Source organism: Hemiscyllium ocellatum, chromosome 15 (assembly GCF_020745735.1).
Source record: "Hemiscyllium ocellatum isolate sHemOce1 chromosome 15, sHemOce1.pat.X.cur, whole genome shotgun sequence".
Classification (NCBI taxonomy): Eukaryota; Metazoa; Chordata; class Chondrichthyes; order Orectolobiformes; family Hemiscylliidae; genus Hemiscyllium; species Hemiscyllium ocellatum.
Window position 1 is genome coordinate 31549096 of NC_083415.1, and position 138703 is coordinate 31687798.

General features: G+C 40.5%; 3 protein-coding genes across 3 annotated transcripts; 1 reads left to right on the top strand and 2 right to left on the bottom strand.

Annotated features, from left to right (window-relative positions):
- Nucleotides 1-36961: 36961 nt before the first annotated feature.
- On the bottom strand, nt 36962-70938 carry arfrp1 (ADP-ribosylation factor related protein 1). Its single transcript, XM_060836017.1, has 8 exons — nt 70853-70938; nt 67550-67643; nt 66384-66471; nt 58862-58944; nt 44277-44358; nt 43308-43378; nt 40438-40538; nt 36962-38496 (listed from the first exon to the last, which is right to left on the bottom strand). Exons 2-8 carry the CDS (start codon nt 67640-67642, stop codon nt 38409-38411), a joined length of 606 nt encoding a protein of 201 aa, XP_060692000.1. The 5' UTR covers nt 67643; nt 70853-70938; the 3' UTR covers nt 36962-38408.
- A 6381-nt stretch (nt 70939-77319) lies between these two features.
- On the top strand, nt 77320-105252 carry zgpat (zinc finger, CCCH-type with G patch domain). The gene is made up of 6 exons (XM_060836341.1): nt 77320-77969; nt 91821-91954; nt 92972-93121; nt 96038-96169; nt 97538-97961; nt 100837-105252. The coding sequence occupies exons 1-6, from the start codon at nt 77425-77427 to the stop codon at nt 100973-100975; spliced, it is 1524 nt and encodes a 507-aa protein (XP_060692324.1). The 5' UTR covers nt 77320-77424; the 3' UTR covers nt 100976-105252.
- A 15132-nt stretch (nt 105253-120384) lies between these two features.
- On the bottom strand, nt 120385-121413 carry LOC132822660 (P2Y purinoceptor 1-like). Its single transcript, XM_060835908.1, has one exon. The coding sequence runs from the start codon at nt 121411-121413 to the stop codon at nt 120385-120387; it is 1029 nt and encodes a 342-aa protein (XP_060691891.1).
- Nucleotides 121414-138703: the final 17290 nt, after the last annotated feature.

The following is a 138703-nucleotide window of genomic DNA, read 5'->3' on the forward strand; positions in this document are numbered from 1 at the left end:
CCTGTTACACTCTCATTGTTAATAAAGGAAACCGGTAACTATCGGATAGTGTAAATCGCACCGATACTACACTTGATTGATAAAGTACTTGCTAATGCCTCCGCTGATGTCAAACTCATTCGGGTCCTGTGTTAAATGATAATACCTGTATATTCAACTATGGAGAACTATTGTGAACGCCCAGATAGCCAGGCGCATAGCAATGAGGAAACCCTTCCAAACAATAAACTTTTAAATTACAAGATCGGAAACTGCTAAACCCAGGATGTCTACCCATTGTTCAGCACAGCAGGAGCTGGACAGGTATCTCGGGGCAGCCAATAGAGACACTAATCCCTTCACAGACAGGTGAACCGACCAATGAGAGAACCGAACGAGGGGAACCTGACCGGGAACTCGAGGAAGCGCGAAGTATAACTGCTCCAGGACCGTAGAGGGAGACAGAACGCCTTCTCCAACGAATTGCATGCCTTTGAATTCGTTATATAGTTTGCCAGTCTTGATTCTGTAATAAACGGTGTTTTTGCTCCAAACTCTAGCCGGTCTGATCTCTCCTTCCAAAAGAACACGTGGAGACGAGACTCTACGGGTCCGTCCCAACAGATGGTGAGCCTGAACGTGGGAAGGGAAAGAGACGACCGCAAGTTGGCCACGTTGGCGGACCAGAGGGCAGACAAACTTTCGGCCGAACTTTTAAAAGGTCAGGAAGCGCCTGTTAAAGCAAAGACTTCCAGTAGGTAAATTTTTTAGTTAGTCAGTCTTTGTCTGCTCCCTGATCCTCACCAACACAAACAGTACTTTTAAATCAGTTTGGCAGCAACGTTGCAGAGTCCATTCTGGTAAGCTATTTTCTCACTTTTTCACTAATACCTGCCTGTTTTTGCGGTACTGAAGTGACTAATTGATCCATGGCTAGCCTTAAGTTAAGACGCAGTTTTTGAGTTGAGTTAATACATGAATTTTGGATCCTGGATGAAGTTTTTGAGTTAAGTTAATACGTGAATTTTGGATCCTGGACGCAGTTTTTGAGTTGAGTTAATACGTGAATTTTGGATCCTGGATGAAGTTTTTGAGTTGAGTTAATACGTGAATTTTGGATCCTAGACGCAGTTTTTGAGTTGAGTTAATACGTGAATTTTGGATCCTAGACGCAGTTTTTGAGTTGAGTTAATACGTGAATTTTGGATCCTGGATGAAGTTTTTGAGTTGAGTTAATACGTGAATTTTGGATCCTAGACGCAGTTTTTGAGTTGAGTTAATACGTGAATTTTGGATCCTGGATGAAGTTTTTGAGTTGAGTTAATCCGTGAATTTTGGATCCTGGACGCAGTTTTTGAGTTGAGTTAATACGTGAATTTTGGATCCTGGATGAAGTTTTTGAGTTGAGTTAATACGTGAATTTTGGATCCTAGACGCAGTTTTTGAGTTGAGTTAATACGTGAATTTTGGATCCTGGATGAAGTTTTTGAGTTGAGTTAATACGTGAATTTTGGATCCTAGACGCAGTTTTTGAGTTGAGTTAATACGTGAATTTTGGATCCTGGATGAAGTTTTTGAGTTGAGTTAATACGTGAATTTTGGATCCTAGACGCAGTTTTTGAGTTGAGTTAATACGTGAATTTTGGATCCTGGATGAAGTTTTTGAGTTGAGTTAATACGTGAATTTTGGATCCTAGACGCAGTTTTTGAGTTGAGTTAATACGTGAATTTTGGATCCTGGATGAAGTTTTTGAGTTAAGTTAATGCGTGGATTTCGGATCCTGGACGCGGTTTCTGAGTTTTTAAAGTGTGTTTTTCCCGGAGGTCACAAGTGGTTCCGGCAGCCCAATTTTCAGAGGTGACAAAGTGCTCTGACGGGCAATTTTCAGAGGTGACAAAGTGCTCTGACGGCCAATTTTCGAAGGTAACAAGGTGCCCTGATGGACTGTCTTCAGAGGTAACGAAGGCTCTGACACGCGAGACGTCCAGTACTGCCCAATTTTCAGAGGTGCCAAGGTGCTCTGACGGACAATTTTCGAAGGTAACAAGGTGCCCTGATGGACTGTCTTCAGAGGTAGTGAAGGCTCTGACACGCGAGACGTCCAGTGCTGCAGTAATTTTCTTCTGAATGGGGGATTTTGTCGGGCCCGACGCGCTAGTGGGGAAAAGAAACTCTGGGTCTGAGTTAAGGTACATCGTGGCTTATGGAGCCTGGACGCTTTTTGAAATTAATACAGCGCTGACCGCACTTGACTGATTGGATCCTTTCTCTTTTTAATAAGCACTTTAACTCTGACACCTATCGATAGACACACTCGCTGCTAGCATCCTAAGGGGACAGAGGGCGGATCTCATCTCCTGGTTAGGGTTTACCTGCACAGACGTTTGCCTTAGACCGGTTGTTAAGAGCAGAGATCTGCCACGCGAAGGTCAGGCTTTTGAAAAAACGCTCTGTTTTTAAAGCGGAACCCACCAGGTGAGATCCGTCATGGGGGACTTGAACTTTGGACCACCAAAAATGACCCAATTTCGACCATTACGCCCCGGAGTGCCCTGGTGGCACCTCACGGTTGGCACAGACGTAACTTGGCATGCCCAATTATTATTGGACAGTGTAGCAGTGCACAAGACAGCACTGGATCAAGTGTTTAACCAAGCGCCCGCCCAAAAAGACCTGATATTGACAAGACTAAAAGAGACCTTCACTGATACGGCGCTAATGACCAAGATTTTAAACGGTCTCCTACTCTCGCCGCAGTATTCAGTGCGGCAAACAATAGCCCTAGGGAAACCCCCTACTGATTGGGCACCACCGACTGCCGATAAATCCTGGGGTGGAAGACGAAACTGGTAGTCACATTCAACCCGCAGTGGCAAGGGGGCCACTGTACCTCCACCACAGCCCCAGCCATTTCGGACGCCCCCGACCGAGATTTGCTACGATTTCACACAGATTGTCAGTTTCTGCGAGGATATAATGCCTCGAAACATGTCACTAAAACTAGGGACAAGGGACTGCGACAGGCTGAGACGAGAGTACGGACACACCGACAGTATGCGTGGATTGGCATGTATGTGGATGAAAACCAGTGTGGGGCCGGCCCAGTGAGAGAGGGAGTGAGTGAGTGAGTGCAGTGATTTTTAACAGACGTGGCGAACGGAGGTGTCGCAGCAAATGTTTCATCCCAGGTCTCGGTGTACAGTGGACCGGCGCCGACAGCCTGAGTGACGGAGAGGGACCGTGGGAAGCCGCCCAGCAGCCGAAAGCAGTTTTACTGCTGTCGGAGTACGTGAGTGTTGTTCCCTACACTTAGCGGTTTGGGATTGATCACTTAATGGTCTGGGATTTTTCTCCATAGTCTCGTCTTGATTTTTAGGATTAAATACCGCTTGTTCCCCCACTATCACTTTTAATTATTCTTATACTTGGAAAGGAATACCTGGATGTAGGGAGGGGGCGCAGGAAGGGATGGTGGAGCTTTTTATTTTAATAACACTAAGGTTGTGGAATCCTAAGACGGAAAATCCCGGGGTGTCCCGTGCTCACCCTAGTTTTGGCGGGTCACCCTTCTCTGGGCGGGTCACCTCAGTTCTTGGCGGGCTTTCTTGCTTTTGGCGCGAAGGCTCAGGTTGGGCGGGGCCAGCTGACTTTTGGCGCGAACGCTCAGTTGGGGCGGTGCCCGTTCGCTTTTGGCGCGAATGCTCACTCTTGGCAGGATTGCACAGTCTAGAAGGGGCTGCTCGCCTGCGGACGTTCCGCCACCCTATTAGCTCAACTACCGCGCCACCACTACACCGATGGGTCTCTCAAGCGTCATTGCCCTACTCCATGTCATTACTCGATGAACAGGTCCTCTTCAGTTACTGGGATGTCGATATGAATCATGCCTCTAACCACATCTTGTTTGACAGGTTGTACCTTTTACTTTTAACTATAACGTCCCGACCAACAACATGCGCATTGCCGTATCGCCATACTGTGCGTTTTCATTTACAATGTTTTGTATGTCCAATGTTTGGCCGTCCCACTGCCCAAATATCCCCCAACCCACTTACTTTTGTCTCTCTCTCTTTTTCCCCCGCTGGTCACAGGCCTCAGGCCTCCAACTAGGACCTGCTACTCAGCACTCAGCAGGGTGCTTGGCTCATCTCTCTTCCTCGCGGCCGCTCACTCATCTTTTTGTCCGCCGACATGGGTGTTTAGGCCATCCCTTTTCCCCTCGTGTTCACAAAGTGCCAAGAACGAGGGGGGGCCTACCTACTCCTTCTTCCGTCTATGCCCTCCAAATTTTAATGCCCCTTCTCACGCACCCATTTTTATCTTTTCTCCCAAGTCCACAGAATTTTTCTTTCCCTAAAGCATTATGGACGCTCATTTTAAAGCAATTTCCTCCTGCTACTTGTCCCCCTCCTCAACTTTGCGGCTAGGGAGGGTTGAGCCACTACTGCCACAGACACGGCCATTTCCAGTCCCTAAAGCGGGTATTGGCAACCATGCGGGGTGAAGATGCCAGCCAGTCTACCTGTCTGAGGCTACACTCTCCAATGCTTTGAACATGCAACCTGTAACTGCCAGTCAGTACCAAACCTTCCCATTGAAATCTCGTACAGACTCCTCTTGCCGGTTGTACTGCCCTATCCTACAACCCCGCTCCCCATTCCCCACGCCATAGTCACGCCCCTTTATCGTTTTCTCCCAAACCCACACACTTTATGTTCACCGCCAGATCTGAGGTCATCTTAGTTCTGTCTTTCATTCAGCTTGCATGAATTCAACTGGGTCTTGCTGAATAAAAGATCCACGGATCCTTACGCTCCATCTCTTTTAAGGTTTTCAGCTCCCTGAGGTTTTCTACCAGGACACAGTAACTCATCTTCTGGCCTCATCTCGCCATTAGGGCATTTCACTCACTACGCTTCCACTGCCGTGCTCTGCGCCCCATCTTCTTTCCAAAGTCTCATGCTCCCTGAGGTTTCCTACCAGGGTTCAGCACGTTGTCTCCAAAACCTAAATGGCTTCTTTCCCCAATCTCATGCTCCCTGAGGTTTGCTACCAGGACTTTCCCCACTCTCATGCTCCCTGAGGTTTGCTGCCAGGATTCATCACGTCATCTCCAAATAATAAATGGTGCCACCGCCACTGCAAACTTAAAGGTTCCCGACCCCTCTGTTGCACTGTGGGCGCTCACGCCTGCCTTTCAATTTTCTCTGTTACACTCCTGGCCAACGCTCTCTTTTGTCCTCCACCGCACCTACAGTATCGGCAGCACTTTGCCGTCGCCTTTTGCTTGAAGGCATTATACATACAATCGCCTCCCACAGGGATCAATACTCAGCTCCTGCCCAAATCCTTCAGTCTCTTCAACTGCGAGTACTCCTCTCCAACTCATCTGTTCGTATCTTTTGCAAGGCGCTGGTTCGCGCTGAGAACAGCACGGTCACCAGGTTCCTTTATGATTCTTTTCCCGGGGTATCTTTTAAAGGCTGTTACTTCCCTCAAACTGATCAAATCCTCAAGTGTCAAACGGAGGAAAGTGCTACACAGACAATTTTTGTCCTGACCTGTCTGACCATCCTTTTATGATTCTCTCTCTCTCCCTCTCCTCTACACAGGGATGAAGTCCGATATGCCCGCAGCACCTGCGCATTCTCTTTTGGCTATGACACACGGCCCTTCACACACACAGATTCTTGCATACACAAGGATTATACTTGCACCTCTCGTTCTGTATCTCGTTTGGGGGGACAAGTCCCCTCAGGCAAACAGTCCAATTTCGTCCCACTGCAAATCTCCTAATTGCCCAGAGTTTTACATTGTCCCCCTCTCCATAATCATCATCATCATATCTTATACTGAGCTGGCTGGAAACACATAGGCCACCGCACGCACCACTTCTCTCATTGCTCCAGGTCAGCACAACCTAATATATCCCTAAAGTCACTCGATGAGATGGGACCTGACGGGGAGGTGCAGAAAGAGAGGGGATCATGCAACCCCACCTTGGCACAGTTTCTACGTAGGGTTTGGGTTGCTGCCCTTCTACACCGACATGGGTCTGTTTCACTGATATCTTTGCTCTTCTTGTACTTTATTCTGCTGTCTAAACTCTTCATTGGGCCTTCTCTTGGGAGGTCCATCTTGTTTATCATAGACTCCGCTTCGAGCGGGCAAATAGCCGCCAGGATAAGTTTGTGCCCTTTAGCTGGTGGCTCAACCCCTTTTTGTCTACATTGGTCTTTCTCCATTGTATAGGCGCCTTTCCTGATGTTACCAATACTTTCTGCCTCACAGTCGCGGATCGCTCCAATATTCTACCCAAGTGCCTGGGGGTGACAATCCCGCCCTGCTTGCTAAAGAGGGTCCCCGGCTACCTTGCCGCTTATTCTGCGCGCCCTGTGAGGCTAGGGGCATCTCCTTCTCTTCCCTAACCACACACTGGAATTTCACCTGCTCTATTGTCCTATTACCACAGACCTGATGGGGATCCTCATCATTTCCACATTAATGACCCTTATCCTAAACGGTCTCCATGGGTGGCTCATCAAACGGTAGTCCTACGACAGCCCCACTGGTTGTGCACCCCGAGCACGGGCAGTTCCCCGCGGTACAAATCTATACTACTTGTGCCCCTTACCGTTCATACAAGTGACCTGTATAATGAAAGAGGAGTGGTCAACTCTCTAGCTCAGCAGTTCAGTCCAGAACTAGTTTGGGGTTCAACTGTATGGACACAGGCTGGTAAATTCTCTCTTTCCTTCTGCCTTTCTAACATCAACCTGTAAGCATTTGTTCCATTTTTTTCTGTACTTTCGGAGGTTTGCTTATTGGGACTGTTGTGTATAATTAAGTCTAGTTTGGATAGACTGACCTCTGTAGGGGTTATTTATTCTGTTATTTGTGTTTCATTGCATAATTTTGTGAATAATTTTTTGTCTGTTTTAAAACCTGGTAGTCAACCTAGCTAACATACACCAGTAATTTTCACTGTACACTTACAGAAACAAATTGCAAACGTATGGCCTGGGATGCCTGCTAAAGAATGCTTTGAGTGGTCTGGCCTAGTCCATAACAGATTGGGGGCTCTTTGTGGGATCTTAAACAGCAAGTGGTAGGTGTTACTGTCTTTATTTCAGGTGTTGGTTTGGTTGTGCAGACAAAGCTTAGGATAATAATTTCAGTTGCCAAAAGTTTTCTGGAAGTGGATGCGATGACTTTGCTCATTTTGCAAAAAGTGGATAAAACCAAGCTTCAGGAATTACCAGTCAAGATCAGAGTGGTGCTGGTAAAGCAAGCATGTCAGATAACATTCCGAGAAGCAGGAAAATCGATGTTTCGGGCAAAAGCCATTCATTAGCAGACCATCTGGGATTGGACCTGCCTGCTTCTGTGAGGAAAGAAGAGGTTATTACAGCAGTAGCTCGGCATTTAAATTTGCTGGAGAAACCATCAGAATCTATAGAGATGGCAAGAATTCAATTGCAAATGAAACAGCTTGAGTTAGAGGTGAGAGATAAGAAAAGGGCAGCAGTAACGAAACAGATTGAGTTGCGAATAAAAGCAGAAGAGATGGAAAAAGAGAGAGCAGCAGAAGAGAAAGAGAAAGAGAGAGCAGCAGAACAGACGGAAGAAGAGAGAGTGCTTGAACTTCAGAAATTGTCCCTTAAAAAGGGAAGTCAGAATAAAAGGCTGGAGGTAAAGGCTGAAGGTAACCTTCGTGAGGAAGTAATGCAAACTCATGTGGAAGAGCAGGAGGTTAAAATGGCAAGGTTAGCAGCTGAAGTGGCTGATGATTATGAGCTAGTCCATAAAACACGGTTTGACTTCCAGAATTAATTTTAACCCATGAAGAATAGAAATCGGGGCAAAAAGAAATCCTCCCGTGGAAAGGGAAAGGTGAAGACCATAAGGATAATTTACCTCAGGGTAAGAGAGTGACCCTTGAGGGGGACAAAGAAGTTTAAAAGCTCTGGTGTTTTCATTGTAATAAAGTGGGCCACACGAAACCACAGTGTTGGTGGGTGAGGAGAAAACCAGATGTAGGAAATCCAGACAAGCCTGAGAGTTTTGTTGGACTAATAACAAAAAGCACACGAGAAGTTAGACAACTGCCTCAGAGTGTACAAAATAATCAGTGGTTGATTAATGAGAAGTGACAGACCTGCTGAAAAGAATTACAGGCAAATATAAAGTTTATTCCCATAGGCCAGGAGCAGCAAGGTTACAATGTCAAGGTTACAATATCAGTCTGTAATGCTGAAGGATGAGGAGACATGTACTCCTGAGGGACAATTGCCAGGAAAGGTCCTGGTAACAAAAATTCATGGTGAGGCAAAAAAACACTCAATTATGTAAAGTGAGGCTAGAGAGTCCAGAGAGAAGCGGAGAATTTGTGGAAGGAGTGCTAGACAAACCCTCAGCCCCAGGAATACAATTTGTCCTTGTAAATTATATGGTGGATTCACCAGTAGGCATATTGCCTACTCTAGTTGAAAAGCCAGTGCAGACAACTGAAGATGCAGGCAATTGAAGAAATGAAGGATGTTTATCCAATAACTTTCTCAGACTGTGTGATCAAAAGATCATACGGCACAAGCTGAAGCAGGAGAGATCAAAACAATCAGATAAGGAAGCTGATATTGCTTTACCCAATATTTGTTTTTGATCAAATAGTGGAACAGAGTAGGAGCAAGTAAAAATGCGTATCTTTAGTTCTGCTGCGCTAATGAGTTTCAGTAGGAAGATGAGAAGTTAAAACAGTTATATCAAAAGGTATAAATAAAGGACACTGAATGCATCCTGTTGCATTATGACTTAACAAATGATGTCTTATTGAGGAAATGGATATCATCACACATTCAAGCAGATGAGAAATGGGCAGAGGTCCATCAAATTGTTTTGCTAGTAGGGTATAGAAAGGAGGTGCTATGAGTGGTGCATGAGCTACCACTTGGAGGTCATTTAGGGGTGAGGAAAACACAGGCCAAAATACACTTTTACTGGCCTGGACTACACAAGGATGTAGTTGAATTTTGTCAGACATGTCATACATGTCAGCTCATCAGAAAACCACAGGCAGTAATAAATCCTGCACCTTTAATACCTATTCCAGCATTTGAGGAACCTTTCACAAGAATCTTGATTGATTGTGTAGGTCCTCTACATCAAAACACAATGTTGGAATAAGTATTTATTAACAATAATGAACGTGTTGATTAGATTTCCAGAGGCACTCCCATTACTCAACATCATGGCTAAAATGCTTGTAAAGGAATTACTTCAATTTTCTATGAGTTACGCACTACCAACAGAGATCAGTCATATCAAGGATCAAACTTCACATCCAAACTATTTAAGGCGGTTATGGAAAACATGGGAATAAAGCAATTCAAATCTGCTGCATACCATCCAGACTCACAGGGAGCACTAGAGAAATAGCAGCAAACACTAAAGACATGTTGAGGGCTTATGGTCAGAATTATCCAGATGATTGGGATAAGGGAATTCTGTTTGTACTTTTTACGATCAGAGATGCACCAAATTATACAACCAAATTTAATCCATTTGAATTCATTTTTGGGCATGAAGTAAGAGGAACATTAAAATTGATTAAGGAGAAAATAATCAAACGGAGTTCAGAGAACACCCATTTGGATCAACTGTCAAATTTTCAAGAACGATTAAATAGAGTTGGAGAGTTGGTGAGACGGCATTTAAAAGTATCATAGCATACCATGAAACAGGAAATGGATCAGAATCACAAATTAACAATTTTGCAATCGGGGATAAGGCATTGGTGTTACTTCCAGTAAAGGTGAGCCTTTAAAAGCGAGGTTTAGTGGACCATATCAAATCAACAGGAAATTGAGTGATGTGAACAGCTTGATAAGGATTCCAGACAGGAAGAAATCTCACAGTGTGTGTCATGTGAATATGCTCAAAAGGAATTATGGGAGGAAAGAAAAGCAGGTGGAGAAGCTGTTAATGATTACAGCACAGAAGGAAGAACCAAGTTCAAAGGATTCTGAATTGGACATTCCTCAAATCAGATTGGACAATGAGGAAGTTGTCAAAAATTGGGATAAATTATTGAGTTACCTTCCACAAGCAAATCCAAAATGACCTGAAAGAGTTATTACTATCACATGGGAAGATATGCAGAAATAAACTGGGAAGTACTAACCTAATTGTGCATGATGTAGAGATAAAAGATGCTGTTCCAGTTAAGCAACATTCTTATAGGCATAGCTTTCTAAAGTTAGCACAGATCCAGAAGGAGATGGGGCGCATGCTCCAAGGTGGCATAATCAAAATGAGTTACAGTGACTGGAGCTCATTCATAGTCATGCTGCCAGTGCGAGATGATTCACAACAGTTACGTGTGGACTATCGTAAAATCAATGCCGTTACAAAGACTGATACATATCCAATTCCATGGTTGGAGGACTTTGATAAAAAGTGGGATAAGCAACTTATATTTCTAGTTGGACTTGCTCAGTGCCTACTGGCAAGTACCTCTGTCAGAAAGAGGAAGGGCAATTTCAGCTTTCGTAATGCCAAATGGCGTATATCAGTTAAAAGTCATGCCATTTGGTATGAAAAACATTCCAAACACATTTCAGAGACTGACTAATAAGGTCATTGCTGGGTTACCCATCTGTATTGTTTACATTGATGACGTGGTGGTTTTTAGTCACTCAGGGAAGGAACGTTTGCAGCATTTATCGGATTTATTTGATCAACTTTGGCAGGCAGGTTTGGTGGTAAACCTAGCTAAAAGTGAATTTGCCAAAGCCGAAGTCACCTTCCTGGCCATGTTATTGGACATAGACAAATGGCCACATGGGATGAGGAAATGCAGCTAATTGGGGAACGTCCCACACCGTCGATGACAAAAGAAGTACTATGGTTCCTGGAATTGAGTGGATTTTACCAAAAGTTTTTGGCAAACTTTAGCAGTGTGGCTGCTCCACTCACTGAATTGTTAAAAAAAGGGCAAGAAGTTTCAGTGGACAGCACACTGTCAAAAGGCTTTTAACGGCCTAAAAACAGTGTTAATCACTGCTCCAGCGTTAGCCACACCAGATTACACAAAGCCTTTCAAGTGGCTATCGATGCCAGTGATGTGGGTGTCGGTGTGGTGCTCCTGCAGGACGAAGACAAGGGAATAGAAAGGCCCGTTTGATATTTTTCCAGGAAGTTGAACATTCATCAACAGAAATATTCAATGGTGAAGTCAGAGACTTTAAGCTTGGTTGGCATTACAACATTTCAGTGTTCATATTACCAACAATGCATCTGAGACAATCGTATACACAGATCATTACCCATTGACATTTGTGGAAACATTTCAGGACAAAATGCTAGACTGTTTGGGGGTGCTTGTTGTTGCAGCCATTCAATTTGACAATTGTGTATGTGGCAGGTCACAAAAATGTGACTGTCGATGCGTTATCGAGGCTCGAATGAGATACGGAGGGGTTTGGTGGTGGGTGTGCCATGACCTGAATTTGCATGTGGTTATGCATATTTGCATGTTAATAGCTAGTACAGTGTATAAGTGTGTTTAGACTATTAACTGGTTTTTTTAAGGGTTTAGAATTGAAGCCATCTTTTCATATTGATGGTTCTTTTTTTAAGGAGGCAGCTATTGCTAAGTTGGTCCTTTTCTCTAAAAGCTGTTCCATTTCTCAAGGATACTGTGTTCTTGGTTTCTTTTCCAGAGGGGTCATAAAACCCGCCCGGCTCTGAGGTGACTAGTTGAGTACAGAGATGAAAAAGAATGTTGAGAGGCCTTTTGTTTCTATGTGAACAGATGAGACTTCAGGCCAAAGCGGTCATGCTTTAGAAATGACCTGTATAATAAAAGGGGAGTGGTCAGCTCTCTAGCTGTGCAGTTCAGTCCAGAACTAGTTAGGAGTTCAGCTGTGTGGACACAGGCTAGACAAACACTTTGCCCTTCTAACTTCAACCTGTAAGCATTTGTTCCATTTTTACTGTTTTTCAGGGGGTTTGCTTATTGGGAATATTGTGTGTATTCGCAACAGGATAATTAAATCTAGTTTGGTTCGACTGAGTTCTGTAGGGATTCTTTATTCTGTTCTTTGTGTTTCATTGCATAATTTTGAGAATAAAGTCTTGTCTTGTTTTAAAACCTGGTCACCAACCTCGCTGACTTACTCTGGGTAATTTTCACTGTACACTTTCCAAAACAAATTATAAAGTTGTGGTCTGGCTACCTGCTTAAGAATGTTTGATGGTCTGGCCTAATTCATGACAATCTGCACCCCTTTATCTTTTCCCATGGTTAAAGTATGGGGCATTGTATTGGTGAGAAATGCATGTAGCATGGGCAACACAGTTATCATGAGTGACTTGAATCTGCGTATAGACTGGGATACCAAATGAGCAGTAATGATGTGGAAGACAAATTTTTGGAATGTGAGAAGGATGGTTTTCTACAATAGTATGTACAGGAGCCAACTAAAAGACATGTTATTTTAGATTTTGTATTAGTCTTAAGAAAGAATTAACCACCTCGTAAAAAACCTTTAGGGATGAACAAGAACAATATGACAGGGTATTACGTTATGTTTGAAAAGTGAGGTTATTCATTCTGAAACAAGGCTGTTAAATTTGAATTGAGGAAATTATGAAGGCATGATTCACAACTTGCCTAAAACGGAATTGAGAATGTACATTAAAAGGCATGACTATACAAAGACAATGGATAGACAGGGGCCGGCATGGTGGCTAGCACTGCTTCCTCATAGCATCAGAGACCCGGGTTTGATTCCACCCTCAGGGACTGTCTGGAGTTTGCAAATTCTCCCCATGACTGCATGACGTTCCTCCAGGTGCTCTGGTTTTCTTCCACAGTCCAAAACTGTGGAGGTTAGGTGGATTGGCTATGCTAAAATTGCCCATAGTGTCCAGGGATGTGCAGACTAGATGGATTAGCCATGATAAGTACAGGGATAGGTTAAGGGTGTGAGTGTGGGTGGGATGCTCTTTGGAGGGTCAGTGTGGTCTCAATTGGTCAAATACTTCTCCTTTGTAGGGATTCTATGAATAGTCTTTGAAGATTCATTACATGACAAACAGCATTCTACATCCTTCAAGGTGCTAAAACACAAAAAGATCAGTCAATCTTGGCTATCAAAGAACGTTAAGGATTGAATAAGCTTAAAAGAAAAGGCCTAAAAAGATTCCAGCAATTGCAATAAGTATCAGGTATGGGAAGTCACTTAGAATACAGCAAGTAGGAACAAGGAACTGGTAAGGAAAGGAAGAATAGAGTATGAATGCAATCTCTCAAAATACAGTAGACTATAAAAGTTTCTGTAGGTGAGTAAAAAGAAACATATGGTTAAAACAAATGTGTGTCCATTACAGGCAGAGTCAGGAGAACTTATAATGGTGAATAGAGAAATAGCGGAGAAGGTCAATGTGTCCATTTTCACTTAGGAAGAAAAATCTCCCAGAAATAGAACTAAATACTGGAATGGCTAGGGAGAATGAGGAGTTGAAAGGAATAATGTTTAGTAAGAAGATTGCACTGGAGAATTAATGGGGCTGAAAATTGAATCCCCAAGACCTGATATTCTGCATCTAAGAGTATTGAAGGAGGTGACTTTAGAGACAGCGAACCAATTGGTGATTATCTTCCAATGTTCTGCAGATTTTGGAACGGTTCTTGTGTATTGGAAGGTAGCAAATATCACCTACTATTTAAGAAGGAAGTAAGAAAAAGAGAATGGGGAACCACGGAGCTGTTAGCAATACATCACTGGTAGGGAAATGCTAGAAACTAGTGTCACAGATGTGAAAAATAGACACTTGATAATTGGGCATAGTCAGCATGGATTTATGAATAGGAAATCATGTTTGTTGAACATAGAGTCACAGAGTCTTAGAGATGTACAGCACGGAAACAGACCCTACCAGATATCCTAACCCAATCTAGTCCTACCTGCCAGCACCTGGCCCATATCCCTCAAAACCCTTCCTATTCATATACCCATCCAAATGCCTCTTAAATGTTGCAATTATACCAGCCTCCACCACTTCCTCTGGCAACTCATTCCATACACGTACCACCCTCTGCATGAAAAAGTTGCCCTTTAGGTCTCTTTTATATCTTTCCCCTCTCATCCTAAACCTATGCCCTCTAGTTCTGGACTCCCTGACCACAGGGAAAAGACTTTGCCTATTCATCCTATCTATGCCCCTCATAATTTTGTAAACCTCTATAAGGTCGCCCATCAGCCTCCAATGCTCCAGGGAAGACAGTCCCAGCCTGTTCAACCTCTCCCTATAGCTCAAATCCTCCAACCATGGCAACATCCTTGTAAATCTTTTCTGAACCCTTTCAAGTTTCACAACATCTTTCCGATAGGAAGGAGACCAGAATTGCATGCAATATTCCAACAGTGGCCTAACCAGTGTCCTGTACAGCCGCAACGTGACCTCCCAACTCCTGTACTCAATACTCTAACCAATAAAGGAAAGCATACCAAATGCCTTCTTCACTATCCTATCTACCTGCGACTCCACTTCCAAGGAACTATAAACCTGCACTCCAAGGTCTCTTTTTTCAGAATGTTATGACACAATGGTGAACCCTTCTGCTAATTAAACCAAACACCCAGGAAATTTTACCTCACCTTATAAAATACAAGTGACAGAGAACTCCCAAAATCCACTATTTAAAGAAAATACTGTCAATTTATTCCTTAACTTCAAAAGGTCTCTTTGTTCAGCAACACTCATGTTGGAAATTTTTAAATATGACAGTAACAAATTGATAGAGAGGAGATGGATTTAGTATATTTAATGTTTTAGAATTTTTGATAAAGACTTCCACTGGAGACTGATTAGATAAATTACAGTATGTGGGATAGGAGGTTCTGTACTGGCATGGATTAATCATAACAAACTGATAGAAAACACAGAGTAGGAATATATGCTGAAAATGTGTTGCTGGAAAAGCGCAGCAGGTCAGGCAGCATCCAAGGAACAGGAGATTCAACGTTTCGGGCATAAGCCCTTCTTCTCCTGTTCCTTGGATGCTGCCTGACCTTGCTGCACTTTTCCAGCAACACATTTTCAGCTCTGATCTCCAGCATCTGCAGTCCTCACTTTCTCCCAGTAGGAATATATGGGTCATTCTGCTATTGGCAGGCTGCTATTAGTGAATTACCACAAGCATCAGTACCTTGGCCCCAGCTGTTCGCAATATAGATCAGTGATTTGGAGTTGGGCATCAAATGTAGTATTTCCACATTTACCCATGATACAAAGCTAAATGGAATGTGTATTGTGAGGAAGATATAATCTGGCCTCAGGATGATTTGGATAGGCTTAGTGAATGGACAAAAACATGGCAGATGGAATATAATGCGTAAAAATATGAGGTTATCCACTATGATAGAAAGAACAGATGTGCATAATATTGTTTAAATGTTAAAAGATTGCAAATTATAAAGGAATCTAGGTGTCTTTGTCAATAAGTCACTGAAGACATACATGCAGGTGCAGGGAGCTAGGAGGAAGGCTCATCGCAAGTTAGCCTTTATTGCAGGAAGATTTGAATATAGGAATAATGAAGTCTTCCTTCAATTGCATAGAAGTAATATATGTAGTTTTGATTTTCTTACCTCAGGAAAAATATTATTGTCATAGAGAAAGTGTAAATGAAGGTTGACCAGACTTGTTCCTGGGCCAGCAGGACTGTCCCATGAAGAAAGATTGGGCCAACTGGGCCTGAGAACTTGATAGTTTCAAAGAATGATAGATGATCTCACTGAAATTTACAAAATACTTAATGGGACAGACCGGATAGAGTCAGATATATATTTTCCTGATTATGGAGTCTAGAGTCAGGTGGCACAATATGAAAATAAGGGCAAATGTCTCTTAAGTCTAAGATTTGGAGAAAGGCTTGTACTTAGAGGGTTGTGAACAATTAGGCCTCTTTACCACAGAGGGTGATGTCATAGAGCCATAGAGATGTGCAGCACAGAAACAAACCCTTCTGTGCAACTTGTCCACGCTGAGCAGATATCCCATCTCAATCTAGTCCCACCTGCCAGGACCCGGCCATATCCCTCCAAACTCTTCCTATTCATATACTCATCCAGATACCTTTTAAATGTTGCTATTGTATTACCCTCCATCACTTCCTCTGGCAGCCCATTGCACACATGCACCACCTTCTGTGTAAAACAGTTGCCCCTTAGGTCTCTTTTATATCGTTTCTCTCTCACCTTAAACCTATACCCTCTAGTCTGGACTCCCCCCACCCCAGGGAAAAGACCTTGTCTACTTACTCTATTCATGCCCTTTATGATTTTATAAGCCTCTATAAGGTCAGCTTCTGATACTCCAGGGAAAACAGCCCTAGCCTATTCGACCTCTCTCTACAGCTCAAATCCTGCAACTCTGGCAACATCCTGAGTATGTTTAGAGATTGATAGGTTTCTGATCAATAGGGTTAAGGCATAAGGGTGTAGGTAAAAGGCATTGTAGTGTACAATCAGTTATGATCATATTGAATGATGATGTAGGCTCGATAGGTTGAATTTCTTTCTCTTGCTCCTATTTAACAGAGACCCCACCCAGAGACAGTAACACTCATTCAACAAATCATATTAATACTCATTTGCTGTTACAAGTGATTTCAACTCTTTTGAAGATCTGCCTTGGAACACCTTTAAAACCTCTCTGAAGAAGGTTGCTTCACTGTTCACTTCTAGATAGTTCAACGTCTTTTCTTGTGACTGTGTTGCCCAAGGTTCTTGAGACTGCTCTCAAACATCTAATTATTGGCACAATTTCATCTTTTATCAAGATCCTATCCAACAAAGTTTTATAACCTTCTGAACTGCTGTTTGTTTTGGTGTTCTTGTGATCACTAATGTTCAGCATTTTAATTTTTATCTTCCTCAATATTAAATATTAAATTTAATTGAACTGGACTTCAAGAAGTTTCAGTTATAGTTATCCCATTTTTTACTATTTATTCTTAACTCCAAAAACTAAAATTTATCTTAAAACCCATGAACCATGACCCAGACATTCAACATTGTAACTAATTACATTCTTTCCTCTTAAAGATTTCTTAAGATTATAATATGCACATATTTCCACATATACTTTCAGGAATATTTTGAGTGTACAAAAGTAAAGGTAGAAATAGAAAATAGGGGCAGGAACAAGCCATTTGGCTCTTCATGTCAGCTCCACCATTCAATATGATCATGAATAATCATATAACTCAGTTGCCTGTTCCTGCTTTCTCCATACCCTCTGGTCCCTTTAGCCCTAACAACTATATCTAACTCCTTTTCTTGAAAACATTCAATGTTCTGGCCTCAAACAACTTCTGTTGCAGAGAATTCCAGAAGCTCGCCACTCTCTGGGTGATAGCAAGTTTTGAGAAGATTTGAAGCTCACTTTGAGGTTCTGCATGTAGGTTTGCTCGCTGAGCTGAAAGGTTCATTTCCAGATGTTTCGTCACCCTACTAGGTAACATCTTTAGTGGGCCTCCAGGCAAAGTGTTCATTGATAGAGTACCGGCTGGAACGCCATGTGTGTCTCTGTTTGGCTTGTCCTAGGATGGGTGTGTTGTCCCAGTCAAAGTGGTGTCCATCCTTATCTGTACATTCGACTTCCTAGAAGCTTGGCATTCCAACTAGAACTTTACCAATAAACATATCGAGTTAGACCCCCCCACCACCACCACCCCCTGAGAAAAAGAACAGGAAGTGACATTACCAACCCAAAGAAACTTAAACATATAAATAGAAAGCAGGAATTTTCAGCAGTGCACTCTCTCCATGGCCACAACATCTTTCTTTAGATAATGAGATCAAAACTGTACACTATAAGTATATTTTTATTTATCACTTTCTGGAAATGTAGATTTCTTCAAATGCATATTTAAAAACCTAGTGCTTATATGAAGTGGGATTATAATATTAAAAAACATGAGCTTCCAAATCGATCTTTCCCCATACAACCATAGAATAACACACCACAGAATGGCACCATTCAACCCATCAGGTTTGCACTAATTGACCCTATGGAATTTTTGTAGTACATGTTTAATAGATTTAAGTGCAGTGGCCCTTTAAATATATTTGACCAACGGTGTATGAGTGATAACTGAGAGGGGCCAACTTGTGCACAGCCTGCGCAGAAATGTTTGACTTTGTGGTTTATTTTGCTTGTGGCTGCATGGCTTAGAGGAAATGTTCTTGATCTCCAGTTTCTTTAAAGAGCAGCTGACCCTTAATTGCCCACATCTATGTAACTTCTTTCTCAATTATTTGCCCCATTCACTTTTGAAAGCTTTCACTCATTCCATTTCCATCATCCTGTCACACAGTACATTTCAGGATCAAACCATTTGTTAAAGAAAGAATGATTTTCTAATAGTCTCTGGCTCATTTGAAAACATACCTTAAATCTATGCTTTCTCTTTATTGATACTTCAGACACTGTAATGAGTTATTTTTCCCAAACCATTTATGATCTTAAATGAAACTATATGAAATCTCCTCTTAGCCTTATTTGATCTCAGGAGATGATGCCTACACTCTCTGTACATAACTGTAATTCCTCATTCCTGGAAAATCTGATAAATCTCTTCTAGACCCTCTCCAAAGTTTTCATGTCTTTTCTAAACTATGGTACCTAGAATTGGATATAACACTTAAGCTTATGCCAAATTACTGTATGACATAGGTTTGTCATAACTTCCTGATTTTTCTGTCCAATGTCTCTATTTATAACAAACTGGGTCACTTCTGCTTTATTAGCTGCTTGCTAACCAGACCTGTCCCTATGTGCACAACAACTGCCCGCCACCCCACCTTTATTTGGCTCTTTGTTTGTGTAGATGATTTGACATTTAACTCATATTCATCCTAAGATTGCACATATCTGTGTTGATGTTTGAAAATTGTGGTGCCAGATTTTGGCATATCTGCATAAACACTTGGACTATCTAGTTCGAACACATTAACACTGCCAAATCCAATCCTGTCCCTGCTCATCTGTTGCTACTCATCATTGTTTTCAGAGGAAACAAAGACAATGTATATTGTTGGTTACCGATCCAATTTCTTCACTCGGTAAATTTGAGGTCACTGAAAACTCTTTTGTTGATGTTTAGTCTTGCACAAAACCCCAATTACCCTCGGGCTAACTGCCATATATTGACCCTGCTTAAGTAACAATTCAATTTTAGCACTCTCTTCCAGGTTTTCAGATCATTCCATTGCCTTGCCTCTTGCTAGCTATGTAATTTCCTTTCTACCCACATCGCTTCAAGATTAGATTACTTACAGTGTGGAAACAGGCCCAACAAGTCCACACCGACCCACTGAAGACCAACCCACCCAGACCCATTCCCGTACATTTACCCCTTCACCTAAGACTACAGGCAATTTAGCATGGCCAATTCACCTGAACTGCACATCTTTGGACTGTGGGAGGAAACCCACGCAGACATGGGGAGAATGTGCAAACTCCACACAGGCATTGCCCGAGGCAGGAATTGAACCAGGGTCTCTGGCGCTGTGAGGCAGCAGTGTTAACCACTGTGCCGCCCTTTTTTTTGCAGAAGGGAAGATATCTTAAACAGATTGAAGCAGAAGTGAGATGATTATATAAAATTATGAGGGGCATGGACAGGATAGACGGAAAGAAATTCTTCCCTTGGTGCAGGGATCAATGACCAGGGCCCATCAATCTAAATGAAGAGGCAGGATACTTAGAGGGTTTGAGAGGAAAATAATGTTTACTCAGAGGGTAGTGGGAATCTGGAACTCAATTCCTGTAAGGGTAGTAGGGATAGAAATCCTCTCAACACATAAAAATTATTTAGATATGCACTTGTGATGCAAAGGTTGGATCATTGTTTTTGACCAGTGCAGACTTGATGGACGAAAGGACCATTTTCTGGGCTGTAAACCTCTGTGGCTCGATCTTCACTTCTCTAATTCTGACCTCAAGCACTTATGACTATAATTGCTCATCCATTTTATGGCCATACCATAAGCTGTGGAAGCTCTAAGTTCCAGAATTCCTTCCCTAAACCTTTCTACCAGTAACTTTTTTGGGGGCCAGTTAATTCAGTTGGTTGCAATTCAGAGTGAGGTCAACAGTGTGCATTCAACTCGTTCTGACATGTTGCACATTTCAGGTCACGCCGAATTGAACCTGAAGCTAGGGTTCTGAGATCTGCAGGCAAAATGACACTTCTGATGTTAGAAAGTAGAAGCTCCAGCATCTTAATGAACACAATATAATAGTGAAACAAGCAACTATGATGTGAGAAATCATAGGGCAGCACGGTGGCACAGTGGTTAGCACTGCTGCCTCACAGCGCCAGGGACCTGGGTTCAATTCCCGCCTCAGGGGACTGACTGTGTGGAGTTTGCACATTCTCCCCGTGTCAGCGTGGGTTTCCTCCGGGTGCTCCGGTTTCCTCCCACAGTCCAAAGATGTGCGGGCCAGGTGAATTGGCCATGCTAAATTGCCCGTACTGTTAGGTTAGGGGTATGGGTGGGTTGCGCTTCGGCGGGTCGGTGTGGACTTGTTGGGCCGAAGGGCCTGTTTCCACACTGTAAGTAATCTAATCTAAAAAAAAAATACGATTTTATACAGCAAGTATGGTTTGGAATCCATTGTGGTAGACATGGATTCAATTGATACATTCAAAAGGGTATTGGGTGATTATTTGAATAGCCAACTATATGAGAAAAGGGAGGAGTGTCACTCGGTCATAATGCTCATTACACAGTCTGTGCAGACACAATGGGCCAAATGGTCTTCTGTTCCATAACACTTCTGTGATCTTATGAAATTCAAACAGTTTACAGATATATATGAATAATCAAATCCATCAATAAATGAGGGGAAAACAGATGATTTTGCTATCGCTATTAATTTCTGTTCCTTCCATTTGATTTTTTTAATCATGAGACATGCATAAATCTGTAAGACTGTACGATTTTTGCTACTCACTTGATGAACAGTGCAGCATTCCTTCTGCAAACATATGATCGATATTATTGTGTCCTCTCAAATATTATGGGGAAGAAAACACCAAGAGATTCGTGGTTTCATCTCAATGTGGAAACTACCATTGATGTACTGGCAAATGTATCAACTTTAAACAACTCAAGAATAGAAGTCTTACAACTGTGGCACTGACTCATCGGTATGCGGGAATCACCAACAAATTTGCAATGTTTGCACAAATTAATCTGGTCAATGTGGAACTTCATTAACATTTTAATTTCTACCATTTTCATGTTTAAAGTTGTTTTTATGTTGCCTATACTACGACAGTAATGGCAAAATGATCAGAAAAATAACTCTTCATTGTTGATAATTGAGAAATACATATTGGTCGAAGTAACAAGGGAAACTCTCTACTTTTCTTCAAACAATGGTACTTATATAATCATATGAGAATACAGATGGCACATTTGTTCAAATCCTCATTTTAAAACCAACACGATACAGCAAGGAGCTGGGGGAGGCAATGGCCAGTGGTTTATTGCTGAACTGTTAATCTAGAGACCCATACAACGTTCTGGGAACCTGGGCTTGAATCCCACTATGGCAGATGGTGGAATGTGAATTCAATTTTTAAAAGTTCTGGAAATCAAAGTCTAATGGCGACGATGAATGCATTATTGAATGTTGGAAAGACACACTAGGGAAGGAAACTGCCATCCTTACGTGGTGTGACCGCAGACCCACAACCCAATGTGGTTGACTTTTAAACTGCCCTCTCTGCCATTAGGGATGGGTGATCATTGGTGGCCTAGCAGGCAATGCCCTCATCCCGTGATTGAATAAAAGAAAAGATACCCGATTTCTATTTCAATTTTAAGCAATGTCAATCTTACAGTTTCCCAAATCAAGAAGAGCTTAGCACAAAAGATTTGAATTGCATTAGTCTCTGGTATCTGTGTGTAAGGCAGATGATACAGTTTAAAAGTTAAATTCACATCAGCATAAATTTTAACAATTTTTAATAGGAAGTCACATTATAATTACAATACATTTCATAATATTTAGCCAGTATCTTTTCAGACATGTAGATACCTTTGTAGATGTATGAGCTGCGAGGAATTGAGAATGATGTTGAGGGAGGCGAGAGTGGAGGTAAACGTATATAGTGGTCAGCAGAGAGAACAGTCAAAGTGCCGATGAAAGTTCCTTAGGTTTTCTGTCCTTCTGTGCACAGATACTAACCTTTGGATTATGCAGCAGAGATGTAGCTGTGCAAACAACAGTGTTGCCAGTGTCAGTACTGATTGAAATTGTTGTATTATTAGTTTAATCTGTAATATCTGCATCCTTTGGTATGAGTTGCAGCAGTGGCAATATGTTTGAGGTCTTTGTAGAGAAAGGGACATTAGAATTGTGTTGGTGGTTGGTAGTTTGCAGGGAAAGGGGAGATGGAGATTGTTTCTTCAGGGGAATGACAGTGATATTAAAAGGTGATAATTCATTTAAGAAGAGGGAACTTTGGTTGCAAGCTTTGGTTTTATTCTACGTTTTCTCTTGTTTTTGCTTTCAGATGGCAGCTGAATGCCATTTTGCCATTCACACCTTTTATAGATACATATCCTTTCTGTTGTTTTCCTCCCTTTGACTTGGCTAAAATGATGAGATTTCTAACTTTTCCCATTTCTAATTAAGATCGTTTTCAACTGCTACTTCTGTTTTGCTCCATCGGCTTCTTTCTGATTTGACAGTAACAACAATTAATTTTTTTATTGCAAATAGTTCCCTCTTCTTAAATGAATTATCACCTTTTAATATCACTGTCATTCCCCTGGAGAAACAATCTCCATCTCCCCTTTCCCTGCAAACTACCAACCACCAACACAATTCTAATGTCCCTTTCTCTACAAAGACCTCAAACATATTGCCACTGCTGCAACTCATATCTATACTTCTATCAATTCTTAATTTGCATCTCTTCGGATGATTGTGCCACAGCACCAAGACAGCCCAACTAAAGTTGTGACTCTTTCTCTGACTATGGCCATGGTTTAATTTACATCCTTGAACTTTCTTCAGCATTTGACATGGTTGATCATAGCATATTTTTGCTATGTCTCTCTATTACCATCCAACACAATGGGACACATCTGCCTATCCATCATAGCCAGGGCGTCTCTTCTAAATCCCTCTCTTTCCATTCTTCCTGAATAACTGATGAAGTTTCCAGAGGAGATTCATTGAATTTTCCCCTTCATAACCTATAGTTGCTTTGTAATATTGTCCACAGTCAAAGGCTTAGCTTCCATATGTATGATGCTCCCCAGCTTTTATTTTTCCATTATCTTCCTTAACTACTGTATTGACTATTCAAATTGTTTGACTTCTCTAATCATAAATTAAACATTAGAAAGGTTAACATCATTAATTACCCTTGGCGCCTCACAAACATTATCTGTCACAAAGCTGGTCCTTTTTTTCCCAGAAGGCTGTTCCTTTTCTCAAGGATACTGTGTCCTTGATTTTCTTTCAGACGGGTCATAAACAGTTCCCAGCTCCTGGGTGACTAGTTTGGTACAGAGATGAAAAAGAATGTTGACAGGTCTTTTGTTTATATATAAATAGATGAGACTTCAGGCCAAAGTGGTCATGCTTTAGAAGTGACCTGTATAATGAAAGGGGAGTGGTCAGCTCTCTAGCTGATACTGCTCCTCAGATGCTGCCTGAACTGCTGTGCTTTTCCAGCACCACTAATCCAGAATCTCGTTTCCAGCATCTGCAGTCCTTGTTTATACCTGAGCAGTTCAGTCCAGAACTAGTCAGGGGTTCAGCCATGTGGAAACAGGCTGGTAAACTCTCTCTCCTTCTGCCCTTCAACCTATAAGCTTTGTTTCATTTCTACTGTGTTTAAGGGGTTTGCTTATTGGTCCTGTTGTCAGTATATTTGCTACAGCATAATTAAGTCTAGTTTGTGTAGACTAGGTTCTATCGACATGCTTTAATAGGTTCATTGTGTTTCATGGTATAAATTTTTGTCTATTTTAAGACCCAGTAGTCAACCTACCTAATTTACTCAAGGTAATTTTCACTGCACACTGAACCAAAACAAATTGCAAAGTTATGGTCAGGGCTGTCTGCTTAAGAATGTTTCGAGTGCTCTGACCTAGTCCATAACACTATCATCATTTTATTTAAAAATCACACAACACCAGGTTATAGTCCAACACGTTTAATTGGAAGCACACTAGCTTTCGGAGCGACGCTCCTTCAGCCGGTGATAGGAGCCTGATGAAGAAGCGTCGCTCTGATAGCTAGTGTGCTTCCAATTAAACCTGTTGGACTATAACCTGGTGTTGTGTGATTTTTAACTTTGTACACCCCAGTCCAACACTGGCATCTCCAAAGCATATAATTTTATTTCACATGTTGTGTCACATTTTAAGACTTTCACTGTAAAAAATGAGTAAAACCATTAGCAAAATGCTACTTTTTGGGTCAATGTATACTTTAAACCACAAAAGTATTCTTTTTTTTAGAATCGCAACTCACTCTCCATGAATTATTTTCCTTACAGTACACAGTCTACAATTGCTAAATGAAGGTAGTGTGAGGCTCTAAAAGTGTTTTCAAATAAACCTGTTCGTCAATAATCTAGTGTTGTGAGATTTTTGACCTTAAATAAAAACCAAAGAACTGCAGATGTAGGAAATCAAACAAAAACAGAAATTACTGGAAAGGTTCAACATCTGTGGAGAGAAATCAGAGTTAATGTTTTGGGTGTAGTGAATCTTCCTCAGAGCAATCTGTTGTTGCTTCCTGCTTTCCAGTAGGTTTCCACTTTTCCCACTTTTGCAGAGTAGTCATTTCAAGTGACCATCGCCTACAGTTTTCAGAGCATTTCTGAAATTCACTACCAGCACCTAGTCCTGGTCAAATGCTCCTTCTCTTTTTTTCCATGCTTCAATAAATTACCTGGCATCCTCAGATGACTGTGATTGCGTCTCTTTGACTAGTGGCTGTCTCCCTCCCACATCCAGATGTGATAACCTGCAAAGACAACACAGCTTCTTCTCTTGCTGACCATGTAAAACTGATATTCGTTCGTTTGGAAGACAGTCTATAAATTAATTTCAAACATGGCTTCCTCTGCACTGTTCCGCATTACAACATGAAACACATTATTTTTATCTGGATACAAAGCTCCTGATCAGTCATTCTCAACCCCAACGCTTTCATTTTAGAAATAAATGAACAGTATACACCACAATTGTTTACAATTGATACTTTCAACACCATTCAAGAAACTTCAGAGATTCAAAATCTTATGATGATTTGTCAGCATTGTCACCATTGTCACTCATATTGTTTTGGACTATCAGCCCAGTTCTATACCTGGGTGTGTTGTCAAATGGACGTTGGAACAGGTTAAATGACCTTTTTACTTTAAGTTATAGACACTGTGCTAAAATATCATCTTTATAATGGTAACAAAAACTGTGTAACACAACATTTTAATTACAATACCCAGTGCAATGAAAACATTGCTTGTTCATGCAGTTCCTGCAAAAGACTAACCTTGGATTCTGTTGCTCATTATAATTCTTCCATATCTTAAAAAAAACTAGACCTTTTAAGCAACTTGCCATTCACAAGACTTATGATTTAATTAAAGAGAATTGATCAATGACAATAAATCAAAGAATGCTTCCAAGCTACAATTTACATTTACAATTGCTAACTAGAGGCATATTCTAAGTGGAAATTAATTTCATCACCTTCCTTCCTATTAATTAAGCAATGTAATCTGGCATCATTTAAAATTATGGTTTCAGCTACTTAACATTGGGAAGCAACAAAAAGTGCAACATGCAAATTAAGAATTTTTTTAAAAACATAAATTACTGCCATTTTGCTAAAATTACTAAGATTTTGCTGTGATAAGGAAAATATCCAAACAGAAATCCGTGCTGAAGTTTCACTGGAGACAAACAAAAAAACCGTGAAAGTTAAAGCCACTAACACTTATATAAGCAGATCCCACTGAATAGTGTTAAGGAACACAAAACTTGGCTTTTCCTTGGAGATCACATGTAGGCCAAACTGCTATGCTTTACGATCACCAGGATTGAAAATAGCACACTTATAATGGACCAGAGATGAACCCTGGCTACATTATTTTAAGCTGAAAATGTGTTGCTGGAAAAGCGCAGCAGGTCAGGCAGCATCCAAGCAGCAGGAGAGTCGATGTTTCGGGCATGAGCCCTTCTTCAGGAATGAGGAAAGTGTGTCCAGCAGGCTAAGATAAAAGGTAGGGAGAAGGGACTTGGGGGAGGGGCATTGGAAATGCAATAGGTGGAAGGAGGTCAAGGTGAGGGTGATAGGCCGGAGAGGGGGTGGGGGCAGAGAGGTCAGGAAGAAGATTGCAGGTTAGGAGGGCGGTGCTGAGTTCGAGGGGTTTGACTGAGACAAGGGGGGGAGGGGAAATGAGGAAACTGGAGAAATCTAGGTTCATCCCTTGTGGTTGGAGGGTTCCTAGGCGGAAGATGAGGCGCTCTTCCTCCAGCCGTCGTGTTGTAGTACAACACGGACATTTACTATAAACCGACCGACTCCCACAGCTACCTAGACTACACCTCCTTCCACCCTGCCCCCTGTAAAAACGCCATTCCATACTCCCAATTTCTTCGTCTCTGCCGCATCTGCTTCCAGTAGGACCAGTTCCAATACCGTACAACCCAAATGGCCTCCTTCTTCAAAGACGGCAATTTCCCCCCAGACGTGATCGACGATGACCCCTCCACCGTATTTCCTCCACTTCCTGCTCCTCTGCCCTTGAGCCCCGCACCTCCAATCGCCACCAGGACAGAACCCCACTGGTCCTCACCTACCGCCCCACCAACCTCCGCATACATCATATCATCCATCGTCATTTCTGCCACCTCCAAACAGACCCCACCACCAGAGATATATTTCCCTCTCCTCCCCTATCAGAGTTCCGAAAAGACCACTCCCTCCGTGACTCCGTCAGGTCCACACCCCCTACCAACCCAACCTCCACTCCTGGCACCTTCCCCTGCAACCGCAAGAAATGCAAAACTTGCGCCCACACCTCCCCCCTTACTTTCCTCCAAGGCCCCAAGGGATCCTTCCATATCCGCCACAAATTCACCTGCACCTCCACACACATCATTTACTGCATCCGCTGCACCCTATGTTGCCTCCTCTATATTGGGGAGACAGGCTGCCTACTTGTGAAACGTTTCAGGGAATACCTCTGGGACACCCGGACCAACCCGTGGCTCAACACTTCAACTCCACCTCCCACTCCACCAAGGACATGCAGGTCCTTGGACTCCTCCATCGCCACTCCATAGCAACACGACGGCTGAAGGAAGAGCACCTCATCTTCCGCCTTGGAACCCTCCAACCACAAGGGATGAACCTAGATTTCTCCAGTTGTCTTATTTCCCCTCCCCGCAACTTGTCTCAGTCAAACCCCTCGAACTCAGCACCGCCTTCCTAACCTGCAATCTTCTTCCTGACCTCTCTGCCCCCACCCCCACTCTGGCCTATCACCCTCACCTTGACCTCTTTCCACCTATTGCATTTCCAATGCCCCTCCCCCAAGTCCCTCCTCCCTACCTTTTATCTTAGCCTGCTGGATACACTTTCCTCATTCCTGAAGAAGGGCTCATGCCCGAAACGTCGACTCTCCTGTTCCTTGGATGCTGCCTGATCTGCTGCGCTTTTCCAGCAACACATTTTCAGCTCTGATCTCCAGCATCTGCAGTCCTCACATTCTACTACGTTATTTTAAGATATATCGGAACCTCATAAGGTATTGGGTGAACTATCAAGGGACTAAACTTGATATTTTTGACAATTTATAGATGGATAATGAAATTGTTGGTAGGTGTATAAAAGTAAAGTGCTACATTTGTAATATCTGCTTTCAGTAGAAGAGATATTGTGTTTTGTAATTTGAGTGCAATGGATTCATCTGTGAAAAAGAATGGCTGAGAGTTTGACCACAGTGTAGACCATTCTAACAAATAGCTTGGTTCCAAGAAAGCAAATAAATATAAATTTTCTGTTCGACAAATTGAGACTTATGGTTTCACAGGATTCAGTCCTCGGGCCCCAACTATTTTACAATCCACATTAATGACTTGGATGCAGGGATAGTCAAATGTGCAGATGACACTAAAATAGGTAGGGAAATAAATTGCAATGAAGAAAGATGATTGTTATATACAGATATTAGGTGAATAGACCAAAATTCAGCAGATAGAGCTCAATGTGAACAAGTGCAAGGTAACCCATTTTTGGTCATAAACATAAAAAGGCAACTTATTAACTGAATGGGTAGGAACTTCAAAATACTTCATTATGGAGGGATCTGAATTGCAGAAAGCAGTTTACAGGTGCAGAAGATACTGAGTGCAAATTGAATTTTGACACTTATTGTCAAAGAAATGGAGTATAAAAGCAGGAAAGTGTTGTTGCCATTGTGATATCACTAATGCATTGATCATCTGCAGAACAGTTTTGGTCCCCTGGTTTGAGTAAGAATGCAATTGCACTGGAGGTGTTTTTAGAGAGGACTCATTAGATTAATTCCAGAGTCACATCGCTTAGAAGGGAAGATTGAGCAGTTTAGATCTAAATTCATGAGTGGAGAGAGGAGATGAGAGGAGATTCAATTGAGATAAATAAGATGATAAAGGAGATCGGCAAAGTAGATTCAAAGCAATTGTTTCCTCTTGTGGGGTAATCTACAACTACATGTCACACTTTTAGGTTAAAGGGCTGCAGATTTAAAACAGAGACAAAGAGGAATTACTTTTCTCGAAGTGCTGTGATTCTGTAGAATTCACTATCCCAGAGTGAAGTGGATGTTGGGAGACTAAATTTAAGTTGGAGATAACAGATTTTTAACTAGTAATGTTATAAAGGTCGGCAGGAAGGTGGCATTGAGACCATAATGGGTTCAGTTATCATTGCATTAAATGGCGGAGCAGGGTCCAGGGTGAACTGCCTACTCTAACTTCTAGTTTGAATGGTATGGTCTGAGTCCCAAAGTATTTCAAATGCCAGTTTTCAGTCAATTTGATTCAATCTGCATAATATTCTGAAATGTCTGAGCATGCTGGATACAGCAAAGTCTATGAGTCTAACAAACTCCTGGTTACAATACTGAAGATTTAGGCCCTAAAATTTCATAGGCATGTCCTGTCCGAAGAAGGCAGGACAAATTCAATATGATCAATTGCTGTCCCTTCAGTCTCGTCTCAATCATTACCAAAGTGCTGGAAGGTGTCGCTAACTTAGCTGTGAAGTGGCACTTACTTACAAACTTACTGTTAACTCCATTTGAGTTCAGCCAGAGCCACTTCTCCAGAGCTGATTACAGCTTTGGTCCAACCATGAACAATCGAGTCAAACTCAAACTCAATGTGCGCAACAATAGTTTGACATGAAAGCAGTATGTTACTGAATGTAGCATCAGTGAGCCCTTTTTAAACTGACATCAGCTAGTGTCAGGAGGCAAATGCAAAAAATAGTTAACTTTAGAAGAAATGAACAAATTGAAACCCTCACTCATGACAGGTTTAGAGAACATTAACAACTAGAAAATGCCACAAAATAATAGCAATTATGAATCACATACATGCCCTTTCACAAATAGAGGGAACATTAAGATCTTTGGGGAAATCCTATTATTTCTGTGCTATGTCCAACAGATATTGTCTCTGATCTTTCAATTTTGTATAGTTCAGAAGTTTGGAAGACCAAGATAAAGAGAGTTATGAAAAATTATAATCCTTGTCTGAACCTTCAATTGACTGGACATAAGACAGGACAACTTGGGGGCATTAGATAGAGGTGAAGAAAGACAGGGAGCAATCATCTCCACATGCAGATCTACAATCAATCCTATAACAAACAGCCAATTGTAAGTTTTGGTAAAATTGTAAAAGGGATTTTTACAGTTATAATAAACTGACAAATTTATAAGTGAGTCAGATCCTGTTCTTGTAATTCCAGAATCAAACAACTATTGTAAGTAGGAAAGGAACGGAATATCTTAGAGAGGATGACTCACTACTAACTGCAGTCACATACAACATAACTATCTTCTTTTATGATTAAAGGAGGTCAATCTTAGCCCCAAGGCATTACTGCAGGAGTTCTTCAGGTGTAGTGTCCAAGGCTTGACCATCTTAAGCTGCTTCATAAGTTACCTTCTCTCCATCATAAAGTCAAAAGTGAGTTGTTTGATGGTTGTACAGTGTTCAGTACCACTCAGTATTTCAGATAATGAAGCATTCTGCATCCAAATATAGCAAGGCCAGTTAAATATTCACATCACTGAATTCCCACACCATCAATATCATGAGCATTTACAACTGAATAGAAATCTAACTGCATCAGCTTTACTGTGGCTACAAGAATACATCTGAACTTGGGAGTTCTGTGGCAAGTGACTAAACTTCTGCATTTCAAAGCTTTTTCACCAGATCTAAAGGACAAGTCAGGAGTGTTATGATGTGCCTGGATAGCTGCAGGACCAACATTACTTAAGAAACTCAACACAAACCAAGATTAAGCAACCTGCTTAGTAGCACCTCATCCAGCACCTTAAAAATTCAATTCTCCAACCAATTAGAATGGATATGCAGAATGTGTACTATCAAGATGCAATGCAACAACTAACTGAGGCTTCTTTGATATTAACTGTCAAATCTGCAATGCCTACCACATAGAAGAACAAGACTAGCAGGCACAAGGAAATAACATGACCTTAAGTTTACTTCCAAATCACAAACCATCCTGACCTGGAAATACACATTTTTTTTTCATTGGCACTAGATGAAAATACTGACAGTAGCAATTCATCTAACAGTACTGCAGGACTACTTTCAACACCTTACAAGGCCACATACGTATCATTTTTCGGGGACTATAAACTGAAGTTTAAATTGGACTGCAATAACTGAAATCAACTCGGAGAAAGTGAGGGCGGCAGATGCTGGAGATCAGAGTTAAGAGTGTGGTGCTGGGAAAGCACAGTAGGTCAGGCAGCACCCCAGGAGCAGAAGAATCGACATTTTGGGCATAAGCCCTTCCTCAGGAATGAGCCTGACTTGCTGTGCTTTTCCAGCACCACACTGTCAACTGCTATAACTGAAATGCCAAGGAAGTGTAGAAAAGAAAACAGTGTTGCATATTGTTGACCTGTGCAAAACAATGTTGCTTTTTGGAGTGAGATTGAGAGACTGAACAGCATCAGGAAACTTTCAAATTAAATAAATTCTGCCAGACAACAACCCTCTGGTTGGTTGAGCTGCAGTGTTTAAAAACAACCTTAAGTGCAAGAACAGCAGAATGGAAGAAACATCCAGAGCCAGATGTTCTGGTTCTTTATGTGCTATTCACATCCAGGGACATGATTACTGGTGCACGCTTGCAAGTCGTGAGTGCACATGAATTGCAATGTTTGAAAAAGGCAGCTCACCACCTTCTAATGGGCAATTTGGATAGGGAGTAAAAGCTGGTCTTGTCAATTATGCTTACAACCAGAACTTTATAAAAGAAAGCCTGCTCTTATGCATCTTCTCTGTGGTCGCTTAATGACAATACTTCTCACCAATAGTGGAAAGGTGCTTAATTTCAAAGGAACTTCTATAAGATAACAAAAATTATAAAAGACAAGAAATATTTAGAAAATCATTTGTGTCAGAGTCTACATTTTCAATATGGAGATCTGATCTAACAGAGTATTATAATAATTACTATTACTACTTCCTTGATGAGCCAGTTATAATTCCCATGTAAGCAGAAGTCACTTCTACTGAGAGTTTTGATTATGTTTAGTTATAATTGCATAACACTGAAAGAGTTATACGGTTGGTTCTGCTATAACGTGGTAGGTCCATTCTTGTACAACCCAGTGTTGTCAGAAAATAGCACCATTCAAACCAACGGGGCCGGGTCACACTATAACCAATACATGCTTTAAAAGTTCACGCGATAGAAATAGTGTCCCCAGTTCATCAATCATGTTATAGCGAATTTGCATTAACGAAATGTGCATTATAGCAGAATGACCTATGCTTTTTACCCTTGTGCTAACTGTAGAGAACCTCATGTATAAATAAGTTACAAAAAAAAGGGACAATCCGATTAATGATTAATGGTTTTGATGACTCAATATATGTTCACTGGGAACCAAAGTCAGATGATGGGAAATAATTTGAAATGCAAATTTCAACGTGTTATCTGTTTTAACTAGAAATTGAACCTGAACAGTTAAGTTCACTGCATTTGTTTGTTGAGGACAAGCATGCAAATTCCTGGAAAAGTCAATAATTCTAAGGAATTTGCATCCAACCAAATCATCAGGAGCAACAAACACAACAGTGCTTAGTGTTACATTACTAAGGGAGGAAAGTTATACTGGGTCTGACTGAAATAGTCTGGTTGCCTCAGCATATTACTCTCTTTCAACTAAGGAGAAATACAGCCATGATATGGAGATGCCAGTGTTGGACTGGAGTGGATCAAGTCAAACCTGGTGCTGTGTGATTTTAACGAAGACAAATAAAGTCAGAAGTCACATGACACCAGGTTATTGTCCAACAGGTTTATTTACTTTCATCAGGTGAAGGAGCAGTGTTCCGAAAGCCTGCAATTTCAAATAAACCTGTTGGATAACAGCTGGTGTCATGTGACTTCTGATTTTGTCTACCCCATTCCAACTGACACTGCACATTAAGACAAACAACACACCGTATTTAAAACATATGCTTCAGTTGAAATTAAAAACTTCGAGGCTGCGTACAAAGACTTGTAAAAGAAATAGGTATCCAGCCAGAGGATAGGTGGTCAAAACTTCAGTCAAATAACTAGGATTAAGTACAGCCTGTTTTTTAAAAAAAGGAAAAGGATAAAAAGTGACTTGCAAAGAAAATTCCACAGCACTGAGCCTCAGTAGCTAAATGCATCACAATTAATGGAAGGGAAGGCACAAATCCAATCAACAAAGCAGAGATACTTGGGAAGGTTTGGATGGGGAGGCAGATGCAGGGCTAGGGCAGGGCAGAGAATATTGTTGAACTGGGAGAGGTTATAGGGAATGAAAAGGGAGATCCATGAGAAGGTTTGGTGGGACAAAGAAGAAATTTAAACCGATGAATGAGAATTTTAAATTTGAAGCATTAAGAGATCTCAAGCTAGTGTAGTCAGCAAAGACATAGGTGATACGTCATAGAGGAGAGAAATAGGCCCTTCAGCCCACCGTATCTGTCGATCTAAAGAGACCAAACTACACCTGCGCTTGTTCTGTAGTCTACGGTGTCCTGGCATTTTAAGTTGTTGTGGTTCTGTTCGTCGAGGTGGGAGTTTTTGTTGCAAACGTTTTGTCCCTTTCTAGGTGACATCCTCAGTGTTTGGGAGCCTCCTGTGAAGCGCTTCTGTGCTGATTCCTCCAGCATTTATAGTGGTTTGAATCTGCCGCTTCCGGTTGTCAGTTGCTGTCCGCTGCAGTGGCCGGTATATAGGGTCTAGGTCATTGTGTCTGTTGATAGAATTTGTGGATGAGTGCCATGCCTCTAGGAATTCCCTGGCTCTTCTCTGTTTGGCCTGCCCTATAATAGGGGTGTTGTCCCAATCGAATTCATGTTGCTTGTCATCTGAGTGTATAGCTACTAAGGATAGCTGGTCGTGTCGTTTCGTGGCTAGTTGGTGTTCATGGATGCGGGTTGTTAGCTGTCTTCCTGTTTGTCCTATATAGTGTTTTGTGCAGTCCTTGCATGGGATTTTGTACATTATGTTGGTTTTGCTCATGCTGGGTATCGGGTCCTTTGTCCTGGTGGGTTGTTGTCTGAGCTTGGCTGTTGGTTTGTGTGCTGTTATGAGTCCTAGTGGTCGCAGCAGTCTGGCTGTCAGTTCAGAAATATTCCTGATGTATGGTAGTGTGGCCAATCCTTTAGGTTGTGGCATGTCCTCATTTTGTTGTCTTTCCCTTAGGCATCTGTTGATGAAATTACGCAGGTATCCGTTTTTGGTGAATACCTTGTATTGGTGTTCTTCTTCCTCTTTTTGTAGTTCTGGTGTGCTGCAGTGTGTTGTGGCCCTTTTGAATAATGTCCTGATGCAACTTCGTTTGTGTGTGTTGGAGTAGTCGCTTTCATAGTTCAGGACTTGGTCCGTGTGTGTGGCTTTCCTGTATACCTTCGTGGTGAATTCTCCATTTGGTGTTCTCTGTACCATCACGTCTAGGAATGGGAGCTGGTTGTCCTTTTCTTCCTCTCTCGTGAATCGGATTCCTGTGAGTGTGGCGTTGATGATCCAGTGTGTGTTCTCTATTTCTGCGTTTTTAATGATTACAAAGGTGTCGTCCACGTATCTGAGCCAGAGTTTGGGTCTCATTTGATGTAACGGCACTGTTCACCTCTATTGACAAAACCCTAGCCAGAGAAACAATATCCAACCTGCTGGACATACAGAACAGACAACAGGATGTTGAACCTATTAACAAAGACGGCATACTTAAACTACTGGACCTGTGCCTCACAACACACTTCACATTCAACAACCAGATATATGAACAAATCAACGGAACACCCATGGGCTCACCAATCTCCGGACTCATAGCAGAAGCAGTAATGCAAAAGTTAGAAAAAACAGTTTTAACGCATATACAACCCAAACTCTGGGTCTGATACGTGGACGACACCTTTGTAATCATTAAAAACACAGAAATAGAGAACACACACCAGATCATCAACGCCACTCTCACAGGAATCCGATTCACGAGAGAGGGAGAAAAGGACAACCAGCTCCCATTCCTAGACGTGATGGTACAGAGAACACCAAATGGAGAATTCACCACGAAGATATACAGAAAAGCCACACACACAGACCAAGGCCTGAACTATGAAAGCAACCACCCCAACACACACAAACGAAATTGCATCAGGACATTATTCAAAAGGGCCACAATACACTGCAGCACACCAGAACTACAAAAAGAGGAAGAAGAACACCTATACAAGCTATTCACCAAAAACAGATACCTGCGCAATTTCATCAACAGATGCCTAAGGGAAAGACAACGAAATGAGGACATGCCACAACCCAAAGGACTGGCCACACTACCATACATCAGGAACATTTCTGAACTGACAGCCAGACTGCTGCGACCACTAGGACTCATAACAGCACACAAACCAACAGCCACGCTCAGACAACAACCCACCAAGACAAAGGACCCGATACCCAGCATGAGCAAAACCAACATAGTGTACAAAATCCCATGCAAGGACTGCACAAACACTCCATAGGACAAACAGGAAGACAGCTAACAACCCGCATCCATGAACACCAACTAGCCATGAAACGACACGACCAGCTATCCTTAGTAGCTATACACGCAGATGACAAGCAACATGAATTTGATTGGGACAACACCACTATTATAGGGCCGGCCAAACAGAGAAGAGCCAGGGAATTCCTAGAGGCATGGCACTCATTCACAAATTCTATCAACAGACACATCGACCTAGACCCTATATACCGGCCACTGCAGCGGACAGCAACTGACAACCGGAAGCGGCAGATTCAAACCACTATAAATGCTGGAGGAATCAGCACAGACGCGCTTTACAGGAGGCTCCCAAGCACTGAGGATGTCACCTAGAAAGGGGATGAAACGTTTGCAACAAAAACTCCCACCTCGGCAAACAGAACCACAACGAGCACCCGAGCTACAAATCTTCCCACAAACTTTGGCATTTTAAGTGCCTGCCCTGATGCTTCTTAAATGTTGCGCGAGTACTTGCCTTCACCTCCTTTCAGGCAACACCTTCCACACATCTACTCCTGTCTGGGTGAAAATAAATTTCCACAGAACTCTTAACTTACTCCTTACCTTACGCTTGCCCTCTCTGTCATAGGGAAAGGATTCTCATGATTTACCCTGTCTATGCCTTGCATAATTTTGTGTAGAAGCCTTGACACATCATTTGACTGAACAGCAAATTCTGACACACTGAGGTTTATAATGGATGCCTGACAAAAGGATGATCAAGGAATTGTTGGAATAATTGAAGTGAAAACAAAGTTCCAGAGTAACTCAGCAGGTCTGGCAGAAAAGAAGGAAAGGGTTAACATTTCAAGTCCAACATAATTTCTGTTCAGAATGGAAAAGATTTGAAGTCATCAAAACTGCAGATGACAAAGACAAGGATGAGGATTCCAGCAGCAAGCAGTTTGAGGTGAGGCTGGCCAAGTTCTATGAAGTAGAAATACCTTGTCTTTGTGCTGGAGAAGATGCAAAGGCAGACATTCACCTCAAGGTTACACATCTGATCCATATTGAGATTCCAGTCAATGGCAAATGTAAGAAATTTATGAAAGGAACCGAAGACCATCAGGGTCAAGAACTAGAAGACACAGAGTTAAGGTGAATGATAAAGAAAAAGAGCACATAAGGAAAACGTTTCTCACAGATATCAGATAGGATCTGGAATGAAAATGCATGTGCACAGGAGTGGTGAATACAAATAACTTCCATTGCGCTCCGAGACCAAGACCTTTCTTTTACCTTTAACTTTAAAGATAATTATCAAAGCTACCCATTAAATTCTATCAGATCCTGGACATCTACATTCCTTATACCCTGGAGAGTAAGAAAAAATGCACAAATATATTTTGGGTTATTTCAAATAAAACTTCATATCCCAAATATTCTTGTGCATAATGAAGTGTGTGAATTACAAGGGAATCAAAAGAAAAGCCTCATTACATTGTTAGTGGCCAAGATTTAAACTCTGCTTTCCAATTACTGAAGCAAAAAATTTATTTCAGAAGGAAAAACATGTTAATATTTTGTATCTCAAATGGAATGTATTTCAACATAAATCAGAGCTTCTTCAAGGCCAAAAGTTTTAATACATTTTTTATTTGAAATAGGAAATAGAATAATAGACCACCAAAATTAGTTTACAATGACTTTTTTTTAGATTAGTACTTCCAAAATAAAGGAAAAATAGTACAGCAAAATAAAATCTACATTTTACAAATATTTATTAAAGTGTTTAGACATTGACCTCAACCCTTGTTCTGACCCCATGCTGGAAAGAAAGTGCCTTTTGCAGGGACCTATTGCAAACATTAAACTGTTACAACCAAATGTACTTGAACAGTTACAGATGTAAAATATATATCTCCAAGATTTATCATTTACAAGTCAGCAAAACAAAGAATCACACCAGATAAAAGTGCACACTGCATTACTGGCTGCTTGCACCTGGTTCTGTGGTTCACAGACTGATGGAGTGTGGTGTATAAAAATGAAAATTTCCAGTTTTTTCCCAAACTCCCATTGTATACATCAGCATCGTTCTATTGCAACCTTACAAGCCACAGGAAATTCCATTGCTTTCTAGAACAATTAATAGCATTGCCCCTCCAGCCACTCAGCATACAACCTAGAACCTTTCCTGGTAAAGAACCTTTTCATCATTTGAGTATGGCATGTCAACATTATTCTCATTTGAAGCTAGAATTTATACCACAGTTAGCTGTAATATATTATCTTGCATTCTGACTTAAGTCAGTCCACTGCTTACTTCTCTCACGTCTAAAACTAATTCAAAAATACTCACCCTTTCTTGAATTTTCTTCCACCTCTGCCGACTGGATCTTGAGTATTGTTTGACAGGTTGTTGCATTTTGTTAAGTGGCTATTATTCATGAAAGATCTGTGGTAGGACATTTTTGGAGAACAAATTCAATTTTATCCTCATTCTGCATTGATAAAAGTACATTTCAAAAAGGATTGCTCGATGGGAATCAGGTGTCAGAACCCTGGCTGTTTTTTTAACCTCACTAGTCTATGGGTGTGCTATTTAATGTCTTGCTCATTTCATTGCCTCAGCTATGACTAGCTTACTATTCAAAGCCAGCACCAACCGTTCTTTTTGCTAGTCTGCACTACTCTTCAGCTAATTCAGTGAACTTCTTAATTTTTATTTAGAAATAAAAGATAGAAGGCTTAGGGACAGCTTTTCTAAAACTGTAACAATAGTTTGTATTTCCACTAAAATTATCAATGGGGTACAATAAATATGTGCACTAAAATATTTTACTAATGCACAAAACAAGCAGGCAATACAAATGCTGAGGAAGTAGTACTGCAGTAATATAGTGGTTTACAAATACAAATTCTGACTATAAGATATCACAGTTATTGAGCATTGTGAGTTTGAGACTATTTTCAGGTGACATATTCCCAAGACGTCGGAGATCCATTGAATCAGTTGAACGACAATTCAGCATCTCTGATAAAACAGGAGATTTAATGTTCAGTCTGAGATCTGAAAGAAAGGCTTTATGTGATATCCTTTTGCCTTGGTGGCCTGTGAATGTTCCTAATCACACATTTGACCATCCATTCAATTCCATCATTTACACCTTGTCTGGAAGAAGGCAGAAATTTGTTTTAGTATAGCATAATCTGAAAATTATCGAATATTCAATCAAGAAAGAACTCAAGAATCAAGACAAAGCTGAGAAACTTCCATGTGTAATTAAGTAATTTAAAAACATTACCAGCTAACTTAAGGTTTCAAGTACTGGCTATTTTTAGGCACAGGAAAATGGAGGAGAAAAATATACAGTGGACACTTATTTTATCATTAAGTGTAAGATAAACTCAACATCTATCAGTTCTTACTTGGGCACTACAACATTAGCATGCTGTAGCAACTGAGAAGCAATAATTACTTTTGTGTTGGTTTGGACCAAAATGATGAATAACACAAATGCACAACTACCATGTGCCCCCATCTTAACCTGAATAAATTGGATCAAAGACAAAGGACATACCAAATACAAATTACTCTCTCTTATCCCAGCCATCAGAGAATTATACCACCTGGAAATGAGTAACATGTTGTCCCAAAGCAACTACACATGGGAAGGTAATTTGATTTATCTCAGTTTAGAATTCAGAGAGCCCCTTTCCAGTAACCAATTACTCCGTAAATAATTCAAAGGCTATTGTCTGAACTACTCTATCTGGAACTCTATTCTGTGCACTTATCACTCCATTATAAGAACTTTCTCATACCAGTCCCAAACTTATTTTTTCCATCTGTCCTCTCCTCTACACAAGCTTTACAATTCAGTTCAAAGCAATTTGTTGGATTAATGTGCACCATTTATTATTTATAAAGTTAGCACACCAGGATGAGAAGTGCAACTATTTGGATTTTTGTCAAAAAATCTATTCATTTTGTGATATGTTGCTTTGGCTGAATCTAGTGCCAAGAGTTTATAGACCAAATGCGAAATCAAGCAGGATCTTTCCTCCAGATATGTACATTGACTGCTGTTTACTAGATTCTCAAACTTGCTCCTCATTTCAGAATACTCCATAGGACTAACAAAACTTTTTGCCATCCTTTGTTAAAAGCATATTAGCTGTGTCCAAGCTACATATATTTCTACAGTATTCACTGAATTACGATGACCATATTCCCACTCAAGTGCATCTTCTCATGGCTGAAATAATACGAGGAGTTTTTATGGAAAATAAAAGAACATGAAAGCATGGGAAGGGTTAAAGCATGAAGACCACTGGCAATCTGTGGTCTGTGGAAGGCAGGATGGGTTAAGAATAGTGGAATACTCTTACACCAATTAGCAGAGTAAGGTTAAGGCTGAAAGGTCACTATGGCAAGATGAGATAACACATGTAATAAGCAAGTTTCGCTGTTAAGTGTTATTATGACAGGATTGGGACCATAATTATTTGGGACATTACATTATAATATCTAATTAATAGTTAGTAGTCAGCTTGAGACAGAGACTATTGTAATAGACGGAATAGCTAAATATCTATCATGATAGGTTAGTCTGGAATAGAAGATCACTGGGGCAGAATTAGCAATAAATATTTAACCGTGACATTAGAATAACATTAAGTAGAATGTACAACTAAAGAGGTAATGGGAACTAACATCACTGGTTCATTGTGTAGCTAGAGTGAGGTACTTTGATTAATATAGTTGGACATGCTGATAAGCTAACAGAAACATGATTTTTTAAAAGGTATAAAAATCCATGGACCCTGAGGTTCGGAGCATTCGAGAATTTGTTTTCTCAGTGTCGTGGTTTGTTGTTTGCAAATAAAAGACCTACTTCTTGAAGAACTCTCTGCATCTCCTGGTGGTTCTCTATTTTCTCCACAACAATTTTAGATTCTTTTATACAATATTACTAATAAAGTTGATAGATGTTCTCTCCATACCCAGTTAAACAATAATTTGCTGTGTTCGCCCTCTCCGAACCCCCACTTCCCCTAATCAATTTATCCAACAGAAATCTGCTATTGAAGGAAGATAATCATTACTTACCCAGTAAGCGCTGAGCATGGCTGGACCAAACAGTCTCTCTTTCCTATTTTTGGAGCGCAATCACTAAAAGCTGTTTTAATGTCTCCCACTGAAAGGCAGGTCTATCAGTCATAAGGAAAGAATGAAGCATTAACATTGGGGTTAATTGGCCCAAACAACCATAAGGTGGAAAAAAAAGAGATCATGTCAAATCTCAGAAAGAAATCAATGCATTATCAACATTACCATTAATCCCTCCACCAAAAAAAATCTCCGTTACAGATCCCAAGTACAGCAAAGAGGTCAGTCAGTTCAGTTGGCTGGATGGAAGTGCAGAGTGACGCCAACAGCATGGGTTCAATTCCTTTGTCAGTTGAAGTTACCATGAAGGAATTTCCTTCTCAACTTCTCCCCTTGCCCAAAGTATGGTAACCCTCACTTAAACCATCCCTAGTTGAATCTCTGGAATGAGAGAGCAGCCCTATGGTCTGGGTAAGACCATAGTGACTTTACCTTTTGCCCAAAAAAGATCAGCCTGTACAGTACTCACACCAGAAGACAAAAGCTCTTGCTCAAACCCCTTCTACTTAATTTAACTGTGACTCTAATTCCCATTCTAGATAATCAAACTTTTTCCCAAGAACTCTTGTACATCTGAATTTAAATTTTCTCAGCTTCAAATAACCACGTCAGGGCTTTATCCAAAACTTCTGGTTTGAGACCATCACTGAACTCTTTAGTCAAAGGTAATCTATTGTTTTATCTTCTTCCTTTCTCAGATGTAATGTTGTTGTATCTGTCTTCATTCAGAACTTCTGCAGAACCTCCCCAATTTAGAAACAGAAACCCTTATTCTCAAACTAAGTGTTGTCTTTCTAAAATGGAGTTTGTTTATCATGTGTGGTTGTAAAACTCTCCTAACAAATAAAAATCCATTAATCTTGAAGTTAACTCACTTTAGCTGTTTTTATATAAAAAAAAAATAAGCATGGCTACAGAAATACCCAAAGTTAATTATTAAACTCTTCAGACGAACAGAAAAACTTACGTCAGAATTTCAGATTTCAAAAGTTTACAGTTAAATGATACACAGGAGATATGCACCCAAAAGGAAGTAATGTTTAAGGAATGCTTTACAGGAAGAAAGTAAGGCAGGGAAGTGCAGAGGTATGGGAGGATATGTTAGAGTTATATGTAGGGCCTAAGGAAGGCACGGTCAACAATGGATAAGTGATTCAAATCAATGTTGAAGAAAAGGGTAGAATTACAGGTATGCAAATGTGAATTCAGACACAGACAGCAGCATTTTGGATGACTTCAAGTTCAAGAGAGTAAATATGGAATGTATTGGTAAAGTCAGGTTCACAGCTAACAAAACCAAGAATAAGAGATTCTGCAGATGAGATAAGAAGAGGTAGAGCTAAATGATGTTACAGGAAGTAGGAATAAGTGACCTTAGTGATTTCATGATAGAGGTCAGAAGTTCATCTGATGGAGCAAAAATGCAAAATAATGCCTTTTCAATATCTAATAAGATTTAGTAATATTTAATTAAGAGTTTGTGTTTATGTATTACAGCCAGGACAGGTGGCTACAATCTAAAGAGAAGATGTGGGCGGCACGGTGGCAGTGGGCGGCACGGTGGCACAGTGGTTAGCACTGCTGCCTCACAGCGCCTGAAGACCCGGGTTCAATTCCCGACTCAGGCGACTGACTGTGTGGAGTTTGCACGTTCTCCCCGTGTCTGCGTGGGTTTCCTCCGGGTGCTCCGGTTTCCTCCCACAGTCCAAAGATGTGCGGGTCAGGTGAATTGGCCATGCTAAATTGCCCATAGTGTTAGGTAAGGGGTAATGTAGGGGTATGGGTGGGTTTCGCTTCGGCGGGTCGGTGTGGACTTGTTGGGCCGAAGGGCCTGTTTCCACACTGTAAGTCTAATCTAATCTAAAACACTAAAACTGTCAGTTTCTGTTTCTGATAATTATCCAACAATAATCAATTAGATAGTAATGTGCAAACAGAAGACAAAACAGGTTTTTCTGTCCCTAATGATTCAACATAAAAAGTAAAGTTACCAATACTCAGACCACCACACAGACTACTTTCAGAAAGAGGTGATTGTGGTGGTTTAACCGGAGAATCTCCATGTCGCAGGTGAGTGGACAGGTTGAGGAGAATCATTCATAGCCTCAGGAATTAAACCTATCCTATTGGCAACACTGCATTTCTAACCAATAGTTCAGGCAACTGAGCTAATGCATCCCCTAATGATTTAGCAGCCGACTGAGTTTTTGTCAAGATCACTGTTGAAGAATGGCAACTTGGGTAATAGAGCCTTCAGTGCCCTTGGAACAGTACTTCAGCAAAACGAAATACCTTGATGAAACAAAAGTTGTCATTCTTCATTTTGTCTCCTGTTAAGTCAGCTTCCTTTCACGAAGTAGCTTGTTTCACATAAATAGGTAATGGAGGTCTTGGTACCCATGTGCCGACTATAACTTTAGGACAGAATGACTCTCTGGGATATGCAGCGTGGCAATTTCAACTGATATGTATTGTGACTATTTTAAGTGTAAAGTGCTGTGCCAATCTGAAGTTATATCCATGGTTTAAAAAAAAATTAAGTGCTATTTACACAGGCTCTTCTAAATGGATTTTTGATCTCTCTCGGAATTGTGGAATATATGAAGCTGGCAGAAAATGGAGTTGAGGTGGAAGAACAAGCACAAAGTGGGTCTATTCCAAGTCCTTTTGATTATATTCCTCAGAGATCACTGAGAACATGGGTCAGCTATTTTGCATGTTTTAAGATGAATTTTCTGATTCAAGAAAATTTAATTTCATAAAAAATTAATAAGGGAAACAAGGGATGAACATGACAAAACTAAAAGTACCTCTATATCCTGTTTGTTAGCCAATACCAACAATGGAACCCCTTCAAGCACTTCAGTGGTGATCATTTTTTCTGAGGAGATAAATGGTTTAAGAATGTGATTAAACACCTTAGGAATATCGGTATTTTCTCAAGAATAGACTGGTATTTATACCAAACCTCAACATGAACTAAGGATATTTCAATTATTTCAAATCATTACTGAAACAATAGGAAAAATTATGACAAACCTCCAAATGAAGGGAGTCCTATACATGTGCAGCATTTCCTTGAGCCAGCAGGTCCCCAGTGAACAGGGAGGTACAATGTATTGTCACAGAAAGCTATCAATTCAAGCACATCAGCTAGAATTCAACCAATAATGACAGGATGGAAAAAAAATTCCCTTGATGTGTTGCAAACGCTTGACAAGATTTATTATAATCAGCAACTTTGCTAGAAAAGCCATATCACACAGATGCTGAGGTTATGGCAGTGTGAGGATTGGGATTAGAATTGGGTTGATTGTCACGTGTACACACATGAGTGCAGTGAGAAGTTTACAAAGTTGTCACATATGACACCACCTTAGGTACAAAATTACCTAGGTACAGGATCTTGGAAATAAATTAGAACAATAAAGAAATAAAAAGTTCAGCATTATAGTCTTTCAAGCATATCGTGCTGGGCCTCAATTATGCTTGATCTGGTCCGTGTTTTTCTTAACCTAAATGCTTAATATTGACACATAGTTCAAAAAGGGATATATATGCACTCTCAAGCATTGATCTTTCTCACCTTGATAAGTACACAAAAGTATTCTGACCCAAAAATCAAACACAGCAAGTCAGATGGGAGCCAAAATCCCAAATGAGTGACTTTCAAAGAATGTTACACATTACACTAATTCTCAATATGGGCAGAATGCCTATAAACATACACATCATTCACTCATGAAATAATATAGATGTTCTCTTTGCATAATACATACCAAAAGCTATTTTTGACTCAGACAATCTCTCTTCATCGGTGGAATCAATTACATATATTACTCCATGGGATTCTGCATAATACTAAAATGAAAAATAAAAGTTCATAAACTGTGACAGCATACAAATAGAACATAATTGGCTTTGCAGTCTCTATAACAAATCTTCTGCAGTATCGTTGAACAAAGATGTACACTGTCAATGTATAATTTCTTGCCAAGGATACAGCTTTAGAATGTTTGTATAAATCAATTCCTGTTTTAGAATACAGACTATATGAGTGTTAGTCATATTTTCAGGCTAATACGCTGTGTGAAAAATGCTATGCTTGTGTATAACTTAATGCATTTAATCAATAATGATGTTGTTAATTTTAATCTGATTTTTACATAAACCAAGTAGTACAGATTTTGATACTTAAGATACTCCTACTTGAAATAAATCAGAACTAAACTGATGGATTGGTTCCAGTTTGATTCCTGGGATTAGAATAGTGAGAAGGTTATTTTGACTGGCACAGATTTGTTGATCCAGAGTGCCTTCTTTCGTACTACAGACTACCTCTATGATTCTATGGCAGGACTGATGTATGAAGAAAGACTGGATCAGTTATGCTATGAAGGTGCGGGTGTACTATATCTTTAAGAGCTAGTAGTGACAGCACCAAGTGTTCTCAATAAGATACAATGTAATATGTGCTCCAGCTACTGGGGTTGCTAGTTTCCTGGAAATGACAAAACAGATTTGAATTAGGCCACTCAGTTTGAATTATACCCGGAAAAATACTAAATTCCAATTAAATTTGAATTGAGTAGACAGACAATCTTAAAAGCCAATGACACAATCCGATGCTTTAGGGTATAGGACTGGGGAAAATTGAACAGTTGGGAGGAGAACTGCCAACACACCAACTGCCATAGATTGCTAGTCAGAACCCTGAGAGGTACCTGTCTAGAGAAGGAGTTTGCACAGAGAAAAACCTCAACACAGACCTGGAGAGCCAATCTACTGACGAAGATAAAGGGAAGATTCAACTGCTGGCTGGTTTTAAAATTTCAATTTTTCTGTAAGTCTTAATTGGGAGTTTTATCGGACTAGTATTATAGAAGGGAAGGTAAAAGATAGGTTAGAGGAAGGAATGTAAATAGTTGTTAGTTAATTATTCTCTGTTTTACTTTAAGAAATAAAGTTGTTAATTTTTACTTTAAATAGCTCTTGGCCACTTGAATTAGATTAGATTAGATTAGATTACTTATAGTGTGGAAACAGGCCCTTTGGCCCAACAAGTCCACGCCGACCCACCGAAACGCAACCCACCCAGACCCATTCCCCTACATTTATCTTTTCACCCAACACTACAGGCAATTTAGCATGGCCAATTCACCTAACCTGCACATTTTTGGACTGTGGCAGGAAACCAGACCGCCCGGAGGAAACCCACAGACATGGGGAGAATGTGCAAACTCCACACAGTCAGTCGCCTGAGGCGGGAAATGAACCTGGGTCCCTGGTGCTGTGAGGCAGCAGTGCTAACCACTGTGCCACCGTGCCGCCCAATTGTTACAGATTGCTGCACGGGATAAATCTTTTCTGTCTTGCTGGTTTTAAATTAAGCAGGAGGGTTTACCCTGTGTCATAACATTTAGGACTATATTCAGTGAAGTTTAAAAGAATTAGAACAGATCTCATATAAACCAAACAAATTCTAGCAGAACTAGACAAGGTAAACACAAAGAATACTCCAATGACTGGCAAGTCCAGAACCAGACACCACAGTCTAAGGATACAATAGTTAGAGACAAAAACACGGCAGATGCTAGAATCCAAGGTAGACAAACAGAAGGCTGGAAGAACACAGCAAACCAGACAGCATCAGGTGGTGAAGGTCAATGCTTTTGATGCTAAAACGTGGACTTCTCCACCACCTGATGCTGCTTGCCTTGCTGTGTTCTTCAAGTCTCCGGCTTGTCTACTAGGTATTCCCTGGCAGAGAACATTTAGGACTAAAAGGAGGAGCAAGTTCTTCACCAACAGACTGGGGAGCCTGTTGAATTCTCTGCCACAGAATAGCTAAAGGCCAAAACACAATGTTTCCAACAAGTAGCCGTATTTCATTCTTGGGCTAAAGGTTTCAAAGGTTATGAAGTGAAAGCAGGCACAAGGTACTGAGCTGGATAATCATCCATGATCATATTGAAGGCAAAGCAGGCTTGCAGGGACAAATGGCCTACTCCTGCTCCTGCTCCTATTTTCTATGTTTCTATGGGAGTGGCAACAAGTGTGGAGTTTAAGAATTTTTTCACTGGATGCTTATATCAGTTAAAATATAGGCAAATACTTCAAATAATAAAATTTACTCAAATTACACTTCTTTAAGAAATCCTCCTCACTTTCCCTGCCATCTGTGTGACTGGACCACAAATAGTCTTTGAGGACATAGGCAATTCCTCCTCCATCATTGGAGACATTGGGTGCTTTCAGGTAAGTAAGGAATAGGATCAATAGTGAGTAAAATGAATAGGTAAGTCAGACTGTCGCAAAAGAAATGCGATAGACAGATCTGATAAAAACGGACTTCCATTTTTACCTGAACTCCTCATCAAGTATAGAGTTATGAAAACAATATGTACTGATCAATCCCAAGCCATCCTTTTTCCATTTGGTCATTAAGGATATCTTCTCCCATCTTCACAACATTGCTTAGCTCCTTAATCTTCTCACCTCCCCAACAACTACTGAGAGATTAATCTATACAATCCTCAGATACTCGAGACGTCCATGCTCAAATGGAGCTGGACCTGGATAGTATCCAGTCTTGTATTACAAGTGGCAAGTAATATTCACGCTACACAAGTGATGGGCCATTGCCATATCCAACATAAAAGAATCTAACCATCGTTGACATGACAATTGACACACAATTGCATTATCATTAAATCCCCCACTATCAACATCCTGGGGATACAGTGACCAGAACTGACCCAGACTAACCATATAAATATTGTGGCTACAAGAATGGGTCAGATGCTAGGAATTCTGCAGCATGCAAATCATCTTCTGCCTCCCCAAAGCTTCTCTACCACATGAATCACAAGTCAGGAGTGTAATGGAATATTCACCAGTTGCCTGGATTAGTATAGCACCATCATTCAAGAAGCTTGGTACCATCCAGAAAATATCAGCCTGCTCAATTTATAACCACATCCACAAACATTTGCTCCTTCATAAACCATCACACATTAGCAGCAGTGTTTCATTTAGAAGGTGCACTGCAAAGATTCATCAAAATTCTTTAGACAGCATCGTCTAAACCAATATGCACTTTCATCTAGCAGGACAAGGGCAGCAGATACATGGAAACACCACTATATGCAAGCTCCCCTCCAGCCTGCTTATCATTCTGAATTGGACATATATCAACATGCCTTTAATGTTGTTGCATCAAAACACAAACTGTGTTTCACCTTCTCAAGGGCAACTAGGGATGGGTGATAAATATTTGTTCTGCCAGTGACATCACAAGTCATGAATTAATTTTTAAAACTATATCAACACTCCTTTACTATCACTGGATCAAAATCAGAAAAGTCTGTTTCTAACCACACAGTGAGTGCACACCTGCAGAAGTTGTCTTATCATGACCATCTCTCAAAGGCAATTAGAAATGTCCAATAAATTCTATCCTCTTGTCGCTTAAATCCCATCAAAGAATTTCAAAATGGGTTATAATTTTGAGTCATTACTTGTCAACATTCAAAATTCACTTCAGACAATAGAACTACCATTGCCTCAAGTACTGAGACAATTGAAGACTCCCCATACCTCTTTCTTAGAAGAATTATAGATGAATAATAAATGCAGTAAAACATGTCACATACATCCAATGAAAGAAGAAACAAATACCCAAATTCTTCCTGAACAAGGCACTCTGGCTCCACACTCCTTATTCCCAGCAAAACCCTACATTTCACAGAATCTATGCAGAAGTGGCCATTCAGCTCAGATTCTGCACCAAAACTTAGAAATACCTGACCTTCAACATAATCCCATTTACCTGCACTTGGCCAATAGCCTTGAAGGTTATGATGTGTCAAGTGCTCACCTGAGTAATTTTTAAAGGATGTGTGGCAAATTTCAATTATCCTTTATTTTAACCCACTTGGGAAAGTATATTGATTCTCAAGCTCCACCATGCTATGATTCACCATAAATATTTAAAGATTAAACTGAAATACACGAAATCCTAAATTTCCTGTCTGATGCAAATCAAGGCCAACAATCCTTGTATTTATCAAGAACTACTGTTTATTAAAGATAAGTTCTAGCTACACATAAAACAAAACTATGAATAATCAACACATAATCCGACTGGAATATTAACCCAATTTTTAAAATCCCTACAAACAAACAGAGAAACAAAGAAACACTGATGTTATGTCTGGAGGGGAAAAAATAAACACTGAAGAAAGACTGCTTAGATGTTTCTCATGTTTCCCAAGACCTTACATTCTCTGATCACCTTCTCTAAATTCTTTCACTTCTTCACAGGATACATGGGCTGACTGGTACATTAACTGTAAAGAATCTCAGTAACTGGTTAAATGGGACAGCTTATAGCAATTGGTGGGAGAAAATAACTGTTTTCTCAGGCTTCATTTACTTGTACTGCAAAGAAATCTAGAAGCTAGCCATTCAGCAGTCTTGAGGCTTCTTCCATTATCATAAACACTCAAAATGTTGCACTTGTCTGGAGCCAACCAGAGATGTCCTCAGATGGATGACTTCCAGTATCCATAACTGTTACAACAGCGTAACCCATTCAGAAAGCTGTCACTGGACGAATCTCACTCTGCATCCCCACTCCATTAACTTGGTGTTGTATCTCACAATAAGTTCCAGGTGTGCTTTTTTTTTTAAAAAGTGCAGCAATTCCTTCCACAGTCATTGGTTTCTCAGCAGGTTCTTTTTCTAATTTAGTCCATAATCAAGAATAATGAAACATTAAAAAATGCAGTCTTTGCACATTATTCTTGCCAGGCTCTTAATTCTCCACTGTTCTATGAATTAACTGTGGGATGTCCACCTTATCGTCAATAACATATACACAACATACCCCATCAATACTAGCCAGCTTTATTTCCACATTGTCAGAGGAGAAAACCACTGGTCTTTTCTTTGTTCTCCATCTTCTTTACTCCAGTGCTGTTCTTTTAATCATACTGTCCTTTACCTTTGAAATTAATGCAACTTTTCATACTCCTTCTCAACTACTTGAAAACCTAAACAGAGTTTTCTTTAACATTAACCATTCCATCTGCAATCAATTTTGTTCTTTCATCCTGCTTTGCTCATTTTCTTTCTCCTTTCTGTACAGTCCTGTGAAAATTATGTGGGTCAATATACAATAATATCTGCTTGCTGTTGAGTTTATTCCAGATGGCACAGTTCTCAACAGGAGATTGAAACTTTGGACCAAAATTAGATATTCCAAATCAATAAATCAGGTTTGTATGACTGTCGCTATAAACCTAATTAATTTATGGCATCTGCAGCAGTTGACCCATCACCGCAGAATTGAGTTTCAGACAATGCCACCAGTATGTGAACTGATGGGAAGGATGAACAGGTGGTAGACCTATTAACATTAATCATGATAGATTAATGGTTTAAATAAATTAATCTCTAGCAATATCACTAAACAGATTTGGGTGGTCCTCAATCTACTCAAGAGAAAGGAGACCACAGGGTCCCTGGAAAATAAAAAACCCTTTATGTGAAGCGAGTCCGAGAAAACAATTCCATCAGTCAATAACATTAGCAACACAAAGTTAAAGCAAGCAAGCACTGGGGCTTGTTTCTAAAAGGATCAAATTAAAAACCAAAGAAGTTATGTTAAACGTACACACAGCCATGGTTAAACCACATGGCATTAGGTGTGTTCTGGTCTCCATTAATAAAAGATGCAGTAACACTGGAGAAAGTACAGAAAATGAATTAATATGAAAACTGAGCATTACATCTATTGATAAAGATTGAATAAGCTGTTCTCTTTATTCTATAAATTAGGAGGCTGAAGGGTCACCAGACAGAAGTTTTTAAACACTACTCAAAGTGGACAGTGTAGACAAGATCATTCCACATGAGTTTTCCAACTACTTGGAATGCAATACTGTCACAATTTTAAAAAGCAAGGAGTTGCCCATTTAATAAAGAGATAAGGAGGATTTCTTTGCTCTCAGAGAGTGGTGAATCTGTGGCATTATTTACCACAGGGGACTGTTGAGGTCGGGTCACTAAATATATTCAAGGTGGAGATAGGCAAATTTCTAATCATTAAGAAAATCAAAGATTACTGTTTTAAAAGACAAGAAAGTGCAGTTCAGGATTATCAAATCAGCAATGATCTTCAATGAATGATGAAGAGGACTCAGTGAGCCATATGGGCTTCCTTTGCTGATAATCTTATGGTCTTATGTACCAATGTGCTTCCTAGCTTGTTGAAATCATGTGACCTCTATCAAGTAGCAGTGACTGGGAGAATGAATCTCGTAGCCAGTTTCAACAAAGACGTACAGGCAGCATGGTACAGAATTGAATATGCAACAGTTCACAGATGAAAGCAAATCATTAATAAATGCTGTAAGGAATTCCATATAAACCTCTTCAACTTTCACTAGTTGTAGCTGAGGCCAACAGTAACCACACAAACAGAAGAGAAAAAGGAATAGAGTGATGAGGAGAGCCAAATCTAGTGGATAGATGAATAATAGCATGCAGCTGTTGGGGCTTAGTGGTCTGTATCTATGCTACACAATCTGCATAATTCATCTGGCTCAAGCAAACATTGATGTATACATGAACCGCTGTAGACTTTCTCTCATGAGTCTATTCCACCACGGTTCAATTAAGTCATGGCTGATCTTGGAGCTAAGTCCAAAACATCTTTCCTCATACTTCTTATAGCATTGTGTTCGCCATCCATTCGTATCTCCCTTTCTATCTTTTGACCACCCTTTCAGTACGTAACACATTGCCTTTAAAATTGCCCAATCAATTTGTATATTTTGGTCGACTATCACTGGCTCACCTTTGATCTTCCATATGGTCCTTCCTATTTCTCTTCAAGGAATAGTGATGAAAAGTCAAGAATCTATTTCTTTTCTCCCTTCTTCCCTATTTCCTCAGTTTCTCTCAAAAAGGCTTGGATTTCTTTCAAAATTCAATTTAGATTTTGGTCATCGTGCACAAAATGTGATTTATTTGCAAAATAAACAAAGTGTTGCATTTTGTGATACCTCTAACAATGAAATAACCCAACATACAACAATGCATGAAAATACACTCTTCTACTGAACATAACTTATCACTCGTTAACTTGCTGCAGTGACACAATGATTCCTAATGTTTAAAATCTCAACTGCATGCAAACCCAACTAGGCTTGTAATGGACCTGATCAAGCAACCTCAAAATATTTTAAGAAAATGGCCAAGATCCCAACTTTTTCTCATTTTTGAAAGCAGGCATAAAGCATGGTGTTCTGGATGCAATTCAATTGGTCAAACTATCAGACTTGAAGCAAAACATACTTTATTCGTATACCATACACCATTAAAATGCAAACAAAAGGAAAAATACCATAACTCTATTGGAAAACTTAGCGATTAATAGATTATATAACAACTAAACAGCAACTGTTCCAATTTAGTAACACACCACAACCACAGCCTTGGCAAAGATAAATTCAGTGTAACTCTAGCAGCAGAAGAAAACCTCAGCTTTTAGCTGTAACAGAGAAAGCTTCAAGACCCCAGCAACTATTGAAAGTTAGACTAAAATGATGCTTCTATTGTTCCAATTTTAAAACAAACAGCTTGTGAGGCCTTGGCTTGTTTTACTGGGTTGAAACAAACAGTTCTTCACTTCTGTCTCAATCTCTTTTCACAAAACAAACAGGGCAAAATGCACCTCTTAAAGCCATAGTACTGTCACAGGTTTGTTCATAAACTCTCAAATGATAGTATGTGGACTGTAAAGCTACATTGGGTGACAATCTACTGCTTCCAATTAGTTCTGCAATACTATGCCACCTATCAGTGCAATACCTTTGGAATCTTGAACTCGCTTGAATCCTCCAACCACAAGGGATGAACCTAGATTTCTCCAGTTTCCTCATTTCCCCTCCCCCCCACCTTGTCTCAGTCAAATCCCTCAAACTCAGCACTGCCTTCCTAACCTGCAATCTTCTTCCTGACCTCTCCGCCCCGACCCCTATTCTGGCCTATCACTCTCACCTCGACCTCCTTCCACCTATCGCATTTCCAACGCCCCTCCCCCAAGTCCCTCCTCCCTACCTTTTATCTTAGCCTGTTGGACACACTTTCCTCATTCCTGAAGTTGGGCTCATGCCCGAAACATCAACTCTCCTGCTCCTTGGATGCTGCCTGACCTGCTGCGCTTTTCCAGCAACAAATTTTCATCTCTGATCTCCAGCATCTGCAGTCCTCACTTTCTCCTACCATTTTTAATAGCCAGATAGGTATATTGGATAAACTTTTTCTCACATTTAAATTTAGAACATAAGAGCGAGGAGCAGAAGTAGGCCATCTGGCCCTTTGAGCCTGCTCCGCCATTCAATAAAATCATGTCTAATCTTTTCGTGGACTCAGATCTGCTTAGCCACCTTCTCACAGTACCCTTTAATGCCTTTATTGTTAAAAATAAAATCTTAGCTTTAAAAACATTTACTGAAGTAGAGTCAACTACTTCTCTGGGCAAGGAATTCCAGAGATTTACAAACCTCTGGATGAAAAAGTTCCCTCTCAATTCAGTCCTATATCTGCTCCCCCTAATTTGGCCTGTTATTTCTGTCCTTGATTATTGTTAGAGTATATCCTCTTGAGCATCATCTGTCCTTCCTACTTACAAAGCTGTTTTTCTTCAAATGGACAGTGGTTAGTGAATTGGTGATCTATTGCCACTGTAGATCCCAGGTCTATATTTCCCATTCTGTTGACTAGGGTGCCTGATACAGCCCTTTTGACCATCAGTTTTTTCATGATGTTGGTTGTATTCGGTGAGAGGTTTTACAAGAGAGATTGTTTTGTAGAATTTCCATGGTAATTCTTTATTAGAAACCTTATCAGCCCTGACAATCGAACAATTTCAATGACCATTTTTCTTGAAGACAATTTCACAATAACAATTTACACCCCTGCATTATAGCCCAAAACCATAAACACTGGGCTATCTTACTCTTCTCATTAAAGCAACATCTACAATGTACATTCCTTTTCTCTTTTTCATTTTCCCATGAGTACATGTACATCTGAGACCATCAGCCAAGATCATTATTTTAATTAACATAAAGGCACTCATTCATTCCTCCTCCTCGGTGGCCACTGTTCCTCAACTTTCTTCCTATTGTCAAGGTTTGATTGGCAATTTTTTTTTTAAAAAGACAGTTATAATTGATCGCTCCGTGAAGCTGCCCTCCTCACACCAAACATATATACACATACTATATACCTTGCACTTTTTTTGCTTCTACTTGTCATAGCTTACCTTACACTGGCTAGTCCCTCAGCAGTTCAGCTTCAATTACAGGTACAAAAATTAATTGCTCTATCGAAAAGAAGAATCTAACAACTAACACTAGTTTGTTTATATAACTTGTCGACCTCCAATCTTCTCCAGTATACTCAGGCAAATTAAAGGGTTTGCACAAACATAATCTTGATCCTTCAGCATTTTACAACCTTCAACTAAATAACTCCGAGACCTACACTTTACTGAAGTATGAAACCTAGCTTGCTGTACGTATCTGGGTAACCAAGATGCATTAAATTAGGAATTGCTAATATAGGATCATAAAAACAAAGAGCAGGAACATACCACCAGACCATTTAAGCCCATTCTTCCATTTAATGACAGCATGGCTGATCTTCTACTTCAACACAATTTTCTCGCACAATCTCCATAACCCTTGATGTTTTTACATGTTGAAAAATCAATTAATTAATCTCAGTCTTGAATATACTCAATGGCTGAGCTCCAAGATCCTTCTAGGGCAAAGAATTCAAAAGATTCACCATCTTGAGTAAAGAAATTCCTCTTCATCTCAGTCCTAAACATCAAGGATATATCCCCTGGTTCTAGACCATTGGCCAGGGGAAACATTCTTCCTATCAGCTCTCATTCTTCTAAAAGTCAAGAAAATGTAATCCCTATCTATTTAATATTTCCTGTCACGACAATCCCTCAATCCCAGGAATTAGTTTGATTGAATGTTTGTCCCTGATCAGATTAAAATGTTGGCAGTTAAGGTGAAATGGCTTCTGCACTGGAGATTCCCGAACAGGGGTATCCTGTTAGAAACCTGTTCAGGAATCCACAATTCCATTATCGAAGAGAATTCACATGGAAACCATGGCCCCTTTGCAGCAGTAACTGGGGGTAGTGTTCTGTGATTTAAATGTCCTGCAGCACAGCCAGTCATTTTAAGTTGCTGTAGAAGGTTAAGTGTGTAAATTAGCTAGCAGTTGGTTATGAGGTTAGAGTGTAAAGTGGATAGGGTGTCAGGTATTTAAGAGAGTGCTCAGGCTTGGATTAAGGCATATATAGGGTAAAGAATCTATGTCTAATCAACATTTCGCAAAAAGTATACCCTTAATTCTGGTATCATCCTTCCAAATCGATTTTATTCTATCTCCAGTGCTGAGTGTTTAACTCTGATTAAACACTCTTCTTTTTAAAAAAAAGGTCTTTTTTTCAAAAAAAAGCTTCCTATAGGGATTTTTTTTATTCAAGATGTATCACCTCACTAAATAACACCAAGGCACGGGCTCTGTACTCATGTGAACCCTCTAAAGTGCTTCAATAATATTGCCTTCACAGCATCAAATCAGTTAGCATGACCGCATCATAAACATTGAGGTTACACTCCAGAAAAGCCAACTGTGCTACAGGTATGACAAAATCATGACTGGGTAAATGGAGTAGCAAATCCAGGCACGATCAAGGACTCCCTGAAAAAAAACCTTCTCTTGGCATTACCAGCGGAAAGCACAGTGCATAAATCATGATACCCGGAGATGCCATGTTAGGAGTGCTACAGACACTTCTGAGACTGAGCAAAGAGCTAATATGATGGAGAAAAGGAGAAGAATAAATCTAATTATCTTAAACAGCAACAACTCTGAAGAATCTGCCAGACTAGGCTTTACCATTCACTAGCAGGCCTGCAACCAGTAAGTACAACTCTCCTGAACATTTTTGCCTGTAAAGAAATTCTGAAATAATATGAAAACTGTGCACAGTAGTTCAAATATGGTTAAATAACATTAACCACAAGTTTAACAACCTTTTCTTTCAATTCTAAAAATCACACACCAGGTTATAGTCCAACGGGTTTGGTTGGAAGCACCAGCTTTCGAAGCGCTGCTCCTTGATCAGGTGGTTGTGGAGCAGATCATCTTGAAGCTTTTTGTCTTACATTCAACAAGGCAATTCTCAAGAACACCAATTCAAGGGAAAAGCCAATATTTATACTGCGTGAAATATCAGGGAAGACTGATTGCTATTTCAACTCAACATGGCAAACAGTTCAGCCATTCACTGGCCAAGGCATTAACCTGAACAATCAGAGTAAACATGCTGGTTTAAAATTTGAACATTGCTGGCAGTTAACTGTGAATCATCAAAGGATACTTGCACCAACATCTCTACCAGAGTCCACCCAGCACCCTTGTGTCGTGCAGCAAAAATGTTAGTTATCGCCTTGAAATATTCTTGTGAATTGTCCTGATGTGCGTAAGCCAAAAAACTTCAACAAACTGGGTTTTTTTTCCAGTAATACTCAAGTTCTGTACTATCAAACAACTATTAAATACTTTTTGCAGTCTCGAGTTTGAAAGATTCTGGATATCTGAATTGTTTGTTTCTTGAAAAGATAAATAAAAAGTCTTTGGAACTATTTTTTAAGCAAGGTATTTCTTGGTAGTTGCACGCCTTGTGATAAGTGCTTGTTTATGATATCACGTATTTGGATTCAAAATGGTCAGGTTTCAGTTTCTGCGTTGAATATTTATTGGAGTATTTGGTGACCAGCTTGCTGAAGGAACTTCCTAGCATGAACCAGTATGAAATCAGAGAGTATTTTCTTTAAGAGCATTTGAAAGAATCCTTGATCCCCATTCTGGGGATGCTGCATTTGCAAATACTCCAGAGACAACCACCTATGTTTGATGAATAGCAGACTGACAGCAGATATGATTTTGCTCCACAACCATCTGATGAAGCAGCAGTGCTTCAAAGGTAGTGCTTCCAAATAAACCTTTTGGATTATAAACTGATGTGCAATTTTTAACTTTGTCCACTCTAGTCCAACCCCAGCATTTCCAAATCATTTCTTTCAATTCTGACCATCTAGAAATAAATCCTAATACTAAGTTTACTTTAAAAAAAGATTAACAGAAATGGGAAATATTCAAATTCGGAATGGGTGTTTAAGTATGAAATGAAGTGCAACAATTATTCAGAAAACTAATAATACTGATGAGAGAATCACAGATTATAGAATCAATAGATTCTTCCATGAATGCTTCCTTCCTCAACGGCTTTGAGACTAAAAGCATCATTGGGTATACTAAATTGTACAAAACATTCATTCCTGACTTAGCAGACCTTAGTGAGGATAGCTGTACACATTATAATTGTCTCCAATGTAGTGAATGAAAAGAATTCAAATACAATTCCCGTTTCTGAGGAGTCTTGCGACATCTGCTGGAACTTGCATGCATCAGCGTGCCAGACCTAATCATCTTGTTGAAGCTTTTTTGCCTTACACTCAACAAGATAATTCTCAAGAACACCAATTCAAGGGAAAAACCAACATCTATAATGCTTGAAAGATCGGTGAAGACTGATTGCCATGTTGAGTTGAAATAGGCACAATACATGTTCAGCCATTCACTGGTTCACTGGCCAAGGCATTACCCTGAGCAATCAGAGTCAACATGCTGGTTTAAAATTTGAAAAATGCCTGGCAATTAACTGTGAATCATCAAAGGACACTTGCACCAACATCTCTACCAGAGTCCACCCAGCACCCTTGTGTCGTGCAGTATAAATGTTGGTTATCCCCTTGAAATATTCTTGTGAATTGTCCAGATGTGTGTAAGCCAAAAAGCTTCAACAAACTGGGTTTTATTTCCAGCAATACTCAAGTTCTGTACTATCAAACAACTATTAAATATTTTTGCAGCTTCGAGTTTGAAAGCTTGTGTATATCTGATTTTTTTTTGTTTCTTGAAGAGATAAATAAAAGGACTTTGGAACTATGTTTTAAGCAAGGTATTTCTTGGTACTTGCACACCTTGTGATAAGTGTTTGTTTACAATATCAGCTATCTGGACTCAAAATGTTCAGGTTTCAGTTTCTGCACTGGATATTTATTTGAATATTTGGTGACCTGCTTGCTGAAGGAAAGGAACTTCCTAGCGTGAATCAGTATGAAATCAGAGAGTGTTTTCTTTAAGAGCATTTGAAAGAATCCTTGATCCCCATTCTGGGGATGTTGCATTAATAAATATCCCAGAGACAACCACCTATGTTTAATGAATAGCAATTGACAGCCATTTTGAATCTCTCAAAGATAATCTTTTTTGCCTTCAAAGACTAACTATCTTAGGCCAAAATGTGTTATTTCCTTAGAGGTGAATCTCTGCAGAGGCAGAAATTCTTCACCTTCCTTTCCTGGTGCAAATGGATGAGTGTTTGCATTTTTGGTATGTTTAGATAGTAGATATTTATGCATTCACTTTTCAAACAATGTGTTAACTAGCTTGTAATTTTTGCAAATAAGTTTCACTTTCCCAATAATGGAATAATTCTGTTGTTTAATAAAGAAACCTGGTCGATGAATCTCTACTTAAAACTCAACATAGATAAAATAGCTAATTGGTAACTGGGTAAAACATTCTAATTTATGCAGTGATTATTGGAATGGTGGGATTAAAATGGAAGTATAGAGTAGTGGCAATGCTTTAGTAATCCAGAGCCTCAGGTTAATGTTTTGGGCATATGGGTACGAATCCTATAATGGCAGCTGGTGGAATTTGAATTCAATAAAAAATGTGGAATTTAAATAAAGCTAGTCTAGTGGTCACCATATTTTGAGTCAACTGGCAGAAAAGCCCATTTTCAGGGAAGGAAATCTTTGCTGTCCTGATCTACGTATGACTCCAGGCCTACTGATGTGATTGACTCTTAATTGTTCTTTGTCAAATAAATACTGGCCTAACCAGTGACACCCCTTCTCATAAAAAGAATCAAACAAATCAAAACATTGTGCTTCTCCAGCCTTATCATAACATAAGTTTTGTTAACTTCCACTGTTGGAATCTGTCAATACTCAACCAGACTTTTTTTTTTAACAAAGAATGGTCATGCAGTGAAGTACTGGATGGCTGATAAAAATGACTGTCACTTATAAAATATATGATGTACTCCAAGCCGTACTTTCAAATTGGTTTATCAATTTTTTGATTCAATTAGAACATTTATTGACAAAGTCTTAACCAACAATACCTTGTCCCATAATGACTGCAGTTCTTCCTGTCCTCCAAGATCCCAGAACATTAGACGTGCTGATCCAACATCAATGGTGCCAACTTCAAAGTGAACAAAATTAATTGATGGTTCAGAGAATGAGTATGAACCAGTAAGTTCAAAAGAATGAACAATATTGATGTTGACTATTGTAGTTAGCTGCATACAGATTTATAGAAATGAAGTAATTATTAGCTAGAAGAACAACACTTCATGGAAGTAAGACTTTCAGCCCACTGAGCCTGTACTGCCATCCATTATTGATTTATAAATTATTATAGTTGACACAATATATCAGACTACCAAAATATCAAAACAGAACAACATTCACCAGTTTTTGCATTGGTCAACTTACAAAATTCCAAACATGAAAGTCAGCTATACCCAGCCGTGAGCACTATGCTCTCACTGCTTATTATCCCTCCTAGAACCATGTGTTCCACTGGTCCTCACTTTCCACACCACAACCTCCATGTTGAAGGAATCATCTTTCAACACAGAGTGTATATATCTGACATGGATTCTGAAGGGAGCATTCCCTCTGCTACATTCTAGTCCACTTCTACCAGCCTTTGTAAGGTACTTTTGAGCATAGGCTGAGGAGATACACTCAGAGTCATACAGCATAGAAACAGACGCTTTGGTTGGTGTAGATGAGTTGGACCATGTTCCCAAACTAAACTGTTACCACCTGCCTGCCTTTGGTCTATATCCCTCCACACCTTGCCTATTCACACACCTATCCAAATGTCTTTTAAATATTGTTACTGTACCTGCATCCACTACTTCCTCTGGCAGTTCACTCCACGCATGAATCACTGTGTGTAAAAAGATTGTCCCTCATGTTCTTTTTAAAACTTTCTCCTCTCACCTTAAAAATTATGCCACCCTACTTTTGAACCCATCTACCCTAGGAAAAAGATCTTTGCTACTCACCTTATCTATGCCACTTGTGATTTTATAAACCTTTATAAGGTCACTCCTAAACCTCCTATGCACCAGTGAACAAAGTCCCGGCCTATTTTTATAACTCTAACAATTCATTACTGGCAATATCCCGGTAATTCATTTCTGAACCCTCTCCAATATAATAACATCCTTTCTATAGCAGGGTGACCAGAAGTGCACACAGTACACCACAAGAGGCCTCATCAACATCCTCTACAACTTCAACACGACATTTCCACCCCGATACTTAAAGATCTGAGCAATGAAGGCAAGTGTGCTAAATACCTTCTTAATCACACCATCTACACATGATGCAACTTTCAAAAGAAGTAATATACCTGAACCTCTAGGTCGCACTGTCTTACAACACTACCCATGGCCCTAATGTTAACTGTAAGGATCCTGCCCTTGTTGTTTTAACAAAATGCAATGCCTCGCATTTATCTGAACTAAACTCTATCTGCTAATCCTCAGATTATTGGCCCTGCAAACCTCCAATCTCTTCCAGGACAAGCAGCAACTTCTGCATGCTTTATCTGCTGCTCACAATGCAGGCTCCTTTACAGTGGGGAAGCCAAACACAGATTGGTTGACAGTTTTGCACACCACCTCTGTTCAATTCACAAGCAAGGACTTCTGGTGGCTTGCTATTTTAATTCTCCACCTATTTCTCAAATTGATACTGCTCTCAACATACTGCAGTGATGTTCAACACAAATTAGAAGTACAGCATCTCATCTTTTGATTAGCCACGTCACAGTCTTCTAAATTTGACACCGAGATCAACAATTTTAGAGCATAATCTCTGACTCACTATTGCTTTATTCCACTTGCATGGGTTGGTCTTAACCTTACTTATCTCGTTTTTACATCAGATGACAACTCTTCATTAGCTTGCACTTCATCTGCATTCATCTTTTGCTAATTTGCTGATATCTTTACCATTCCCTTTTGCCCTACACTACCGACTCTCATTATTCAATAACTCCTATCTTTCACCCCAGCACAGGCCTTCACTTTTGTTTTTTTCCACCTACACAAAAAGCTATTACATTTCAGTCTCTACCAAGTTCTGATAATGATTGGAAAGCATTAACTGTTTCTCTCTCCAGATACTGCCTGACTCGTTGAGTATTTCCAGAATCTTTCTGACTATACTTCAGCTTTATAGCATGTTATTTTTATGCATCTGCATGAACTTATAAATAATTTGACAAACTTGCATTAATAATTCTGAAAACACTTAACAGAACTGTTATCTGATGACATACTAGAAGATCAGGCAGGAGCTAGAGACACTGTTTAATTAGAGATTGCCCTTTCAAGTCAGATGCGGAAAAATCTTTTTCTCTCAAGGTTCTATAACTGTGAAACTCTCTGCCTCAAAATGTAGTGGATGCAGAGTCATTTAATACTTTAAGGCAGAACTTCATAGATTCGTGTTCAGCAGGAGACTGAAGGGTAATTGGTAATATAGAATTGAAACAGAGTAGCCATGATCTTTTAAGGGTCTACCTCTGTTCTTATTTCATATGATGTGTAGGTGTCTGTGTTGGACAAGGCTGGACAAAGTTAAATATCACACAACACCAGAAAGCTTCCAAATAAACCTGTTGGACTATAACCTGGTATGTGATTTTTAACTTACTTGATATGTTCGTATGAAGATAATTTAAATATCTTGTACATGATTCCCATGGCCATCATTCCTGATATCACCGTGTGCATTTCAGTCATTTAGAGTCAGATTGGTACATGTTAACATAGAACACAGAAAAGTACAGCCCACGATGTTGTGCCATGAATTAAATAACCTAAACTACGCTTCCCTCAATTCACTGCTGTCCATGTGCATGTCCAGCAGTCGCTTAAATGTCCCTCATGACTCCGCTTCCACCACCAATGCTGGCATCGCATTCCACGCACTCACAACTCTGCATAACGAACCTTACTCTAACATTTCCTCTATACCTTCCTCCTAACACCTTAAAACTATGACCCCTTGTGGCAGTCAATCCTACCGTGGGGAAAAGTCTACGGCTATCAACTACCTCTCATTACCTTGTACACCTCGATCAGGTCACCTCTCTTCCTCCTTCTCTCCAGAGAGAAAAGTCCAAGCTCAGTCAACCTCTCCTCCAGTCCAGGCAACATCCTAGTAAACCTTCTTTGCACCCTCTCCAAAGCCTCCACATCTTTCCTATAATAGGGCAACCAGAACTGGACACAATATTCCAAGAGTGGTGAGACCAGGGTCTTGTAGAGCTGCAGCAAAACCTCATGGCTCTTAAACTCGATCCCCCTGTTAATGAAAGCCAAAACGTCATATGCTTTCTTAATAACTCTATCCACTTGGTTGGCAACTTTGAGGGATCTATGCACTTGAACACCAAGATCCCGCTGTTCCTCCACACTGCCAAGAATTCTGTCTTTAATCCTATATTCAGCATTCAAGTTCAACCTTCCAAAATGCATTGCTTTGCATTTATCCAGGTTGAACTTTATCTATCATTTCTCAGCTGAAAAGCTAAGATAACGCTTGGCACACTTTCCTCATTCCTGAAGAAGGGCTCATGCCCGAAACATCGATTCTCCTGCTCCTTGGATGCTGCCTGACCTGCTGCGCTTTTTCAGCAACACATTTTCAGCTCTGATCTCCAGCATCTGCAGTCCTCACTTTCTCCTATCATTTCTCAGCCCAGCTCTGCATCCTGTCTATGTCGTGCTGCAGCCTGCGATCGTCCTCAATAGTAGCAATGGCACCTCCAAGCTTTGTCATCGGCAAGCTTACTAACCCACCCCTCAAACTCCTCATCCAAGTAATTTTAAAAAATTACAAAGGACAGAGACCCAAGAACAGAGCCCTGCAGGATGCCACTCACCACGGACCTCCAGGCAGAATACTTTCCATCAGCAACTTCTCTCTGCCTTCTGTCAACCAACCAATTCTGTATCCAAACAGCCAAATCTCCCTGTATCCCATACCTCATGAATTTATGAATGAGCCTACCGTTGGGAACCTTATCAAATGCCTTGCTGAAATCCATGTACACCACATCCACTGCTCGACTTTCATCACCCTGTCTTGTCACTCCTCAAGGAACTCAAAAAGGTTTGTGAGGCATGACCTGCTCCTCACAAAGCCATGCTGACTGCCTTTAATCACGTTATGCTTTTCCAAATAGTCATAAATCCTATCCCTCAGAATTCTTTCCAAACCACAAACGTAAGATTGACAGGTCTGTAATTGCCAGGGATTTCCCTAATCCCTTCTTGAAGAGCAACAACATCCTCCTCCCTCTAATCCTCGGGCATGTGGAGAGCGAGGAAGCAAAGATCTTCACCAGCAGCTTAGCAACCTCCTTTCTCACGTCCCAGAGGAGCCTATGAAAAATCTGTTCTGGCCCTGGGGACTTACCAATTTCAATGTTTGCCAAAATTTCCTGCACATCAACTTCATCAATCTCAATCTGTTCAACCCTGTTTCCCCACTCTTCAAAGTTCTCATTCACAACAAGGTCCCTTTCTTTAGTGAAAACTGAAGCAAAAAATTCATTTAGGCCTTCTCCTATCTGCACAGACTTCACGCACAAGTTCCCTACGCTATCCCTGATCGGCCCTACCTTCTCCCTGATCATTCTCTTCTTCCTCATGTATGAGTAAAATGCCTTTGGGTTCTCCCTAATCCTTCCTGCCAAGCTTTTTCTCGTGCCCCCTTTTGGCTCTCCTCAGTCCATTTCTGAGCTCCTTTCTAGTAAACTGTAATCCTCTAAAGCCATGCTAGACCCTTGCTTCCTCCACCTCATGTAAGCTGCTTTCTTCCTTTTGAAGAGAAACTCCTCTGTTCTCCTCATTCGAGGCTCCTTAATCTTACTCCTTCTTGCCTGTCTCAGAGGAACAAATTTATGCATCACTTGCAACACATTCTCCTGACACAAACAAACAGTATCCACATGTCTGTTGTGCCCTTTCCGTGGAACAGTGCTCCCAACCTATACTTACCAAATCCTGTCTGATAGTGTCATAATTACCTTTGCCCCAATTAAATATTTTCCCATGGTTACTGCTCCTTTCCCGCTCAATGGCTGTGGTAAATGGGAGGCAGTTGTGGTCACTGTCACTAAAATGTTCTCTCACCACGAGATCTGACACCTGCCCTGGTTCATTGTCAAGCACCAAATCCAAAATGGCCTCGCCCCTCGTCGGCATGTCTACGTAATGAGCAAGGAAACTCTTCTGAACACACTTGACAAAAACGGCCCCATCCAAATCATCTGCACTGAGGAGGTTCCAATCAATATTGGGAAAGTTGAAGTCACCTATAACAATAACCCTGGTACGTCTGCACTTTTCCAAAATCTGCCAGCCTTTGAGTTCTTCAATCTCTCTACAGCTACTGGAGGGTTTGTAGAAGACCTCCAATAAGGTGACTGCCCCCTTGCTGTTCCTAACTTCCACCCGTTCTGACTCAGTAGACAAACTTTCCTCAACAACCTTCGTTTTTGTAGCTGTGATGCACTCTCTGATTATCAATGTTACACCCCGCCTCTATTTCCCCCCCATCCCTGTTCTTTTTAAACGTTCTAAACCCTGGAACATCCAGCAACCATTCCTGCCCCGTGAAACCCACATCTCCGTTATGACCACGACATCATAGCCCTAAGTACTGGTCCATGCTCTAAGTTCATCACTCTTATTCCTGACACTCCTTGCATTAAAGCAGACATACTTTAACCGAACCCTTTGTTCCATCAAATGAAAAACTTTCCCGATAAGATGCAGTGAATCTATTACGGCCTCATCTACAACTACTCCCCCTCAGATGTGTAGTTCCGGTTCCCACCTCCCCGCCAAACTAGTTTAAACCCACCCAAACCACTCAAGGAAATCTCCCACACAGGACATTTGTGCCCCTCTAGTTCAGGTGCAACCCATCCCTCATGTACAGGTCCCACCTTCCTCAGAAGGCATCCCAATGGTCTAAGTATCTGAAGTCCTCCCTCCTGCACCAGCCGCACAACCAAGAGCTAAGCTGCACTCATTGACCGTTCCTCACCTCACTGTCTCAGGGCACCAGTAGCAAACCTGAGATCACTACTCTACTCGTCCTGATCTTCAGCTTCCAACCTAGCTCTCTGTAGTCACTTTTCAGCTCCTCAATCTCTTTCCTGGCTATATCATTGGTACCAATACATACCACGATTTCTGGCTGCTCACCTCCCCCTTCAGAATCTTGTAAACCTGATCGGCGATGTCCTGGACCTTGGCACCTGGGAGGCAGAACACCACAGTGCCAGCTCAGTGCCAAAGACTTGACAACTATGGCTTTCCCCTGGTAGTCTGTCCCCACCAGCAGTATCCAAAACAGTATACTTATTACTGAGGGGAACTGCCACAGAGGATCCCTGCTCTGTCTGTCGGTTCCCTTTCTGCCCTCTGACTGTAACCCAACTTCCCTTATCCTGCCCCTGAGGAGTGACCACCTCTCTGTACATCTTCTCAACTTTCCCCCAGCCTCCCGGAGGATCCGCAGTTCATCCAGCTCCAGCTCCAGTTCCCTAACTCTGTTTTCATGGAGCTGGAGTTGGGTGCACTTCCTGCAGGTGTGGACAGCAGAGGCATGTGTCATGTCTCTCACTTGCCACATTCTGCAGGAGGAACATGAAACTGCCCTAACATCCATACCTCACTACTCTGAAAATCCACACAGTACTAAACAAGGAAAAGAAGAAAAAAAAGAGAAAATCTGAAAAACTTACCGAATCTACAGACTCTTATGAAGGTTAGAGGAGGTTGCTCTAACATTGAATGAACCAACATTCCAGCTGGTTTGAGAAATTACTGAAGATTGCTCTAATCATAGGCTTAAGAGTCTCTACCTTAATTGTGCCTCAGAGTAAGCAATAAGGAAGAAAGGAGCAACTTTCCTGGGTTTGCTGTATACTTAATAGATTCTAGGTATTCTATGATCATGTAGACTCCTATTCTTACTTCCTTAAACAAAATTCCATCTCCTCGTGAAACTTCATTCGCTGTGTGGTTTGTTATACCATTCCATCCTGCAGTAGTACATGGATTTTGACAGTAGGTGTCGCACATTTTCCTTGTGATTATAGAATTCCACTCCAGGTTTTTCCTTTCAGTTTCCAAAAGATCTATTTACTCATGTTGGCTACTTGCTGTTCAACATATTTATTATTCAGACGATATCCGTATTTAGTGCTTAAGATCTCCAGATTGATGCTCGCAATATCTTCATATTTTGATTTTTGCATCTAAACTGACCATTGTTAAAAGTTAAAGATTAACTGCTGTACAAGCTGGGTTTGTTATTTTATGATTAACACTTTCAAACATTCTTATTTATTAACTCCTGCAATACTTGATTTTCTTTTGGGGGGAGAAAGACCTATATTTGATGCACAAATTTTCAGTTTTATGTAGACAAAATTCAATATATTCTCCAAACCTCTACCATATTGTCATAATGGATCAAAACCAGCAATACGTACACTCTGGAAAGAAACACAAAAAACTTAGTCTACAAACTTACTGTTTAAGCCAACTGTAGTAGTGATCTTTGATAAGTTCATTCCTTTGTAGTTACGGTTAAACTTGGTTTTTGTCTGCTCCAAGAAGGTCTACAAAGGTTGGTCAAACAACAAAAAAGTAAATTTAAGATTATGCCGCAATGAAATTTGAATATCACTGAACAAGAACACTACTTTTCCATTATTTGTTCCTTATAACTAAGTAATATGAATAGTTGATGAAGTCGACAACTTGATAAATAGCAGTAATCTGCAGAGCATTTTTAATCGGAGACAGCATTTCATTCTTTTGGATCTAATTTTGTCAACACACATTACAGATATAAAGGTCCATACAAATTAGAAAAAAAATGCTATTCCCAAACTGTGCCATTTTGCTCCGAATTTGCTGGAAAAAAAGTCAGCAGATTTAAGACCCTGCTTCAGAATGTTCTGAACAAGCGTCACTGGATTTGAAACGTTAACCTGCTTTCTCTTCACAAATGTTATCAGACTTGCTGCATTTTTCCAGCAATTTCTTTAGGATTTTCAGTATCTGCAGTGTTTTTGGGTTTTTAGATCAATCTTTAGCATTTATTAACTGCTTATGTATAAACAATATACACGTCACTCTTCTTAATTAAAAGTCACTTGTTCATTTGAATATCTAATCCAATTTTTAAGCACTACATTTACTTCAATTAACTTGAAATATTGCACAAAACTTGTGATTGCTGTTAAGAAAACAGTTTCTACTTTTTGCCAAATGATACTGTCATCACTCACATAACACTAAGCTATTGCTTTTTGTTTAGGGTAAACATGGTTAAATACTGACTTGTTGCTTTTTAAATTCGGTTTACAAATATTGGTTAAATTGCAATGTTACAAAAAGCAATATAGCTCAAAATCAAGAACTCAATGGTATGAAATGGAAGGAGGAGGATGAAATCACCATTTCACCAAAGGCAAGAATGCGCCATTTAAATCAATGCTCTTCTTTCATGGAGGAGTTATAATGGGAGGTAGAGGGCCCAGATGCACGTGCATGGATGATATAATGGAAATGCATGCAGCATGAGAGAGAAAAAGAAATTAGAAAAGTGAGACACATGTAACAGCTATACTGACTAATCACAAAGCCAAATAGTATGTGAAGGCAAGCTAAATGCTATAAATATCATCTCACAGTTTTGCCTGCATTGTCCAATCCCAGGATCAGAATGCAATACTCATCCTTCTGGAACATGTACTTCCACAAACCAGATAGTAGTGTGTACATCCTGTAAAAACAAAATAGGTCTTTAAAATATTTCCATTAGAAATAAATCGGTCAATGTCATTCCCTCAATATTACAAGAAGATCATAGACAAGGTTGGAATCTGACAGCAGTGATGTCAGCAGTTTGTAAATGAAGTGGTATGAGTGTTTTCTGTGAAAGGTTCCTCTGCTGCCATTGCTGATACTACACAATAGCTTTAACAAACTGAGGCAATCATGATAAATCCAAGATTACCTTACATTTAGATTATTCCTGTCGTCTAACTTTGCTGTGGAGGGCAATGTAAATTTGGAAGACAGGAGTGATATTGCTGACTACAGAGATCTGAACTGCAGCTTATTCACAAGTCCATCCATTTAACTGACACCTAATGCAAATCTTGTGAATGCTTTTCATTTTTGTTGTGCAATTTGTTACTCTTAAGTGTAAATGTTCTTTCTGTTCCACTCTTACACCACAGAATCCTACTTTTCAAAAAAAGATTGACAAGAGCAACTTGAAATACTCACTCACACACCACTATTTGCAGAAAATGTTGCTTAATTTTTGTCCTCTCTCCCACCTGTTGGCTTTTCTGGTCTCATTCTAGGCCCACTGTTTACCACATTTTCATCTACCTCCACCTCAAGATTTGTTGATGCTGATGTCAGACTGGGGTGTACAAAGTTAAAAATCACAGAACACCAGGTTATAGTCCAACAGGTTTAATTGGAAGCATTAGGTTTCGGAGCACTGCTCCTTCATCAGGTGGTAGTGGAGGACACAATTGTAAGGCACAGAATTTATAGCAAAAGTTTACAGTGTGATGTCACTGAAATTATACATTGAAAAATACCTTGATTGTTTGTTGAGTCTCTCATCTGTTAGAATGATCATATGTAAATCACAAAACTTTTTTTAAAAGTTACATTCTCAGATTAACTGTAACAATTGGTGTCAGCCAGAAAAGATGTTAAGATGTTGATGGTGTTAGCCCCCGTGTTCCCTGTCTGTGCCATAATGTTTAGACCGATTCTAATCTAAAAAGTGAGTTAACAGTCTTACAGGGATTTATGCAGAGTACAATGTAACTCTGCAAGTACAAATTCACCCCACAAATATATGTGTGTGTGTGTGTGTGTGTGTGTGTGTGTGTGTGTGTGTGTGTGTGTGTGTGTGAGAGAGAGAGAGAGAGAGAGAGTGTAAATTGGTCTAAGTCTGTGAGAGGGTGCATGTGAGAGTGTAGGTGTGTGTATGAGTGTCTGTGTGTGTGTGTGTGTGCGCATATATGTCTGTGCGTGCGTGTGCGTGTGTATAGAAGTGCCTACAGACACACACACTCCCACACACTCTCTCTCTCTCTCACACACACACACACACACACACAAACACACATTTCCTTTGTTTAATCTACCTCGCCTACATTTCCCTGACCTGGAAATAATACCAATTGACAGTGATGTGTTTAGAGTCATACAGCATTGAAACAGTCCCTTTGGTCTAATCAGTCGATGTTGACCATGTCCCAAGCTAAACTAGTCCTACCTGCCTTTGCTTGGCCATATACTTCCAAACTTTTCCTTTTCATGCACTTATCCAAACATCTTTTAAACATTGCCACTGAACCTGCATCACCACTTTCTCTGGCAGTTCATTCTATGGATGAGTCACACAGTACAAAAAAAAAAGTGCCCCTCGTGATTTTTAAACTCTTTCACTTCTCATTTTAAAAATATGCCCCTCGGTTTGGACAATGTAGTATACCCAATCCACCTATCCTGCACATCTGGGAGAAAATTCACACAGAGACGGGGAGAATGTGAAAACTCCACACAGACCATCACACAAGGCTTGAATCGAACCCAGGTCCCTGTGAGACAGCAGTGCTAACAACTTCACCACCATGCCACCCATAAAAAGATGCGCTTCTCATACAGGACTTATACAATTAACAGTGAGCCTTGGGCAGTGTTACAGAACAGAAAGACTGAAGGGTTCAAGTACATAATGCATTAAAATTTGAGTCACACATAGATATTTGGTTAAGAAGGCATTTAGCATGCTTGCCTTCATTGCTCAGAGCTTTGAGTATATGAGTTGGGACGTCATATCAAGGTATTTCAGGCTTCTGGGGAGGTCTCTTTTGCAGTATTATGCGCAGTTCTGGTCACCCTGCAGTGAAAAGATGTTATTAAATTGGCAAGAGTTCAGAAAAAATTTGTCAGGATGCTGCCAGGAATGGAGAATTTGAGTAATAAAAATAGGCTGGAAAGACTAGGACTTCTTTCACTGGAACGTAGGAGGTTGACGGGTTACTTTAAACATATGATCACTCCCAAATGGACATACCATAACCCATATGCCATATATTTAGTTAACTTACATTATTTTGCTAACATCACAGGAGATCTAATTATCTCCCAGACTCAGGCATCATTTAATCTTGATCAATGTATGAGAAATAACATAACGACATATAAGAATGTTATGAAACTTGAAGGGGTTTAGAAAAAGATTTACAAGAATGTTGCCAGGGTTAGAGGGTTTGAACTATAGGGTGGAAGCTGAATAGGCTGGGACTGTTTTCCCTGGAATGTCGGAGGCTGAGGGGTGATCTTATAGAGGTTTATAAAAATCATGAGGGGCTTGGTTAGGGTGGACAGACAAGGTCTTGTCCCTAGGGTGGGGAAGTCCAAAAACAGAGGGCATAGGTTTAAGGTGAGAGGGGAAAATTTTAAAAAGAACCTAAGGGGCAACTTTTTCATGTAGAGAGTGGTGCGTGTATGGAATGAGCTGCCAGAGGAAGTGGTGGAGCCTGGTACAATTACAGCATTTAAAAGGCATCTGGGTGCATAATGAATGGGAAGAGGTTAGAGGGATATAGACCAAGTGCTGGCAAATGCACCGGCAAGTTGGACCGAAGGGTCTGTTTCTGCGCTGCACATCTCTACGGAGATATAAAATTCCAAAGCTCCAAATAATGTACCATATGTTTTTACAGATACACGATCCTGAGGAAAGAATTAGGACACCTTACAACGTTTAATTATTCGTGTTTAAAAATGTAAGATAGTCCAACGCTCATAAAATTATCTGTTATACTCTGGATTTAATGACTATAACGAAGTATAAAACTTTTGAACATCCCTCTTGCATGCCCTAGAGTGATGATTCTCAATTTAAGAACCACCTTTTCGCTGCCAATAATGCCTGGTAAATGGATCTCTTACCTTTACACCTTTGTATCCATTTAAATCGTTCTGATATATGTCAGACTCCAAATTGTGAAAACGACACAAACCGGGGGTTTCCACTGATGAAACCGGATGTACTGGCGCCCCTTGGCCTTCTGGATGATGTAGTTATTCTGTCGCTTTCTTCTGAGTGAAGGCGGAGAGTTAAAACTACAATACCCATAATCCCTTGTGCCCCGGGGCGGGGAAGCTTGGCGATGATGAGGCGGACATGCGCAGAGCAAGCCCTCTGCCATTTTAAATTGTGAAAGGTCACAGCTCCTATGTTGAGTGTAGACATTGCTTAACCTGCTGGGTATTTTATACACGACATAATATTGTAACATGCATGTGTCATGAAAACAACATTTAAAAAATGTAATTTCAATGTAGGACTAATATAGTCCTCAGTTGAAAATGTGTTGCTGGTTAAAGCACAGCAGGTTAGGCAGCATCCAAGGAATTTCCTGTTCCTTGGATGCTGCCTAACCTGCTGTGCTTTAACCAGCAACACATTTTCAACTGTGATCTCCAGCATTTGCAGACCTCATTTTTTACCTTAATATAATCCTCAGCAGAGGCCTCACCTTCATTCCCCTATGCTCCCAGATTAACGAGTTCAGCACGCGGCGAGACATCGAACAATTCTTTCGCTGCCTTTGTCTCCGCGCCTAATTCTTCAATCAGGACTCTCGCCACCCTCTGATGACCCCTTTTCCTGCCTCCAACACACCCCATCCACCTGGACACCCTGTGCTGGCTTCTTACCTGCCCCCGATCTCTTTACAGCCAACTGCTGCCATGACATTAACCGCCTCAACCTCTCCAGCCCTCTCACCCACTCCAACCTCTCACCCTTGGAATGTGCAGCCCTCCACTCCCTCCGTTCCGACCCCAACCTCACTATCAAACCGGCAGACAAGGGAGGCGCGGTAGTATTTGGCGCATCGATATTTACACCGCTGAGGCTAAACATCAGTTCGCGGACACCTCCTCCTACTGCCCCCTTGACCATGACCCCACCTCCCACCATCAAACCATCATCTCCCAGACCATCCATAACCTCATCATCTCAGGGGATCTCCCATCCACCGCCTCCAACCTCATAATCCCACAACCCAGCACTGCCCGTTTCTACATCCTGCCCAAAATCCACAAACCTGACTGCCCTGGCTGGCCCATTGTCTCAGCCTGCTCCTGCCCCACCGAACCCATCTCTGCATACCTCGACACTGTCGTGTCCCCCTTAGTCCAAGAACTCCCCACCAATGTTCAGGACACCACCCACGCCTTCCACCTTCTCCATGAATTTTGCTTCCCCGGTCCCCAACGCCTTATCTTCACCATGGACGTCCAGTCCCTGTACACCTCCATCCCCCACCACGAAGGACTCAAAGCCCTCCGCTTCTTCCTTTCACGCCGTACCAACCAGTACCCTTCCACTGACACCCTCCTTCGACTGACTGAACTGGTCCTCACTCTGAACAACTTCTCTTTCCAATCCTCCCACTTCCTCCAAACCAAAGGAGTAGCCGTGGGCACCCGCATGGGCCCCAGCTATGCCTGCCTCTTCGTAGAATATGTGGAACATATCTTCCGCAGCTACACTGGCACCACCCTCCACCTTTTCCTCCACTACATCAATGACTGTACTGGCGCTGCCTCATGCTCCCACAAGGAGATTGAACAGTTCATCCACTTTACCAACACCTTCCACCCGACCTCAAATTTACCTGGACCGTCTCAGACTCCTCCCTCCCTTTCCTAGACCTCTCTATTTCTATCTCGGGCGACCAAATCAACACAGACATTTACTATAAACCGACCAACTCCCACAACTACCTAGACTACATCTCCTCCCACCCTGTCCCCTGTAAATACGCCATCCCATATTCCCAATTCCTTTGTCTCCGCCGCATCTGCTCTCAGGAGGACCAGTTCCAATACCGAACAACCCAGATGGCCTCCTTCAAAGACCGCAATTTCCCCCCAGACGTGGTCGACAATGCTCTCCACCGCATCTCCTCCACTTCCCACTCCTCCGCCCTTGAGCCCCGCCCCTCCAATCGCCACCAGGACAGAACCCCACTGGTCCTCACCTACACCCCACCAACCTCCAAATACATCGTATCATCCATCGTCATTTCCGCCACCTCCAAATGGACCCCACCACCAGAGATATATTTCCCTCCCCTCCCCTATCAGCGTTCCGAAAAAAACACTTCCTCCGCGACTCCCTCGTCAGGTCCACACCCCCCACCAACCCAACTTCCAGTCCCAGCACCTTCCCCTGCAACCACAAGAAATGCAAAACTTGTGTCCACACCTCCCCCCTTACTTCCCTCCAAGGCCCGAAGGGATCCTTCCATATCCGCCACAAATTCACCTGCACCTCCACACGCATCATTTAGTGCATCCACTGCACCTGATGTGGCCTCCTCTATATTGGGGAGACAGGCCGCCTACTTGCGGAACGTTTCAGAGAACACCTCTGGGACACCCGGACCAACCAACCCAACCACCCTGTGGCTCAACACTTCAACTCCCCTTCCCACTCCACCAAGGACATGCAGGTCCTTGGACTCCTCCGTCGCCAGACCATAGCAACACGACGGCTGGAGGAAGAGCGCCTCATCTTCCCCCTAGGAACCCTCCAACCACAAGGGATGAACTCAGATTTCTCTAGTTTCCTCATTTCCCCTCCCCCCACCTTGTCTCAGTCCCAACCCTCGAACTCAGCACCACGTTCCTAACCTGCAATCTTCTTCCTGACCTCTTCGCCCCCACCCCCACTCCGGCCTATCACACTCACCTTGACCTCCTTTCACCTATCGCATTTCCAACGCCCCTCCCCCAAGTCCCTCCTCCCTACCTTTTATCTTAGCCTGCTTGGCACACTTTCCTCATTCCCGAAGAAGGGCTCATGCCTGAAACGTTGATTCTCCTGCTCCTTGAATGCTGCCTGACCTGCTGCGCTTTTCCAGCAACACATTTTCAGCTCTGATCTCCAGCATCTGCAGTCCTCACTTTCTCCTGATATGGATTTGTTTCTACATGTAGGAGAGACCTTAACAGAGAATTGAGGAAAACTCTTACCCCATAGAGCGGTTAGCATATGGAAATACTAATCAAAAAAGGTATTTGAGACAAATGCTGTAAACGCATTACAACAAAGGGTAGATGAGTATTTGAGAGGAAAATGATTAGAAAGTTGTGCTTTTAACGAGCATTGAGGTTGTCCATTAGAATATAAACCTTTATTGGGCTGAATGGCCTGATTGTGTGCTCTATATTTTATGCAATAATAAACCAAACAAAATAAATTCTTTACATCTATTGAATTTATCTCCCTCAAGTTGCATGGAATTTCCCTGTTACAAGTTCAAATACATTACAGAGGTGGAAATTTTAAAAAAGAAATTTCAAAGTACCATGGCACTGACTCTGGAAAATAATGCATTTGAAAGGAGACTAGCTTTAGAAGAACAATCAGCCTACAGCAGCTGTAATACCATTAGAACAGCAAGACTGCCAGAGGAACCTTGGAACACATTTCATGGATTTAAACTTCTTTACAACTTCACCTCTATTACCCTTTTAACTTGTGTTCTGGATGCTACAGCATGTGCATGTGTATATTTTACTTTTTAAATTAGTTTTATTATACACGCAAGTAAATTTTGTTGATTCAAGAAATCCATCAGGCTGAAATTTTCATGTAGCTTTTATATACTTTCAATCATATGCTGAATTGAAAAAAAAATTAAAATTCAAACTAATGAAACTTCCAGATTGAGAAGTGAGGAATTTATTCATCTGTCTGGATTCGGTTGTAACAATGTATTCAGAACACTCCAAGTGCTTCATAGCCAATTGCTGATTTTTGAAGATTCAAATTATTTGAAAGGCACATACAACAGACAACTTGTATACACTAAGATCCCAGAGCAGCAAACGAGTGAATTTATGGTGGTTGTGCAAGGCTAGAATGTTTGTCAGGGCAACAGGAGAACTTTTGTGTCTTTGAATAGTGACCACCAGAGATCATTGACACCACCTGAGGATACAAGTGTGGTTTAAAATCTCATCTGAGAAAGAAATGGTATTACATTGATTTAGATAAGTTTTCAATAATAAAGGAAATAAATAAAAGAGATAATGTGGTTATGATATTAGACTTAAAATCCAGATAAAAAACATGAAAGATCCCACCTTACAATGACAATTGATCATTTTTAAAAAATTTTGTAAATAGAAAGCTGGCAAAAGTGAAAAGAATTATTTAATTTGCTTATCTATTTAAAGGACAGAAGTCCTTTATGTTACCCCAGCCGAACATTTATTCTTTGATCAAACAATTTTTGTTCACTTTATAAAAATATATACCCTTGTAAACAGATTAATTAGTCTGTATTGCTGCAACATTAATTTCCAAATCATCAGCTTATTTGTTCCTTCCATGAATGCTCCATATTTTTCTTTCTGTTTTTCGTTTGGCTCATGCATCTTTCAACTCCTGGCTGTTTGCGGTATCTTGCTACATTGTTGCCTTGAATGCATGCGACTGTATTTAGAACATAGAACATAGAACATTACAGCGCAGTACAGGCTCTTCAGCCCTCGATGTTGCGCCGCCCTGTCTGACTAATCTGAATCCATCCCACCTACACTATTCCATGTACGTCCATTTGCTTGTTCAATGACAACTTAAATGCACAAAAACTTGGCAAATCTACTATCGTTGTAGGCAAGGCATTCCATACCCTTACTACTCTCTGAGTAAAGAAACTACCTCTGACATCTGTCTTATACCTATTTCCCCTCACTTTAAAGTTGTATCCTCTCTTGTTTGCTGTCCCCATACTTGGAAAAAGGCTGTCCCCGTCCACCCTATCTAACCCTCTGATTATCTTGTATGTCTCTATTAAGTCACCTCTCAACTTTCTTCTCTCTAACGAGAACAGCCTCAAGGCCCTCAGCCTTTCCTCTTAAGACCTTCCCTCCATACCATGCAATATCCAAGTAAATCTCCTCTGCACCATTTCCAAAGCATCCACATCCTTCTTATAATGCGGTGACCAGAACTATACACAATACTCCAAGTGTGGCCGTGCCAGAGCTTTGTACAGCTGCAGCATAACCTCCTGGTTCCGGAACTCAATCCCTCTATTAATAAAGGCCAAAACACTGTATGCCTTCTTAACAACCCTGTCAATCTGGGTGGCAACTTTCAGGGATCTGTGTACATGGACACCAAGATCTCTCTGCTCATCTGCACTCCCAAGAATCTTACCATTAGCCCAGTACTTTGCATTCCGATTACTCCGGCCAAAGTGTATCACCTCACACTTGTCCACATTAAACTCCATTTGCCACCTCTCACCCCAGCTCTGCATCCTATCTATGTCTCTCTGCAACCTACTACATCCTTTGTCACTATCCACAACTCCACCAACCTTAGTGTTGTCCGTAAATTTACTAACCCACCCTTCTAAGCTCTCATCCAGGTCATTTGTAAAAATGACAAACAGCAGTGGACCCAACACCGACCCATGCGGTACGCCGCTCGTAACTGAACACCAAGATGAACATGTTCCATCAACTACAACCCTCTGGTTTTTTTTCAGCAAGCCAATACTTATGAGCTGAAGATCTTGAATGTTTAAATTATGAATTTCTGTTTTTAGTTGAGTTGGAGTAATGTTACCTTACTAAAGCTGTGAAGGTTGAACTGTTTCTTTTTTAATGGGAGAATTGAATATTGGATTTGAAGAAAGTAGTCAGTGATTAATATTTAGGGTGTCTTGAAACAGAAAAGATGCTATTTAAACAAACTTTATTTAATGAAATACGTGGAATTAGAGGGTGACGACAGGACGTGGAATGGAATTAAAACAGAAGATGGGCAGAAATTTAGAAAAAAAATACCAAAAATTTTGGATAGAAACTAAAATAAACCACGGAAAGTAGAAGTGCAACATTTTGGAAATTTTTGCAAGGTTTGTAGCTCAGGTTGAGGTTTAGGGTGTAGGTAAGCTCGCTGAGCTGTAGGTTTCATATCCAGTCGTTTCATTACCTGGTTAGGTAACATCATCAGTGGCGACCTCCAAGTGAGGCTTGGCGGTCGCCACCGATGATGTTACCTAGCCAGGTAATGAAACGTCTGGATATCAAACCTACAGCTCAGCGAGCAAACCTACACCCTAAATTTTGGAAATGTAAGAGAGTGGGGTTTATTGTGATGTTTTTCCTGCTCCTAATTGAAAGCTGAACTATTTCTCCAGGTGCATGGCAATGTGACCTTTTGTTATAAATTCTGTGTCTCATGGTCCTGCTCCACAACTACCTGATAAAGGAGCATCGCTTTGAAAGCTAGTGTTTCCAGATAAACCTATTGGACTATAACCTGGTGTTGTGTGATTTTTGAACACTTTTCCCCAGTGTGAGTTCAGCCACAGGTCAGAGGTTGCTCGCTGCCTTTTCCTTCCGGAGTTAATGTTCCTGTTGAGGGATGGCGGCGGGAGCTGAACAGTTTTGATCGCTGTCAGTGTGGCTCCGTATCGCCGGCCATGGACGAGGCGAGCCTGGAGGCGGCCATCGAGGTGTACAAGGCCCAGCTGCAGCAGGTGGAGGCGGCGCTGGGATCCGGGGCCCAAGCCGATGCTCAGGCCGACCTGCTCCAGCTCCAGGCCGACCTGCAGCAGTTGGTCGCCCTGACCGAGTCCAGCCTCCTCTCGGTCCGCAAGAGCCAGCTCCTGGAGCAGCTACAGCGAGGCGCCTCGTCGCCGGAGCCCGAGGCCCAGCCGGGGCTCGACGCCGAATACGCCGCTTTCCAGGCGGCCCTGGGCGAGGCCGAGGGGAGCCGGGAGCCGGGGAGCGGCGATGAGGCCGAGGCCGAGGCTGAGGCTGGGGAGATGAGCGGCGCCAAGGTGCGGGCTCCTTACCGCCCTGCCTGGGGCCCTGTGCAGTATCACAACGCCATGGTGGTGGGTGTGGAGGCTGACCAGCCGCCCGAGCCCACAGTCCGTGTCCTGTGGATCCACCCGACCCAGAGAGCCATGAAACCCTGCCCCTTCTACCTGAGTGGGAGCTGCCGCTTCCTGGATTCATGCAGGTAACTCAGGAAGGAAAGGCTGAACACATGGACAAACATCATTGGGGGGAGTTCAAAGTTAGGGTCAGTCATAATCACTGGTACAGCCCATGAAAACATTCAGGAGCACATTACCAAGACGCTGGAGAAACCCGGCAGATCTGCCAGCATCTATGGAGGAAAAACAGTGACCGTTTTGAATCCAGTGACCCTTCCAAATGTTAACTCTGCTCTCTCTCTTCTCAGATGTTGCCAGACCTGCTGAGTTTCTCCAGCAATTTCTGTTTTCATTTCAGACTTTCAACATCTAAGGTTTAATTTTAGAGTTCGTGATATGTTTACCTCCTACAGGAGTAATTGAGACGCATTGTGTTGAGGAGATGTTACTTAAAAAAGGCTAGTGCAATGAATACAAGGTGATGCCATGAAGAAGGATGACTTTATGCTCGTATGGAGCACCATGGGCAAGTTGGCCAAATGTTATTGTGCTGAAAATTTGAAGTAATAAAGAGTTAGTTTGATCTACCTCAAAGGCCGCAGAACGATGCTTACTAATAAATATGCATTTTTACAGTTGTATATCTTTTGTGGGCGGCACGGTGGCACAGTGGTTAGCACTGCTGCCTCACAGCGCCTGAGACCTGGGTTCAATTCCCGACTCAGGTGACAGACTGTGTGGAGTTTGCACGTTCTCCCCGTGTCTGCGTGGGTTTCCTCTGGGTGCTCTGGTTTCCTCCCACAGTCCAAAGATGTGCGGGATTGCCCGTAGTGTTAGGTAAGGGGTAAATGTAGGGGTATGTGTGGGTTGCACTTCGGCAGGTCGGTGTGGACTTGTTGGGCCGAAGGGCCTGTTTCCACACTGTAAATAATCTAATCTATTTAAACATAGTCTCAGTTTTGTTAAGAGTGGCCACAAATTCAAAAAGAAATTATGGAAATAATCATTCTCATTCTCAGCAGGTTTGTAGACTGTGACTAGAAGGGTACTGCAAGGATTAGGCTTGGATCCCAGCTATATATATTGGGCATGAGGACCGAATTTAATATTTCCAAGTTTATTCATGACACCAAACTAGGTGGTAATGTGAGTTGTGAGGATGATGCGTAGAGGCTTCAAGGATATTTAGACCGGCTGAAAATGAATGGTACTTGGAATATCATGTGGAAAGTGTGAAGCTATTCATTTTAGTAGGAAAAATGGAAAGGCAAAGTATTATGTGGTGAGAATGAGAAATGTTGATATTAAAATAGATTGGGTAACCTTGTTTGTATATCACTGAAGGTAATGTACAGAGTCAGGAGGCAGTTGGGAAGGCTAATGGTATGTTAGTTTTGTTGCAACAGGATTTTGCAGGGGTCATGCTACAATTAGATAGAGCCTTGGTGAGACTGCACCTTGCATATTGTGTGTAGTTTTGTTTCATTTCCTCAGGGATGATGCACTTGCCATTGTGGTATATAAAGCAAATATTCATTAGATTTATTCCTTAGTGGGTAGAATTTAGATTAGGTTAGATTCCTGACAATGTGGAAACAGGCCTTTCGGACAAACAAGTCCACACCGACCCACCGAAGAGCAACCCACCACTCCCTTCTGACTAATGCACCTAACAACTGTGGGCAGTTTAACATGGCCAATTCACCTTTGGAATGTGGGAGGAAACCGGAGTACCGGAGGAAACCCACGCAGACATGGCAACCGGGACCCTGGTGCTGTGAGGCAGCAGTGCTAACCACTGAGCCACCATGCCGCCCATTGTCTTAGGAGGACAGATTGAGGGAACTGGACCTATATTTTAGAATTCAGAAGAATGAGATTTGATCATATTGAAGCATATAAAATAATTACAAGACTTATTACAGTTGATGCAAGAAAGTGTATCTATAACAAAGGAACAGTCTCAAAATAGAAGGTTGTCCATTGGGGGCTAAGATGAGGATGAAGTTTTTCACTTGGTGAATTATTTTTTTCAGAGAGCTGTGGAGGGTCAGTCATTGATCATATTAAAGACAGAAATATTTCTAGGTCTAAGATACATCAAGGGATATGTGGATTGTGTGGCAAAATAGTATGGAGGTAGATGGTCAGCCGTGATTTGATTTGAATGGTGGAACAGGCTTGATGAGCCAAATCAATGCTTAAAATATATAGTGGCAGTGGGTGAATGCATTTCCCCTAATCACAAGAAAATATAATAGGGTGGCTGATCAGTGAAAAGCTGCTCTTGTATATAGATTGTAAGGAGTGTCTCTAATCAGAGGCTAGCTCTCTTGTGCTTGCTGTTGTTAGGCTCACTTCTATCAATAGTACAGCAATGAGAAAGCTGCAAAGGGGTGGGGGAGACGAGGGATAGCATAGCCTACAAAGAGGCGGGGGGAAGGTTTGCAAATGGATTGGAGGTCGAAGAGGTTTAAGGCTATGAAAAGGGACTGAGTAGGTGGGAAGCTGGGGACATGGATTTAGGTGGGAAAAGGAGGTTTAAAGGGCAGTCAGAGACCAGAGGCATCTGAAGGGGCAACAAGGGAGGTGGGAGTGACAGGGAGGAAACCGGTGTTGCAAAGAGAGCAGGCTGTTAACTGGGAAAATCACAAGATAATAAAATACTTGCAAATGAATTTGGAATTCCCTTGTTCAGTGCTGCATATGTTCAGGAGATTTTTGCAAAAATTGCAGCAGATATTATTGTGATGAACATAAGAGCTAGGAGTAGGCCATTGGCCCTTCCAGCCTGCACCACCATTCAGTAAGCTCATGGCTGATCTTTTGTGGCCACAGCTCCACTTACCCACCCTCTCACCATAACCCTTAATTCCTTTGCTGTTCAAAAAAATGATCTATTTTTAGCTTTTAAAACATTTACTGAGTAAGCCTCACGACTTCACTTGGCAGGGAATTCCACAGATTCACAACCCTCTAGGTGAAGAAGTTCCTTCTCAATTCAGTCCTAAATCTGCTCCCCCTAATTTTGAGGCTATGCCCTCTTGTCCCAGTTTCACCCATCAGTGGAAACATCCTTTCTACTTTTGTATCTTATCTATTCCAATCATAATTTTATAAGTTTCTATATGATCCCCACCCATTCTGAATTTCAAGGAATATAATCACAGCCTACTCAGCCTCTTCTCATAAGTCAATCCCCGCAACTTCTGAATCAACCTAGTGAACCTCCTCAGCACTTCTTTTAGTCCCTGTACATTCGTTCTCAAGTAGGGGCAGTTCAGAACTAGAAGGCATAGGTTTAGGGTGAGGGGAGAAAGATATAAAAGGGACCTAAAGGGCAACCTTTTCACACAGAGGGTGGTGCATGTATGGAATGAACTGCTAGAGGAAGTGGTGGAGGCTGGTACAATTACAGCATTTAAAAGGTATCTGGATGGGTGTATGAATAGGAAGGGTTTAGAGGTATATGGGCCAAGTGCTGGCAAATGGGACTAGATTAGTTTAGGATATCTGGTTGGTATAGATGAGTTGAACCATAAGGTCTGTTTCAGTGCTATACATCTCTATGACTCTGTGTGGCCTCATCAACACCCTATACAGCTGCAGCATAACTTCCCTGATTTAAAAACTCAATCCCTTTAGCAATGAAGGACAAAATTCCATTTGCCTTCTTAATTACCTGTTATACCTGCAGACCAACCTTCTGTGATTCATGCACAAGGACAGCCAGCTGCATTTGCACAGCAGCATGCTGCAATTTTTTTACCATTCAAGTATTAATCCTTTTTACTGTTATTCCTACCAAAATGGATAACTTCACATTTATTAACATTGTACTCCATCTGCCAGGCCTTAACCCACTCACTTAAACTATCTGTGTCCCTCTGCAAACTTCCATAGTCCTCTGCTGATTTTGTTCTACCACTCATCTTAGTGTCATCCACCAACTCTTGGTTGTTAAACTTAACACTGAGGTGAAGTAAGTAGGGTTAGTCACTGCCTGGTTGAAATATTCCAGCTTTGAATATGCAATGAGTACGTATTAGCTGTAACTTCACTATTCTAGAGGATGTATTTAGGGTGAAAGCTTCTTGTGTATAGAAGTATGTCAGTTATTTTGATGAAAGAAACATCGCTGACTTTTGTCATTGTGCAATACCGTGTCTATAAAATTAATGATTTGGAGGTGTTGGTGTTGGAATGGGGTGTACAAAGTTTAAATATCATACAAGACCAGGTTTATTTGGAAACCCTATCTTTCGAAGCGCTGCTCCTTCATCAGGTGGTTGTGGAGTATAAGGTCGTAGAACACAGAATTGAAAGCAAATGTTTACAGTGTGATGTAGCTGAAATTATATATTGAAAAAGACCTGAATTGTTTGTTAAGTCTCATCTTTAGAATGGGTGAATTGGTTTCAGTTTTTTCATATGTAAGTTACATTCTAAATTGAACTTTAACAGTAGGTGCCATGTTGGCCCAGATATTGCATTGAAGGTGTGAGGTTGCTGTGCCCCTCTGTTCAGACTTATTCCAATCTAAAAAAGGGATTTACAGAATCTTAGATGGATTTATTAAGTTTTTGAGCAAAATACAACATAATTCTGCAAGTACAAATTCATCCCACAAACTTATACATGTGGGTGTATGCATGCAGAGGAGGGTAGGGGATAGTATGAGTGTATGTGTGTGAGGGTGTGTGTGAGTGCTTCCAGATAAACCTGTTGGACACTGTAGCCTGGAGTTGTGTGGTTTTGAACTGTATAAAATTAATGCTTTCTTTGTCTGTTGTGGCTTTAAGTTTAATGGAAAATTGATAACACTGGAAATATTAATGGATTTTTCTAATTCTGTGAGGTGTCAGTCACTGGGTTGGGGATTGGGAATGGAGAGAATGGATTCACAGGACAGCCTCTGAAGAGTCACCACAGGGAATTGATGGCCTAGTGGTATTATCGCTGGACTGTTATTCAAGACGGTTAGATAAAGTTCTGGGGACCATTGTTCAAATCCCGCCATGGCAGATGGTGGAATTTGAATTCAATAAATATCTGGAATAGGAACTTAATGTCTTCTATATATATATCCATTGCCAATTATTGGGAAAAAAATATCTGGTTTAGTAATGTCCTTTAGGGAAAGAAATCTGATTGACTCTCAACTGCCCTCTGGGCAATTAGGGATGAGCACTAAATGCTGCCTAGCCAGTGATACACTCATTCCGTGAATGAATAAAGAAAATAATTTTGATAAAGAGGAACCCTTTGATGTACTGTACTTGGATTTCCAGAAGACATTTGACAAAGTGGCTTGGAAAGGTTGTTGTTGAAAATAGTCATTCATGGTGTAGGGAGTGATTTATTTGCAAAGATAGAAGACTGGCTAGCCAGAAAAAGAGTTTATATGTAAATTCATTTATTTTTCAACACATTGGCAAGATGTGACTGTGGGGTCTCCATCTTTTCCAATTTAATTTTAAAGATAGTGAATGGCAGGTGGAGTTTAATTTGGATAAGTGCAAGTATTGCATTTTGGTAAAACAAGAAGGGTAGGACTTTAGCAATTTAAAATTAGGGCTGTGGGTGGTGTTGTAGAGCAGTGTGACCTTGAGGTTCAGATACATTATTCTTTGAACTTTGTGTCACGTGAAAATGGAGTGATTAAGGTGTTTAGCATGCTTGCCTTCATTGCTCGGATCTTTGAGTACAGGAGTTGGGATGTCATGTTGAGGTTGTACAGGACATTGGTGAGGCTTCTCCTGGAGTACTGTGTTCAGGTCTGATCTCCCTGTTGTAGGAAAGATAGAAAAGATTTACCAGAATGTTGCTGGGATTGGCGGGTTTGAGTTCTAAAAATAGGCTCGAATTTTTTTTTACTGAAGTGTAGGAGGTTGAGGTTTATAATGTCCTGAGGTACAGTTAAGGTGAATGGCAGGTGTCTTTTCCCTGGAATGGAGGATTTCAGAACTAGGGGGCATATTTTTAAGATGAAAAGAGAAGAAGAGAACTTTTTTTCACAGTGTTTTTTGTGTGGAAAAGTGGTGGATGCAGGTATAGTTACAATGTTTTTAAAAGACATTTGGATAAGTCCATGAATAAGAGAGGTTTGCAGGGATATGGGCCAAACATAGGTAGTTGGGACTAGTTTAGTTTGGGATTATGGTCGGCGTGGACTTGTTGGACAAAAGGATCTGTTTCGATATTGTACGACTCTAAATGCTTCATAATTCAACACAAACATAGAAAGCAATGATACTACATGCCTGCATTTTCTAATAAAAGGTAGTAAGAATCTGAAAATAAACCTCAAAAATCAGAGTAATGCTCAAGAGTAAAACTTGAAATGAGGGAAATTGGCCTGCTTCTGATCCTGTGATGCGTTTATATGAACAATGTATTAGCATACAAGTCAGCAGCGAGAGAAAGTCACTTGAACACAATCTTCTAGATATCCTATCAAGATGAAAGATAAAACTGAAACCATACATTTGAGTTATCAGTAATATTACCTCAGTGTTTGTGGCTGTGTCAGCTGCTGCTTCCTACCCTTTCCTAAAAACGTGCTTATCTTTGCCCTAGGCTTTTATTGCTCCAGCTTCACCCCCTCACCCCATTCATAATCAAGTAATTTCTGCTGTACTTGTTTCTTCATCCAACTATCTTGACCCAGCACTAATTAACTTATTAAAGTTCCTTTACAAAGGCAACATTTTCCTTACCTTCAAAACTGTCATCATTAGCTGCTTCCTCAAAGAATGTTACAAATGCTATTACCTACAAAATCATCACTTCTCTTTTCTTTAAATAATTTCAATATATTGTCAACAAAATTCCTTATTCACCTTTTCCATGACTGTTTAAATTACTTTCCCCTTATAGTACATTACTGAGATTTTTCTGGATATCCTTTGCAAATTGCAGCTTTGTCTTGGTATTGCTCCATAACTTATTCTGAGTATTTGACACGATCAACCATTCCAAACACTACTTCCATGAGCTCCATCTTTGTTCAAGTGTCCATGCATAGTTTCACTTTCCTCCAGTGTGGACTGGGCATCTTTAATATTGGCTTTTCCTATTATCTCCAGAATGCCACACAATTCACTTTTTCGGTCTTTTAATTAATGTTTGTGTTTAGCAACATTCAGTTTCTTTGGCATTAATGATACTGTATGATGGCCTCACCACTATCTCATTTGATTTCATGATCATCTCATTACTGGGTTAAGTGTCAAAAAGTGTGGTGCTGGAAAAGAGAGTTGATAGAGTATAAACTCTTCATCAGTAAAGCCAATATTCTGAAGAAGAGCTTATGCTCAAAACATTGATTCTCCTGCTCCGTGGATGCTGCCTGACCGGCTGTGCTTTTCCAGCACCACACTTTTTGACTCTAATCTCCAGCATCTGCAGTCTTCTCATTCTCCTCATTATCAGGCTTACTTGGTATAATTATGTTAGAGCATTGGGGTACAGAATGTGTCCTGCTATTCCTCTATCTATTATCTCTAATAGAGATAAAAGGGAGGCAAGGTGGCTCAGTGGTTAGCACTGCTGCCTCATAGCAGAAGCGTCCCAGATTCAATTCCAGACTTGGGTGAATGTCTGTATGGAGTTTGCACATTCTCCTCATGTCTGCGTGGGTTTCCTCCGGGTGCTCCGGTTTCCTGTCTCAGTGCAGAGATGTGCAGGTGAGGTAAATTGGCCATGCTAAATTGCCCATACTGTTAGGTGCATTAGTTGGAGGGGGATGGGTGGTGTGGACTTGTTGGGCCAATAAGCCTGTTTCCACACTGTCGGAAATCTAATCTATCACCTCTGCATTATTGCCCTTGCCTCAATCTCACTGCCATTGAGACCCTTGTCCAGACTTTATCTCCACACTTTCCTTGTTTAATGTCTTTCTTGTTGACTTTCTGGTTTCTTTAGATGCAAACTCGGTCATACAAAACTCTGGAGTAATATATTTTCCTTTAATTAGATGTTCCTGCAATGAAATAGGACGTAAAGCATCATACATATACCACTGTATTTCTTGACAAGAACCACCGCATCTATTTCCATACTTCAGCTTATACTTTCATATTTCTCCATCCTTCTTTGATGTCATATTTTTCAAACTATTATGCAAAACACTATTGGAAAAGAAATTGCGTACTCTGTCCAAGCATTAATTTGCAGTAAAGCAAAGCAGTTTGTAGCAACTTTTCATACAAAGACATTTTCTAATCTTGTTTAATTTTTTCTTTATTCACATTAACATGCTGACTACTTCTTCATCAAGATGTTCATAATTTTGAAGACGTTAATTTGTGGGAAATGGTGGCATGCTGGTAATGTTATTGGGTTAGTATCTATAAGCCCAGCCTGTCATGATTTCAAATGCTATCATAGTAGCAGGTGAAATGTAAATGCAATTAATAGTCATGGAACTAATATAAAAGGTTAATCTCAGCAATGGTGATTGTGAAACTATTATCAATTTTTGTTTTAAAAAAAAACATCTAGTTCATAAATATCCTTCATGGAAGGAAATTTGCCATGCTTTCCTGATCTGGCCAATGTGTGACACCGTATCCACAGAAATATTGTTGACCTTTTAACTATCTTCTGCAGCAATGTAGCAAAACAAGTGCACTGAAAAATGAGCAATAAATGATGGCCTTCCACTGGCTTTCATGTCCCATTAAAGAGTAAAGAAAAGCTCAATTCTCTTATTCACTATACCAGATTGTAGAAAACCAAGCTAATGCCTGAATCCTTGCTTCACAAATGAAGCCAGATAATGTTGCTGAATCTGTGTGATGTCTTCCATCGTTTTTATATCTGTGGAGAGAAGTCAGGGTTAACATAATCGGTCCAGTGACCCTTTTTCAGAATGTTACTCTGCTTTCTCTCCTCAGATGCTGCCAGACCTAATGAGTTTTTTTCAACAATTTCTGTTTTTATTTCTGATTTCCAGCATCCATGGTTCTTTGTCGTTTTTTACTGCAGATACAGGTTGTTCTGCTATAACACGATTGATGAATTGGGGACAGTGTTTTTAAAAAGGATACCTTTTAAAACATGTGTTGGCTGTGACACTATTACATTGCCAAGACTTTAAGTGCTGTTTCTGAAGTGTAATTTTTCTATAATACAGAGTTGCACAAAAATGCAATCATCACATTATAAAACTACCTGTAGGCTGTGTTAAATATTTGTAGTACTAAGTGATCAGTTGAATTGGTCTATGGGTATATTTCACGTTGTCATTGAGGCTGTCATTAAATGAATACAAGATGTCCTGGACTAACATGCTAATTAAAATGACTCCTATTTCCTGTATTACTTCTTTGTTTTGTATTGTGAGTACAGAACAAAGGATTTAATTTTCCTTTAGTTTTGTGTTTATCAACAAATGCTATTGCTTTGAATAGTGTATGTTCCTGCACACCAAAATTGCCCTTTTCTACCTATTTAGAATGTCGAGTCGCTCTCGCACATTTGTGATGCTTGCTGTCCCCTTCAGCACATCCAAAATATACTTGCTCTTTTCCAGCTCACTCTGTAGTCCCAATATATCTTTCACCAGTCCTCTCATACCAGGCTTTTCTACATTATTACTACCTCACTCACTGTTATGCCCAAAATTCTCAAGTTTGCTTCCTGACAATCTTTAAAACAGTCCTCAAAACTCTTAAACTGTCCTTTTGATCATTTGTCCTAAAATAATTTCCTTCTTTTTGTGTAAATTTTAGTCTTGAATATGTACCTGTGAAACACCCACGTCCAACATTTGCTCTTTTACAGCTCCCTCTCTAGTGTCAATATATTTTGTACCATATATTTCACCTGTGTTCTGATACTAGGCTTTTCTGCATTGCTACCTCACTGTGTTGTACCAAGGACAATGGAATTTTCCATCCCCATCAGGAGTTTGAGTTTACTGATTCCATTTGCCCCATCCAAGTTCCCAGTCAGAAGCAGATTTGGATATTTTATTTGTTTGGAACCTTTAATTCCAACTGCATTCTCTCCAACACAAAGAACTCCGAATTGCATATAGCTCATCTCTGGCTAAACTGCACTAAGATTCCTGTCCCTGCTTTCTTAACTGCAGAATAAATTATTCCTTCACCTTTTGGTTTCCTGCCACCTTCTGTCTATTAATAAACTTATCAAAATTCTGTTGCTTACATCAAAGCCTTCCCAAGTCCCGTTCACCTACTTATGCCCTCTGATTGCTATTGATTCCCAGCCTCCCAATGATTTTTTTTCCCAATATTGTGTTAAGATTCATCCATGTCCCAGAAATTCGGCATTCCTCTAACTGCCACCTCTTATGCATTCTGTGCTACTTTCCTTTTCCCTACTCAGTATCGCTAGCAGCAGTGCCTTTGACCACTTATATCCAAAGATCTAGAGTTCGCTTCCTGACCCAGTCTTTAAAGTTCTCAAACTATCCTTTTGGTCACTAGTCCTAAAATAATTTCCTTCTGTTTTGTCTTGAATATAACTTGTCATTGCCTCAGCCCTACTCTCCCTAAGTCCAAATTTTTGTTCATCCTTCTGCTTGCCAGCTCATAGTCATAGAGATGTACAGCATGGAAACAAACCCTTCGGTCCAACCCGTCCATGCCGACCAGATATCCTAACCCAATCTAGTCCCACCTGCCAGCACCCCGGCCAATATCCCTCCAAACCCTTCCTATTCATATACCCATCTAAATGCCTCTTAAATGTTGCAATTCTACCAGCCTCCACCGCTTCCTCTGACAGCTCATTCCATACATATGCCACCCTTCTGTGTGAAACAGTTGCCCCTTAGGTCTCTTTTATATCTTTCCCCTCTCACCCTAAACCTATGCCCTCTAGCTCTAGACTCCCCGACCCCAGGGAAAAGACTTTGTCTATTTACCCTATCCATGCCCCTCATAATTTTGTAAATCTCTATAAGGTCACCCCTCAGTCTCCGAAGCTCCAGGGAAAACCATCCCAACCTATTCAGCCTCTCTAGAGATCAAATCCTCCAACCCTGGCAACATCCTTGTAAATCTTTTCTGAACCCTTTCAAGTTTCACAATATCTTTCTGATAGGAAAGAGACCAGAATTGCACGCAATATTCCAACAGTGGCCTAACCAATGTCCTGTACAGCCGCAACATAACCTCCCAACTCTTGTACTCAATACTCTGACCCATAAAAGAAAGCATACCAAACGCCACCTTCACTATCCTATCTACCTGTGACTCCACTTTCAAGGAGCTATGAAGCTGCACTCCAAGGTCTCTTTGTTCAGCAATACTCCCTAGGACCTTACCATTAAGTGTATAAGTCCTGCTAAGATTTGCTTTCCCAAAATGCTATTTCTCTTCTACAAATATATGGGGACATAACTTACAAACATCTCATTTACTTTGTCTAAGTTAGTAGCAATCCTGGCTGTTGTATATAACATTAATATATATAGATTTTCATTTCAAGGCTTTGTTATACTTTATCCTATACTGCTAAAGTTTTGAGGAGAAAAGCATTTGACTTACTGAAAATTAGGCCTTTCCTTCGTACATGTTTATCAGTTATAAACTTTTTCATATCTTAATGTGTGTTGCAGTAGCACTTACTTCTGATTAGCTTCAATACTAACTTTCAATCACAAGATTTCCAAAGTAATTGCTTACTTTTGCAAGCTGAGGAAGTTGTTACTGCAAGATGCAGTCTTTAATCTTTACATGTGCCTGAGAAGCTCTGAAATTTGTGATAATGAGTATCCGAGCTGCTGGTCGTGTAAAATTTCAGCCCTGATTGATCTCAGTTATAAAGCAAACTTTGTTTTTATAACTTAATGTCAGGTAGGTGACCAGATGCCCTGATAGTAGGGACAGTCACAGATTTTCATTAAATATTCCAGTGTCCTAACGGATTCCAAAATGTCGCTTGTGTTGTGGTTTTAATCTTTTCCATCTTTGTCAAATATAAACTGAGTTGGTCACGGGGTAGTAGGATATGAGATTTTGTCCTTCTTCCTATAAGCACTTATCATGTATTGTACTCTATTCCCTCTACCCCTCCAATGTCGCCAAAGGGGTTATCCCTACCATTTTGTCAATGACAGCACCATTGTTAATGACTCCTTAAAGTGATGTATTGGGTAAGTTTGCCAACCCTCACTGGACACTCTCCAAGAGATTTCATCACATGATCTCCCACCTTCAACTGACCCGTTTCTTAAAATTATCTTAATTTTGGAGCTCCACCTCACAGTAGCTTTTCAAGATGTGTACATTTTGACTTTTTTGGAAATATAGTCACCCTAATATAGTTAATCTCATAGTATAAACTCCCTTTCAAGATTAAAAATGCATAGTATATTAAACTTAGCTATATAGACTAGGAAGGTCTATGTATGGATTCCCAGATTGTGTTGATAATATGATCTCACTAACAGTAAGAAGTGCTGAGTTAACTTTAAAATTATCCAGAGTTGCCCTTTTGTATTCAGTGGGCCCTGATGGACTATGTGTGTGTATATATTAAAAACATTGGTTTTGATAGCCTGTGAAAAGATATAAATTAGAAGCAAGATTAAGCCATTCAGTCTCTCGCGACTGACTGCCACCATTCAGTAAGCTGATGGCTGCTCTGATTACTGCATGTTCCCACCTACTTTGATTAACATAACAACCCCTGCGTTACAAAGTACATATCTACTTTTGCCTTAAAATATTGAAATACACTTCTTGCGCCACCTTTTGAGAAAGAGAGTTGAAAGGCAATCAACCTTCTGTGAGAAAAATATTCTCCCGATCTATGTCTTAACTGAGTGATGACTTAATAGAGTCATAGAGATGTACAGCACGGAAACAAACCCTCGGTCCAACCCATCCATGCCGACCAGATATCTCAACCCAATCTAGTCCCACCTGCCAGCACCCGGCCCATATCCCTCCAAACCCTTCCTATTCATATACCCATCCAAATGCTTCTTACATGTTGCAATTGTACCAGCCTCCACCGCTTCCTCTGGCAGCTCATTTCATACACGTACCACCCTCTGTGTGAAACAGTTGCCCCTTAGGTCTCTTTTATATCTTTCCCCTCTCACCCTAAACCTATGCCTTCTAGTTCAGGACTCCCCGACCCCAGGGAAAAGACTTTGTCTATCCTATCCATGCCCCTCATAAATTTGTAAACTTCTATAAAGTCACCCCTCAGCCTCCGATGCTCCATAGAGAGTTGCCATTTTCTCAGAGGACCATAGGGTTGCTCTTCCATTAGTGGGTGACAATCTGCGGTGGTTGAATTTCATTATTGCTTTAGGCGAGGGGTAAGGTTGAGAGGACCTTCATGTTGGCCTCAGTCAGTACAGAAATTGTCAGTATCACTGCATTACAAACCAGCTATCCAGACAACTGAGCAACACACATGCAAAGCATTTATTCACCAACCACTCAACTTCACAACTTTCCCATGTCAGTTTTTCTTCAATGCCATGTTCCCCTAAGGCTGCAACAGACAGATGCCTCATGCTCGTTTGTCTGCAAGGAAAAGGATGGCCTTGATGCTGGCCCTCCAGTAATTCTTTATCCTAGGTTTATTGGTTCCCTTTCATATCCTTCTGTGCCTCCTAACTCTCTGTTCTGTCTGCAAAGTAAATGAAAGCCCCAAGTTGGGGCCTCAATTTATTATCTTTCCCTCGTTTTAATGATTCTCTTCCTGGTATGCCTTAGCATCCTTCTGCCTGAAAAGTCATGTGGTTGATTGGCCTGCTATCACTCACTGCCTGTGGTCTCACGTGAAACGTAACTGTTTGCATGAGGTATAGACATGGCTGGTGCATGTGGAAGAGAAAAGGAGGAGGTAAAATTTTACTAAAAACATATAATGAAAGACTTTTGAGAATAATGGATTTTAGAGGAGACTTTACAGTGCTGGAACTAATTGTGTCTGACTAGATACTCCCATGGAGAGGTGGTAGCTGTGTCTGAACTACGTGAATTTGAAGAACTGGACCTAAGTCCACTTGAGGTGGGGTCAGCCTGTTTAGCGAAATATGAAGATGAGATTTGGTACCCAGCTAAAATCCTAGGTAAGTACAACGTACTTACATTTCCTGACTGATTTCATCTAATGTAATTTACCTGCTGGGAAAACAAAAAATAATATTCTTGTGTTACTACACGATCCACCATTAAAATACATGCATGGTCACACACCCACATATATATTATACCTCTGTGCAGATTTTTTTAATATAGATATTTTTATTGGGAATTTAACATTTTGACAAATTTACAAAAATAAGCAGAATTTTCAAGCACAAACATTAATATAAAAATAGATCTTAAATATATAATCATCAAAATTCAACTAATCCACAATCATCCAGAGTGTATAGTTGAGTCGCTTACATCCTTCAAATAAGAGAAAATGTTCTCTAATACACTCATAACAGTATGATAAAAAGGAAGCTATTTCCAAACAATCAGAACAAACAAAAAAAAATTAAACATGTTTGAATGGAGATCTTCCCCCTTCTCTGTGCAGATTTGATATTGAACTACAGTATTTCACAAGTCATAATGAAAGTATTCCTGGATTGAAAGTAAAGATTCTTTGAATGAGTTGGTTTTCAATAAAACACTTCTGTTTAAAAGTTTTTTGTCTTTTCAAACTGTCCATGTTTACTCTTTGGAGGCCTCTTGCTTTTTTTGCTCCACAGCATTCCGCCCCCCCCCCCCCCCGCCCCACCCCCACCCCCGGAACAAAAAACCTCCTTCACCTGAGACAGTCACCCCATTTCTAGCTTCACTCAACAGCTCCTCATGAATTATGCCTTGCCTCCGGCTGCAAAATATATTAAAACATAGATTACTATTCAGCCTACTTTTATCTCCAAGCTTCAACTTTATTGAATGCAATTAGTTTTTTAAATGGCCGGACAGAGGTTAGGTGAGAGATGAAAATGTGGCAATAGAGATTATCCAAATCACAAAGATAGAATGAGGCAAGGAGTCAACATGAGCAACTCATGTAATTTTAGAAGTTTTTGAGAAATTCATATGTAAAAACTTGTTTAATCATGGAAATGGTTTCTGTCTTTCAGATATTGACAATGGTTATTTTACAGTAAAATTTGATTCCTTGCTTCAAAAGGAGATTGTAGTGGAGGGAGATGGGATCATGCCAATACCTCAGGCTGATGAGTCTTCCTCATCTAGCTCTGAGGATGAAGGAGAGCTTGGTTATGCAAAAGGTAAGTACTTTTGTTTTTGATAGAATCCCTACAGTGTGGAAACAGGCCATTCAGCCCAATGAGTCCACACTAATTCTCTGAAGAGCATCCCACCCAGACTTATCCCCCTACCCTATTCTCTAACCTTGCTAACACACCTAACCAACACATCCCTGAACACGATGGATAATGTAGCTGACCAACCCAGCTGAAGTGCACATCTTTGGGCCAGGAAACCTGTGAAATGGGTTTCAGTTTTCTTTGCAAAATCCACAAAAGACTAGATTTTCTAATGGAGGATGTTACGGGGAGCTGTGCCATGTAGCAGGTTAAAATCTTCGAGTAAAAAATGAGGTCTGCAGATGCTGGAGATCACAGCTGCAAATGTGTTGCTGGTCAAAGCACAGCAGGTTAGGCAGCATCTCAGGAATAGAGAATTCGACGTTTCGAGCATAAGCCCTTCATCCATGTAGCAGGTTGTCAATTTGTTAGTTAACAAAGCGATTACTGGTGTAAACTTGTTCTTTGGTCAGGGAGAGGGAACTAGCAAGAATTTAAGGGCTGTGAAAGAGTCAACGTGGCTGTGGGAAGGAATCATTGGAGTGAGCCTTAATACTGAAGATCTATTTTGGGTCTTTCTAAGACTGTGGGAAAGGAACTTTGGATATGGGTGCTGCAGTTCTTGAAACAGGAAGACATGAATCTGTCGGAACCTAACAGTGACAGATATTCTATAAAGTCCTATGGAAAGTGTGTTGTGAAGTATAAATGTGGCATTGGATTTTGGGGAGTGGTACTCTGTGTTTGATACCTTTGCTGAGATACAAAATTAACATTGATGATCACTTAAGCAATTTTTGTATTTTATGCAGTAGTCCCAAATTTAATTTAATAGTTCCTTTATTCCAGTCTTTGCATACAGGCGTAGTCCAGAGAACAAGAAAAAACATTGTTAGTAAAGAAATCATTAACTTTTTCCATAAAACAAATATTATTTTTACTTCTTGTTTAAATAATGACCTTAACTGGTAAAATATTTTTAAAAATATTCTTTGATGTAATCATGTTAAAGATGATTATCTTTTCTGTAGTTTCAAGTTATGGTTGCCTACTTAGTAATGTTTAGTCTGTATATTGCTTTTAGTTTATTTGCAGCAAAAGTATTTAGAATTGAAACTTTTCATGAGTTTCCTTTAAGTTGGCCGTTGGGAAGTCAGATAGCTTTTTAAACTTCAATAATTGTAACAAAGTTCTGCTACTGTATAAGGAAGTACACTGGCAGCAGACTGCTACATTAGTACGTTTAGATTTATCCAGCAGCTGAGCAAACTAAGCCCTTTGTATTCAACTAAATGCACATTCATTGCTGAGTAACTACACTGGCTTGTGAGTTAGCTTGTTGGCTACTTACTTTCAAAGTAATAATGTTTGGATCCTGTTGATCCACTATCCATTACAGTCACTAGGTTTATATAAAAAAAGAGTCTGCTAACACTACCATTTTATTTGTGTTCAAATTATTAGAAGGAGTCATGAATGAATCTCTTGACTAGAAATAATTTTCATTGATTAGTGGTTTGATGTTAACATGTATTGACATGCAACCTATTGCAATTATGTACTAAAATAAATCTGAGGAGATGAGCTAGAAAACTATATATATGATTTATGGGGCCTATTTTCATGTTCGCTGAATGACAATATGGCAGAGTTTATCCGTTCTTGATAGAATCTGCAGGATTTCACTGAAATTAGTTCTATGATTTCTGTTTAAAGAATGAACGATAAAACTAATCTTACATAATGCATAAAACAGGTTTTATAAATGTCAGGAGATCCTTCTGTTAGATGATGTTACCTTGTATGGTGATGAATTGTCTGAAAACAAACTTTCCAGGTCAGCGAGCAAACCTGCATCCAGAACATTAACCTGAGCTACAAATCTTCTCCAAACTTGCTAACACCTATGGGAGCAATCCACTAAAACTGGCCCGAAGATGGGAAACCAACGCCATCCGACAGAGTGCCACCCGCGCAGAGCTCACTGATATGTAACCTAGTATGGTGACAAAATATCTGAAAACAAACCTTCCACTCAGTGAGCAAACTTGCATCCAGATTCCTGTCGATAGTAGACAGGCAGAAGGCTGGAAGAACACAGCAAGCCAGGCAACATCAGGAGATGGAGAAGTCTAGGCAATGAATGCAAGATTAACTCTCACGTCACTATTTAAATCTCTAAATTTTGTCATTTTTGCAACCAAATACTGAATTATTTTTGGTAAATTGATTTTCATGAAGAAACACTTTACCTATATGTGTCAATCAATGTCCCTGCAGATTTGACTAAGCGTTTTGCCAAACAAAGTTTATCCTAAATATAACGATAATGGTAGATTTTAAGAATAATTAACAGTGTTGTCTTCCAACATTTTGATTTTGATTTTAAAATTTGAATTGAAATTTCTCCAGAGCCTCTTCTGGTCCCATCTCTGCATAATTCTTCAGCCTTAAATCTTAGTTTTTGTTTTGCTGTTTCAGTCCCATTGCTTCCCTTTCTTGCCTGTTTTTCACAGCATTTTTGCAGAAAATCAGAATTGTCACAGTGCAGAAGGAGGCCTTTTGGCCCATTCTATCTGCAGTAGCACTTGGTGAATTGTCACATACCATGTTTCAGAATTTTCAAGAACTGTCTTTTTAAAATAAATTTCATCCTCCAAGATTTACTGTAAACATATCACTTCAGCTGTGGTTTCATTCACTTCTGCTATTTTGTTGCAAGCTTCCTGTTTGCTGCATGCACTTCTTCCTGTGGAATTACTGGTGGTATATTGCTATTTATATCAATATATGTTATCTTGATTAAATATCTTAAGGTCACAAAAATAATTTAAAGGTGTAATGAAACCACTCCTATTTTATATTTTGATATCACAGTTTTGGATGAAAAGTCTGTGTCATGGGGAAATTGGAGTCCAGCTTGCAGCTCTTCATTTGCTGGTTGGGAAGCTCATACTCGGGGGATAGGATCTAAATTAATGGTTAAACTGGGTTACGAATTTGGAAAAGGTAAGAATTTATTAACTTGCCTTACTGCGTTGCTCTCAAATGGTGACCTTCTGTTTGAAAACTGCCATGTGTTTGATAGCTTTGTTGAGATACAAAATGAACACTGGTGATTATAACTGAAGCAATTTTCTATTATGTGTAACAATCCCAAATTTATCTTACTATTTCCTGTACTCCAGTCTTTGGATATTGGTGTAGTCTTGAAAACGAGGAAGATATTGTTAGTAAAGAAATCATTAATTTTTTTTGAAAAACAAATATTGATATTTATCATTGAGAAGCTATCACTCTTGTTCTGGACCAGGCCAGACCCCTTAAAACATTTCAAGAAGGTAGCCCAGACCCTAACTTTTCTACTTGTTTTAAGCAGGTGTAAAGTGAATATTCCAGGAGTGACGCAGCTGGTCAAACCACTCTGTTTTAGCAAAACAATTCATTTATAGGTTTTTAAATGAAACATGAACAAAAGAGAACATAATATAGGATAACTTAACCTATCTGAAAACTCAACAGACTCTTATTGCAACTTAAGGATGCTGCTCCAATTTCCTGTTATGTCCCCATAAATATACCTCTTGGCAAAAAAGTAAATTCAAACACAGGTTCTCACAAAGAGAGATGTCAAAGAGAGAATCAGCACAAAGCCTCTTTCAGCGTAACTGTTTCTGTGGGTCCCCAGCACTTTCTAACTGCTAAACTAAACCAAACTAAAGAAATCCCCTAACTGGAAGAGCTGGCCACTCCCCTTTCATTGTGCAAGTGTTTTAAAGAAAACATAAAAGCCCTTTTCCCTGATTGTTGCCTGAGGAGTATCTGTTAGCCATGATCAAAGTGGCCTAACCCTGACAAATAGTTACCTCTGCCTTTTACAACCCCCTTTGGAGAAAAAAAAGGGACAACGTAACCTTGTTAAAGGAGCAGCATCGTCGCACATAAACTGGTAACATTTTTCAAGTTTTTTCTTTGAGTGTATGTAGGTGAATTAGCAATTCTTGCCTATCCCTAATTACTCTTCAAAACCTGGTGATGACCCATTTTTGAAGCACTGGAATCCATATGACGTAGCTTTTCACAGTGCAGTTGGGAAGTAAGATCCAGGATATTGACACAGTGGTAGTGAAGGAACAGTGATATTGTTCCAAGTCAGCCTAGTGTATGCCCATGAGGAAAACTTACAGGTGATGGTCTCTCTGCATATATTGCTGTTGTCCTTCTAGGCCATAGAGATTTCAGGTTTGGAAGCGGCTTTTGAAGGAGCCTTGATGGGTTGCTGCATAGCAGCTTGTAGGTAGTACACATTGCTGCCTCTGTGTTACTGATGGACACCGTGCATGTTTGAACTGATTTGGAGGGCATGCTCTCTTTTAGGTTTGGGGAAGAATGCTGATGGTCGAGTGGAGCCTGTACAAGCAGTGGTTTTACCTCCGGGAAAATCCCTGGATCAATGTGCTGAAATCCTGCAAAAAAAGCGGGAAGGAAAACTGAACCATCTGCACAAAAAGAAGCACAAGCGGAAAAGCGAAGGAGGCTCCCATGTTGTTAAAGAAAGAAAACCTTGTCAGACTGTATTTGACTTTTTGAATGACAAACTTCAAAGTACTGGACAGACTAGCAGTTCACCAATTCCGACTGGATTCCCCATGAGAGAAAAAAGTAGCAAAGAACGTTATAGGGGTACTAAAAGCACAAAGAAAGCTCTAAATATCCATCTTTTTCAAATAACAGAGAAGATTGAACATACAGAAAAAGACATTGCAAAAATTATGGAGGCACTTGCAAGAAATGTTGGAAGGTATCTTATGTACTGCTTTGTTTACAGTTTTGGGCTTAATTCAGTTCATGGGCCTGATTTTGATTAGTTGCAGTATTGTGTATAATAGTAGATGGTTACCCATAAATCCCATTTGAAGTACACCTACACCTCCACTCCACCTTCCATTTCCATTCCATAATCATCTGCTCACTGTGTGACGTAGGGAGTAAGTTTCATACATGCTACTTCGAGAGTAACACAAGAATGGTTCATCATTGTAAGAACTCTCATAACTTTTCTCCATTAAAAATGCAAGCTAGTCCCTAAGAAGGGATAGTGAGAATTACCCCCTTGATGTTTTGTTCTTGGCTGAACTTCAAATTCTAAATTAGTATTTTGCATCAGTATTTACTGTGGAAAAGGATATGGAAGATATAGAATGTAAGGAAATAGATGGTAAAACCTTGAAAAATATCCATATTACAAAGGAGGAAGTGCTGGATGTCTTGAAATGCAAAAGGTGGATAACTCCCTCAGGACCTGATCAGGTGTACCCAAGAACTCTGTGGAAAACTAGAGATATTTGTATCATCAATAGTCACAGGAGGTTTGCTAACGTGGTACCACTGTTTAAGAAGATTGGTAAGGACAGGCCAGGGAACTACGGACCAGTGAGCCTGACGTCGATGGTGGGTAAGTTGTTGGAGGGAATCCCGAGGGACAGGATGTACATGTATTTGGAAAGGCAAGGACTGATTAGGGATAGTCAACATGGCTTTGTGTGTGGGAAATCATGTCTCTCAAACTTGATTGAGCTTTTTGAAGAAGTAACAAAGAGGATTGATGAGGGCAGAGCAATAGATGTGATCTATATGGACTTCAGTAAGGCATTCGACAAGGTTCCCCATGGGATATAGGGAGGACTAGCCATTTGGATATAGATTAGACCTCATGGGATATAGGGAGGACTAGCCATTTGGATATAGAACTGGCTCAAAGGTAGAAGACAGAGGGTGGTGGTGGAGGGTTGTTTTTCAGACTGGAGGCTTGTGACCAGTGGAGTGCCACAAGGATCGATGCTGGCTCCTCTACTTTTTATCATTTATATAAATGATTTGGATGCGAGCATAAGAGGTGTAGTTAGTAAGTTTGCAGATGACACCAAAATTGGAGGTGTGGTGGACAGTGAAAAGGATTACCTCAGATTACTACAGGATCTTGATCAGATGGGCCAATGGGCTGAGAAGTGGTAGATGGAGTTTAATTCAGATAAATGGGAGGTGCTGCATTTTGGGAAAGCAAATCTTAGCAGGACAAATGTACTTAATGGTGAGGTCTTAGGGAGTGTTGCTGAACAAAGAGATCCTGGAGTGTAGGTTCATAGCTTCTTGAAAGTGGAGTCACAGGTAGATAGGATAGTGAAGAAGGCGTTTGGTATGCTTTCATTTATTGGTCAGAGTATTGAGTGCAGGAATTGGGAGGTCATGTTGCGGCTGTACAGGTCATTGGTTAGGCCACTGTTGGAATATTGCGTGCAATTCTGGTCTCCTTCCTATCGGAAAGATGTTGTGAAACTTGAAAGGGTTCAGAAAAGATTTATAAGAATGTTGCCAGGGATGGAGGATTTGAGCTATAGGGAGAGGCTGAACTGGCTGGGGCTGTTTTCTCTGGAGTGTCGGAGGCTGATGGGTGACCTTATAGAGTTTTACAAAATTGAGGAGCATGAATAGGGAAAATAGACAAAGTCTTTTCCTTGGGGTGGGGAAGTCCAGAAATGGAGGGCATAGGTTTAGGGTGAGAGGGGGAAGATATAAAAGAGACATAAGCGGCAACTTTTTCACACAGAGGGTGATACGTGTATGGAATGAGCAGCCAGAGGAGATGGTGGAGGCTGGTACAATTGCAACATTAAAAAGGCATTTGGATGGGTATATGAATAGGAAGGGTTTGGAGGGATATGGGCCGGGTGCTTTTAGGTGGGACTAGATTGGATTGGGATATCTGTTCGGCATGGACGGGTTGGACCGAAGGGTCTGTTTCCATGCTGTACATCTGTATGACTTTGACTCTATTTGGCTGCAATCTTCTGCTCTAATCATCTGTTGCTTGCCCATCCCCACCTGTGCCTCACTTAGATGGCCATTCAGATGTTTTGCCACAACTTTGTTCAGTCCTGGGGTCAGCATTTTTGAAACCTTCAATTCTACTTTTCAGCCTGTTAACATGTCATTCCCATCCACATTAATCTGTGATAGCTTTCTATTCCTCAGAGTACTGATTCTCCAATCCTCCTATTCTCACTGCCGTATTTCTGTATACTACTCATAGTCGTTCACACCTATTCACTGCCTGTTCTCCTAAATTTGGATTTACTGCAAGTCTCCTTCACCACCCTGACTTTTATAGCAGTTAACATCATCACCTTGCCATCTACAGATCCCTTCGAAACTCATCCTCCTTGCTGTGTGACTTCAAGATCTGCCTCATTTACATGCCTTTGAGCTAAATGTTTGAACTGTCTTTGGAACCTTGCCCACAAACCCAGCTTCTCATTGGTGCACAATCCCTATCTACAGGGAATCTCCACTTCTCTACCAAAGAGAGCAAGTAAATGCAAGTTGCATCTTCTTGTATGTTGGTAATCTCTCGGTACACATCGAAAACTGAATCATATTGTTGGGCTTTGCAGATAGTCTCAACAAAGACTTTCTAAAATTACTGCAGATAATTTAATCCTATGTCAGAGTTTGATTCATTGTGTAGAATCCTTATTTGTCCATTGGTGTACAAGTAAAGTTACACTGAGCAAGGATCAAGATTCACCTCCATTATTAAGGAATTTCAGTGGGTATTGTCTCCACAACATCACTTGGTAATCCGGTTCAATTTTCTTTACTTTTTTTTTAAATCACAGAGACAAAGCAGTAACCACCCATCTGGAAGAGAAGTTATCTAATGCAAAGAAGCAATTGTCCTATCTAAAATCTCAAGAATCAGGGGCCCAACAAGAACAAAGGAAAGCAGACACACACAAGAAAATGACCAAATTCTGATTTAGTAATTCATTGTTCTTTGGTATATTTCAAAAATAGACAGTGTGCACAGCATTTTTTGCTGTAAGGTGTATCCGTTTTAATTAAATGTAAAATGGTTCTTGTGGTTTGTGTTATTTTGTATTTGTTGTTTTGAACGTTTTGCAATTCAGCGCTAAGACTAATGATAAAAATCATTTGTGTTATTAGACAAGGTTGCAGCACCATCCTGATCACAACTGCTTTGATAACCCTTTAAAAGCTGATATTATTTAAGTTGATATTGTAAATTTATTCCGTTGGCAATATAACATTGCTGCCTTCAATGCCTTTTCTTCTGTACTTAAAATAACCATCTACTGAACTTGAGCCAGATTTGAATTGTTCTGATAGTACTTGAGAAATAACAGGCTGTAATACAAAACTTTCCTTTTTGAAGTGGCAATGTTTCTGCCGCCATGTCAATATCTTTGAAAATTCATTGCACGTGCAAAATACCACGTTAATTCAAAAATGTAATTTAAGGTTTTAGGCATTGCCTCATTTCCAAGTGGACATGTAATATATTTATATTGTACTGGAAACTTATAGCTGTTTGATATTACAAAATAGATATTATTTAGTTTTGACTTTGTGTGATAAAGTACTCAATAAGAACATGGAAGGGTCATCCACAAATGATAAAGTAGAGAGAGAGATCCAAAAGTAATAGCAGTCAGGGTGAGACACAAGGGATGTTGCAGAGGTAGAGTGAGACAAAGTCATGATTAATTTTGAACATGGATTTTCTATGAAGAAAATAATGTTTGTTTTTTTTTCTTTGAAAATAATGAGGTGGGTGAGAATATGGAGTTATCAGATCAGCTATGATTAATTGAATGGCCAAGTGGACTGAGGGGGCTGAGTGGTCTACTTCTGCTCGTAATTTGTGTGTTGATGCTATTGTTCAGGGACTAAAATGGAGGTGTGCATGTGCAGGCAGTAGATGATTAGGTTGTGAGTGGACTTTTTTTTAATTAAGGAGGAAGTTGATGAGCACATTTTAGAAATCTGGAGGCAGCAGTAATATAAATGAATAATCACTTTTTTGTGCCTCAAGATGTCTTCCACTGAACAGGTTTTGGTGTTTTAGAGATTAACTGACAGATTTCAAGCACTAGATGGAAAATGATTTCAGGAACCTTTATGATATTTAGTCAACAATGGCAAATGTAAATGAAAAGTTATAAAATTTAATAAACACATTTAGGAAGAAAAACAGTAAAGAAAGCAGATTTGCCTCACGCCCATTTTAGCTGAAATCTGCTTGTACCTTTCCACATTTAATCATCTGTACATTTTGAAATGATGACTTCTGTTCCAAGTCATTAATTATTTTCCACTATTCTTGCTTTCTGTCTGAAGCAATTTCATAGGATTAAAGGTAATGGCATTTTAACTAAGTACTTCAGTTTTGCTTATAAGTCTCTTGCATGGCATTTAGGAAATCCAACACCATGCCAGTGAAAAAAAGAAAAACAATTCCTTGTGCAAATCTGAATTAACACCAGAAAATGTTTGACGTGTAGCACATCTATTAATATCTAACTAATAAAATCCTTTTGTTGAGTTGCTACCTATTGCTTGACTTAAACAGCAATATATTTATTTTTGTCTTCAAATGATGACAGACTAACTTTCTGTGGACTCCTTGCAGTGCCTTGTATGAAGAAGAAACTCATGCTCTGAGAATTCTGCAAGATCCAAATTTACCTGGATACATGACTAACTTAAGGGGAGGAGATCTTGAAGCAACTGCACTGTCTACCCTCCCCACCTACACCGATAATAAAATAGTGAAGTTAAATACTACAGGACTAAGTTTTTAATTATTGTAAAATGTCGATAAGAGAAACTGGGAGTTTGAGATTAGGTTGGGAAAGAGTGAAGCTGTGGAGGGCACATCGCTATGGTCTGAGTCATAATGGTATTTTATGTGATTAGCATAGGCTACTCAACATTCAGATGCTGACCATAATTTGCCACCCTCAGCATTGCAGAACAATGTTTTTAATTGATGTGGAAATTCATCCAGTTTCTTAGAGCTGCCTGTGATCAACTGGAGGCAGAATGGAATCCACCAGAGATGTTCAGCATCACTGTGAAACAGGGAGCAATAGGAATATTCTCTTAAATCTACACTCAGGTAAATATTTGTTTCACAAGCTTCGCTTTTTGGTGGTAGCTTCTAGCAATTCCTTTGAAAACCATGGGCTACACTGCATGTAAACTTTTTTCCTGAACACAATTGGGCCTGGTAGCAGCTGCATTGAGGACAAAAGGAACATCAACAGGCAATAAGCCCATATCCAATAAAATAATGACTCTTTGCACATAAAACTGGTATTTATCAACAAGTTTCTAGTTCAGTAATTCTGTTGAGAGCAAGACAAAGACATGACATGAGTTATTACAATGCGTTTTGCAACCTTGTGCCACAAAGTTCTTTGCAGCCAATGACATACTTTTGAATTGTCATCACTGTTGTAACGTAAGAAGAATGGCAGCTGGCCATATTACCCAATATAGGTATATTCAAGCCAGATAATCCTAAGATACACCCAGCTCAGTCACACCGACAATGTCGTTCTCACTAACATGTGGGAATATCCGAGATAGTCAATTTTACAGAATCATGCCCTTCAGCAAACTTTCAACATTTCATTGTCAGCATTCCTAAGTATATCTAATCTTGCCAATAGAAAAAGTCCATGAGCTGTGTTGACACTCGATAATAATCAGGAAGACATAACCTGGAAATTCATAGCACTGTCTCGGAATCTTTTAAAGTCTTATAGCATCAGATTAAATATGGGCTAGGAAACCTGCTAGTTACTACCTACCACCCTCTGTCAGCTAATGATAAATCAGTACTTTTCATGTTTAATTTTTTTTAAGAATGAACTTGCTCTTTTGATGGCTACAGCAAATTATTCATTGAGTGAAGCAGGACCAATGCCATTTCTCATCCAATTCTAAAACAAGCACATTACCCTTTTATTAGTCTGTCTTGCTGAGTGACTGAAAATTGTCCATAGCCAGAATGACGAGGTATTTTTCTGACATCTTAAAAGCACAGGAACCAGCCTGTGAAATTTGTCATGTTTGTATCCTTGGATTCTCTTGCTCGTCAGTTGCTGCCTGAATGGTTGTGCTTTTCCAGCATCACACACGTTGACTCATGTTTATATCCATGCAACCCATGAGAAATACTACCATAATTTTATCCTCCTCATTATTGGAAGTACTTGCTTTGTTATTCCTGTTGATGCATAAAGCTGAGAAGGTCATTATTTACATTTTCATTTTTATTAATCCTGTTAGGATATTTATACTTCAGGTACAGAAATAAGACTGAAGTGGATTTTTGTCTGTTACCTGTCTGGAAAATGGGTGCCACAACAACTGCTTTTTACCCCTCAGACTACTTAAGCGAGATAAAATGTATTGAAGATATCATGAGGAAGTGTGTGAAAAACACTATCTATTGTCAATCTGGTGTTCATTTTTTGGAGTTACTTGTTCTGTCTTCACCAATTGTATTGACACAGTTATTACATACATAGCTCCCCATGTTTACAGCTTACAGTTGCACTGTTATTATAGTAGTGCCTGGATTTTTATTACATTTGTTTTTTGTACTTGTGGCAAGATGCAGAGTTTTGATCAATGAATAAAACAACTGGACATACACAGGTGTAAATTTAGTGTAATAATCATTGATTTCACAAGCATGCAGTCCTTTTCAAAATAGACACTTCAACTAATTATCTGTAATAATATCCTTTCTCCAGGCAGTGTTAGGCAATGGAACGTATTTCCAGTTTTGCCACTCATCGTCACCATGAGACAGACCTCCATTAAATACAGATTGAGTGTAACTAAGATTTCTTTTGCTGTTGCCCAGCAATGTGTCTTGATCCCTCCTTTAATGCACTAGTGTGACATTTTCTTTTGGCATTAAAACTAAATGAGTGCAGAATTGCTGCCAGCTCTATTGACTGATTTCTAAAAAGAAAGAGACTACTTGTATTTCTTTTGTTCGAATGCCTTTGGGTGCTAGGCAGAGAATTGATTTATAAACCCAATTTGCAGATGGGAAATGTTAATCCATTTACACCATCATCTTATCACCATTGACTGAAGTGGCTACATATGGCAATGCTGTAAAATCTTAGGATCTTAAAAAGCATTTAAAATAGATGAAATTGCATTTAATATTTGTCTGCACTCAGCAAGGAAGAATGAAACATTCAATATTTACTGACAGTGCATTTGATGCAAAGATTTTGATTTATGGCAAAACATTTGATACATTAAAATTAGAATTGCACTTGCAATATTTTGTACTATTTATATGACTGCCATTCTGCAACTGTATTCATTTTAGAAGTTAAGTTTTGAATGATTTGAAGTCAAACAGATGACATGAAATTGATTTGTATGTGGTTGAACAGAGTCTGGAGTAGTGTATACATATTTCCACATTTAATGCACAGAAAATCCTACAGGATCATCTTGCCTCTATACCCAAGTTCCCAATAAGCACTATTAACATCCAAAAATTCACACTGGGAGTGTGAATTCATATAATCTAAACATATGCATGACCACTGACAACACTCAGTAACACACATTTTTCACCTCTTTCATTTTTTTCTCGTTTAAACTTCTTTCTCGTTTTTGCCTTATTTATTTTATGTTCAGTGCAGGATTGTCTTGACCATTACTCTGTACATACCATCAATGGGATTGCAGATTTCCAGTGATAAGGCAGATTTCAATTTGATGAATTTGATTATTCTTATGTTTATTCTCCCTGCAAAGACGTCTAGGCTTTCACAAAGTATAAACTGAAAATTGTTTCTATGGTGTTAGCAACAAAAACGTGGATTTGTGGGAGAGAATCAGATATTCACTATGTTTTGCATAAAACCTGAAAGGAATCTTTTATAAATTCATGCTCCCAACTTGGAGCTTTATTTCAACTCAAAATGTTATATTTCTATACCGGTTTATCCTTCTGTACTTTTGATTGTGGACTAAAATGAGAAAAAGGGCTCCTAAAAATTCTCCGATTGTGAAAGGATTGATGCACTTATTGAAAGGAAGCTACTGAAATTTGTATGTGGTGTTTATATTGCTGCTTTGTTCAACTAGTAAGGGGGTGGGGTGAGCTGGTTGCAGATGAGTTGGCAGCAGTGGGTGTGTATGACTTGGGATTTGGCCAGCAGCACGTAACTCATTGGTTTGTGGAGTTGTGACCAGTTGTTGATAACAAAGGCCATCTGCCTGCCAGCAAATACATGGTTGGCTTCTGGGCAGCTGAAAAGATTGTAGGTGTGAACAATATTGCCAGAAGCCTTCGAAATTCTGGAAGGGGAGATGGTGTCTCTCCCTGTGGTAGAAAATACCTGAAGAAGGCCAGTTTATCTTCAACCTCATCGCTACTGTAAGCTTTTGCTTTTAATCAGTAAGACAGTTTTGTGCCTCCTGTAAGGATGTGAAAAGAACCTGCAGAATGATTGAAGTTAATTATGTCCTGACAAGCAAAAGGATCATGTCCGTGTACCCTATGAAACAGAGCCATTGAACTAACTTCCCAGTGATCTTTCCCTCTACCCATAACACCAATGCTCTTGTCTGTCTATCTGTCTGTCTATATGTGTTTGTGGGAGGAGTTTTATTGGAGAGTTGTAGAGTTTTAACTAGTAGAATAATATGTTGATGTTCATAATTGTTTATCTGTAGCTAGAATCTATTTATTGGTAATAAACAGTAATTCTTGTCAAGTACGGAACCCTAGTCTGTGTTTTCTGTCAACTTGGATCTAGAAAAACAGGTAAATGGGAGAATTTTTGTTTACTTTGATAAAATCACTCTTGTGATAACTCTGGCAATAGTGGGGATTGATTTCCAGCGCACTTTCCCAATGAGGTGTTACAGGTTATTGTAACAAATGAGGAAGTTGGCATTAATTTGAGGAAATGCTAGGAAATGTAATATTCTTAAAATGAAAGTCTTTGTTCTCCTCCTCCTCCTCCTCTCATACCTCCTTAAGGTCATCCTGTTGTGAAATCCACCTACTTTATCCTTCCTTGATCCACTTTCTACTAAACAACTGATCCTCTTCACTTCCTGTCCTCTTTACCACATTGTGTTGCCACATCTTTCATTTTACAAGGAAACCTGTTAAGGGGTTGACTCGTTTATCTAACCATTGGAGAGCTCCCTGAGAGACTGCATAGAAAGAAAGATGTGTACCAAAACAGATGTTTTTGGACAGGTTAAAGTGGTGCATCCCATAGAACATAGAAAAGCACAGCACAGCACAGGCCCTTTGGTCCACAATGTTGTGCTGAGATTTAATCCTAATGTAAAATAAAGTAACAACCTACGCACCCCTCAACTCACTGCTATCCATGTGCATGTCCAACAGTTGCTTAAATGTCCCCAATGTCTCTGCTTCCACCACCACAGCTGTCAACGTATTCCATGCATTCACAATTCTCTGCGTAAAGAACCTACCTTTGACGTCTTCTTTATACGTTTCTCCTAATATCTTGGAACTATGACTTCTTGTCAATCCTGCCCTGGGGAAAGACTCTGGCTATTGACTTGAACTATTCCTCTCATTATTTTGTACACCTCGACCAGGTCTCCTCTCTTCCTCATTCTCTCAAAAGAGAAAAGTCTGAGCTTATTCAACCTTTCTCCATAAGGCAAGCCCTCCAGTCCAGGCAGCATCCTGGTAAACCTTCTTTGCACCCTCTCCAAAGCCTCTGGATCTTTCCTATGGTTGGACATAATATTCCAAGTGTGGTCTCACCAGGGACTTGTAGAGCTGCAGAAAAACCTTGCAGCTCTTAAACTCGATCCCCCTGTTAATGAAAGAATCCTGTCTCTAATCCTATATTCAGCATTCGGGTTTGACCTTCCAAAATGCATCACTTCGCATTTATCCAGGTTGAACTCCATCTGCCATTTCTCAGCCCAGCTCTGCATCCTGTCTGTATCGCGCTGCAGCATCCCTCTATACTATTGATGACACCTCCAACCTTTGTGTCATCTGCAAATTTACTGACCCACCCCTCAACCTCCTCATCCAAGTCATGATCTGGGACTTGGGGCCACAGTCATACTTTAGGTCATTCCTTATCTTCCGGCTGTAACAGATTGCAGCATCTGTGCTCTGTATTTGGCTATTAATGTCTTTGAAGGAGCCTGAAGCCATGGACCTTTGCTGTTGTGTTGGTGGGGTTATTTTACTACTGCATGTAGATCATGTTTACCTGCATTTGGACAGTGAGTTGTTAGCAGCTACATTTCTTCCAATTTTCTCTGCTATTATATGGATTTGAGGTCCATGTGCAGCAGTAGTAGCTTCTGGAATTGGACGTCAGTGTGTCAACATGCTGATCAGCAAGCACAAACCCTCCAAGCTGCCATGTGGTAACACAGCCCTCTTTCAATCTTTCTGTCCCTGCAAACAACATCTCCAATCTCTCTGAATTCTTCAACACCTTCAGCACTTCACAAATTCATGCCTATCAATCTTGCAATTCTGTTTGACACTTTTCAATGATAATTTTTCCCCACAGTGTTGAGGTATCCCTAATTAAAGTCATAAATGACAACATCCTCTGACAGTGATCATAATGCATTAGTTTTCCTTTATTTTTATGTGGCCTTTCATATTGTCAATCACACCATCGTCCTCTAATGTCTTTTCTTAGTGGGAGCGAGCGAGCGAGAGCTTGGACATATCTGATCTAGTCAAAGAATCAGCATAAATTTATGGATGAAATTGCATGTTGAATTAATCTAGTTGAATTGAGTGTTAAGCAAGACACTGACTCCAACTGATTCAAAACTGGCTTAGTGACAGGAGATACGGTGGTGGTGACAGACTGTGTTACTGGAGCCCGATGTGCAGTGGAATACCCACAGGGATCAGCATTAGGTACTCTTTATTTGTAAAATTCATAAATAATGTAGATAAATTAAGTTTACGGATGATGCAAAGATTGGCTGGGTGGTTGACAGGAGAAAGGTGGTAGGTTACAGCAGGATAATAAATAGATTTGTCAGATGGGCAGATTAGTGGCAGATGGAATTTAGCCTTTATAAATGCAAAATGATGCACTTTAGTAGAAGGAACGAGACAAGAGAATATTCGATGAATGGCAAGACACTAGGAAACGCAAAGGGACAGATTGGTCATGACCTTATCCCTAAAAATGGCAGGACAGACTCATATGGTAGTTACGCCATGCCTTTCTCAGTCTTGGCATAGATTATAAGAGCAGGAAGGTTATGTTGGAGCTGTGGAGAACTTTGGTTAGGGCAGAGCAGGAGGACTCTGCAGTTCTGAGCAGCAAGTATAGGGAGGTTATGAACGTAGCTGGGGAGGTGCGAAGGAAATTCTTCAGCACATTGCCCAGAATGGAGCATTTCAGCTAAAAAGAGAGGCTGATAGGCTGAGACTACTTTCTTTGAAGTAGACAAGGATGAGGAGTGACCTGTTAGGGGTGTATAAGATTATGAGGGGCATGGACAGGGTGAATAGAAAACAGCTGTTCCTCTTAGTGGAAAGATCAATAACAAAGGAGTGTAAATTTAAAGTGAAAGGTAAAAGATTCAGAGGGGTTTTGAGAAGAAAACATTTTAAATGGTGCTGAGATGCACCATGTTGGAGAGTAGTGGAGGTAGGGAACTTTAAAATGTTCTTGAATGAGCCCTTGCAATGTCATAATATTCAGTGCTGTGGGCCTAGCAAGAGAGTGGGACAGTGTGTAGTTTTGGTGGAGCAGACTCAATGGGCCAAAGGGCCTTTACTGAATTATTCTATGACCGTGCACAGATTTGTACTAGTAATATTTAAGCATTACTCTATTTTAACTAAAACCGTACAGGAGTTTAACTATGTGGCAGTACTGACGGTAACAGTATCAGATTAGTAAATAGCCTTATCACTCCATTTAATACTGGCAGTGGAGTTGGTTCCATTTTGAAAAGAAGCCAATTGCCAAGTGGTCTCAGACATATTATGCCCTTGACTGAAAAGCCTTTTTAACTCTGCACACTCTGATCAGTTCCACTAGTAATGAAACAGAAGAGTGATGCCTGATTTATTTTTGGCGACCCCAGAGAAGCAGAACACTATTTGGTGTATTCATTGGCTCTTAGCCAAACATACTATAATGAGCAACTTGATATGCGTTCAAAGCATAGGCTGCAACAATCAATTAATAGCTTTGATTGACAGCAATTTCTGAGATCATTGGGAAGAGTAAAAAGAATTCTTGGCTGGAATGCTGTGTCTGATAGGTTGATAGAGATTTTGTAAACAATCTTGATTGGTTAAACCATTAAAATGTCAAACCCGATCCCAGCTATATCTACTTCTGCTGTGATCTTGGCTAGTTTGAAATCATTCAGTAAAAGTAGTGGGTTGGTGTTTCTAACATTAAATGAAGGCTCCATCCTTAGATTGGGGATATTTTTGAAATTAATAGCTGGGGTTCAGCTTTCTCAGGGCTCAAAATATACAGCAGTTATGGGGAGGAAGGAGCTGTCTGTGGTCTTTCGCTTTCTCCTTCCTGCTGGGCACACTGCTCCTCTCAGATGAATCCCAATCTTGACAGCCAGCCTTGATCTGTGTCTTTTGTTTTTAAAAAAAATGACCCACTTGAACATGTTCTGACACACTTGCAGGGCAGGAAGTAGTTGCGCATAGATGTTCTGGCCTAGAAGTAGTACATTGCAGTGAGCCGGTTACCTTGGTTGGATGGCTAGCTCGCAATGCAGCGTGATGCCAACATTGTGGTTTCAATTCCTGCACTGTCTGAGGTTACCAGTAAGGATTCTCCTTCTCAACCCATTTCCTGGCCTAAAGCACATGGTCATCCTCGGCTCAAAGAATCACCAGTCGTTTCCCTCTCAATCTGAGTGGATGTTGGTTTGGAAATTGTGCTAAAGATGCTAATGATATTAAATTTAGTAGTGGCTCCACATTGCTAGATTTTTTCACATTTTCTGACCTTGAATGAACCCCTCCATGTAAACATTATTGAATTGAATTTATTGTCACGTGTACGGAAGCACAATGAAAAGCTTTGCCTTGTGAGCAATACAGTAAAAAGTTAAGTAGCATAGGTAAGTAAATAATAGGTAAACAGCAGCAAAAACCAAAACAGGAGGGTGTTTATCTCACACATTTATTGCCAGCACACAGTGTACAGTTAATTTGAGAAAACTGTATTTTTATATGTAGTTTGCAGGCAAAAACATAATGTTTTTAAGTTGGCATTAACCTGGCCAGAGAAGTAGACTAGTATGAGTTTATATTAACGGTAGTTATCTGAAGGTCCAACTTTTAAAGCAAGTTTCATCTTTTTATTAAGAATTTATAGCTCTTGTTCGTATGTCTTTTTTTGGAACTAAAACTATTGGTTCAAATCCTGTGTGACCTTGATAAAACTGTCAATCCAGTTCAGTGTTGAATAAAAACTTTTTAATTTATCTAGCATTATTCATGACCATGGGATGTTCCAAAAAAATGTGTTACCAATAACATTTTTAAGTATGACAACTATGTTGTCATATAGGAATAATGGGCACTGGTTTTTGCAATATCTCACGAATCATAATGATTAACTAACAAACGGATTGTGATGTTAGTTGAAGGGTAAATAATAGCAAGAACTAGTGAGAAATTCTGTGCTGCTCTTTAAAAAGATACCATAAGTTCACTCACACCCACTCAAGTGTTAACAGAGCTTTGAATTGATACCTTAACCAAAGGATTGAACCTCTGACACTTCAGAGCTCCCTCAGTATTGCACTGCAACATTAACTCTGGTCCTCTCTCCAGAGATGCTACCAGACCCGCTGAGTTTCTCTATCATTTTTGGTTTTAATTTCTGATTTTCAGTATTCCTAGTATTTTCCTTTAATTTACTGGAATTATTCATTTTGCTTTGCGTGTCTGAGTTACTTAATGGAGCACACAAGTATTGAGTTTGCTTTGTTAGTTCTGCCAAATTGTATCTTGTATGTAAACATATCACAGAAAGAACAGATGGCCGGCATGGTGACACAGTGGTTAGCACTGCTGCCTTAAAGCGCCAGAGACTCAGGTTCATTTTCCACCTCAGGTGACTGTGTGGAGTTTGCACATTCTCCCTGTGTCTGCGTGGGTTTCTTCCAGGTGCTCCGGTTTCCTCCCACAGTCCAAAAATGTGCAGGTTAGGTGAACTGGCCATGCTAAATTGCCCGTAGTGTTAGTGAAGAGGTAAATGTAGGGGACTGGGTCTAGGTGGGTTGCGCTTCGGCGGATCAGTGTGGACTTGGGCCGAAGGGCCTGTTTCCACACTGCAAGTAATCTAATCTAATCTAAAAGCAGGTTAGACATATTTGAGTGAAGTTTCTCAGTAGAGGGAGAGATCATATCTTGGAAACAATTGCTGTGTGTACTACATTTATGTAGTTCAGATCACTTTGCAGAAGAGCATTCTGACACATCACTGGTACAAAATGCTGACTGCAAATACTAATGATTACAAGAATGATTTCAAGCAGAGGGTGATTAGTGTATGAAACAAGTTGCCAGAGGAAGTGGTAGAAGAAGGGCTTATGCCCGAAACGTCGATTCTCCTGTTCCTTTGATGCTGCCTGACCTGCTGAGCTTTTCCAGCAACACATTTTTAAGCTCTGATCTCCAGCATCTGCAGTCCTCACTTTCTCCTAGAGGAAGTGGTAGAGGTGGGTACAATTACAACATTTAAAAATCATCTGGATGGGTATATGAATAGGAAGGGTTTAGATGAATATGGGCCAAGTGCTGGCAAATGTGACTAGATCAGTTTAGGATATTTGGTCAGCATAGCCGAGTTGCACTGAAGGATCAGCTTTCGTGCTCTGTGATACTAAGACTCTATAAATTTACACAGCAGCCAAAAAGGTAGTATGGGCATCTTGTCATTACATGGAAGGAGGTATATTCTGCACACTAATTATGCCTAGTAAACAGAACTATTGTCTGGAGCACAGTGATATTTCTTGAAACTTCTTTGTAAATGTATAAGATGCCATACGAAAATATAAACAATCCACTTTAAAACATTTTATGAGCTTATTCTGTTGTTTCAATTATATGGATGAATTCTCACTGCAGCAATCAGTCTGTGATTAGAGGCTGTTTTTCAAGCTCCAGCTGGGGGAAAAAAAACTTCTTTCATATTGCCAGTTATGAAAGAGGATACATGGAGATGAAGAACTCCCTGAAGAGGATCAAGCAGGGGATAAATTAATGTGAAATGGATTCAAAAGCATCCAGTATTTGCAATGCAAATTTTGACAATCTTGAAATTATCCAGACCTATCAGTATTCACGCCTGTGCCAAGTTTCTTTTTGATTTGGGGTCTGGTATTCCTAGCAAAGCCAGTTCTTATTTCCTATCTGGAATTGCCTTTGAGAACATCATAGTGAGTCATTTTGAATTGCTGCAGTTCATATGATGTAGATACATCTTAACACCCTGTTAGGAAGTGTGTTACAGGACTTTGACTTAGTAACAATGAGGCATTTCCAATTCAAGATGGTGTACAGCTGGGAGCAGCTAGGAGGGGAATCCAGTGGTGTTAGTGTTCCACTGCGTCTGGTGCTATTACCCTATTAGATAGTAGAGGGTGCAGGTTTGAAGGAGTCATGGTGAGCTGCTGCAGTACATCTTGTATATAGTACAGACTGCCACTGCTGCCAGTATGCTGATAGTGGATGGAATACCCATTTGTGTGCTAGTTTATCCTGGATGGTGCCAAGCTGCTTGAGTTTTATTGGAGCTGCACTCCTCCAGCCAAATGGAAACTTATGACGTATGTTTTATTTGGATAGTTTTCAGGAGGCAAGAGGTGAGTTACTTGGTGTATAATTTCCAGTCTCTGATTTGCTCTTGTGATCACAATTTTTATTTGCCAATCCACTTCAGTTTATGGAAGTTTTTGATGGGGGAATGATATGATGGCAATACTTTTGAATATCAAAGGGAAATAGTTTTTCTCTTGTTTGAAGTTCGAATATAAGAATTACAGCAGAAGTAGGTCATTTGGCCTGTTGAATCTCACTATCACTCAATAAGATCATGCTGATCTGATTGTGGTCTCACATCTACCCTCCTGTGTGGACCCCATATCCTTTGACCCCATTATGTATCAAAATGTATCTAATGCATCATTGAATAAATTTGAAGACCAAGTCTCCACTGTCTGTCGGAAATAAGAAGTCCACACACTTTGTAATGATTCTCTAACAGAAAAAAAATCTCATCTGACTTCAAAGGGAAACATCTTTTGTTTTAAGAACTTAATACAATCCCTAGCGTGTGGAATCAGGCCTCTCGGCCCAACAAATCCACACTGACCCTCTGAAGAATAACCCACCCAGGCCCATTGCCCAAACCTATTATTCTACATTTATTGTTCTTAAATAATTTCTCCTGGTTCAAGTCATGCCCACAGGGAAGACATCTCCAGGTGTCCACCTTGACCAGTCCACTCAAGGTCTTATGTATTTTCATTAAGATCATGTCTCATTTGTCTAAAATGTCTAAGATGTTCAAACATGACGTAACATGTTAAATCTTTCTTTGCAAGATAGCCAGCTAATCCAAAGAATGAGTTGAGAGAACCTTCTGTGAATTGTTTCCAAAGCAATTCTATTTTATTTTTAGCTAAGAAGACCAAACAGTACTCCAGATGTGGTCTCACTAACTTCCTGTACAGCTGTAGTAAAACTTACCAACTTTTATAATTCATTATCTTTGAAATGTCTTACAATATTCCATTTGTTTTCTTAATCACTTGCTGCACCTGCATACAAACTTTGTGACTGATATATTAGTAGATCTTGATTCCTCTGCAACACAGAGTTGTGCAATCTCTGACCATTTCAATAGTATACTGCCTTTCTGTTCTTACTGCCAAAGAGTACAAATTCATATTTATCCAATTGATCATACATTTGTTCAATTTTTGTTGGCATAATTGAGACTCTACTTGTCCTGACAACTTCCCACATATATTAATGTCATTAGCAAATTTAGCCATCATATATGTTATCATTTCTCCTCTGCCCCCGCCTTCCAAATTATTGGTATAATTTGGAAATTATTGAGGAACTTGCACTGATCTCTGTCACACTCCAATAGCTTGTTACACTAGGAAAGACCCATTAATCCCTATACTCTGAATTCTGTTAGGTAATCAATCCATTTTTCACATCCCCACCTCCAACAGCCAACACATCCATCACTGCCTCCACACTGTGTTCTTGTGCAGCAACCTTCCATGTAGACCTAACCATATACCTTTTGGAAATCTAAGTATACCACATCTCCTAGTTATCTTCTATCCACCATGGATGTTCCTTCATGAACAGACTCAATTAGATTTATTAAATATTATTTCCCTTTCAAATTAGATGTTAGCCTCCTTAATAATGGATTCTAGCAACTTTGTTCCAACAGATGTTGGATGATTGGATTGCAGCTATTCACTTTTGGCCTCCCTTCTTTCTTGAATGTGTTAGATTTGCTGTTTTCTAATCCACTGGAATCATTCCAGAATCTACGGTGTTTTGGAAGAATTAGTACTTGTGCAGTACTAACGTCAGTTGTCACTTCAGTGATGAAGCTGCTCCTTTAACAAGCTTATCACGTCCTTGGCTTTTTTTTTTGAAGGGTTTTAGGGCTGATATGATAATCGGGATGGGACCATTCGCTACAGCAGGTTCGCCGCCGTCGATTAGCCACTGCCCTTTCACTGCCGAGGATGCTCAGCCACCGCCCATTGGCCACTGAAGACGATACACTACCGCAAGTATTTGTAACTCATTTTTATATATAAACCAATAAAATGATATTTATTTTACCTTTTTTTAATCAATTTGTAGTATGTAGTTATATAAATAAAGGGGACTGAGAAGTATGAAAGAACAGGCGGGAGGGAAAACAATCAGTACATATATATGTTTTCCAATGGCGAATAATCTGCAGAGGTCAAACGACCCCCATGGAGAAACATTGGTGGCGAACCAGCAGTGGCTAATCGGCAGCAGCGAATGTGCCGTGGTGAATCGTCACCAACCCTTGATAATAGATAGCAGATACTGCCTCAAACAGAGGCTTTCAAGTTGAAAAGAAAATGTACAATGAAAGGGGTGTGACCAGTTCTCCCAGCTCAGCTTATCTGTATATTTTTTAACATTAATGTGGAAAAGCCGCTGGACCCATAGAAGCAGTTCCAGGCTCATACTCTCTCTCTCTCTCTGACCTCTGACTTCTATCCTGTAAGAACCTGTGTTTGATTTTGTGCCAGGGGGTGTTAATGGGGATTGTTGCAAATATTTGGAACAGCATCATTAAATTGGGATGATCTGATGGGTTTTGACAGAGGTTAAGTTATTCGGTATTCTGTTTTCTGTTGTTTGTGTTTCATTCGGTAATCTTGTAAATAAATTGTTTTGTTTAAACCAAGTGGTTTGACCAGCTGATTCTCTCCTGAAATATCCACTTACACCTGCTTAAAACAACTAGCAAAGTTAGTGTCTAGGCTCCCTTCTTGAAATGTTTTGAGGGGTCTGGCCTGGTCCAATAAACTTATCCATTTAATGTTGTATAGATCTTACAGCATCTAAACATTAGATGTTTCCTTATGGTTTGATGCTAAACATTGTGCAATTATCAGAGGAAACCTACAACACCATCGACAATATCCCGACAGGGATAAAAATCACAAAAGAGGAGGTGAATGACAACAGACTCCCATTCCTGGACATGACAGTTAACGGAGAGCTTCAAATGGGACAGTATAGTTAATGGAGAGCTTCAAATCAATGTCTACAGAAAAAGAACAAACACTTAAATTCAGAAGCAATCATCCCAACACCCACAAACGGAGCTGCATCAAGATGTTATTTCAACGACTACATCACACTGCAGCACCCAAGGACCACAAACAGCAGAAGAAAAATATCAATGCAATGTTTTCAAGAAAAACAGGTACCCAATAAACACAATCCATCGATTCCTCAGAAACAACCCCAAACAAGCAGACACAATGCAACCAAAAACTGTAGCCACATTACCTTACATCAAAGACATATGAGAAATTACTTCCAGACTACTCAAACCCCTTGGCATCATGGTAGCCCATAAATCTACCAACACACTTAAATAGTGACAACTGAACCTAAAGGATTCATAAGATAGAATCAGCAAAACTAATGTCATTTACAAAATACTATGCAAAAACTGTAAAAAGTACTACATCGGACAAACAAGCAGGAAACTTGCCACCAGGATACATGAACACCCATTAGCCACCAGAAGACATGACCCACTATCACTAGTTTCCATACATACTGACAAAGAAGGACACCACTTTGACTGGGACAACACACACATCCTAGGACAGGTGAAACAAAGACATGCACGAGAATTCTTAGCGGCATGGCATTCTAACCAGATCTCTATCAATAAACACATTGATTTAGATCCTATCTACCTTCCTTGAAAAAAAAGAACTGGAAATGACATCACCCACTTTAAGAAATGAAGACTTATAAATAGAGAGACAGGACATACCACCAGCGCTTCACTGGAGACTCTCACTGATGATGTTAGCTAGTCATAGAGATGAAACATCTGAAAACAAACCTCCCAACTCAGTTAGCTAACTTACATACTTATCAGAGAATATTGCCACCACTGCCCTAATAGGGTACAGTCATGGCTGAACGAAATTAAGGTGGTTTGGCCTAAGGTACCTTTGAAACTGACTACTAATTTAATACAACATATTGTAGCTGACAAGAGGTGATTGTTTATACTCTGAGTATATACCACAAATGATGGAATGGGGGGGGGGGGCCGTGAGGGTGGTGAATTGAGAAACAGTTATGGTATGATTTATAAAATAGAAATAAGGAAAATAGAAGCAGGAGGAGGCCATTCAACCTCTTCAGCTTTTTCCACCATTCAGTCTGATCATGGCTGATCATTGAGCACAAAACCTGAATCCCACCCTCCTCTCCTTCTCCCTTGATTTCTTGAGGCAAAAGAGCTATATGTTTTGGCCTCAACCGCTTTCTTTGGTAGTGAATTCCACAGGGTCACTGTGCCTGGGTGAAGAAATTTCTCCTCAGTCCTAAAAGCATTACCTTTTCCTTTAACTCCTGTTTCTGGAATTTCCCGCAATCAGGGACATCCTTCCTGTATCTAACCTGTTTAATCCTGTTAGAATTTGAAAAGTTTCTATAAGGTAACCCTCATTCTTCTAAATTCTAGTGAATACAATTAAAATGGACTCAACTCTCCTCATACATCACTCCTGGCATCTGTGGAATCAACCTTCACCACAATCTCTCTGTAGCAAGAACATTCTTCCTCAGATAAGGAGACTAAAACTGCACACAATATTCCAGATGTAGCCTCACCAATGCCCTGTGTCATTGCAGCAAGTCATCTTTGTTCCTGTATTGGAACCTTGTCGCTGTGAAGGCCAACATACAGTTTAACCCCTTTACTGCTTGCTGCACTTGTAATTTCAGAGAATGGTGCATGAGGATAAAGAAAGAAAGCCAAACCTTCTCGATAACCTTTTCTATGGACAACAGAGGCCAGTGCAAAACTATGGGTCACTTTTGTTCTCATCAAGTGTTATTCTAATTTCATTACCTGTAAACCTCAGGTAGGCAAGCAACAAGTAATCATTTTTTTATCATAGTCAAAAATATTTGGAAAATGCTTAATTCACTTTTTAAAAAGTCTTAAAGGCATCTGATGCTATGAGTGAATATAGCAGATAAGCTTAATCTTTAGTGGTTAACAGAATCCGTCACAGTTGATGTGGGAAGTGAAATATCAAACATTTTATCTTCAAAACATTCATCCACTGGCTGGTTGATATAAATTGCATAATGTCTTTGCTGTGTAAACAGTAACAATTCATTTTCATTTTTTAAGTAAGATACAGCAAATAAAAAGTCTCCAGCTAATACTGGAGTATTTTCTAGTTAGTGAACAATTAGCAACAGCAATCAACTCACACACTGTTCAACAGTATTAAAGGTCATTCCTGATGGAAGAGGTTATGCCTGAAACATTGATTCTCCTGCTCCTCAGATTCTGCCTCACCTGCTGTGCTTTTCCAGCACCACACTTTTTGACTTTGATCTCCAGTATCTGCAGTACTCACTTTCTCCTAGTATGACAAGACACGGTATAATTAACGAGCTCTGCTCAAATGTGGTGGCAAGTGTGCTGCAACAAAAGTTGAACTGAGAAATGTGAGGTGCCACATTTTGGAAAAATAAATCAGAGCAGGACTTATACACTTAATGGTAAGGTCCTGGGGAGTGTTGCTGAACAAACAGACCTTGGAGTGCAGGCTCATAGTTCCTTGAAAGTAGAGTCGCAGGCAGATGGGACTCTATGAATCTAATTGAAATATTAAGAAAAAAGGTCTATTTACACTGAGATGGCTTCTTTAGAAACAAAATCAGAAATTGCTGGGAAAAATACTCAGTGGGTCTGGCAATATCAATGGTGAAAAATCCAAGTTAATGGTTCAGGTCCGGTGACCGTTTTTCATAGAGTCATAGAGATGTACAACACAGAAACAGACCCTTCCGTCCAACTCGTCCATGCCAACCATTTATCCTAACCTAATCTAGTCCCATTTTCCAGACTTGGCCTATATCTATCTGAATCCTTTCTATTCAAATTCCCATTCAGATGCCTTTTAAATGCTGTAATTGTACCAGACTCCACCATTTCCTCTGGCACCTCATTCCACACACATACCGCCATCTGCATGAAAAAGTTGCCTCTTAGGTCCCTTTTACACCTTTCCCCTTTCATCCCAAACTCTAGTTCTGGACTCTCCCATCCCAGCGAAAAGACTGTCTATTTATCCCATCCATGCCCCTCATGATTTTATAAACCTCTATGAGGTCACTCCAGGGAAAACAGCCTAGCCTATTCAGCCTCTCCCTATAGCTGGTATTATTTCTGATTTCCTGTATCTGCAATTCTTTGGGAGTTTGTTTTTGGCCCATTTATAAAATTTGTGCTGGTCTTGTTGGAAATGGATGCTGAAACCTCTGCCATTCTTTTCCGTAGCTATTTTCTCCTTTAAAGGAAAAGTTATATGAGAAAGAGGAAGTCCCCGTTCAGTTGTTAATACTTCAAACGTGCACAGAAAATAATGCATAGGCTTTTTAAAAGAGTTTATGTAGCTCGGTTAAACAGGATCAGTAACGTACGTGATAAAATACCTTTTGGTATATTTCTGAACATTTGGTCGTATGCGATGAAGTGCTTTAATACTTAAAGGTTATTAAGTAAGTTCTTTTCGGGTTGAGCTAGCTGGGCGGCAGGTGTTGAGGACAACGAACGCGCAGCTTTCCCGAGCTTTTCCACTCGTAACTTCATATCGTCTCCAGCCAGAACATAAACAAGTGGGTTGAAGATGCTGTTCAAACTGGCGAGGGCTCTGGCCACTTGGTAACCCAGATAAATGTTTTTGAAGGTTTGGATGCACTGGCCCTGGAGTTGGAAGTGCCTGGAGATCAGGTTCGCGTTTCTCAGGACGTGATAAGGAGCGAAGCAAAGGGAGAACAAGGCGGTGACGATCAGCACCAGTTTCAGGCAGCGCTCCCGCAAGCCTTGCTCCACGTTCTTGTTGCGGATCAGAACCAGAACAACGCGGCTGTAACAGCCAACGATGATGAGGAAAGGGAGGACGAAAGCCATCACGGTCAAGGCGAGATTGTACTTCGTGTACTCCCCCAGCTCCTTTATCGCGGCACTGTCCTGGCATTTGGTGCCATTGAGGTTGGTCTTGGTGAAATGGAGATCGGCCGAGGTTTGGGCTAGAACCAGCCCCCAGACCAGGAGGCTGAGGAGCAGCGAGCGGCGGCGGTTCCACCTGCCCAGCACCTTCATGGGGTGCACGATGCCCAGGTATCGCTGCACACTGATACAAGTGAGGAAGCCGATGCTGCCGTACAGGTTCAGGTGGAAGAGGAGCCTGGTCATTTTGCAAAACGCTTTCCCGAACGTCCAGCGGTGCCCGTTGGCATAGTACACCACCAGGAAGGGCAAAGTGATGACATACAGGAGGTCAGCCAGGCCCAGGTTAAACAAGAACACGGTGATGCTGGTGAATTTCCTCCGGCTCAAGCACATGGCGCCCAGCACCCAGCAATTCCCCAGGAAGCCCAGTATAAACACGATGGTGTAGACGGTGGGCAGGAACTTCGATGTGAAGCCTTTATTAACTTTACAGTAGGTGCTGTTGCCTGGTCCGAGGGATGTGAATGATACAGAGGGAAGGGTAATGCTGGGCTCTGCCATGCTTCAGTCAACTCACAAATTCCCACTCTTAAACTGCATCCAGTGGCAGATCCGATGTTACCCTTTCGCAGCAGGACAAATGAAGCCAGGCTGCCCGATGTGAACGGCGAGCGCTCTCTAATTCCCGCGCCAGCGATGCTGCCCAGTGACTGGGTGAATCCCACAATGTGTTGAATGCAGACCGGCGGGTGTTCAGCTCCGCTAAGGAGTGACACGCCACGCACTGCGTCTCTGTACATGAGGGAGAGTAAACACAGACCCAAAAACCTGCCCATGTTCTCTCTGCCACACACACACAAAAAAACACCCTCTGCGCCTCCTGTTGTCTGTCTCTTCAACTCACCACCATATCCCCAGGACAATATTTAACTGAGGTATCGAGTTCAATAATTTTAGGGCTTGAGCACATTCTTCTAAGACCTTTACCCACATCCACCCCCAGGTTTTGTCATCACATGGGCAACTTTCACAACAGCCTACTCATTTCCACCCAGTGATTGATGTGGAGGTACCAGTGCTGGACTGGGGTGGACAAAGTAAAAAAAAATCACACAACACCAGGTTATGGTCCAACAGGTTTAATTGGAAGCACTAGCTTTCAGAGCACTGCTCCTTCATTAGATGTTTGTGCACAACCACTTAATGAAGGAGCAGCGCTCTGAAAGCTAGTGCTTCCAAAGAAACCTGTTGGACTATAACCTGGTGTTGTGTGATCTTTAGCTTTATCCACCCAATGTTAGTCTCCATGAACAGGTGTTTTTTTTTCCCCTCTGGTTCACCATTATCCATCCCTTTGTTTGCCCAACTGCTGTTTCCTTCCTGTGTATTCAGTTTCCACCTTCTGTTTAATCTTTTCAATCTGCCCCACTCCCACAACATAGTGTACAGTACTACTTTTGCCCAGCTACAATCGGTCTGATCAAAGGTCACTGGAGGCACATGTTGACTTTACTTTCTCTCCACAGATGCTGCTGTCTGCTTAGATTCTCTAGTATTTTTCTGTTTTTATTCTACAATTTTAAATGCTGCCCAATTTAGAAAAAAAAAGATTTGATAGTTAATAACCTGATTACTATTTTAAGTCTTAGGCAGACAACCATAGGGCTCAATTCATAAAAGTTTTGCAGAAGAAATGCAGGTAGATGACACTGTTTTTGAGGTACTGATTTTGAGGTAAAACTACTGCTGAAAAAGGCAGAAATCAGGAAGTCGCTGTTGATTTAACCTGCTCCTTCAGAAACACCAGCTATTTAGAGTCATAGAGTCATAGAGATGTACAGCATGGAAACAGACCCTTCGGTCCAACCTGTCCATACCGACCAGATATCCCAATCCAATCTAGTCCCACCTGCCAGCACCCGGCCCATATCCCTCCAAACCCTTCCTATTCGTATACCCATCCAAATGCCTCTTAAATGTTGCAATTGTACCAGCCTCCACCACTTCCTCTGGCAGCTCATTCCATACACGTTCCACCCTCTGCATGAAAAAGTTGCCCCTGAGGTCTCTTTTGTATCTTTCCCCTCTCACCTTAAACCTATGCCCTCTAGTTCTGGACTCCCCGACCCCAGGGAAAAGACTTTGTCTATTTATCCTATCCATGCCCCTCATAATTTTGTAAACCTCTGTAAGGTCACCCCTCAGCCTCCGACGCTCCAGGGAAAACAGCCCCAGCCTGTTCAGCCTCTCCCTGTAGCTCAGATCCTCCAACCCTGGCAACATCCTTGTAAATCTTTTCTCAACCCTTTCAAGTTTCGCAACATCTTTCCGATAGGAAGGAGACCAGAATTGCATGCAATATTCCAACAGTGGCCTAACCAATGTCCTGTACAGCCGCAACATGACCTTCCAACTTCTGTACTCAATACTCTGACCAATAAAGGAAAGCATACCAAACACCTTCTTCACTATCCTAACTACCTGCGACTTCACTTTCAAGGAGCTATGAACCTGCACTCCAAGGTCTGTTTATTCAGCAACACTCCCTAGGACCTTACCATTAGGTGTATAAGTCCTGCTAAGATTTATTATGCTTCTTTTTTTTATCTCTAGCAGAACTTAAACTTTGCTGAAAAGAGGTACAAAGTCAAAATTTATTATCTTGCATTGACCAGGGCGTGTCACAAGAAAAGCAAAAGAGTAAAGATTGAGAAAATAAATTTTGACATTAAACTGACAAGTACTATCAAAACTATCAGCAGGGAAACCAGGAAATGGCAGAGGTGTTGAACAAATACTTTGCCTCAGTCTTCACAATGGAGGGCACTAATTGTATTTTAAATAATAAATAACCAAGGGCATCTGGGAAAGGAATTAAACATAATAGCTATCACTAGAGGATAAGTGCTAGGCAAACGAAGGAAGCTGAAGGCAAATAAGTCTCCTGGCTCTAAAGGATTGCATCCTAAGATATTAAAGGATGTAGCTACCAACATACCAGATGCAGTAATAGTAATCTTCCAGGATTCCTTAGATTCTAGAAAAAAATCCAGGGGCTTTTGGACAACTGCATTCAGTTGTGGTCTTCTAGTTACACAAAAGAGGTTGTGAAACTTGTAAGGGTTCAGAAAAGATTTACAAAAATGTTTTGGAGGTGCCAGTGTTGAACTGGGGTGTGCAAAGTTAAAAATCACACAACACCAGGTTATAGTCCAACAGATTTATTTGGAAGCACTAGCTTTCGGAGTGCCGCTCCGTCATCAGGTGGTTGTGGAGCATATGATGATAGGACACAGAATTTATGTAACTCAAATTATATATTGAAAAAGATCTGGATTGTTTGTTAAGTCTCTCATCTTTTAGAATGGGCATATTGATTTCATATGTAAATTCCAGAACTTTCTTAAAATTACATTCTCAATTGAACTTCAACAATAGGTGCCATGTTGGCCCAGATATCGCATTGAAGGTGTGTGAGGTGCCCTGTGTGAGACTGTCCGTGCCCCAATGTTCAGACTGATTCTAATCTAAAAAAGGGATTTACAGAACCTAACATGGATTTATGCAGTTTCTGAGCAAAATAAAATGTAATTCTGCAAGTGCAAATTCACCCCACAAACCTACCTGTGGTGTGTGTGCATGTGGGTATGTGTGCATGTGTGTGAGTGTGAATGTAAAGGTGTGTAAGTCTATGAGTGAGTGCGTGTGGGAGTGTATGTGTGAGAGAGAGCTTATGTGTGAGAGACAGTCTGTGTAAGAAGTGTGTGTGTGTGTGTTTGTAGTGCTGTGGGATCACCTGTAGTGTGCTATGGACCCAAGGTCCTGGTTGAAGCCATCCCCATGGGTACCAAACTTGGCTATCAGTCTCCGCTCGGCCACTTTGCGTTGTTGCCTGTCCTGAAGTCTGTCTTGAAGGATGGTCACCTGAAGGTCTGAAGTGAAATGTCCTGGACCGCTGAAGTGTTCTCAGACTGGGAGGGAACAGTCCTATCTGGCGATTGTTGTGCAGTGTTCTTTCATCCGTTGCCGTAGCCTCTGCTCGGTCTCACCAATGTCCCATGCCTCAGGGCATCCTTGCCTGCAGCGTATGAGATAGACAATGTTGGTTGAGCCGCATGAATACCTGCCATGTACACGGTGGGAGGTGTCCCCACATGTAATGGTGGTATCCGTGTGGACACTCTGACACGTCTTGCAGCATCTACTGTGACAAGGTTGTATAATGTTGTCCTGAAAGCTGGGCAGATTGCTACGAACAATGATCTGTTTGGTGTTTGGTGGCTGTTTAAAGGCAAGAAGTGGAGGTGTGGGGAAGGTCTTGACAAAGTGCTCATCCACATCGATAATGTGTTGTCGGTTACAATGACAGGGTACCTTTCACTGTCCAGTATTTCCCAGGAGCCAAAAAACTACATTATGTTCTTCGCAGACTGCAACACATTATCAGTGAGGATGAGCACCTCGCCAAAATCTTCCCCACACTTTCACATCTCGCCTTTAAACAACTACCAAACATCAAACAAATCATTGTTTGTAGCAATCTGCCCAGCTTTCAGGACATCACCATACAACCTTGTCACAGTAAATGCTGCAAGACGTGTCAGAGCATCCACACGGATACCACCATTACACATGGAGACACCTCCCACCATGTATGTGGCAGGTATTCATGTGACTCGGCCAATGTTGTCTATCTCATACACTGCGGGCAAGGATGCCCTGAGGCACGGTACATTGGTGAGACCGATCAGAGGCTACAGCAACGGATAAATGGGCATCGCACAACAATCAACAGACAGGAGTGTTCCCTCCCAGTCGGAGAACACTTTAAGCGGTCTGGGACATTCGACCTTGAACCTTCGGGTGGACATTCTCTATAGCAGATTTCGGGACAGATAACAATGCAGAGTGGCCACGCAGAGGCTGATAGCCAAGTTTGGTACCCATGGGGATGCCCTCAAGTGGGACCTTGGGTTCATGTCACACTATAGGTGACACCACTACACTATACACACATACTCACAGATAGATAGACAGACAGACAGATACACACACACATACCTACAGACCCATACACTCATGCAGACCCTCTCTCATACACAAGCTCTCTTTCATACTCTCATACATACACTCTTACAGTCACGCACGTACCGTTGCACAGACCTATAACCCTTTACACTCACATTCACTCACATACACATACACATACTCTCACTGGCACTCATACCCCCCTGCACACACACACACCCACATGCACACCCACATATATGTTTGTGGGGTGACTTTGTACTTTCTGAATTACATTTTATTTTGCTCAAAAATTGCATGAATCCATGTAAGATTCTGTAAATCCCTTTTTTAGATTAGAATCCTTCTGAACATGGGGCACAGACAACCTCACACAGGACACCTCACACCTTCAATGCAATACCTGGGCCAACATGGCACCTATTGTTGAAGTTCATTGAGAATGTAACTTTAAGGAAGTTCTGAAATTTACATATGAAAGAACTGACACCAGCAAGCCCATTCTAAAAGATGAGAGACTTAACAAACAATCCAGGTCTTTTTCAATATATAATTTCAGTAATATCACACTGTAAACTTTTGCTATAAACTCTGTGTCGTACCATCTTATGCTTCACAACCACCTGATGAAGGAGCAAAGCTCCAAAAGCTAGGGCTTCCAAATAAAGCTATTTGGACTATAACCTGGTGTTGTGTGATTTTTAACTTTGTACAAGAATGCTGCCAGAGTTTAAGGGTTTGAGCGATAGGGAGAGGCTAAGTAGACTGGGGCTATTTTCTCTGGAGAGTCTGAGGCTAAGGGATGACCTTTCTAGAGGTCTGTAAAATCATGAGGGGCATGGACAGGATGAATGGCTGAAGTCTTTTTTCTAGGTAGGGGAGTCCAAAACTAAATGCATAGGTTTAAGTTGAGAGGAGAAAGATATGAAAAGGGACCTGAGGGGCAATTTTGTTCCACAGAGGATGGTGCATGTGTGGAATGAGTTGCCAGAGGAAGTGTTGAGCACTTGTACAATTACAACATTTAAAAGACATCTGGATGGGTATATGAATAGGAAGGGTTTTAGAGGGATATATGTCAAATACTGGTAAATGGGACAGATTGATTTAGAATATCTGGTTGGCCAAACAGGTTGGACCAAAAGTTGTGTTTCTGTGTTGTACATCTCTATGACTCTATGATTGGGAAATTGCATGTGTAACACCTTTATTTGAAAAGGAAAGGAGACAAAAATAGGAAACTGTGGGCCAATTAGCTTAACATATATCATCAAGAAAATGTTAAAAAATTTATAACAGAGCATTTAGAAACAAATAACATAATCAAGCAGAGTCAGTATAGCTTCATGAAGGAGAAGTTATGTTTGACAAATTTATTCAGATTCTTTGATGAGATAACAACTCACAGAAATCAAGGGTAACCAATAGATGTAATGTATTTGAATTTCCAAACATGTCCATTAAGATACTGTGATGTTTCCTAATAGTGGTGAGAGCTCATTTTGTTGAGAGTAGAATGTCAGTATGGATAATAGATTGTTAACTAAAAGAAGAAAAAGAGTTGGACTAAAGGGTGCATTTTCAGGATGGCAATCTGTACCTAGTGGAATGCTACAGGGCCCAGAGCTGGAGCCACAAATTACTTGTATAAATTCATGACTTGGATTTCAGAAGTGAATGCTTTATTGCCATATTTGTGGATGAATAAATGGGTAAGCAAGTTCTGAGGATGACACAAAGAGTCCACAGAGGAATTTAGACAGGTTAGGTGAGTGGACAATATTTTGACAGATGGTAAATAATGCAGGAAAATATGAGGTTTTACAGTTTGGCTGGAAGAGAATAGGAGCTGAGTCTGACTTAGTTGGTGAAGTACGACACATCCCTGCAACAGAAAGGGATTTGTGGAGCTTCCTGCCTAAATCATAAATATCTAGCATACAAGTTCAGCAGGTAATAAAATGACAAATGAAGTGTTTGCTTTATATTCCATCAAAATATACTGGAGTATATAAATGGAAAGACCTTGCTAAAACTATACAAGGTATTAGACATACCCCACATGGAATGGTGTGAACAGGTTTGGGCCCCCTATCTAAGGAAAAATATACTGGCATTGGAGGCAGGCCAGGGAATGTACACTAAGTTGATTCTGGCTATGGAAGTGTGAGGAGAGGTTGAGACCATTGGGCTTTTACTCATTGGTGTTTAGAAGAATGAGAGGCAACCTTATTAAAATGTAAAGATTATTACAAGGCTTGACAGAGTAAATGTAAAGAGATTATTTCCCTTACTGAAAGAGCCTAGGACCATAGGGCATAATCTTAGAATAATGGATCATCCATTTAAGGATAGAGATTTCTTCTCCCAGAGAATAGTGAACTTGTAGAACTCTACTTCTGAGGACTGTTAAGGCTGAGTTTTTGAAATATATTCAAGAGTAGGATAGACAGATTTTAAATCAGTGGATCAAGGGTTATGGGGAAAAGACAGAAAAATGGATTTGAGGATTAACTGATCATCTATGATCTCATTGAGCAGTAGTACAGACTCAATGGGCTGAATGGCCTACTTCTGCTACTACATTTTATAATTTTATGATGGAACAGTTCAGGCAGCATGAGAAGAGGGTGGTGATTGTTTGGGCCATGGCTGGTATGGAGATGCAACAGAAACTGTTAACTGTCAATCTCAACTGATTTTACTCTGACCAGATGATAGACTCTCATTGGCCACTGTACCGTGGAATGCAGCATGGCTTGGCTGTCTCCATGGCCTCTCTCTGATTGAAAAAGATGCAGTGTACAGAGACATTCCTTTTGTCTCAGTGGAACAGGTCTTACATGTGAATGTGTGGAACTTAGAGTGCTCAGAAATGAATCATATTGCAAGCCCAACCGAAAATTATTTTCTGGTGTAGTTCTTTGCACAATAACAGGGTCACATTTAATATTGGGCATGATGTACTGAGCTTTGCAAGCAAATGCTTTTTAAGCACAGTCAGCAAGCTGACCATTGCGGACATTCACAGTGACAATTGTTTCATAAAGTTTGCAAGTTGTTGGTGTGTACTCTATGGCCTTATAAGACCAGTATGGTAACATATAACATTAATAACTTGTGTCACAGGCAAAATGGCTTTGGGGTTACATGGTGACCAGATGACTAGGTCTTTATTTACAAGGTTGCAAATAAACTTGGTCGTATACAAGGTGGATCTGTCGGAATCCAAACACACCTATTGACAAAGTGAATGTCGCCTCTCAGCAGTTAGTAGTGAAAAACACATTGGCATTTTTCTCAACTAATGTGTTGAAAAAAGGATTACTTCATTTCAACAGTAAAGCTGAGTGTAGTATGGAGTCAAGAGTGTGGTGCTGGAAAGGCACAGCAGGTTAGGCAGCATCCGAGAAGCAGGAGAATCGATATTTCGGACATAAGCCCTTCATCAGGAATCAGTATGGTGCTTGGAGGTTATCAATCTGTTCAAACTGCAGCCCCAAGCAGCCAGCGAATCAGCAATCTCATTTTATTACTGTTTTACATAGATTGGCCAGTTTACACAGTTATGGCACATTAAAGCTTATTTGAGAGGAATAGTGGTTGGAGTCCTCAATAACAGACTCCCTGATTTTTGCAATCTAAAGAAGACTTAATGTTACAATAAGCAATCACGCATATTTGAAGCAAAACCAGAGTATGATTTGGCATATTCTAAGGGTCATTCCAAGCCCATCAGTTGGCTGAGCCCAAATCTATCACACCACCTAAAAAGAAACCTGCCCTTTACCAGGACCTGGTAGGATATCGAGGCTGAGGATCTGGAAGGCTGGGCCACGGGCCCGGTCTTGGACACTCCTCCCTTCTTTGGCATCTCTGGTAAGTTGCTCTCGAAGTTTCCTGGGACTCCACAAACTTTTCAGAGGAAGCATCATTTGAAAATACCAGCATTTTTCAGTGGAAGCTGGCAATACCAGCAGGGAGACACCCGGTGCATTCACTGTGGCAGAATCCATCATTTGCATCAATGTTTTAATTTACCTTCTAAAGGTAAATCAAATAGACCAACCCATGGATGCCAGAGAATGCACCAAACTGAAGAAGATAAAGAACAGTGAAATGCTCAAGAAGGTTCAGTGGACCTGACACCACCAAATCTGCTGAACCTTTCCAGCAATTTCTATTTTTGTTTCTGATTTCCAGCTTCCACGGTTCTTTGCTTTTAATTTCTGCATCAGTTATGAAAGCTTTTGTGTATTTACCTTCCTCGGCTAAATCAGAAAGTGGAAGTTAAAATAATCCAAGCACAGGGGGATCTAAGATGGGGGCAATCTGGAAAGATCACAAGTAAAGCCCTGACCCACCCTACCTGGACCACTGTGATATCCTGGGACTCTGGAAAGTTTGTAGAGTCCCAGGAAACTTAGAGAGCAACTTACCACGGTTTTCGCCATCCAGAGATGCCAAAGAAGGGAGGAGGAGTGTCCGTGGCCTGTGGCCCAGATCCTTGGACTTGATATCCTACCAGGTCCTGGTAAAGGACCTCGTGAAATCTCGTGAGATGTTGGGGAAGCAGATAGAGGAGAAGTTGGCCCCAATCTCTATCATACTGCAGAAGCATGAACAGCAGCTGGGAGACCTCGAGAAAAGGACAGATGAGGTAGAATGCAGAGAGACAGTGGTGGAAGATGATAGCAATTCCTCCAAGGATAGAATCCAGGCCCTGGAGATGCAGGTCCATAATTTGCTTGTCCAGGTTGATGACCTTGAGTATAGGGGCAGGAGAAAAAATATTCGGATCGTTGGTCTGCCGGAGGGTAAGGAAGGTGAGCAACCAGTGGAATTTGTTGAGGACTGGTTGCTGAAATTTCTTAACTTGGAGGCTGGAATAGGAAACTTGAAGATTGAGAAGGCTCACCAGGTCACAGTGCAGAGATCAGGTCTGGATCAACGTCCTCATCCTATGTTGGTATTGGTTGCTAAGAGGCTTACGAAGGTGCTAGGTCTTGAGAGCGAATCTCAATTCCCATTTATGTGGTCTCAGGGGGAATTTATACATTTGGGCATATTCATCACTCCAATTCTTGATTGGTTGTTTAAAGTTAATTTTGTTCACTTATTCGATAAATCAAACGAGACCTTTAAACATGCGAGGTGCTTCCAGTCTCATGATTAGATCAGATAGCACTTATTTAAATGAATATTCTTCCCACTTTGTTGTATCCCAGTATGACTGCTCCCTCTGATTTTTGATAAGCAAACGTTCAGGAGACTGAACAGCTGGTTCAGCTCTTTTATTTAGCATGGTAAACAGCGGCTTATTAAATTAGTTAAACTGCAATTGCCTAACAGAATGGGGGGAGTGGATCTCCCAGACATGAAACTCAGCTCACTTTTGACTTCCGTGAGTGATTGGGCTTGTGGGGGCCCTCTTTCAATATGGTTAGATATTGGAACATCTCAGGCAAAGTGCCCCCTTACTAGCTTGCTCTTTTTGGACAAAATGAGGACAGTTTAGGAATATTGCCATAGCCCAATAATTATCAATACTCTTAAAGTATGGAGGGCAATTTGGCAAATGGAAGGCAATATTGACAAGATATTTTTTCTGACACCTATAGTGGGTATGCTAGGGTTTTAACCGGGAATGACCAATGCAGAGTTCAAACATTGGACAGCTAGGGGTGTGGCTTGCATGGGTGATTTATTTGAGGGAGACATAATGATGTTTTTTGATCAGTTAGCGTGGAAATATGAGCTATCTAGCAGGGACCTCTTTCATTTTTTTCAAGTTAGGGATTTTATTCAAAAATAACTACGCTTCTGACTGATCCCTACAAACTCTGACATAGAGAGAAGGGTACTCAGTGCTAAGAGTACACTTTCTGTTAGCACTTTATATCATCAACTGGGGAGCGGCCCCTTAGATGCGTCCGATCGGCTTTGCAGGGTTTGGCAGAGAGACCTAGGTGTTGAGGTCTCCTCAGAGGATGGGAAGGTATTTGGGAAAACACAAGAAAGATATAAATTTGCAGTAGGACCCATGCTTTACAGTTGAAGATTCTCTACAGGATCCACTTAGCTCCGGATCGTTTGTCAAAATTTAAAGCAGGAGTATCTTCAGCATGCCCAAAATGTAAAGTTAGTATGGGCACACTTACCCGTTGTCTCTGGTCCTGTGGCAGGCTTCAAACACACTACAGCACTGTGGTAGGTGCAATGGAGGGGATTTTGGGTGTAAGGCTGGAGAAAGACCTGATCTCCCTTCTTCTTGGCCTGCCCATTGTATTCCCTGGGGATGCGCATGAGAAAAAAAATTTCAACATCCTCACTTGCTGTGAAGAAAGAATATCTTGTTAGGTTGAGTGTCTGAAAATCCCTCGGGCTTGTCGGGTTGGTGTAAGATTGTTATGGAGCAGATCCCCTTGGATTTTCTTACAAGTGTTGTACACCACAAAACCGAGAATTTCTATTAGACATGGCGGCCCTTTTTGGGCTACCTGGACACAGATTTGGAGTTTTATATAGCCATAACGATTGTGCTTTATGAGTCCAGTATCTAGAGAGGGGGACCTGCGAACGTATGAATATGTGAAAATTAATGTTCTTGATACTTGAGAGTTAGTGTTTCATTTTGCTGAGCTGTATTATTTCTACTTATTAGTTTGTTTTTACTTGTTATTTATATATTAAGTAGTTAGTTGGGGTTTTTAAAAATATACTTTTATATATATTTATAAATTTGTACATGAGAGTGGTTTGTGTATTTAAATATTTTGTGTTCTTTCTTTGTATTGTTTTGTATTTGTTGTAATATTACAAAATCTATTTTTCAGTAAAAATATATTTTTAAAAAATCCAACTACAATCTGTAAAGCAAAAGAGTGGTGAAGAAAGATGAAATTGGTGGAAGAACATAAAAGAAGCAGAAAGAAAATAAACAATTTTCCTTTTAGAAAATTTCAACATTAATTAAAATCTTAAGAGATGTAGTTCCATGTTTATAAAGATGGATTTTCAGTAGCAACACACTGGCTTAATATTAAATATGACCAAGATTGGAGGGCAACTCATACCACTCCCATTCTTTCACTGGTCATAATAAAGCTTTATAATTCTAGAGATATTATCAATTATATAGGTATCAGATTGTATTTAGAGCTGTATCAGAAACAAATTAGCCATGTTTCTAGGCTTTCAGATTGTTTATTTGACATGGAATGTATTCTGTAAATATTAAAACATTTTCAATCATAGGATTCTAGGTCATCCAAGATGGAGGACAGGAAAAAGTTATGGCTGTAAGAGCTCCTTTTTTGAGGTTTTTTAGGTGTTGGAGGTGATTGCCTAGAATTTCAGGAGTAGTAATTACTGTGTTATATACTGTTGCATTGTTTTGGAACTTTGGAACTGGGCGGCACGGTGGCACAGTGGTTAGCACTGCTGCCTCACAGCGCCAGGGACCTGGGTTCAATTCCCACCTCAGGCAACTGACTGTGTGGAGTTTGCACGTTCTCCCCGTGTCTGCGTGGGTTTCCTCCGGGTGCTCCGGTTTCCTCCCACAGTCCAAAGATGTGCGGGTCAGGTGAATTGGCTATGCTAAATTTCCCCTAGTGTTAGGTAAGGGGTATGGGTGGGTTGCGCTTCGGCGGGTCGGTGTGGACTTGTTGGGCCGAAGGGCCTGTTTCCACACTGTAAGTAATCTAATCTAATCTAATTTGTGGAAAAAAGATCAAAACAACAGCACTTTAAAAAGGGTAAAAACAGACAAAGGTAGTGACCACGTGTTCAGAGAAAGAAATCTATACTGTTGTCTGACTCAGCAATGAATCTGCACAGCTACTGCCTTTGCTCTTTGAGTTCAACTATCTCTGGACATCGAAGTGCATCTCAGAAAAATGAACCAACGGTGAAATTTATAGCTGACCTTGGAGGCACCTGTGTGGGAAAGCTCACAGCACAGGAACAAATAAATGCATAGTTTTTAAGTGTAGCCTTGCTGGAAATCTACGATAGTGAGCAGAGGCGGTTCCTCCTTGATTATGTGTTTTATTGAAATCTGTCTCAGTAAAATTTTAAAAATATAAGCCATAAGTATTAAGTTATCCTGGAGCAGTGTTTTTACAGCAATAAGACAGTGCTATTTTCTGGGTTTGCAGATTATGAAGGAGCAAAGATGGCCACTAGTACAGTGATGTGCTCTTGCTGTCGGATGTGTATGTTTACGGAGAGTTTTCATGTTACTAATGATTATATTTGCAGCAAGTGTTTTTGGTTGCAAATCCTATGTGAGAGTGTGTGTTTGCATCTGTGCACCTTTTGAGTGGTGTGTGTGTGTATTGTAGTGGGGTCACCTGTAGTGTGACATAAATCGAAGGTCCCAGTTAAGGCCATCCTCATGGGTACTGAACTTGGCTATCAGCCTCGCTCGACCACTCTTTGTTGTTGCGTATCCATTCAGGTGTAAACTACAACAGATCCCCACCCCTCCCACCACCAATAGAGATATATTACCCTCCTCACCCCTATCTGCATTTCGGAGGGACCAATATCTCCGTGAGTGCCTAGTCAGGTTCCTGGCCCCCACCAAACCACACCACCCCCCTCTCGGCATCTTCCCCTGCCATCACGAGAAGTGCAAAACCTGCATCCACATCTCCCCCCTTGTCTCCGTCCAAGGCCCCAAAGAATTGTTCCACATCCAACAGAAATTTCCTGTACTTTCACAAATATCATCTACTGCATCCGTTGCACCCGATGTGGTCTCCTCTATGCTGGGGTGACAGGACACCAACTTGTGGATTGTTTTGGAGAATTTCTCTGGGATATCCGCACTGACCAACACCACTTTGCTGTGGCTGAACACTTTAACTCCCCTTCTCACTCCACCCAAGGACATGCAGATCCTGGGCCTCCTCCATCGCCAAACCCCAACTACCCGATGCCTGGAGGAAGAATGCCTCATCTTCTGACTTGGGACCCTTCAACCACACAGGATCAATGTGGATTTCACCAGTTTCCCCATTTCCCTTACCCCCACTTTATCCCAGTCTCAACCTCCCAACTCGGCACAGCACTCTTGAACAGCTCAACCTGTCCATCTTGCTTCCCATCTATCTGCTCCACCCTCCTCTCCAACCTATCACTTTCACCTCCACCTTCATCTACCTATTGGATTCCCAGCTACCTTCCCCCAGCCCCACATCCCTCCCATTTATCTCTCTACCCCCTTGGCCCACAAGCCTCATTCCCGATGAAGGGCTTATGCCTGAAATGTTGATTCTCCTGCTCCTTGGATGCTGTCTGACTAGCTATGTTTTTCCAGTATCACACTCTTCAACTCTGATCTCCAGCATCTGCAGTCCTTATTTTCTCCTCGTTGATTAAAAATCTTGAAATAACAACATTCCATTAACCTTCCTGATTACCTGCTGCACCTTTGTGATAGCTTTCTGTGTTTCAACTACAAGTACCTACAAGTCCCTTTGTGTTGCAACTTTCTGCAGATTATCTCCATTTAAATAATAATCTGTTCTTTTGTTCTCCCTTCAAAATTGAATCACTTCACATTTTCCTATTTTATAATCCATCTGCCAATTTTTTGTCCACTGGCTTCCCTTTATCCATTCTGCTTGAGACAGCATTGAAAACACTAATAAATTAGCCAGACAAAATCTTCTTTTCATAAAGCCATGCTGACTTTGCTTGATGAAAGTATGATTTTCCAAATGTTCTGCTGTTGCTTCCTTAACAATTGATTCCAATACCTTTCCAACAATAGAAACTGAACTAATTGGTCTATATTTACTTGCCTTTTGGCTCCCTTCTATTTTGAAGAGAGGTGTCACATTTACATTTTCCCAGTACACTGGTACTTCTCCAGAATCCAGAATTTGTTTGGAAAATTACAACCAATGCATCCACTATCACCATTAGGATCCTACTCTGCCTTCAAGTTGTATTAGTTTGTCTAATACTACTTCTTTAGTGATGGTGATGGTAATGGCACTTAATTCTTCCCCCATATTCATTTCAAATATTTGAAAGTATTTGCAATATTTTCTCCCATGAAAACTGATGTTCTCCTCCTCTGGTGAGAGTAGTGTTTGAGTTTAATAACAGCGGCGATATGCAAATTACACAGGTATCAGATCATAGTTAGTTCACCATCAGAAACTGGTCAGCAAGCTTAGTTAACAAATAATAACCAGTTTATTACAAAGAAAATGTACTCAAGCAAAGATGCAAAGATTATTAAGAAAACATTGAGACTGTTCAAATATATATACTTAAAACAACTGTTCTTGAAAACTAACACATAAGTCTGAAAAAAATGTATAAAACTTTTAAAAATGTCTTCTCAGAGGTAATTGGCCAACTGACAGTTAAACTCGGGAGAAACGGATTATTATGGATTGTCCCAAATGTTAATCTACAGTCAAAGTCACTTTGAACATACAAACACTAAGCACCTTCCAGGATTGGTCGTCACTTGCTGTAAGCTTTTTGTTGGAGACAGTAAGCTGAATTCTGAAATCTTTCCGAACCCACCATGAATATTGATGAGGCTTTCCAATACATTTTCAACCCATGCTTTGATGAGAAGAGTTTCAAAGAAACATAGAGAATGTAAATTTAACTGTCTATTTTCACAACTTCAGTAGCTTTACTACACCCAGAAAATGAGCTGTTTAACTGTCCTTTAAAAGTATTATACTGTAGATATTTCCATCCAAACACTATGTTCCTTGTAAATACAGCATTATATTTTTTAGTCGGCAGGACATCAGATGCATGGAAAGATCAGTACCTGTAAAATTTCATTCCAAGCAACACACCATCCTGATTTAGAATAATATCATGGTTCTTTTGCTATCATTAGGTCAGCACCTTCAAACTCATTCACTCATAGCACTGTGTGTATATCCACCACCCCCTCCCCCATCCCACCAACCACACCTCCCACCCCACCCCCCCCACCCACCAGTATTGTAACCATACAAAAAAGGCAGCTTACCATCCTCAAGCTCACACTTGAACAAAAAAAGATGTAATTTACACTATCATTATGATAATACCTCAATCTCAGTAGAATCTGAGCTATTAATACAACATTCACGATTAATCAAATAATTATAAAGCTATGATAAAAAAAGTTCCAAAACTTAGTTTATCCATTTGTAGCAAAAATTGTTCTAAGTGTTGCGTTTCCATGGTTACATTTAAACTTTTGTCATAAATGCAACTTTGACAATGCATTGGAACTATTTAATTTTAGTACATACAATGTCATTAGCAAGTGAATTTGTGTTAATTTATTTTATGGCGGGACAATAATATGGAATATTGACATCAAAATGAATAATACGATATAGTAGATAATTGCCTGAGAAAAAAAAAGACCATTGTAAAAAAGAACTTACAAACAAAAGAATTCTGGTGGGCTCATACTACAGTATAGCAACACCAAAGATGTAGGGTTTTGGTACAGATCTTTTTTTTGTGGACTTGTGTCTGCAATTGGCTTATTCAAAAAGATGTTCTTTCAATTAAAAGAGAGCTGTATCCAATTGTACTAGTGTGTATTTTCCATTTTAAAAATCACTACATGGAAAGAAAATGTCATCAGCTTACTTCCTCACTATTAAGAGAGTGAGTAACTAGGGAAAAATAGAAAAAATAACTTTAGAACTTGTGGCTATAGAGATGGACCTGATATGATGAAATATTGACGAGAGTTTATTTTTTCCATATCAGTGTGGATAATGTGAATGGATTTCCCTCATTATGCTAATGAAACCAAACCTGGCACTATATCAATGCAAGTTGTTATTTTGTAAACACCGCTAGAAAATTTGGTCCAAAAGTCTCACTGAAAATGATTGGGTTGTTTTATCAAATTCAGCTCTAATAAAGAGTAAATAGGGATAAATTGTACAGTGTAATGATATTAGAAAACTAATTTCATCAGAGCTAAGTACTTTAAGAATACATAATTTTTCATATTACATTGTTCCCCATGTGTTAATGTACAATAGTAGTGTACATCATTATAGAAGTTATGCCAGTGAGGCAAACACTTGGTGTACACTATCACAACAGTGTATAAGTATGTCATGCTTCCAAATCAGAAACAGCCCATAGTATCTTACAGATCCAAAAATGAAAGAACTGTCAAATGGAAGACAAAACATGATACGTGGCATTAGGGAAAGGAACATTTGAAAACAAATATCTTCAGTTTCCTGTTGAAAATGGAGAAAGAAGAGATGAAGAGAAGGAAATTTAGGGAAGAGTTTCAGAGTCAAGGTGATAGTGGCTGAAAGAATGACTGGAAAAGTTGGAAGAAGGAGGAAGGAGAATGAGAAGTGTACTGATCCAGGTAAGTCTGCAATATTACATTTTGCTAAGCAAAATAAAAAGGCCATGAATTACTTGGAAAGGGAATCTAAATGGGCTGATCAAAGGAATCTGAAATGCATAATCACTAATATGCTAATAAAGTGGTCCAAAAGCAATCACAATCTTCATGCCCATTTGTTGAAGAATATAATTTGTAAATAGAGAATTTATGTTTAAATAGTAATGAACCTATATTGTGTATAGCTCAGGTTGTTGTATTAAATAAAAGCAAGCTACAGAGGCAAGTATGCGACAAAGATGGTATTCAAACTAGAAATTTAAATTTATCCATTAGAAAGTATGAATAGGCTGGATCTTTTTGTCTTTTGAAAAGATTGACAGATCAACAATAGATAGCTTTAAGGTGATGAATGATTTTCTTGTAGAGGGAAGTATAAAACTAATGGTTATCTGTATAAGA

Coding starts and splice junctions, on each gene's coding strand:
- arfrp1 (XM_060836017.1), bottom strand. CDS start 67,642: ATGTACACACTACTATCTGGTTTGTGGAAGTACATGTTCCAGAAGGAT. Junction 58,945..66,383: donor TACTACAGTTGGCTTAAACA/GTAAGTTTGTAG, acceptor TTCACTTTGAAG/TTGGCACCATTGATGTTGGA. Junction 38,497..40,437: donor CCATGCTCAGCGCTTACTGG/GTAAGTAATGAT, acceptor GCCTTCTTCCAG/ACAAGGTGTAAATGATGGAA.
- zgpat (XM_060836341.1), top strand. CDS start 77,425: ATGGACGAGGCGAGCCTGGAGGCGGCCATCGAGGTGTACAAGGCCCAG. Junction 77,970..91,820: donor CGCTTCCTGGATTCATGCAG/GTAACTCAGGAA, acceptor GTGTCTGACTAG/ATACTCCCATGGAGAGGTGG. Junction 93,122..96,037: donor AGAGCTTGGTTATGCAAAAG/GTAAGTACTTTT, acceptor TTGATATCACAG/TTTTGGATGAAAAGTCTGTG.
- LOC132822660 (XM_060835908.1), bottom strand. CDS start 121,413: ATGGCAGAGCCCAGCATTACCCTTCCCTCTGTATCATTCACATCCCTC.